Source organism: Haliotis rubra, unplaced genomic scaffold (assembly GCF_003918875.1).
Source record: "Haliotis rubra isolate DU_JTF1 unplaced genomic scaffold, ASM391887v1 Scf1222, whole genome shotgun sequence".
In the NCBI taxonomy this organism is placed as follows: Eukaryota; Metazoa; Mollusca; class Gastropoda; order Lepetellida; family Haliotidae; genus Haliotis; species Haliotis rubra.
Window position 1 is genome coordinate 129,005 of NW_025765140.1, and position 123,707 is coordinate 252,711.

The 123,707-nt window shown below is 40.1% G+C and overlaps 3 protein-coding genes across 5 annotated transcripts; 2 read left to right on the forward strand and 1 right to left on the reverse strand.

Annotated features, from left to right (window-relative positions):
• Positions 1-24,823: 24,823 nt before the first annotated feature.
• Positions 24,824-25,765, reverse strand: LOC124265968 (gibberellic acid methyltransferase 1-like). The gene has a single exon (XM_046700791.1). The coding sequence runs from the start codon at positions 25,763-25,765 to the stop codon at positions 24,824-24,826; it is 942 nt and encodes a 313-aa protein (XP_046556747.1).
• Positions 25,766-51,003: 25,238 nt separating this feature from the next.
• LOC124265969 (scavenger receptor cysteine-rich type 1 protein M130-like) lies at positions 51,004-72,034 on the forward strand. Its single transcript, XM_046700792.1, has 7 exons — positions 51,004-51,058; positions 53,829-53,976; positions 57,051-57,220; positions 69,931-70,066; positions 71,089-71,255; positions 71,929-71,998; positions 72,031-72,034. Exons 1-7 carry the CDS (start codon positions 51,004-51,006, stop codon positions 72,032-72,034), a joined length of 750 nt encoding a protein of 249 aa, XP_046556748.1.
• Positions 71,966-110,454, forward strand: LOC124265962 (deleted in malignant brain tumors 1 protein-like). Of its 3 annotated transcripts, XM_046700782.1 has the most exons (17): positions 71,966-72,073; positions 72,273-72,442; positions 72,514-72,661; positions 73,933-74,102; positions 74,985-75,227; positions 76,011-76,271; positions 102,013-102,270; positions 102,363-102,623; positions 103,398-103,646; positions 103,873-104,019; positions 104,497-104,527; positions 105,290-105,363; positions 105,633-105,677; positions 106,045-106,113; positions 106,990-107,058; positions 108,019-108,063; positions 109,293-110,454. In XM_046700782.1, the coding sequence occupies exons 1-17, from the start codon at positions 72,057-72,059 to the stop codon at positions 109,325-109,327; spliced, it is 2,292 nt and encodes a 763-aa protein (XP_046556738.1). In that variant the 5' UTR covers positions 71,966-72,056; the 3' UTR covers positions 109,328-110,454. The 3 variants fall into 3 exon arrangements, with proteins under 3 accessions (XP_046556738.1, XP_046556740.1, XP_046556739.1); XM_046700784.1 differs by lacking the exons at positions 102,013-102,270; positions 102,363-102,623; positions 103,398-103,646 and adding an exon at positions 76,841-77,089; XM_046700783.1 differs by lacking the exons at positions 71,966-72,073; positions 72,273-72,442; positions 72,514-72,661; ... (1 more) ...; positions 74,985-75,227; positions 76,011-76,271 and adding exons at positions 97,782-97,917; positions 98,493-98,660; positions 100,560-100,793; positions 101,644-101,904.
• Positions 110,455-123,707: the final 13,253 nt, after the last annotated feature.

The following is a 123,707-nucleotide window of genomic DNA, read 5'->3' on the forward strand; positions in this document are numbered from 1 at the left end:
GTACACTAGGGGCTGTGACAACACTGAAAGAGTCTGCACACAAAGTTGACGCCGAGATGTTTACACCCAGCCACAAGTGGGCTTGATCCCGACACCTCAAGCTCGCTGGATCACTAGCCTAGCACCTTAGCCAGCTCGGCCACCGCGCCCCAAGTAGCCCCTTTTACGACAAGCATGGGTGTCTGAAGACCAATCTTCACAGGTGAACTAAATATGTTTTTAACTTCTTGATTTAGTTAGCGTTTATTTTTATCTGATTTCTGTCCAGAAGCATACTGGTACGCCGATTCAGGGCAGCACGCTGGAACTGGTAAGGTCGTGGGAGAATACAGTTGTTATCTTATTCAGAACTTCAAAGTTTTTGTCACTTAAGAATCACCGTGAACATATCAAATTCAAACATAATTAGCCACATTGTGGAGTTACCTCTATGAAATAAATAATACATTCAGACACATTGCTACTTTGCTCCAAGGGCAGCGACAGCTCCTGGACTCAGTAAATCGGTTACGACAACACCTTACTTTGGTGTGGTTTGGTTGTTTAACGCCACACTCGACATCATTCCAACTGGCTGTAATGGCTATATGCAAATAGTCGAGTCTGGACCAGACAATCCAGTGGTCAATAGTATGATCATGGATCTACACTCTTGGGATGCAATGCCATGTGCCAACCAAGTCAGTGAGCCTGACCACCTGGTCCGTTAGTCGCCTCTTTCGACAAGCATGGGTTGATGAAGACCATTTCTAACGAGATCTTCACGCGTTGACAAAACCTTGAGCACCCGCACTTGTATAAAGGGTTACTTCGAAAGGAACTTGTCATGTTTATAGATGGTAAATCATCTGAATACGCTTTAGTAATACCACCTATCGCATATTGATGGCAATGAGATTGCTGTGATTGCTGCTGCAGGAAACACATTTGAAACCTTGGAAACAGAAGCATTTCTAGTCTCAATGTTTCAACTTGAATGATTATTTTAGACCATGGTACGAGAATGCGTGGTCTCCATTACATATGACACGGGGCCAAAGTACATATTCACGCCTGTCAATGTCTCAGTCAACGAAGTGCTCTTAAAACGCTGCCAGAACAATCCTAGGCTCAAATCAATAGCAATAGGCCTAAATAGGCATATCTTCAAAGGTGAAAGTGTATTCTCCTTCAAGAAACATCATCAAATATGTTCACGGCACAGCTGAACTCGCGTAACTAAGAAACCTAATGGACATGACTTAATTCTGTGTCGATTTCTGAAAACTTTGATCCAAATATGATTGTTTCTTTAACCAGACAAATAACATGGAATCACTTGCTTATTCATATTCACAAGACACGCAAAGTTTATTAAATGCGAATACATTAAAAACAATAAATGAAACATATTTAAACAGACGTTTCTTTGGAATGTACCAGAACATATAACGTACTTACCAGCGATGAACATCAGAGTGAGAAACAGAAATACGTGCACGTGGTTTCTGTTTAGAGCCATTTTCATAAAACTGAAAAGAGAAATACTTTGTGATATCACTGTTTTTCTCCCTAAACTTCTAGATATTAAAGATATGATTAGTCATCTTTAACTCAGCTGGGAATCAAACCCTGGTCATCGGTGAGACGTGCTAACGCTTTAGACACTAGGTTCATCAACTGTTCCTTAAAAAACAAGAACTACCATTACATCAGCGCTTTTGTGGATATGATAAATATTTTGGAGCACAAACGTCTGATGCAATACTTGTTATCAATTCTTGATGGCATACATAAACGTGAATCTTACTAAAAATTGAAAGCACATTAGCACATATGTAATGTAATCTGGACGTGATGCATAACACTTCTGCTAATCATGTATGCTACATGAATATTCATAAATAAAAGACGATATCACTCGCTACGTGTTGTGATCGAGACAACTTCAGGTTAAAACATCACCGGGTAATTATAAACCAAAGTAGTCCAGGAACACAACATTATAAAGGAGGCGGTTATAGTGTAAAATACTCACGGGCGCAAGAAACGTCACCTCGCTTTTGTAACAAAACAGCAAACTCGGAGCCTGGAAATTTAAGAATCATATTTGGAAAATTAATGGATTTACAACATTCCGAATGATGAAAGTGTGAACTACAGATATAAATAATCACTTAGTGTACCTCCGCCAGTCTCACCACAGCCACAACAATTCAAACCTATCCACTACATACAAACCACGAACAAATAAATCTGCAATCTAACGTGTTTATGATGTCTTTCAGTGGCATTTAGAAGTTGTACAGTGATGTCCAAGATATTTTTACCTCATGCTCGTACCCGTGATATAATCCCAGTCGTTACCCGTCCTTTATAATTGCGTTTCAAAACCAAGTTTAACGCCCTCGCTGTAACCTTTGTGTAATTAGCTGTTGTTGTGTATTGACAATTCAACTTTCAACTCTATTATTTAGCATGAATTTCATCATTATGTAACTAGCTCACTTATACAGTACTCTCCCTAGTGTACTGTGATGTCACTTGCATTGTGACGTCATAACTCAGTAATGACGTCATAGTGACGACGTCATAGTCCTAACTGCCAGTTCACCTGATGAAGGGACCTGGAATGGTCTCGAAACGTTGTGAGAGAAATTAAAAAGAAGTTTAATCCATAAAATATCTTGGACTTAACGTGTTTATGTTTTGATTGTTTACTTGATGAAGGTTTCAAGTTTCTTGTTAGGTGTTTAAAGAGTGTGAAACTACTTCAACTTCTTATATAAACTATACATTCATTTGGTAAATGAGACAATTCAAGGAGAGACTAAAACGCTATTGGAATTATAGTATTGTAATAGTTGGTTGCAGTAGACCATCCTTATCGCAATAATTGTTTCCCTCAATAGTCACCACTAAAAGCTACATACCCGTGTTGCATACTCTATAACATACACATCCATTCTACATACACATGCAAGATATCTGTGTTATACACCCACGTCACATACACATGCAACATATCCGTGTTATGCACCCACGTCACATACACATACAACATATCCGCATTAGACACCCACGTCACATACATATGCAACATATCCGTGTGGTACACCCACGTCACATACTTATGCAACATAACCGTGTATTACAAACATGTCACATACATATGCAACATAACCGTGTTATACACCCACGTCACATACACATGTAACATATCTGTGTTATACACCCACGTCATTTACACATGCAACATAACCGTGTTATACACCCACGTGACATACACATGCATAATAACCGTGTTATACACCCACGTCATATACAAATGCAACATATGCGTGTTATACACCCACGTCAAAAACACATATCAGTGTTATACACCGACGTAACATACACATGCAACATAACCGTGTTATAGACCCACGTGACATACAAATGCAACATATCCATGTTGTACACCCACGACACATAAACATGCAACATATCCATGTTATAAACCCACGTCACATAAAAATGCAACATATCCATGTTATACACCCACGTCACATAAACATGCAACAAATCCATGTTATACACCCACGTCACATACACATGCAACATATCCATGTTATACACCCACGTCACATAAACATGCAACATATCCGTGTTATACACCCACGTCACATAAAAATGCAACATATCCATGTTATACACCCACGTCACATAAACATGCAACATATCCATGTTATACACCCACGTCACATAAAAATGCAACATATCCGTGTTATACACCCACGTCACATGAACATGCAACATATTCGTGTTATACACCCACGTCACATAAAAATGCAACATATCCATGTTATACACCCACGTCACATAAACATGCAACATATCCATGTTATACACCCACGTCACATAAAAATGCAACATATCCGTGTTATACACCCACGTCACATGAACATGCAACATATTCGTGTTATACACCCACGTCACATAAAAATGCAACATATCCATGTTATACACCCACGTCACATAAAAATGCAACATAACCGTGTTATACACCCACGTCACATACACATGCAACATATCCATGTTATACACCCACGTCACATAAACATGCAACATAACCGTGTTATACACCCACGTCACATAAACATGCAACATATCCGTGTTATACACCCACGTCACATAAAAATGCAACATATCCATGTTATACACCCACGTCACATAAACATGCAACATATCCATGTTATACACCCACGTCACATAAAAATGCAACATATCCGTGTTATACACCCACGTCACATAAAAATGCAACATATCCATGTTATACACCAACGTCACATAAAAATGCAACATAACCGTGTTATACACCCACGTCACATAAACATGCAACATATCCGTGTTATACACCCACGTCACATACACATGCAACATATCCATGTTATACACCCACGTCACATAAAAATGCAACATAACCGTGTTATACACCCACGTCACATAAACATGCAACATATCCATGTTATACACCCACGTCAATAACACATATCAGTGTTATACACCGACGTCACCTACAAATGCAACATATCCTTGTTATACACCAACGTCACATACACATACCCGCGTTATACACCCACTTCACATACACATGCAACATATCCGTGTTATACACCATCGTCACAAACACATATCCGTGTTATACACCCACGCCACATACACATGCAACATATACGTGTTATACACCCACGTCACATACACATGCAACATAACCGTGTTATACACCCACGTGACATACACATGCAACATATCCGTGTTATACACCCACGTCACATACATATGCAACATATCAGTGTTATAAACCCACGTCATATACACATGCAACATATGCGTGTTATACACCTACGTCACAAACACATATCAGTGTTATACACCCATGTCACATACACATGCAACATATCCGTGTTGTACTCCATCGTCACAAACACATATCCGTGTTATACACCCACGTGACATACATATGCAACATATCAGTGTTATACACCCACGTCACATACATATGCAACATATACGTGTTTTACACCAACCTCACATACATATGCAACATATCTGTCTTATATAGCCACGTCACATACACAGACTAGGGCCCGTGAAAATCAGGGTTAGATTTTTCTGTCGTAAGGCATGCTTCTCTACTGACGAGAGAGACGATTTACGGGTTGTCTAATGGCTGAGTTCGTGCGTACGTGCCATCGTATACTAATTGCGTACAACCATTTCACGATGTTGATCGCTGGATTGTCTGGTCTAGACTCGTTTATTTACAGACCGCCGCCTCATTGCTGAGGGTGGCGTTGGAAACTAGCAAACAAACAATGCACATACTTCATACACTCTCCTGATCTTTCAATCTACTTCCTGGTACCTCATGCTCGTACCCGTGATATAATCCCAGTCGTTACCCGTCCTTTATAATTGCGTTTCAAAACCAAGTTTAACGCCCTCGCTGTATTTGTCTTTTGCATTTTGGTGCTACATACCATGTCCGTAATCCATATGTATGCTACAAGCTATAACACTCACCTCCGCCAGTCTCACCACAGCCGCGACAGTCCAAACCTATTCACCCAACCACATACAAACCATGAACAAATAACTCTGCAATGTTACGTGGAACTGATTATTGTAAGTGTTCAATATAGTATGTCAACTTGTAAAGAGTCAAAATGTTTTAGAGCAGTTTTGTCGGTTCACGTTTAACATGTCAGCTATTCTCGGGGCCTCTCGTTCTCGAGCAACTGATTGTAGTCAGTGTTAAATGCTCATGGCTAACGTTATACGGATCAAGAGCGAGCTTTCACGGCGCTGTCGTCGGTTCACGTTTAACATGTCTGCTGTTCCCGGGGACACTCGCTGTTAAGGCGTCTGTACTGTTGTAAAATCAAAATCATGGTGCAATTGTGTATGAGTTAAGCTTGATAGGCACAGTGTTTCATCAATATCGTGAATGAAACAACTTTACATTCATAACACATAATGGTGAACTAAGAAACATATCGACAAAGGACAGTTAAACAGCCATATCATAGACGTAGATTTATATCTGATATGTAACCTACAAACTATATCTCTACTCAAAGCATGACAATGCAAAAGATCGTTCTCAAGATCAACAAGAACAGGCCCCAATTCTCGAAACAAACTTAAGTGGAGTTTTGAATCAAGTTAGAGTTTTCACTCGGCATTTGCAAGAATGAAATAAAATCGATATTAAACTCAAACATAGTTAGACAATTTGAATTTGGAGAATAGAATAATCAAGTTGTTTGGAAATTTTTATTTTAAAACTGCAGCTGACTTATAATTTAAACTGTTTCAAATTGTCAAACTCAGTTTGGGTGAGTTAGTGAGTTAATATTTAACGTCACATAGGCAATATTTCCGCCATATCCAGACAAAAACAATTTAATTTATATCAATATCAAATTAAATCAATTTAAAACGTAAAAACCTGTCATCGACGGAGAGTAAAAATACTAGAGTATCACAGATAATTTTACAAGTACGTTATTGTAAAATTAAATAACTTTGGACACTACAAAATGAAAACGGGCTAAAGATCACCAAGAACTGAAAACTCAGTCTGAAATTTGAGTAAAATTTTAAGTTTGTTTCGAGAAATCGGGGCCAGGACACAAAGTCTTCGTGGACGACATCGCCAGACCACATCGTGCCGTTGGTGATTTCTTTCAAGAGGCGGTACCAAATCTACTTTGGCCCACCATGAGTCAGACCTCAAGCATATAAAACATCATGCAATATTTAAACATTTAAAAAAAAGTAAATTTATCTCTCTGTAAAATCTCTTGAATGCCTTTCGATAAGAAAATAGTCTCCCTGCGCATATCTTGACGGTATTTCTTGGAAACTCCTGCCACTCGGGCTTGGTTACCACGAAGAACGCGCATACCTCCCAGTTGAAATGATGAAGTCCTTTGTTGAAATGAAAAGCACCACAGAATATGGGATATGTCGGAGTCTCAAATGAACATATATCCATGAAACGTTTTCTCTATGAAGCTGAGCAAGTGATTTATTGACCGCTGAGACCAATGTGGATGTTTCAGCTTGTCGTACATTATGCTGCAAGTCAGTTAAATCTTAAAATCCCTCGCAGACGTGTATGTAGAGCTTTGACTTAAACATCTTTGTATAGACATTCTCTCTGTATTCTTCTGCCGTGAAAATACGTAGAATATCTTTCTTAAATTAATAGTCTTCCCAAAAGCATCATCGTTACTATTTCTCTGCTTGTTTTACAGCTGTTGATGTTAACTATACAATCGGTCTTCTTCGCGGAATGTCTCAGCTTTTTTTCATGAACGGACAGTAAAAATACTAAAGTATCACAGATAAAAAATTAATACAAGTACGCTATTGTAAAATTAATTCACATGGGTGAATAAGTACACCCATGTGGGGCATATTTCTTATCTTTAATACACACGTGTCTGAGCAAACCAATACTTTGTTTTAAATACTGGATGTCGATCCTCAGTTCATCTGAGTTTAATGTATTTTCACCTGAGACCCACGGTACTGGCTATTGAAGCAAGACTGCAATGTTAGTCACGCATTGGGCATTTTAATAAAAAACACAGTTTTTACATCTTTAATATGTAGTTTATTATACCTGATCTGATTATGGGTTAAACTTTGATTATGTGTATTCTGTTTAACACCGCAATATCCAAGCCACTCAGGACCAAACCAGTGGCTGATAGTATGAGCAGCCATCGGGATACGATGCTGCTCATTCTAGGTCTCCTTCATTGCTATCGTTGATATGCAAAAGTATGCATAAAAAAATTGCCCTTGATAATAGCATGTTTATTATTGTTAATCACAAGGAGATTATTGATTTTATTACATACCCGTTGGTGAGAAACCCAGGGGAGAAAACTGTTATCAAACATATGTGTGAGATCGATTTCTAATCCCGTGATTGGTTACTCCATTGTGATGACCTAGGGACTACTTTCCTGATTGAAATTCATTGATAACTTTCTCATGCTTCAATCGAATGCAGATATGTTTGTGGTGAGATCGATTTACCAACTGACTTCTTAGATGAACTGATGAAGAATGAAATTTTACCGATGAACCTGGTGATTGTAACGATGCGGGTCGATCCCTAAACCCTCAACAGCTATATGACCTTTGCAAATTGGCAAATTCGTTCAAGACAATCAGAACCGAAACACACAACGTAAAAAGATGTGCCACATGAGGCGTTTGCATGGGTTCATGATTGCAAAAGTTGATACACGTCCTATCGAGTCCATTCAATTAAACTTTGTGACATTTTGTGGACATTTTTTATTAGCCTATGAAAGGAAGATGGTAGCGATTCTGAACCATCTACAGTTCGCGGGATGTTGTCCAGTTTTGACAGGTACCTTAAGTCAAAGCACTACTTTTCATTACTTATCGATGATCGTGAATTTGAAAAGTTAAAAACTGTCATCAAAACAAAACAAAACGTTCTAAAGAGTGAAGGAATGGGTAACCTACATCGCCCGGCTGAATCGCTCACTGACGATGGCATTAACAAACTCTATGAAACAAAAAATTTGGTCCTCACGACCCCAAATACTTTTTGAACACCATGTGGTGGAATAACACCTCTCATATTTGGATGCGTAGTGTCAAACCACACACTGACATTAAATGGGGGCATGCTGCACGTAAACCTGACTCAGACGGTAGAGAATTTCTTGAATTCACAGAGAGGCAGTCGAAAACATACCAAAGGGATAATCCTTTTGGTATCCGTAACATGCACCCCAAAGCATTGGCGACTGATAATGTATGAGCATTGTCCAGTATCCATGTACAAGCAGTACTCGAGCCTCTTTACTGCAGGATACTCCAGTCCACATACTTCTTTCTATATTGCCACTAACATCAAGGAACCATCCAGCTAATTCCCTGGTTCAAAAGGCAACCAGCAAACTGAGTTCTATTCAACCTTAGCTTTTACGGAAGCGTAAGTCCCCCATGTGCGAAGAAATCAAAACTAACCTCCGATGACGACTGTATTCAAATTGAATGAACGTCAGCTAGCCCATGTTCGGAACGATAATAATGACGTCTCGCTGTGAAGTTAGTTTCACTTGAGAGAGAACCATTAACAGTTGCAAAGTCATGTTTTTGGAGTGTTTAATAAATTTCTTTGAATTATCTTGTCTGCATCATCGCTGTTGCCTTAAAAATGCACAAAATGACCAATACGCTTTTGTTGTACGGGTTACGCAATGTATGTGTAGTAAGTAGTCTGCCGAGTGACGTCACTCATTCATGACGTTTTTGTTATGTATCAATGCGCCACTACAACCAGAGAAAGGGCAAAATATACATCGATTTGATCCAAAAGTGGTGAGATTTTAGGTGTGTAAGAAACAGATGACTGTACTCGTGTCTGTGGGATACCATTTATCTTACAACTCGTACTTTCAAAACGTTTTGCAACAACTCGTTGTAAGATAAATGGTATCTGACAGACACCCTTGTAGTAATCTCTCTGTATGTATCGCTGTAGACAGCCGGATTGTCATTGTTGTAGATGTGATTACACGTCCTTAGTGGGGCTGTGGGGTAGTCTAGTGGTTAAAGCGTTCGCTCGTCACGCCGAGGACCCGGGTTCGATTCGCCACATGGGTACAATGATTGACGCCCATTCTGGTATCCCCGCCATGATATAGCTCGAATACTGCTAACTGCAGCGTAAAAACTAAACTCACTCATCACTTCCTTAGTACAGTACAAATGATAATACCTTTCCAGGTTGAGTATTATCCAGGTTGAGAACCCACACTCCCAGAGTGAGACACCTAATCGCAAGCACACAGCCATCTAACCCTCTCGGTTTCCACCAAAATGCCATCGTCATTTGAAATCTGCCCACTGACAAAGTGTATCTATGTATTGAGAATATCATTGATGGTAGTCTGGGTGTTATTTTTTTATAAACTGATGACAAGTTGATCACTACTAGATGAATCTCTATGTTACTCCTTACAACAGGCTCGCCTAAACCGTGCTTGCCTGTAAATCGTGATGAGCTCATCACTCATTATCTCAGATCTAAGCATGGTCACTCAGGGATAGTAGTCTCATAGCGTAAGCAATGCCTACAACATCATTTGGAAAAAAAAGCATCATTTGGAGGTTGATCATTGAAATTAAGTTTATGTCTGAGAGAATGACGACCGTCGAACTGGATTAAGTTGATCAGTATCAGTAGGAGGTGAGCTGTGTGAGTGAGTGAGTGAGTGAGTGAGTTCACGGGTCGGATGTGAGATGAGGTGATCACCGTGTACCTGTTTGTAATAATCTGGACTTCTGCGATATTGCTGGAATATTGTGACGCATCACTCGCTCACTCACTCACTCACTCACAAAAGTATTAATCTAGATATATTTGTTGAGAGTTTTTCTAAATCACATGGACCCGAGTGTCACGCTATGATATTAAGGCAGGCATAACTTTGAAATTATTTATTTATGTAGTGTAGCATATGAAACAACCACATTGCCGGGGTCATTCCATGTTCCTTCTCTCTGCTGTTGATATCAACGCGACTATCAGTCACGATCTGTTGCACTCGGCAAAGGTCGCCGTCCCTGCTGGCTTCATGGAGTAGATTGTCTCCAGGCTTGTGATCTTTGCGTTTTGGGGAACTCAAATGATGGAGCTTCTCCTCATCTGTAAACGTTATGTTATGTCTGACTGTAACATAATTGCAGCTTCGAGGTACTCACTGTTTTTTTAGCGTGTGTAAGCTTTAAAGACATATTGTTTGGGTGTTTTTGTCAGTTTGTTTTCCTACAATTCCCTGTACTATAACCATAATTTCTCATCCTCGACTTTCAGTAAAACACGTTCTTAAAATGCCTGATTCGATTTTGAACATTGATATCCAAGGTGCGTTTCTCTTAAGGTTTCATGATAGACTAAAATTCGACAGGCATATTTCTTTGGAGACTCAGAACGTACCCCTAGTTTACTCTGTTTGAAGTATATCAAACATTATGGAGGAATCCGCATGACACATGGTTTCATGACATAACGGGATTGGTTATTAATCGGGAGTATTCGTTTTAATGAAAAGTAGTAATGATATTATTATCTCTAAGGTAATTGTAAACATGTTTGAAAACACAGCGTTCAAAAACATTTGCTAAGCAGCTCGTTAGAGCTACCAGTCTATAATTGGAATATGCGTGTTTATCACCTTTCTTGAAAAGGGGAGGAACCAATGCATGTTTCCAAACTGAACGAAATACTGATTTCTGTAATGATAAATTTGTAAGGGGCATGTTTAAACTGATAGCCGTAGCTTCAATAAATTTGTTACTAATTCCATCTGAGCCCGATGCTTTGGATGTATTAGCATAGTTTAGGGGTTTAGGAGATAGCATAATTTCGTTTACTTTGACATTTATTCGTCGCGGTAATGGAGGTAAAGCTTGTGAAGGTTTCTCTACTGTAGATTGGTATACAGAGTGTTTCTTCGCTGACTCTTGAAATATTTACAACACCTGTTGGACTAATATATTTATGTGCAGCTAGCCTTGCCGTACCTGTTATACTTTAATGTAGATTTACAACAGTTGTGAGGCTAATATATTTTCTTCCAGGAAGCGACAGTTGAAACTCAGGCAATCAACATAGATTTAGCTTTTCTATTTTACATGAAATGAATATTTTAAAGACACAGAGGAACACTTTTCATTGAACACTCTGGTAAACGCTGTCTAGAAAACAAATATTAATAGCAAAGAAACCGATGTAGGTAATGATGTATTGAGTGTATGTTAATTATGCATAGCCAAGAACAGACAGATCGTGGTGACAAATTACATTTACACAAAGGTCTCTATACTGGCAGTATGCGATCCCGAATGTGTCATCAACTAGCTAAAACAGATGTTGGCAATGGCAAGGCCCACAGCCTTTTCCAAGTAAACTTCAAAATGCCTTTCTTTTGAGTTTTAAGAAACCTAGCGGATTTGAAGGGCGGATTGAAACCATACCTGAGCTACTATCAGGACATTTTGATACCACCCATCCCACCAACCACTGTCCAGTTATGGTAAACCTGCTCATTATAGTTGTATTCCTTCTGATGTGTCAACAAGAAGTTTGCACTGATCTCAGGTTTGTTTACTTCAAGAGGGTAATGGTTGAAGAAAGGGTGGACATTTCATGGAGAGTAGACAATGTGTCCAGTAAGCTGAAGTGCACAACACTGTCTTGCTGAAAGCAAATGCGCTACTTTTGGCTTTGTTGAGGCAAAGGGTTCCTGTCAAGCATTTAGCCCTGACGTACAGAAGGCGATGGGAAAACATGGCGTCCCTGCATACTATTCGAAAAGACGTAAGTATTTGTTGTTGATCTAATCATTTAAGTCATTTAGAATGACCAGGCACACACCACACAAGAACCCTGTATTAGAATCGATTGTGGGTCTTGGACATTTTTATTTGGTCTCGAAGATTATATCAGGTAAGTACACATTCGCATGGGATTTACTCAATGCAGCTTAAGCAACGTGTTATCGTCTCACGCCATTCTCTTGCTTGTGCACATTTCAATACTGTGTTCAATTAACCAAGATATTCGTCTGAAGGTATCAGGGGTACCAAAGCTAAAGCACAAACAACAACAAGACGTACAACTTGGTTCTAAAGTTGCAAGAATGCTTTTCATTAGAGAGGTCCGCATATTGTCAGTGTTCCTCGTGAATCACATTTCGACGTTCAGTTCAAAGCTGCTGATTTCCGATTGCATTGAAATATGCTGCATTTTTGTTGCAGGATCTGCTAACATGCATCGAGTTTGTGACAGTGACACGGACTGCTACGGCAGCAGTTCCCTGTGCTATAAGGGGAGGTGCATGTGCGATCCAGAGTTCACCTACAACACATTGATTCAAGCTTGCGTGAGAAGTACGTCATGTGTGCTAGCATGCGATGCATTCAGGCTAAATAACCTTTACTCAAGGAACGATTGTCTGTCATTGTATGTCTGTCACAGATTTAGCGCACAAGTTCCCGAAGGCTTGTGAGGCTCCAATTGTGTCAATCTTAGAACACGGCAAGAGCAAGTGTATGATGTTGTCTATGACAAGTGCTTGTGTTTATCTGATTGGGTTCACGTGGCAGTGAAGCAGCATTAAATGGAGACATAAAATGTACCTTAAACTTTTCAACACTCTGGTTGGGTTGCTTATTGAAATGAGGAATGAATAAACACTGATTCATGGAATCTGTTGCCCGGGCTCAAAAGTTAATGCACTGTGTAGATCCGTAGTAAGGACTTACTAAATTGTACACTGGAAATCATCTTGTATCTTGTAAAATCATCAGCTCCTCAGACTTGTGCTCTCTCAAGTTTACAATGAATTATTTAATTTAGGAAGGGGTAAACGAAAAATGTCACTGTTATTTACTGACCGGGAGGGCACAATTGACATTTATTCATTATATGTTACAGAACCTGGTGGGATGTATCAGCCTTGTGTAAATAAAGACCAATGCCAAATCAATGGTTCTGTATGCTTGAAAGGAAAGTGCATGTGTACCCCAGGTCTCAGCTACCACAAGGCGGAGCAAGCATGCGTCAGGAGTGAGTAGTTGATGATAAAGAAATCAGCGATGTTTTACCATCAATAAGGGTGGTTTAAGATAAGTTTGATTGCGACTAGGGGCTTAACTCTGAGAGTGTGGGTCGAATCCCGGATGGAACTCAACCCCAAATGTACTAGAATCTGTACTGTTCTGAGGAAGTGTAATCCCAAGTAAAACATATGTTACATTTGACCACTTTCTAAATGACATTGCGTAACAAATCATGCCAGCTATACTACATCACGCTGATTGACATTTTTAGGTTACCGAATCAACGAAAAAATCGGGTTGGCGTTCAGAAAGCTAGATATTTTCCTCTACTTCTATTTAGCAGCTGTCATATTCGCGTGTTACATAGGATTAAAACACAAAATCTACAAAATTCAATAATATATGCAGCAAACAATGAGCAAGCTACAATGAATCACGATGCAGATTTCTAGTACGATGCAATTGAGTCACAAATCTAAAGTTTTGAGTCACAAATATAAAATATCAACTTACCACGAGCCGTGGTAATTACAGTGAGATAGATATTCTAAATGAAGCTTGTTTACAACTTAGAGCAGTCAGGCACGAAGTGTCACTGTCAGGGTCAGACGATGGCGATGGTGACGAAGGACGACGGTAGGCAACTCCAGTGATATCAAATGTCCCGTGTAATTCCGTATGTTAGTCCATGTGTCAGTCCTTGTGTGATTCCACAACAACCAGCCTTTATATACACAGAGTCTTGAACATTCTTTATCCACTGAGAACATTCGCGAAACAAGTGGAACATACGACCAGGAGTCAAACCATAATAAAACCAAGGGAGGCAACTCTGGAGCGCTATCATAAAGGCGTACCTCTAAAAATAATATTGCCATTTAACATATAACCCGAAATGCGACCCATAATCAACACTCAAAACTTTAAACATTGTGACCCATAATAACTATCACCTAACCAGTGTTATTACGAATTACAAAAAAACACTCTCGTAACACTTGTTCGAAGGAATATCTCTTCCTGAATTAAATAATATATATGAGAAGATTATGCTTGTTCAACAAATGCGTACATATGGCATTGAGAACAATGTCCATACGTGTCAATGCTGACGTTCGCCCTTCTCTATATGTGACCATGATTGTCCTGACAGCCAGGTGCTCTCTTCAACATGGGTATGTTCATACTTTGACGCCACGATCATTGGAAGTGCAGCCATTAACTATACTTAACAAACACCAGGAATGATGACATTTTCCTGGAAGCATTGTCAGAATGAGAGGTGTGAGTTGCGTCAGAATGTCATGCCTGATGTTGATATTTAATAGGGGCTTTGAGGTAGCCTCATGGTTCAAGCATTGGTTCACCACGCTGAAGACCCGGGTTCGATTCCCCACATGGGCACAATGTGTGAAGCCGATTCGTGATATTGCAAGAATGTTGCAAAAACCGCGTGAAACTATACTTAATAATGCTTGTGTACATTGGAGATGACAGACCTGAAGGATATACTTCACTTGCCAGCCCAGAGAGTTTTGAGGCTTGCATAGTTTGTATTTGTAGATGTCTGCAACATACAATAACTCACATGTTTGTGTTTCAGAGTGCAGCACATATGGGAAGACAATGTCGTTTTATAAAGGGTTGGGCATAGCTGATCACAACACAAGAAAACTGAGCGGTTTATCAAAAGAAACGTGTATCTATACATGTACAATGGCCCTGCATTTTGTGTGTTTGAGTGTAGAAATAAATCCCACCTACTGCCTTCTCTCTCGCTTTGGGTATCTTGACGTAAGTGAAAGTGACAGACAAACTGGAGAAGATGGCTGGCTGTTTGGAAACCGAGATTGTGCATACGACTGAATATTTCTATCGTTTTCTACTTGCCCTTACGTAAATGTTCGTTGCTGAAATCTTTGATGTGAAGACTAAGCAAAGTCGTCTACAGACAATGTATTTGTGCAATGGGGCATTCTTAAATAAACATGCGTTGACTCTTTTGTTTTCTGGTATGTCTGAACATGACGATTCCCTTTCTTTCAGATGGGCCAATCTATGAAGACTGTCTCACAAACTAAAACCATTGATTCATTGGAACTTAAACATGCCCTATCTATGTGCCTACTAACGAAAAACTGTATATATGATATTTTGAAGACTATTTTTAAAACTTGTAAAGTTCCGGTTTGGATTCGGTGGATTCAGTTGAGAAGCATTCAGTAAATTTAAAAGACGGTAGGAGTACATGTTCAGGTAGCAGAGTAACACAGTTTATTCAAATATAACGTATTTCAGGGCAAAAGGAATATCAAACGTACAATATTTATTCCGAGTTTCAAAAATGATCTATGTACAATGAATCTTCACTCACAAATATGAACATGTTGATGTTGGGTTTTAATTATGTGGTGAATATGTTCGGCCCTTGTTAAGTAGTTGGGTGTAAGAAATTGTCCAAGCCTTCAAGTCAGTTCAATTACTGTGAACATGAGGACATTGTAACCGAAACATACCTTTGTGAGAAATATGCAATGCTACCCTTATGTAAACGTTGACAGACACCCTTAGTATTAACTACTGGATGAAGAGATTAATACGGCGACCACACCCATGGAGTTTTATGAACCAGGATCTGTTTAACAGCATTTTCATTTGATGCCGATTATCAGTTACAATCACACAACCTGTATGTCTCCTTATAGGTGCGTGTATAAAATAATACTTTTATATAACAGTTTGGAGTAAACTATACAAATGTATCTGCAAGGAAAGCCTTTGATATTCTTGTTATGGTCTGTGTTAGAATGTAGTTTATTTTCTGTTGAGGTGATAACGGGCCACATATAATCCCGTTTGTTAGTGCTTGTGTTACTTTGGTGTAAATGCTTCAACGAAGGGGCAATGTGAAAACAGTCAGAGAAAATTATTCGAGGAAGATCATTAAATTTTGTTGAAACTGTGCAAATTTCAACAGCTTTGGTTTGATGCATGTGGTTCCTCAAACAATATTATGGATCATATTTTACTGAAGGACATTAATGTGGGGTTTAATGGGGAATGAACGGACAAAACTCAGTGTTTATTTTACACGATTCATAGCAAAACTGTGATGAGTAATTATTTAGTTTAATCGACAATTTCTATTTTACCTTTTCGTAAGCTAGAAACTTAAACACGTGTGAAAACGACAATCTATTGTGTTTTCAAAGTTAACAGCTTTTGTTTAATGCATTTGTTTGCTAAAAATATTGTGATTAATATTTCACTGAAGGACGTTAATGCTGTTTTGCGAAGTATTAACACGTGTGAAAATGTCAATCTGCTGTGTTTTCAAAGGTGAACGGGTCAGGTTTATCTCCCTTAGATTATGATTAACACAGGCTACCTGATCCTATGTGTTGTCACAACGGAAAAAAATGTCAAGTGACCTATTATGGTGAGAAGGTATGGCCTCCGATAAAACGTCTGATTCCATGGAAGTACCCTTTGAGACATGGCCAAACCAAACACTTGTGAACCCAGTCGAAGGTTTCCTGAACATGGAAGTCACGGTATGGAAGCGATGACAATGACGAAGATGAGGGTCCTTTAACCAGTCGGTAGCATCATCCAACCTTGTCGATATTCGAGGCAACCGTGGTAAGAATGTCCCACAGATATTTATGACAATTACTATATTTCAATGAGCGAAAACGTAACATTCTTCGATATTTTTGTCAAGCCTGGTAACTTGCATATTTCGTCAGCCAACAACTACACACTGTGCATCACAATACGACACTATAGCAGATGACAGTGACATTATAGTCGAGTCCAAGCTTGTTAAAATACCTCTTCTCCCCCACCCACACATCAGGTGTACTTGTCTTAAGTGTATTAATAAACAAGCCCTTCGATAATTTTCGAGAAAAGATGTTACCAGAGTTTAACGTTCGTTCATAAAAGTATATGAAATATCTAAATAAAGATCTTTTAAAAACACTTGAAATAATTTGTTAAAAAAGAAAGAAATTGTTTCCATAATCGATTGGAAAGATGTCTTCTTTTCATTGGATGTTTACGCACATATTTTCATATGAAACAGATAAGGCTATCTCACCAGTCCCTTCCACTTCCACCACACAAGAAATACTCATGAGTACCTATTAAAAAGCTGAGGATCCTCCGTTTTGTATCCCTTGTGATGAAAGAATCACGGTCAAGCATGTCCTGCTTGACTGTGTTGAATATTCCATCACAAGGAATATCTATTTCAAATCACAAACTATGAAGGATCTTTTTAGTAATATAAGTTCTCATTTAATTATTGCATTTTAAAAATAATTAGACTTGTTAACTGATTTGTAAATAGATACATATTTTATTATTGGTAGTTTAGATTAGTAACTTAGATTGTTAGTGGCTGTACCCTCAAAGGGGGTTGAAGTAGCGTAAAATTATTGTCCTCCTGAGAAGGTGCGTAAGTCCCGAAACATTGAAGGAAATTTAAATTCACCAGCTGTTTTAAATGTAGTATTCTTGTCAGCGGCTGACTTCAATCGCCAGGATGAAGGGATGATATAATCCAACTAGGGTCCATGCAGGTAGCAAAAGTACTGTAAGTCCCCATGGTCCCTAGTTTGGTTATCAACTTTAAGTAGCGATTTATAATTTTTATATTGTACTGTCCAAATAGTGCTTTTTATTTTCAACATTAGTTTTTAGTTGTAATTGTGATATTCTAGTTGTTTTACTGTCCTTCGATGACAGGTGTTTATAATATACATACATTCCATTTCAATGTCAAATCTGTTCTCGTCATGCTATGGCTGAAATATTGCCGATGTGACGTTAAATATTAACTCACTCACTCACTTTTACTTCCAGCTCTGGTGATTAAATCAGTGGAAGATATTTGACTCTTGAATCGTTGATGATCCATATCCGATCAGCCGTACACCTGATATTTGAGGTAAACGTCTTGACCAGATGACCTCATGGTGATTTTGCGCCTAAAGAAACAGATCAGTAAAACAGGGGGTTCGTCAGAATGCCCACGTGTTTGGCTACGTTTTCAGTCCAAAACACATGATGTAGTCATTTCAAAGACAGATGTAATAGATTGTTTATACCATTGTATAAACATTTATTAGTCACAGATGACTTATAAGCAGTGCATGTATTGAATGTTTTGCTTTGTTAAGATATAAATGGTAACTCTTATATATTTAAGGATCTATCCACACCACAGACATACAGACGGATCAAGGTTTGGTTTTGGCTGTATTTCCAAGTGACGGGAGTTGTAAATGCATTCAGGTGATTTACAGATGACGCATGTATACTCGTTTTTTCCACCGTCAATAAACTCGTTTCACTGACATCTGGTTTTGTGGTATCTGAGAACAGCCTGTTTCTGTTAGTAAGCTGTGGTTAAACAGTGTTGATGATGCTCGATTAGAGAGTTGTGGGCATCTGAAAAAGCTGGGGGAAAGCTACTGACGCAAATAGAAAAAGCTGTGATTAAATTGCCAAGTAGCAATCTTTGCAGCTTTTGCATATGCAGACGATTGCCAAAGTGAAGTCTGAGGCACTGTGGCCTAATGCATGAATTGTAGCTGTACATGAAAATGAACATATTTTATGCGTTTGATAAAATATCACCATAACGTCACCAAGAAAATATGCAAAGCAAAATGCACTTGCAAGGAAGCGGAATAGCATGCGGTATCGATAACCATAAAAGCACAAGCGTTGTGTTTAATTTTGTCATTCGTTATTGCCTGGAAAAGAAGAAATGACCATGCCACGAAACATCGTCATAGGCCGCCTTGAGTCGTAGTCTGCAGCTGCACATTTCAACGTTCAGCAGGGCACCATATCTCGCCCTTGGGATCGTTTCCTGCAGATTAATTCCGTCCAAGATCGCCCGAGAAGCGGCCGTCCAAAAGTTACCACCCAAGCCCAGGACCGCTACATCCGGGCTGCTCACTTGCGCCATCGCCTTGTCACAGCCGTGGAGACAGCACAAAGCATCCCTGGTGTGAGACGAATTTCCAGAAAAACTGTCATGAATCGATTTAGTGAAGTGTGGAATTGACCAGGAAAGCCAGTTGTCGCCCCTGTTTTGAGAGACATTCATCGGCGCAATCGCTTGCGGTAGTGTCGTAGTGTCAGGAACTGGGACCTTCGAAACTGGAGGCGAGTCTGGTTCAGTAATGAATCACGATTTCTTCCTCACCGGCGAGATGAAAGACAGCGTGTTCACCGTCGGAGAAATGAACGTTTTGCCCCTAATTGCATTCGACAGATTCTGTGGAGACAGTATCATAGTGAAGTGCGATATCCAGCACACAAAGATCTGATTTAGTGGTGGTTCAGGGAATACTTGACACAATGAAACCTTGCACGTCACGGTCCGCTATGACAACACCAAATCTCAACCCGATAGAACACCTATGGATGTCCGAAAGAGAGAGCAAGTGTATCAGTCTATGAGGAAGCTAACGTAAAATCACAAAACACAACCGGAATGTGCAACTCTTTCAGTTCTCTGGTCGTATTTAGGAGGTGTAAGCGTTATGATCTGGGCTAAGATAACATGTGACGTGAGTCATTGTGATTGAGGGGAAATTTAATGCTCTGGGTTACCGACACAAAATTTTGAACGCTTTACCGTTTTTGTGGCAGAAGGGTCCTGGATTGACGTTTCAAAACGATAACGCCAGACCACAGGTAAGATCGCCTAATTAATAAAATGGAGAGACGTTTACGACGCAAAATCCTCTCATCGATGCTGCGGGAACTAAACAAAATCCTCTCATCGATGTTTTGTGGCATCACTGAAGCGAAGGTGCCCGGATGTAGGTTCATTTCATGACATCCCGAAGGACAACCCGGGAACTGCAATCCAAATCATATATTGCAGCATTTCTATCGAGGGCATAGTGGAAAGGGGTAAGTTGATCAGTTTTACTGTCTTGGCCCAAACAGTTTCTGTTTTGAACATTCAATATTTTTATGTAAAATGCTATCAAGTTAGTGAGTGAGTGAATTTAGCCAGGACAATTCAGTCCTAGTTAAACTCTGAACGGTTTCACAGTTTTGTCACAAACGGAGCACAAAAATGATGGTATATCTGAATTTCTCTCAAATAGCATACTGTTGAACAGCCGACACATCGGTGTTTTGTTTTTCAAATTGCACAATGGATTAAAACGTTACAAATAATATAAAAATACGTATGTGTAGATATTTGAATGAACTTTCAATATTGCATTGTCAAAGTCTATGTTCTAAGAGAGTTCGATGGTCCTGAAAAATGACCTTCAATTGTTCCACGGGCAGGGTGCGGTGGTTTTCACCACTCGTTGTCTCACGGGATCTTTCCCGCCATGGGTGAGGCACCGGTGATAACTATCATTGATTCAGACTTGCAGTAGACACATGTAAATGTGTCATCGCAGACATCATTCCCTCAAGCATACTCAGGGGCGTGAGCGAGTGAGTGAGTGAGTTAAAATTTCAAGTCTCTTTGGCAATATTTCAGCCATATCGTGACTAAATCAAGTTATAGATTAATATTAATTAAGGTAAATTATAAAAAAAACTGTCAACGAAGGACACAGATAGAAATTTAAAACTAATGACTAAATCTAAAACATTGTAACTATACACGACAATACAATATAAAAACCGGCCGGCTATAGATCGCTAACAAACTAAAGGTAGATCACCATACTAAGGACCATGGGGACTTACAGTACATTTGCTTCCTGCATGGGCCCCAGCTGGATTTACATCATCCCTTCAGCTGTTAGCAATTTATAATAGTCTAGCCATACATTAAAAATACACATATTCTACGATTAAAAATGTGGCGATTTTTAATTTACTTTGATTGTTTTTGGACGTACGTACCCTCTCAGGAGGGCATACACAGGGACGTATCCCAGGCACTTCTTGCATGTTCAAGCTTTAGTCTTAGTGCTGTCCATGTTGACGATATGTCCCACTGTACCCACAGAATCGTTTAATGTATATTCTAACCATCTGTGACCATATTCTAACAAAATAGACTCATTTATTCATCAGAGTGAGGAGAGACGGCCCAGCAGTAGAACATTGCCGGTATTGAATTACAGCAACCGAAGTATTCTACTACTCCACAGACAACTGTGTCACTGTAACAGTAACTCAAATCTTTAGTTTTAAACTCGAGTTTATTTTAGCGAGGTCAGGACGTTATCAGACAACGGCCAGTCCAACAACAAACAGGGGCATTACACATATACCCGGAGATAAATTTGAAAGACGCCTAAATACAGTTACTCAACCAACCTACATAGACAGGGTTGTACATTTTGGAGACATAAAGGATGTTGAGATTATCCATTGATAACGTTCTTAGCAATGAGAGTATGGGTCGGGTGAGTTAACACTTTATTAATTGAATTTCAAGGTTAGCGAGCTATGAGAACAGTAATCATACAAATTATGATTCCAGTTTTAAAAGGCTCTGTGTGGGTTTGAAAACACAGGTGCTGCGATATTTGTCCCATGTGTATAGTTCCATCATCACACCTGACAAGGCAGGAAGAGACAATGCATCTCCCCCCTCCTCCTGGCTTTACATCTGTGACCCGTGAAGATCCGGACTAGAATTGGTCTTCAGCAGCCCATGCTTGTCGTGAGAGGCGTCAACGGGATGGGGTTGTCACGCTCTTTTGTTTGGTTGCGTGCCATCGTATCCCAATTATGTTGATTGATGCTCATAATGTTGATCACTGAATTGTCTGGCCCACACTCATTTATTTACAGTCCGCCGCTATATGGCTGGAATATTGCGGAGTACATCGTTAAACAACGACAGCAACTACAAAAATAATCAAATTGGTCAGATGCATAATGCAAAATTACCTACAATTACCTGCATAAAACATTCCAAAATGAGGTTAAATACTATTCTTCTGTGACCCGTGAAGATCCAGGTTAGAATTGGTCTTCATCAACCCATGCTTGGCGTCAGGTCAGGTTCATTTACTTGGTTGAGACATGTCATAACACATTGATTAATGATCATAATGTTGATCACTGGATTGTCTTGTATGGACTCGATTATTTACAGGCCGCCGCCATATACCTGGTATATTGCTGAGTGCGGCGGTAAACATCGACAAGAAGAAAAGTACTCCAGTTAATCAGATGTCAAAGCTATTGATACATGTATAGCTGTGTGTTAAAGTTCAAATACAATGAATACAAGACTTGTTCTTTACCTTACACAGCAGAATCTCTGCACCTCTAAAGAAAAGTGTTGGTTAAAAATTAATAATTAGATACTCCCGTCAATCGAACACTTCACTGTCTGATTTGCTTAGGAGCTGCCGTCACATGGCACCATTACTCCTGTGTTGCGTCCGCTGTAAATGCTTACTTTTTAAGCCAACTGTGGGAATGGTGGGTGCTACCGATAAAGCAGGACATGCTTATCCTTTCAGTGAAAAAACAATGTCAACACTGATATTCAGGGGTCTAGTTCATATATACTGAACCGCATAAAAAACGCAAGTTTTTCAAAATGAATAAATATTCGACAGAACATTGTTAAATATTATAGTGTAACTACACATTGGTTACCTTTGTTGTGAAAAAACAGTTTGTTAATGTTCAGGTTCTGTTTGGTGATTTCTCTTGGATATTGTACATCGCCAAAACGCAGCAATTGAATTGGACGTGGGATGTGGTTGCAGAAGGTTTTCATGAAAATCATGATGCGCATTATGTCACGGACACATAGGGGTATAAAAATGCCCTCAAATCAGTTTGAAATCACTCCCGACAAACGCCCACCAAGAATGCCAAGGTTAACGACGCAACAGAGGGAACAAGCCATCGGCCGTCTTGAAGCTGGACAGAGTGTTGCAGATGTTGCCGATGCGTTCCATGTGCACATAACGACCATCTACCGTCTTCAGGAACGTTTTGCTGCTACACAGACCACTGCTGACCGCCAACGTCCTGGACGTCCAAGAGTCACAACACCACGGCAAGATCGACACATTCAACGTTCGCACATCGGGGATCGATTCTTATCTGCCAAAGAGACTGCCCGACAGACTATTGGACGTCACAACCGAGCAATAAGCGGAGATACAGTTCGGCGCAGACTCAGAGCTGTCCACCTCCGTTGTCGTCGTCCAGCTCGACGTCCTATCCTCACACCGAGACATCGTCAGAATCGTCTGTAGTGGGCTACGTTGCATCGAAACTGGCGTCATCAACAGTGGAGACTGATATTGTCCTCTGATGAAAGTCGGTTTTGCATTTCTCATGCTGACGGCCGAGTTCGAATATGGCGAAGGCGAGGTGAACGCTTTGCTGACGAATGTGTAATGGAAGATGATGCATGGGGAGGTCCGAGTGTTATGGTATGGGCAGCGATTGGCCTGAATCAGAGATTAGGGCCAGTATTCTTCCAGAATATTGGGCCAGGTGGGGGAAATGGAGTCACCGCCCAACGTTATATCGACCAGATCCTCCGAACCCAGGTTGTGCCATTTTTCGTCCGACATCAGCAACACATTTCCCAGCAAGATAATGCCAGGCCCCACACTGCTAGAGTCACTCAGGCATTTTTCCAGCAGCATAACATCCGACTACTGCCATGGCATGCTGTCAGTCCCGATTTAAACCCGATCGAACATTTTTGGGGCGAGCTGCAGAGACGACTGAATGAAGTCCGACCACGTCCGACAACTGCAGCAGAACTCCAGGCAGCCATCATACGGACATGTGCGGCAATCCCTAGGGCCTTTGTCAACCGTCTGATTCACTCCATGTTCAGGCGGTGCACAACTGTAGTGAATGCACGAGGTGGACATACGCGCTACTGACTTGTTGGGTCAATTTCGATTTTGTCTTCAATGCAAAGTAAACCAACAATGTTTCCATGCATTGACTGACATGTCCCAATCATCATGCAATAAGTGTTGATTGTTATTATGTACCTGTTTTCATGTATTATCTGTCAAAAGTAAAGTTTTTCAAAATCTGGATTTTGACTTGCGTTTCTTTTGCGGTTCAGTATAGTTCCCTTAGTCTATTGTCACACCAAATTAGTTGATGTTTCATTGCTATCAGAAAGGTATGTCTGCCCGTTAAGATTTCCTCCACGTCATTTCTTCTGGTCTGACTATTCCTTTCTGATCACGAGATATATAAACTTCACATCGTCCTTGAATATTTCGGGGTTCATCCTTGAAATACGTTTCTTCACGTCGTCGTACAGCCCATCAACTATCTGCTCCTTCTCCTCCAGTGATCGGGAGTCTGAGAGACCATTCATGAAGGTGCTGTTGCTCCAGTTCCTGTGAGCGGAAACGTACATCCTGGCAAACTCCTCCCTATCATCAATTCCTTCTTTGTCCTTCTTCTCTCTCCAGTCGTTGTAAAATACATCAGGGTTCACTACAGCTTCAGCTGACAAGAGGGTTAATCCTGACCTTGAAACTGGTGACGTTTTGTTATCGAATGGTTTTCTCATCTCCTTCATGGTGCGGTAACAAGCGGATATGTTTGTATTGACGAACTCTTCTTTGGAGATTTTACCAGATTCACTGTATTCCTTCCATACCTCATTCAGTAGTCCCACAAGGGAATACATAGTGTATTTATTTTCTCCAGTGTTTCTGTCCTCAAACACAGCGCAGATACCTACGACAAGTAAGCCTCCCCGTTTCAGTTCTCTACTTCTTCTCAGTAAAAAGGTCTCCCAGTCCAACTCGGCTTGCTTGTGTAGTGCAACCGTCTCCTCAGTACTACTCTTGGCATCTTTGTAAATCGCGTTCTTGAAGGTGGTTGAGGTCCTTGACAACCAATGGACAGACGTCATTGACATCATGAAATGCATTGAGTTTGAAGGTATACACTGCTTGTAGAAGTTTGTCCCTGAAGCAAGAACATAGACATTGTCCATTTTCAGGAGGTAGGACGGTGGATCAGGGATGATTCCCGACATACGTTTAAAGAGGGAATTGAAATCATTCATTTCCAAGTCTTCATGAATAACCTGGAACTGGGTGTTGGGGCCATGATGATCTTTCAGAGTTGCCAGCAACTCACCGAAAATGGCCATGGCAGTAGAACCATCAGCTGCACCATATTCGGCAATGTTGAAGACCGAGTCCTTGTCAGTAAAGGGAATGGTTTTGGCCAATCTGAGAATCGTTTCTCACACTGGTTCGACATGTAGAACAGTTTGTTTTCCGAGTGTTGATCCATAATTTCCGTCACCTGTTTTCCCATATGGGCGATATGCTTTAGGAATATCTTCATAGTATCTCACTGGTACAGCTGTAAATCCCTTGTGAATGCGTAGATGTCTTCTGATTTCTGAATAGAGTATCCTGATGGACATTGTTGATGCAGTTTTTGTTTCTAATTATAGTAACTTGCATGCAATCCTGTTGTGGAATGGTGACCTGAAGACAAGACAAATAATATATTCGCTCACTGGTTTTACTACCACCACCTGTCTAGCTCCACGTATCCACACATGTATACCATTCTGACTCCGAGCCGACCAGTCCTTGTTGTACCCATTAATGCCGAGCGCCAGGCAGGGACCATCAAGTACCATATTTTAACTTCTTTTGGTATGACGGGGATCGAACCGGCGACCTTCCGCTCTCCGGGCGGACGCTCTAACCACTACACCATGGAGGCGGTCGATGAAAATATTATGATTAATAACAACAAGACTGACTGATTGACTGAATTTGATTTGCGCCGCTTTTAGCAATATTCCAGCAACATCACGGCGTGGGACACTAGAAAGGGCTTCACACATTGTACCCGTGTGGGGATTCGAACCCGGGTCTTCGGTGTGACAAGCGAACGCTTTAACCACTAGGCTACCCCACCGCCCCAATTACAACAAGAACAATTATATGAAATAATACGATGTCTTTATAAAATTGCGTTTAGGGGCACTGGTTGATGAAAACATTCATTTTGAATATTAAACTGATTAACAGCATCACAGTCAGAATTGTATTTCTATGATTGCCAGACAGTTTGAACAACACAGGTAGTTGCAACACACGGCTAAGATTTGGTCAACTGTTTACACTTTCTGTCGACTCCAGCAAATATGTATTGTAATCTGAAAACACCTGAACAAGGAGCACTCTAAGTAACTTCACCACAGTGCTAACTCCTTTCGCAAGGGACACAACTCATGTTTCTGCTGTGTGCACACAAGTAACATGTACATGTACCATGCGCCTTGGCGAGTGTTGGGCAACTGCCAATCTCAGCAGGTTCGTGTGAAGTCACCTTGTGTTCCCGAGTCAAGTTCTAAACGAGTGTAACCGCCTCCGTGGTGTAGTGGTTAGAGCGTCCACCCGGAGCGGGAAGGTCGCGGGTTCGCTCCCCGACCGCGTCATACCAAAAGACGTTAAAATATGGTACTTGTTGGTCCCTGCCTGGCGTTCGGCATTAATGGGTACAACAAGGAGTGGTCGGCTCGGAGTCAGTATTATGTGTCTGAGTGGGGTATTCATGCTTCACTGCTTCGTGGTATCTCCGTGGGCTAGCACTATAAAACCAGCTTAAGTCTGGGCTAGTACTATAAAACCAGCTTAAGTCTGGGCTAGTACAAGCAGCCGCACATACACATACACTCGCATGCACGTCGTCATATGAGCGAAATATTCTCAAGCACGACGTTAAACCCAATTTCACCCTCACCTCACCTCTAAACGAGTGTCAGAAAGATTTCAACTGTAATCCAGTACCTGTAATCATATGTCCGTGTGTAAACACATGCGGAGCTCTTTGTTTGTTAGAAGGCAGATATACAGCTGTACATATGGCCTTTCTTTGTCGTAGTGGTTATTCTCAAAAGTGAAATTCCTGAATTGATGAACTATGCGTTCATCTAAACAACATTGTATGGATAGACCGTGCGTGTGTTCATAAACGTAGCTCCCCAGTTAGACCAAATATTGTGGAAACATCTGTTTTTGATGTTCAATAACTGAACTCACTGTCGGCAATGTAACTATGAGTGAGTGAGTGAGCGAGTTAAGATTTTAAGTCACATCGGCAATATTCCAGCCATATTGTGACTATTGAAGTTATAATGTCATAATAATCATTATAAAAAACATGTCGGCGAAGGACAGTAAAGATAACTAGAATATCACAGATATAATTGTAAAACTGGTATGAACATCTAAAGTATCTTACATATGAAAGACAATAGAATACCAAAAAGTTGCTATAGATCGCCAACAACTTAAGGTAGATCAACATACTAGGGACCATCGGGACATACAATACCTTTGCAACCTGCATGGACCCTAGCTGGGTTTACACCATCCCTTCAGCCATAGGCGTTTATAGTCCGAATTAGCCATACTTTTTAAAATAACTTATATTCAACGATTAAAAACGTGGTATTGGTATGAAAAATCCAGTGTAACTATGCGAAAAGAAAGAAAGTCACGGAATGTTTCAGGTATGTTTTCATATACAACAGCAAATAAAGCTCGAACCTTCACATACCGTTCCCATGCAAATTTACACAAGCTGCAATTGTTGTTGTTTTAGAAACATAATCAATAATATACATTAAAAGTGTACTTACATTCACCAGACGATATTTCCGTGCATGTAGCAGTTCGTCACCAGCTCAAGTCTACTCAAGTTACGCCATACGCAGCAGGTGCTTTTAGTAATGGAGATCTGCGCAGTTTCAGTCACGTGACATACATGACAATATGCCCATGTCGAATGTACACTCATGCATTAAACGTGTCAAACTGTCTGTCGATTTCCCGAAAAGAAACTCCATCTTGTGCGTCTAATTTCTCCTTTAATCAGTGTATGGACAGCTGCGTGTACAGCGAAGTCTGTGACCTATTGGTGAGAACACTGACATCCGTTAATATGTGTTTTCCCGAATCGAAATTGATGGAAAAAGGGAAATTCACAAGCAAATGACAAAGTTTCGTTATGTGTCCCAAAAAGAGTCGGGTTTACATACCAAGGTCACTGATAAGCTAAGCCGCAAACAGTGTGCCAAATGTCACCCACTGTGTTAACATGTCTCGAGATATATTGGTTGGTTGTTTGGTTTGTTGGTTGGTTGGTTGACGCAACGCTCAGCAATGTTCCAGCTGTATGGCGGCAGTCTGTAAATAATCGAGTCTAGGCCAGACAATCCAGTGATCAACATCGTGAGCATCGATCTACGCAGTTGGGATACGATGGCATGCGTCAACCAAGTCAGAAAGCCTGACCACCCGATCCTAATAGTCGACACTTGTCGATCCCTTTTGCCACAAGCATGAGTTACTGAAGACCAATTCTTACCCGGATCTCCACGGTATTGTGTAAGCTGGGGATGGCTTTGAAGGTGTTTGCTTAGGATGGGGTATTCCCGGGACATGGCACCATGTGTCGTGTAAAAACGAAGTCAAGAAAAAAAGTGTTCACTTCGTGCGAATGGGTTACTGAGCTAATTAACGCCAGAAAAAAAGACAAAGTTTGTGATTACAAGACTTCGGGCAATACTAAATTGTGAAATTATACGGAAGCGAAACAAGTAATTTTAATAAATAAGGCAAACACAATGGCGCTGGTGTCCCCACGGTTCAATCTGTTCCTGCTGGCCTTGCATCTTTCTTGCAGGTCGGCGTATTTTATTATTATTTTATTATCGACAAACCTCAATTTCATTAGGAACAGCTGGGTGGTTGTGTGCACTTTGCGGCTTGATGAGGATGTCGTTGATGTTAGATACAGTTGATTTACAATCCTTGATGGTACATTGCCAAGAACACCAGTCAGTTCGTCTTCTCTTCAGGATTCTGTAAGTGTGCCCATTCACGCAGATGTATCTTCCACCTCGAGATGTTGGAAGAAATTTGTAATCTAACTGTACTTTTGCCATAGCGGAAGTGATGCATGATTTACCTCATCTTGCCAGAATTATATAGTACAATTTGTGGACACTGATTAAACGTTTCAGTGAATTTACTCACCTATCGGAGTAAACATATTTTATGAAATCAATCAACACTGAAAACAATAATCATATGCATACCCGAGTTCATGAAACCGTAACAAGTCACATTTTAACACTTCCCGACCAGTTAATCCCTTACAAAAACAACACACGACATGTAAGGTACACCGTTTGTCCACGTCCTGCAAATGCAAAATTTCAGGTTGTCCACGTCCTGAGAATGAATCATTAGGGTGGCTACGTGAAGGTGTAAGTTTGTGATGACTTTATGAAGCTTGGGATGGCTTTGTGAAGGCATACGCTTGGGATAGCTTTGTGAAGGTGTAAGCTAGGACTTTCTATGTTAAGGTGTGAGTTTATAATGTCTGTCTGAAGTTTAATGCTTCTGATGTACATGTATATGTAAAGGTGGAAGCTTGAACTGGAGGTCAAAGACAGTTGCCACCCGGATAATTACCATCGGACAATTGCCACCCAAAACATAAAAAAGGAATGTTTCTTCAACAAACTTTATTGAATTTGACATGGTAATTCATAACAAAAATAACTACATATTCTTTCATATAACATGACACATTTTAAAGATCAGACACTGTTACAATAGATTTGTATTCAATAGAGCAATAGCAACTAAATGCCCAATTACATTACATGTACACATGTATAAAACACATTTCTTAAAGTGAGCTCATTACATCCGGATGTTGTCGTCCACACTGTACAGATAATCCACACACATTCTATTTGGGTAGTCAGTCGCAATTGCTTGTAGTCTTTGTTGGCAGTCTCTGTATTGCTTCCGGGGTCGAGCAACAGTCATCCCTGACAGCATCTGTATGATCGCCTGGTCATTGAAGGCGTGTTCTCCCCTCAAGACGTCCAGGAACCTCAAGATGGATGGGTGACAGCCTGACATGTTGCTTAAAGGAGAATACGAGGGAATTGCAATAATTTGCTGGGTGAAAGATAAAGTCATCAGAAACATATTCCCAAATCTTCAATTGAAAATTATGTGCAATTATGTTTTAATCGCGAAAACAGTTTCTGTAAATCTCAGCTTCGGCCATTATGCATATTTCGCTGGAACCCACGTGACCTTTCCGCTCGTGACGTCAAATGTGCCTGGAGTCCACCATATTGCCAAAGACCAAGCGCTACAGTAGTACAAATCGTGTTGTTTCTGTGGTTCTTTTACATGGTACGATGGTGTATTGCGTTGCCCGGGAATACACGGCATCATCGAACATGGGCAAGAACCACCATTTCTTCCGTTTTCCAAGTGAAATGACAGATTTCGGCAGGAGAAATGCGCCGATCATTCCGAGTCGGACGCATATGAAAGAGACATGCACGCATGGGGTATGGAAATCCCCAAGCTAGGCTGAAGAAGGAAAACGTATCCACGATATTCATTTATACTCCATCATTCCCTGTAACAACTTACTGTCAGTGGTATTTTTAACATACATTAAATCAAGTCCGGTTGCCAGTCGAATTGCCCCCGCTACAAAATGACCCAGCAAATTTGGTCAAATTGCCCCAGTGGGGTAGTCAAAGTGCCAAAATTTATTTAAAATGAATAAACATAGGCCATAAATGCATAGTTTTGTCAACTTTGATATTATGTTCTTCATATATAAGTATATACATACTAGTAGTTATGAGTTTACTAATGAAACATTTATCAGAAATATTACTTCCTAATAACTTGTATATGAAGGACATAATATCATAATAAGTTGATAAAAAACTATGCATTTACAGCATATATTCAATCATTATAAATAAATATGAACAAATAAGAATGAATGACAAAATTTGTTGGGGTATTTTGTAGCTGGGGCAGTTCGACTGGTACACATGAGATATATATTATCAAAATCAGTAAGTGATTTCACATGAGCTTGAAAATGTTTCGCTATAACGTTCTTTTCGGTTTGGAGCCCTAAATGATGCAGTCAACTCGAAACATTGCCGAATACAACGGAAAAACATGAAGTACCTGTTGCTTTCACATTTTTCCATTTTTTCCAATTACGCACGTCGGCATCAGACTTGCTATTTGCCGCGAAAGTTGTTCTGTATTCTCATTGGCTGACAAGATGTCATTCTAAAGCTATGGATGAGCACCATAACTATTTCCATAACCAAACAATGGGGAAACATACGTTGCCCTGACTAGTATTTTATAATTCACAAGTTTTCGGGGAATAACTTATCTGCGTCGCGAATATTATCTCTGCTCGACCAGGCTGGGATCTTGTATCGAGACTTGATACGTTATTAATGAGAACTAGGACCCTAACTTTTTTCAACAAAATAATTCCAGTGTAATTTTTGAAGCAGATAATTTTTATTTTCCCTCGTCTGAAGCATAATTATTTATTTTTAAAATCCCAGACACACTACAGTCACCCATTTGACACAAAATGAACTGTAATCACATTTTTTTAAAAATAATTCTTAGTGACTGGTCATATATTCATAGGGGTGAGTTTGCTGGCTGGACTGTATGACATTTTGCTGACAAATAGTAATCTTGTTAAATGATATGGTCTTTTTTTAAATTTAGTTTGACCTCAAGCGGTGTCTCCGTTTCGCTTGATTATTCTTCTTCATCTTCAGTGGAAGATTGTTTTGCAAGATGTAAAATCGGATCGTATTGATACGGTCTAACATCCATTTCAGAAATGACATCAGGAACATCTTTTCATGCTTCAGGACACTGTTAAGTTGTGAGGTAAAATCAAAGAGAAAGCCATCAGCAACAGGCACTTATGACGTCATGTCACGTGATACGACCTCTGCTCATTAACTGTCAGGTGTTTCCGTAATAGGCGGAAAAACGAGTACGTTTTTGTGTTTTTATTGCTATTTTACAAACTATTGTTCAATTTTAATCACGGAATGTGACTTTTAGAATATCCTTTACAATATATCAAAAGTTTTGTTTTCGTTCGTATTCTCCTTTAAATGATAATCTGTCTTCTCTTCTCAAAATTGTTTTTACTATCGAATATAAAAAACAGGTTTTTCACTGAATGTTAGTGCTTTAATTACAGATCAATTCGATATATATAAATATAGGTAAAATATTTCTATGAAATATGTATGTATGTATGTATGTATGTATGTATGTATGTATGTATGTATGTAGTGTAGTGTAGTGTAGTGTAGTGTAGTGTAGTGTAGTGTAGTGTAGTGTAGTGTTGTGGTGTGGTGTGGTGTGGTGTGGTGTGGTGTGGTCTGGTGTGGTCTGGTCTGGTCTGGTCTGGTCTGGTCTGGTCTGGTCTGGTCTGGTCTGGTATGGTATGGTATGGTATGGTATGGTATGGTACATATGTATGTATGTATGTATGTATAGAAGACTGTTCTTCCAAACACATAACATATGTCATAACATGCACAGGCTGTTATGAACAGTTCGTGTCCACAAACAACAAATAAAGTGTCCTGAAACCCGATGTATCCCTTTGAGTGAACATCTAGATGTCTGTGGGAAAGAAAACGATATTAAATTTACATTTCCTTTTTATCAAGTTCAAAATTCGGACAAAGTCAAACGAATTTTAAAAGAACACTACTTCATAGATAAGTTCAAACCAATGCTAAAGCATTGCAAGCTGTGGCCTTGTCGCTCAAGAATGTTGTCCCTATTGTGACGTCACAATATATGTAATGACGTCATACTGTAACTGCTACAACCTCCCTGAAGAGTAAGGAACGAAACATGTTGGAGAAAAAGGCATTCTGTTTTTATAGTTTTTTATTTTGTTGCACTTTTCAATATTTTATACAAACAAATAACAGTGATATTCCAGTATACATGATGAAAAATCAAATAGTTTTAGCAGAATAAATCATGGCATGACGACCAGAACGTGTAGAAAGCATTGATATTACAACTAATTATTGACGAACACTTTGTTAACATATAATATTCAAACAGTTTATGTTGAAAAACTTGAAAAGATGGCATAATGTTGTTAAACTTATTTCGAAAAATTAGTTCCTTGAAGAGAATTAAGATGATATTTATTGGATCATTGTTTTTATTTGGGTAACCAAGCATTACATGTTTCTTTTCAATTTTGAGTTTTATTTGTGCTTTAGCATGTAGCCAGTTCTCAAGTTTTTTCCATATATGGTTTACCTTGCTGCAAGACCAGAATAAGTGGATAGTTGTTTCTATATCTTCGGAGCAAAAACTACAATTACTAGTGTCTTTATATCCTATCTTTTCTAAAAAAATGTTTGTTGGCAAGATATGGTGTAAAAGTCTGTATTGGAACCATTGTAATCTAGTATCTTTCGTACATCTAAAGGGAATAGTATTGTAAAGTGGCCAATCATTAGATATAATGTCGTCGTATAAAATGTTAAGTTCCCATTTCGATGCATGTTGGTTTTTTAAACCTAGACCTGAAATTAGAGTTTTGTACAAGTATTGCGTCCCTTTTACATTCTTACAGAGATGTTGCATATATCGGGGTAGAACAGGGTTTGGTTTGCGTTGTATTGTTTTTAAATCTGTATTGATCCTTTGAAGATATTGTTTAACGGAGCAAATAAGACCATGATATTTCAGAAAATTTGTTTTTATGTCAAATTGTTTTAGAAACGTTTCAAATTGAAAGAAATTACCATTATTATCAATCAAGTCATTAATCCAGCGAACCCCGTGTTCATACCATTCTTTGTAGTAAACCGTTTTACATTCTACCATAATATTTTTATTATACCATATACTTTCAGTAAGGATTTCATTATCACTATCTTTTTCAGAGTTTAATTCAAGTTGAGATGTAAAGTCCCACCACGCTGAAACGACATCTTTGTAGTAATTATTTCTTATAAAAGGAAGTATTTTATCTCTCAAATGTTGACAACTATACTCAAATATATTACCATAACCTATCTTTGGGAGATTCAAAATAAAAAGATTACACCATTTAGCAGAGTGTGAAAGAAAGCGTCTTAGCATGGACAATTTTTGCGATTGTATAATACCTTTTATGTTGGGCATATTAAATCCTCCATCTTTTTTATCACTAATTATCTGTTTTCTTTTTATCTTATCAGGTTTACTGTTCCAAATAAATCTGTAACATTTTCGTTGAAATGCGTTTATAACATCATCTCTTGGATTAGGAATAGAGCCAAAGAGGTGATTTAGTTTTGGAATGATTAGTGATTTTAGAACTACATTTCTACCGAGCGGAGTAAGGTTACGGGCGGACCAGATATACATTAGTGTTTCACATGCTCTAAGTTTTTCTTTGTAATTCTCTTCGACTATATCGTCAGTATCTAGCGTAAATGTTATACCAAGTAGGTTAAAGGACGTTTGGTCCCAGTTTAGATTCTTTTGAGGACAAAGTTTCATTCTCGAGCGCTTTTTTTGATCCTATCCATATAAGCCTTGTTTTTTCGATATTAATTTTTAGTCCTGAGAATCTTGCAAAGATATCCAATACATTTAAAACTGCAAAAAGGCAATGTTCAGAACCATCTAAGGTACAGGTTGTGTCATCAGCAAACTGATGAAGTAAATATTCTATATTACCAATATTTATACCTTTTATATTTTTATTATTTCTTATCAATATGGCAAGTATTTCCGCACATAGAATAAATATATATGGCGAGAGAGGGTCGCCTTGGCGACATCCTCTAGATATATTAAACATAGCGGAACCATATCCATTGACTAAAACATTTGATTCGATTCCTCCATACAAAGTTTTAAACCATTTTCTAATAGAAGTTCCAAAATTGAAAAATGACAACGTTTTATCTATAAATGCCCAATCCACAGTGTCAAATGCTTTTTCGAAATCTATAAGTAAAAGTAGACCAGGTATTTGATGCGTTTCTGTATATTCCATAAGGTCATATATCATTCTAGTAATTTCCCCAATATACCTACCAGACATAAAACCTTTCTGGTCTTCATTGATCAGTATATTAAGAACTGTTTTTATCCGTCTGGAAATTGTGAGAGACGCAACTTTATAGAAAATTGATAACAAAGAAATTGGTCGCCAATTCTTTAAATATATTTTTGATTTATTGCTTTTTGGAATGCATGTGATGAGTCCCCTTTTAAGAGATATAGAAAGTTCTCCCTTTTTATAAGATAAGTTCAACGATTTGATTAAATATTTGCCTAAATCAATCCAAAAGAATTTCAAGAACTCTGCGGTAAAACCATCTGGTCCTGGACTTTTATCATTTTTCAAACATTTTAAAGCCGAAAGTACTTCTTCATACTCCAATTCACCTTCTAGTGCTGATGATGTAGTTGCACTTAATTTGGGGATATCAAAGTGTCTGAGTAGATTGTCGAGATTAACATCGCTAATATCCTGTTTTCTATATAATTTGGAGTAGAAGTTTTTTACTTCATCTTCTATTTCATGTCGGCTGGATAAAACATCTCCTTTATCATTTTCTAAACGAGTAATTGACTTATTGAGGAAGTTTCGTGATTCCAATCCAAGAAAATATTTAGAAGGTTTTTCCCCCTGTTCAGACCATATCGCTTTAGATCTTATCATAATACCAGACGTTTTTATCGTATTTATTTCTTCCAACCTATGACTTAAAGTATCAAGTTCTTTCATTAATTCAGTTTTAATTTCATGATCGCTTGTTTGGTCCATTTTACCTGTAATTTCTTCTAACTGTTTCGTCACACTATTTTCCTCTTTCTGTCTTTCTCTTTTCTTATATGATGAGTATTTAATTGTTTCTCCTCGTATCAATAGCAATAATGTTTCAAAGAACAACTGATCGTCAATAGTAAATTCATTTTCATTCGTATCTGTGTTTTCATATTGTGAACACGTTTCTGAGATTATACGTTTAACCATTGTGACATATTTTTGATCTCTAAAAAGGGAGTTATTAAATTTCCAAAATCCTTTTCCACGGTCTATTTCATTTTAGAGTAAAAGGTAATTGATATAGGAGAGTGATCCGATTTAAAACTAGCCTCTATTGACGTATCTGTTATGGAGGGAATCATGTTGTGAGAAACCAAGAAATAGTCAAGCCTAGCCTGTTTCAGTGGAGTTGGTTGCCGCCATGTATATATATTTTTTTCATGAGGAAATCTTTCTCTCCATGGATCTACAAGATCAATTTCGTCTTTTAATTTTAGTATTCTCTCTCTCGACTTTGGATTATTATTATGTTTGTAGTTATATGTATCAATGGAATAATCTTGAACTACATTCCAGTCTCCACATACAATTACATGATCACTTTTCAGTGAATGTATCATTGTGTCAAGTTTATCGAAGAAGTTTGGACTGTCAACGTTTGGACCATATATATTGATTATAGTTAGTTTGTATTTATCTATTGTAATCTCTATGGCAACAATGTTGCCTTCATTATCTTTCTTCACATTATCAATTTTATAGTCTAGTCGTTTTGAAAATAAAATAGCTACGCCTCTAGAATTACCTTTATGAGAACTAAAATAACAATTCTGACACCCCCAATCTTCTGTGACCTGTTTTTCCATGTCTTCAGTAAAATGTACATCCTGCAAACAATAGATTGAAGAACGTTTCTTTTTTAAAAATCTGAACATTTCCTTACGTTTAACTTTGTCATTTAAGCCTCTACAGTTTAACGATGTAACTTTTATCGTATCCATAATAGTATGTTAAAATGGAACATAAAGTTGGCGATGCAGCAAAGTTTTACACTTTCCATAGAAACAATGTTATCTGACAGAACAAATTTCATTTTGTTACTGGTAACGTCATGTTTGAAATGTAATGAAGAGTAGAAAGATATGCAACAAGAAAATTTCAATAAAATAAAATGCCATATTCCTTTGGCGGAGTGGAAGTGTACTTGTGTCGGAGTACCCACGGATGACAACTTTAACGTCAATTGTATACTTAAAATGTGCTTAAATATGATACTTACATTTATATTGCATGAAGTTAATCCATATTAATCCATATACGAAAAAGCAACACAAAAAACAGTCACAAACAGTCATCCCAACTGAACAGAAGACCGACCACGTGTTCATACCAGGCCGGTGAAATCTGCACGAAGTCCACGTGTAGCAGATACCTGTAGTCCAACTGTTTATATTTGTAAGAAATTGAAACGTTTGAAACTCAAAATCAAGAAATGTAACAATTACTTAGGTCAAACAAAAAATAAAATATCTTATCAACGCAAAACGCTCTATTTGGCGCGTAAATATTTTGGCGGGAAATCGTATATGATTATATATTAGAGTGTAAGTGGTTTATATCGTCAATAGAAGTTGTAGGAAAGAACATTTCTGTCAACTTTGTTTACATCATGACTTGGGAGTTCATATTAGATGACTGTCACTGTGCGATTTTCAAAGTTTAATCATATTTCTTCCAAGTTGACGTAGGTTTTGTTGGATCTCTCGTTTGCAAGATGACCTCTGTGCCTAACACCCTTACTCTGGTCCAGAGGTTTTGTGATTCCCGAATAGTAGTCGCTTGGCGTCCAAGGATTGCTCGTTGCTTCTTCATGAGAGCTGGTAGGTCGGTCTGAATACTAGAATTAGTACCTTTCAACAGCTTTCTGGCTCCATATACGGCTTCTCTGTCGGACATATGAATGAAGGTAGCAATCATCGACGGTGGGGCAGAAGGCTTATTCTGGCGTTGATATTCAGATTTTGGTAACCTATGCACGATCTTAAAATACATAGTGTCGGCTCGGTCCTCACTGAACTTAAGCGATTTAGTGATGAACTTTCTCAAAGTTTTCTCAGTGTCTTCCTGGGGTTCTTCCGGAATTCCATAAAACAATAGATTACTTTTCCAGTCATGTATATCTTTTAGAGTCACTTGTTTCTGAAGAATCGACTTTTCTTTCTTGAGTTCAGCTATCTCGTTACGGAGAGAGTTCAAATCATCGTCATGTTGTGAGACCGCGTGCTCCACCCCACTAACTGTTTGTTTAATGTCAGAAATTTCACTTTTAAGGGAATCTATGGAAGCTTGAAGTTCTGTTTTGGAATTAGAAATTAGCGCAGCCAACCTTGTTTCTGAGTTTTGGACAATTTCTTCCATGTTCGCTGTAGCACGTGTTGCTCTCGCTGTGTCAGACATCCCCACGTGGCGTGTGTATTTCAGTTGTTTTATCGCACGGTTTTGAAATTGAAAAGAAGTTTACCTTCAATACTTTGCCTTCCAACTGTAAGGTTTAGTTCATATACAATTGCCTGTTTTTCAGCAGTGTTTAGGCATAGTCATCCTTGGGTAGCGAGAGCGCCTCAAACACGCGACCGCCTAGGTTTCATGCGCAACCAGAACTATACAAAATATGCAGCAAAACATTAGTAAACATTTACATACCTGGTAAATGGTATATTTAATTCCGTTTAGAATGGGACATTTGCAAGATATATCTAACGGTCTGGCGGAACACCACATTTGTGCCACTCATTTGTGCTTCCCCGCAAGGTTGTCACTGTTATGTTCATCTACTTTGAAAAACGCTTGGACACAGTCCAGTCCCAAACGATGAAAACAAAGTTCCAAGGAATCACAAGTTAGTCGCATGTACACTAAGCAGCAGCACTGTCACTCTTTTGTCGCATGCCGGGGTGGAGGCATTACGTGAAATCATGATCGGCTGGTCATAAAAATCAACAGTTACAGGTCGTAGGTTGATCAGGAAAGGATCTATTCTTCGATTCTGCAGGGTTCAGATTCGACAGTCTGTCAAGTTTGGTCCACTGTCACTTCAAATTTCAACCTTTCGCAAAATGTAAACTCTGGCTCGTCCGCCATTTCAAACTGTTGCGTAACTGTCTACTTCGAAGAAAATAAGTAGGTCAGACGATTCCATTATTGTGTGGCCAGGGGGGTACAGTTTCGAGGCACACAAAACAATAGGCTGGTTTTAGTCGTGTGGAGTTGGGATGGAAAAAACCCCCAAGATCTCGGGTATTACATAATTGCATTGAATAAACAGTAGTTTGATTTCTTTGGACAGAATATTGTAATGTTGTAATGTTAAAAAAATACGAACGGCTCCTACCGCTCCCTTCACAGACGAGTTCAATTCGCCTCTCGTCCCATGCCGGACTTGTAGCCCCGTCACTACCAGTACTTTGTGCACCGCTAGACACTAGTAACCTGTACCACCGTCACTGCCACTACACTCTACCCTCCATACGTCAGTAAAGTGTTTCTCCGTCACTAACACTGCACGTTACCCCCGTACACCTATAACCTGTACCCTGTCACTCCCAGTACACTGTAACCCTCCATACACGAGTAACCTCTACCTCGTCACTCACAGGGCACTGTGCCCCATACACCAGTAACCTGTACCCCCGTCACTACCAGTGCACACTACACCCCATACACCAGTAACCTGTACCCCCGTCACTACCAGTGCACTGTACCCTCCATACACCAGTAACCTGTACCCCGTCACTACCAGTGCACTCTACCCTCCATACACCAGTAACCTGTACATCCGTCACTACCAGTGCACTGTCCCTCCATACACGAACGAGTAAACTGTACCCTGTCACTATCAGTACACTGTCCCTCCATACACCAGTAACCTGTACCCTCGTCACTACCAGTGCACTCCTACCCTCCATACACCAGTAACCTGTACCCCTGTCACTACCACTACTCTACCCTCCATACGTCAGTAAAGTGTTTCTCCGTCACTAACACTGCACGTTACCCCCACATACACCTATAACCTGTACCCCGTCACTCCCAGTACACTGTAACCCTCCATACACGAGTAACCTCTACCTCGTCACCTACAGGGCACTGTACCCCCATACACCAGTAACCTGTACCCCCCGTCACTACCAGTGCACACTACCCTCCATACACCAGTAACCTGTACCCCTGTCACTACCAGTGCACTGTACCCTCCATACACCAGTAACCTGTACCCCCGTCACTACCAGTGCACTCTACCCTCCATACACCAGTAACCTGTACATCCGTCACTACCAGTGCACTGTCCCCTCCATACACCAGTAAACTGTACCCTGTCACTATCAGTACACTCTCCCCTCCATACACCAGTAACCTGTACCCTCGTCACTACCAGTGCACTCTACCCTCAATACACCAGTAACCTGTACCCCTGTCACTATCAGTACACTGTCCCCTCCATACAACAGTAACCTGTACCCCCGTCACTACCACTACACTCTACCCCTTCATACATCAGTAAAGTGTTTCTCCGTCACTAACACTGCACGCTACCCCTCCATACACCTTTAACCTGTACCCCGTCACTACCAGTACACTGTAACCCTCCATACACCAGTAACCTGTACCTCCGTCACTACCAGTGCACACTACCCTCCATACACCAGTAACCTGTACCCCCGTCACTACCAGTGCACTGTACCCTCCATACACCAGTAACCTGTACTCCCTGTCACTACCAGTACACTGTACCCTCCATACACCAGTAACCTGTACCCCCGTCACTACCAGTGCACTGTACCCTCCATACACCAGTAACCTGTACTCCCGTCACTACCAGTGCACTCTACCCTCCATACACCAGTAACCTGTACCACCGTCACTGCCAGCACTTTGTACACCTACATACACCAGTAACCTGTACCCCGTTACTACCAGTACACTCTACTCCTCCATACACCAGTAATCTGTAGCCCCTTCACTACCAGAACACTGTGCTTTTCCATACACCAGTAACCTGTACGCTCGTCACTACCAGTACACGCTACCCCTCTATACACCAGTAACCTGTACCCCGTCACTACCAGTGCACTGTCCCCTCCATACACCAGTAACCTGTACCCTGTTACTACCAGTACACTGTCCCCTCCATACACAAGTAACCTCTATCCCATCAATACCAGTGCCCTGTACCCTCTACACACCAGTAACCTGTACCCTGTCAATACCAGTACACTGTCCCCTCCATACACCAGTAACACCATTAACCTGTACCCCTGTCACTACCAGTACACTGTCCCCTCTATACACCAGTAACCTGTACCCCTGTCACTATCAGTACACTGTCCCCTCCATACACCAGTACCCTGTACCCTCGTCACTACCAGTGCACTCTACCCTACATACACCAGTAACCTGTACCCCTGTCACTATCAGTACACTGTCCCCTCCATACACCAGTAACCTGTACCCCCGTCACTACCAGTACACTCTACCCCTCCATACATCAGTAAAGTGTTACTCTGTCACTAACACTGCACGTTACAACTCCATACACCAGTAACCTGTACCCCGTCACTACCACTACACTCTACCCCTCCATACATCAGTAAAGTGTTTCTCCGTCACTAACACTGCACGTTACCCCTCCATACACCTTTAACCTGTACCCCGTCACTACCAGTACACTGTAACCCTCCATACACCAGTAACCTGTACCTGTCACTACCAGTGCACTGTACCCTCCATACACCAGTAACCTGTACCCCTGTCACTACCAGTACACTGTACCTCTCCATACACCAGTAACCTGTACCCCTGTCACTACCAGTACACTGTACCCTCCATACACCAGTAACCTGTGTATCCCATCACTACCAGTGCACTGTCCCTCTATACACCAGTAACCTGTACCTGTCACTACCAGTACACTGTCCCCTCCATACACCAGTAACCTGTACCCCTGTCACTACCAGTACACTGTCCCCTCCATACACCAGTAACCTGTACCCCTGTCACTACCAGTACACTGTCTACACTCCATACACCAGTAACCTGTACCCCTGTCACTAGTACAGTGCACACTACACCTCCATCACTACCAGTAACCTGTACCCCTGTCAGTACCAGTACACTGTGCCCCTCCATACACCAGTAACCTGTACCCTGTCACTACCAGTACACTGTCCCCTCCATACACCAGTAACCTGTACCCTGTCACTACCAGTACACTGTCCCCTCCATACACCAGTAACCTGTACCCCTGTCACTACCAGTACACTGTCCCCTCCATACACCAGTAACCTGTACCCCTGTCACTACCAGTACACTGTTACCCTCCATACACCAGTAACCTGTACCCCTGTCACTACCAGTGCACACTACACCTCCATACACCAGTAACCTGTACCCCTGTCACTACCAGTACACTGTACCCTCCATACACCAGTAACCTGTATCCCGTCACTACCAGTGCACTGTCCCCTCCATACACCAGTAACCTGTACCCTGTCACTACCAGTACACTGTCCCTCCATACACCAGTAACCTGTACCTGTCCCTGTCACTACCAGTACACTGTACCCTCTCCATACACCAGTAACCTGTACCCTGTCACTACCAGTACACTCTACCCTCCATACACCAGTAACCTGTACCCCCTGTCACTACCAGTACACTGTACCTACCCCTCCATACACCAGTAACCTGTACCCTGTCACTACCAGTACACTCTACCCTCCATACACCAGTAACCTGTACCCTGTCACTACCATGTACACTGTACCCTCCATACACCAGTAACCTGTACCCCTGTCACTACCAGTACACTCTACCCCTCCATACACCAGTAACCTGTACCCCTGTCACTACATAGTACACTCCTCTACCCCTCCATACACCAGTAACCTGTACCCCTGTCACTACCAGTACACTGTCCCCTCCATACACCAGTAACCTGTATCCCTGTCACTACCAGTACACTGTTCCCCTCCATACACCAGTAACCTGTACCCCTGTCACTACCAGTACACTGTGCCCCTCCATACACCAGTAACCTGTACCCCTGTCACTACCAGTACACTGTTCCCCTCCATACACCAGTAACCTGTACCCCTGTCACTACCAGTACACTCTCACCCTCCATACACCAGTAACCTGTACCCCTGTCACTACCAGTACACTGTGCCCCTCCATACACCAGTAACCTGTACCCCTGTCACTACCAGTACACTGTCCCTCCATACACCAGTAACCTGTACCCCTGTCACTACCAGTACACTGTCCCCTCCATACACCAGTAACCTGTACCCCTGTCACTACCAGTACACTGTCCCTCTCCATACACCAGTAACCTGTACCCCCTGTCACTACCAGTACACTGTACCCTCCATACATCAGTAACCTGTACCCCTGTCACTACCAGTACACTCTGCCCCTCCATACACCAGTAACCTGTACCCCTGTCACTACCAGTACACTGTACCCCTCCATACACCAGTAACCTGTACCCCTGTCACTACATGTACACTGTACTCTCCCTCCATACACCAGTAACCTGTATCCCCGTCACTACTATGTACACTGTACCCCTCCATACACCAGTAACCTGTATCCCCTGTCACTACCAGTACACTGTCCCCTCCATACACCAGTAACCTGTACCCCTGTCACTACCAGTACACTGTGCCCCTCCATACACCAGTAACCTGTATCCCCGTCACTACCAGTACACTGTCCCCTCCATACACCAGTAACCTGTACCCCTGTCACTACCAGTACACTGCCTCTACCCTCCATACACCAGTAACCTGTACCCCGTCACTACCAGTACACTGTACCCCTCCATACACCAGTAACATGTATCCCCTGTCACTACCAGTACACTGTTCCCCATACACCAGTAACCTGTACCCCTGTCACTACCAGTACACTGTCCCCTCCATACACCAGTAACCTGTACCCCGTCACTACCAGTACACTCTACCCCTCCATACACCAGTAACCTGTACCCCGTCACTACCAGTACACTCTACCCTCCATACACCAGTAACCTGTACCCCGTCACTACCAGTACACTGTCCCCTCCATACACCAGTAACCTGTACCCCTGTCACTACCAGTACACTGTTCCTCCATACACCAGTAACCTGTACCCCCGTCACTACCAGTACACTGTACCCCTCCATACACCAATAACCTGTACCCCCGTCACTACCAGTACACTCTACCCCTCCATACACCAGTAACCTATATCCCCGTCACTACCAGAACACTGTGCCCCTCCGTAACACCAGTAACTTACTGTTGTCATACATACGTCACCAACCTCACCTCACCAACATGTGATAATCAATATTAGATTGTGTACTTCTTTTGTCACGTACAGCTTACCAACCTCAGTACATCATAACATGACATGGTATAATAACACTTTACCAATACTATTTTACACATGTCGTCTTACTATCGCCCTAGTTGTCTGCAGGCCACGGTGGCTTCCTCTACACCAAAGCCGTCGTCACACACCGTGCCCCACATGCCGTTATAGTAAACCTCAAGTCTCCCAATACCATTGTCCAGTGGGGACACCAGTCGGATTATCTGACCAACGCTGAAAAGTAAAGATGGTTTGTGATTATGAAACAACATTGAGAGAACCACTCCTTTACAGCTACCTATGACAGAATAATATTTATAAATAAATTCAGGCTGAGTAAAAATATAACAAAACATTTGTTTGTACAAAATGTAACCTACCACAGCAAGAAACACTTGCCAGAAGAAGTATACACTGTCACCCACTTCGTCGTTTTAAATGCAACGTAACGTGTTTCTCGCTATAGTCGATGGATCAATATCGTACAATGTGCACCCACACATGTGAGATAGGCTAGCTACGTTATCATCTAGTGGTGTTTTGGTGTGTGCATGTAGACTTTCCGTGCTGTGACTGACACCAAATCAACCCAGGTAATAAGGACATGCCGAGTAATGGCTTGTAATTTTGTGAATTCATTGGAGTATTTACCTTGATAGAATGAGGCAAAATGTTTGAAGTTGGAGCCTTTTGTGATCAATGCATGGAGAGGGAGTATGACAACATGCCATATGGTACACGTGACACAGCCACTAGCTGAAACACGGGAAGAAACAAAAGCAACATCTTTAAATTTTGAACAAACACATTGACATAATATCATCAGTAGGTGAAAAGGGTTTCTTTCTTATGGTCGGCCACAATGACAGCGCATCGTAACATATTTACATCCAGTGAAAATGACCGATACGAACGTCACAGGAATTATTTTTATAACAAATATTTGTCATCAATGTTGAATAGTCCAATCATTGAAACTCGATTAAGTGGCAGTCATGGATAAAGTATATTGTAAAATTAGGATTTGTTTATAGTTGTATACATACTAGCGGAACGGGACCATTCACTCTCATCAAGCCTTTACACACAATTCGGCTCCATGCCCCACTAAAAATCATGGCCGATGAGCGAGGAAATCCCAGTTGCGTAGAGCGATGCTCATACTGCTTGGTCCAGACTCGATTATTTACAGACCTCCGAAGATATAGCTGTAATAGTGCTGAGTGCGGCGTAAAACTAAACTCACTCACTCACGTTATTGTCTCCTCTACGTCGAGCAAAAAGGAGGGAAACAATAAGTACCATTTTTAACTTCTTTTGATATCAGAACTGACTGACTGACTGACCGAGTTTTGGTTTTACGCCGCTTTTAGCAATATTCCAGCAACATCACGGCGGGGACACCAGAAATGGGCTTCACACATTGTGCCCATGTGGGGATTCGAACCCGGGTCTTCGGCGTGACGAGCCAACGCTTTAACCACTAGGCTACCCCACCGCCCCCATATCAGAACTGAATGTGCTCCATCTTTCTGAGAGTCTGAGAGTTTCCAAGTGAAATTGAGTCGTTTCACAAATTTTACAGAACACGTCAGAAAAACAGAAGAGGCAACCACCTCGACACAAGCGACAACTACTTCGACGCAAAAATCGACCACCACAGGTAATGGTTACATTATTAGTTTTGTTCCTCATCAATGTCAACAATACAAACAACCCCATGTGCGTAACGTCCAGAATGGCAATACAACTCTTGTTGCGTACCATCGAACCCGGGGCTTCGGCGTGAGTGAGTGAGTTAATATTTAAGATCACATCGGCAATATCTCAACCATATCGTGACGAGAACAATTTATAAATAAAGATGGATTCATTTTGAAGATTAAAACCTGTCAACGATGGACAGTTTGCGCACAATACACAAAAGCTACGACGTGATTAACGGGATTCAAACATAGCAATTGTCTTAATGACGATTGCTGTCGAAATATATCGAAATAGGTAAAGTGAACTGGGTTTCAGGTTCTGTCTTTACTGTTTGCCTGTGGGTATTCACACCTATGGTTATACCAAAATCTTGGAGATGAAACATTGTTCTTGTATGTGTTCAATCAAAGATTAGTCGATATTTGTGCCCAAAATTGTCAAGGCAATGTACAAGCTTCACATCTTTTGAGTAATTATAGTCTTGTAAAATTACGATGTTATCCCGAAGCGTATATTACATACCTGTTTCATGATGAGACGTTACTGATGATATGTTGTATGTAACTATTGTAACAGCGGACAAGTTCATGGTGAATTTCATATTTTACTACAATGTCCGAATATAATGATTTGAGAATAGAATATTTAAGATTTTTCGATGACAAATATGGATGCACCTCCTAAATAATAAATTTGTTGAATTCATAAAATTAAAGCATTAAAGCAATAGCCAAATTTAGTGTTTAAATATATTTTTCCCCATTTTTCATCACGTGACAACACAAAATGCTGTAACAACAATTGTAATATGGGCCAGTCTGTCGAAACTATAAAACATTTAAATATATAGGGGGCGTTACCGATAGGGCAGCACATGCTTTCCCTTTTCACCAACGTGTAAATAGAGGGTGTTACCGATAGGGCAGCACATACTTTCCCTTTTCACCAACGTGTAAATAGAGGGTGTTACCGATAGGGCAGCACATACTTTCCCTTTTCACCAACGTGTAAATAGAGGGTGTTACCGATAGGGCAGCACATGCTTTCCCTTTACACCAACGTGTAAATAGAGAGTGTTACCGATAGGGCAGCACATACTTTCCCTTTTCACCAACGTGTAAATAGAGGGTGTTACCGATAGGGCAGCACATACTTTCCCTTTTCACCAACGTGTAAATAGAGGGTGTTACCGATAGGGCAGCACATACTTTCCCTTTTCACCAACGTGTAAATATAGGGCGTTACCGATAGGGCAGCACATGCTTTCCCTTTTCACCAACGTGTGAATATAGGGCGTTACCGACAGGGCAGCACATACTTTCCCTTTTCACCAACGTGTAAATAGAGGGTGTTACCGATAGGGCAGCACATACTTTTCCTTTTCACCAACGCGTGAATATAGGGCGTTACCGACATGGCAGCACATGCTTTCCCTTTTCACCAACGTGTAAATAGAGGGTGTTACCGACAGGGCAGCACATGCTTTCCCTTTTCGCCAACACCCGGTGTCATCACTGATTTCAAGTGTTTTATTCGCATAGCTTTTACTGCATTTTAGATAAATATAATGGTGATAATAAGTCCTAGAAGCTGGGACAATCTGCGCGACTCAATCTGAAACAGTATCTGAAGTTAACTAATGAGATTCAGCCAGTATTTAACTTTTGGTATATTTGATCGCTTTCGATATCAAAGATGTTGTGTGTTCCTACAAATGCCGCCATACAGCTGGGATATTGCTGAGTGTGGCGTCAAACTAAAACTCCTACAACTGATGGTCTTGCTTCCCCATCGTTCCGCTTTCTGGAAGTATTAGTGGTATTCAACCGATACTATACCTTGGTTAAACACCTAAACGCCCTGAACAAGTTAATTCAGGTTTCGTTACGCCATTAGCGTAGGGTTATGAGGGCTGCCCGTTGTCCCGCGCATTCACTCGGTCGCATGTGAAGTTTACGGACGTGATGTGCGCCTTACGTGAAAGAGAGTTACCTCCCCTAAGTCTTTATTGCAGATATACCACAGCTCCTAATCGCAGACCTAAACACATCATAATTTTGGGGCAAGGACTGCCCTCAGTTTTGTGTTTGGATCGAAACACATTTGTTGCAAAGAAACTTTTACGCAATAATACGAAAAGTATGAGTATGGTTTTACGTCGCTTTTAGAATTATCTCGGCAATATCACGGCAGCGGAGACCAGAAACGGACTTTACTCAGTCAGCATATAATATTTATATTCATCATCTGGATCAACAGCCTAAAACCAAACCCCGCACGAAACGAACTCGGCAATGCATATAAAATGTCCTTCGTAATGGCTGAGTGAGTGAGTGAGTGAGTGGGTAAGTGAGTGAATGAGTAAGTGAGTGAGTGAGTGAGTTCAGTTTCAAGCCAAATTCAGCAATAATCCAGCAATATCGCGGCAACGGCCACCAGAAACGAACATGGTACCCCGGGTCTTCAGCGTGACGAGAGAACGCTTTAACCACTTGACTACCCCACCGCCCCTTAACGTTATCTGTCCTCAATCGGACAACACCAAAGTCATCAGGAAAAATGCTTCAGGTAAACATAAATGTTAAAAATAAAATCGATAAAGCAAAGTGTTTGATATGCATTGCAGTAAAAGTACTTTGATAACGACTGGTAAACTGAAGGTAATTATAACACAGGCAACATCCTGAACGAACTAGCAAGCATGTATCCCGGTATCAGGGGGTTTTCGACGATGTAAGACAAAAACGTAATTTTTATCTGTAATATCATTTGAAGTTTTAATTTTACTAACCTTGGGTGATACAGGATATATTCATCTATTTCACACAAAAATATCAAGTGTTTCCTACAAAAATGAGGTTGATGATATCGTATCTGCGAAACTGTTGCCGTTCGCCACATCCGTGGATTTTGTATGGGTTTTCGACGATGAGCCATACTTTTCGCTCCGCACTACGAGGGAGTGTTGTGATAACGTGGCTTTCTATTTAAATATTGTCACCAGCAGACGAATGATCTTACTGAATTTTTGCTTGTTATTTTTTGTTAAAAAGGCAATTTATCTTGCATCTGAAGTGCTATTAACGATCTCGAGTAAATAATATTGATGCTTGTTTGCTTTTTACACAACTTAACTTCCGGTTTTCAATTGTCAATACAACTTCTCATGACAGTGACTGGGCATCCGTCCTGCCAATGAAATTGCTTGTGCTCACCGATCGCGCACGTACTCCCCCGATATAGCGCCAGCAACGCGATAATCGAAAACACCAGAACGTCGAATTCAGCTCGTGTTGGGATATATACTATTAGATATTTGAATTCCCTATAAACGATGCCCATTGTATGCCCAAATGATTTGAACCAAAACCCAAACAAAACAAAAAACCCAAACAGTAAAATAAATTACAAAACAACCCAAAATAAAAATGCTAAGTAATAATATGATAACGGGTCTTTTCGCATTTTGAAAATATCCAAGTTCTATGAGCAAACGCTTTGCAATGAGCAAGAATGAAACATATAAAATAATGAACTGACGAATGTTGAGAAGATTATTCATGTCTTCAATTATTCAGTTTTATACGTGTTGTTTAACGTCGGACTCAACAACATTATTGGCGGCCTGTAACTGATAATTTTGGACCAGACAATCTCGTGATCAACAGCATAAGCATCGATCTATGCAGTTGGTCTACGATGACCTGTGTCAACCAAGCCAGCGAGTCTGACCACCCGACAATGGTATAGTCTGTTTGCAGTGAAAACGTACCGGTGAATTGCACTTTAAGTGAAATTAAGTTTGCGAATCTTCATAATTCTACCTTGCCAATTGAACATTTAAATCTTAGATTTTTATTCAACTTATGAAAAAAGTTGTTTTACAAACGATCATAGTTTCAAATCGCTTATGTTAGTTTGTATTACAAGGGGGTAAGCGCAGTAGTTGGAACAGTGAAATAAATGCACATGTGGTACGTGATGAGCGTTAACTCAGACCTACCCGCCTTGTTCTCGGTGTTTTGTGTGCATACCCCCTTGTAATACAAACCAATAATACCGATTTGAAACTATGATCGTTTGTTAAACAACTTTCATCCTAAGTTGAATAAAATTCTGAGATTTAAATTGTCAAATGGCAAGGTAAAATTATGAGGATTCTCAATCTTGAATTAATTTTATTTGATTTACTTTTTTTGTTTAAAGTGAAATTCATCGGTACGTTTTCACCGCATACAGACTACAGTCGAGTCTTTCTTCAAGCATGTGTTGGTGAAGACTTATTCTAACCCGGATCGTCGCGTATCTCACATTATCCGGGTGTGTGACAGTTTCGTGGATAAATCATCTTGTCAAGATTACTGTTCGACAAGGCAGCGGCAGTATATCACAGATAAACCTCCTTGTACCCTGTGTGGCTCAACCAGGAAGTTCTATACTTAAATAGACAAATACTGTGAAGTCACTGCTTACTGAGCTGTGATCAGGGGATATTAAGGTGAAGAACAAATCGGGATATTATGATCCACCTGTACAACCTGGCGACCATGGGCAAGAGGTTTGAGATTCATTTGATGTTTCTATCTGCGCTGACTGTCAGTGGTAGGTGCTTATTTCATTCACTTATCATGATGTTAAGTCGATGTAGAGCCCCATAGACCCATTTGTTGAATTGAGCCGTATTAACTATACTGAAATACTTTAAAAACGCAACACTCACAATTCCATTACATCTGAAAATACTAAAGAAAGTACAATTGGAATACAGTGGTATATGGAACTACGACTGGAATCGATGTCAGTCCGGGTTTGAAGCCATGTCATGATACCAGACGTGGGTAAGTTTTGCCAACGCAGAAATGCAAAGCTGCTGACATGGATGACTGAAGAAGGTGCAGCAGTTGGATGCATTTAAGACACAGTGTTTTAGCACTGTTCACACACAGGCATCGGTATCCACATATTCCAAACCACATAGACTACCAGCCAGCCAGACATTATTTACGGCTGAATTGATGGGCATCAAACCCACGCTACACAACCCGCTAGTCAAACACCACAATAAGATGCTACGATTGGCAAATTTACTCACCTATTCAAAAGAAAAATAGCAAAATTCAACCTTAAATAATAAATCAAACTTTAAACCCAAACTATGCCAGATCTGAAACTAGTGCATGAATGCAGACGTTGAAGTGTTTGGAAACGAACACGCCGATCAGCCATGCAAAGCAGCTCTAAATATTACCGGAAACATGCCTAAACATACCCAATAGTAGAGTCTATCCAAACAAAACATTCGCCACCAGCAGCAAACTAGTAACTTAATTGCAATCCCCAATACACCTCCGCCCCAACCCCCAACAAAAGCCATTAAACAATTAATGTTGTGCCTACCACAAGTACCAAACAAATCACAGTAAGGGCGTTAAAGATCACATGTACTCTAGAGGGGTAAAAATACAAAAATCACTAATTGGCATCGCTATAAATGAAACATCGTCATGGGATGGTTTAGACCCATATCCGCCATTTTGTGTTATGACGTAACATAGGTGTGACCTTTGTGTGACCTAGTCGATTGTTGAGCCCCACCCTCCCCTTCCAGCCCAGGTGTGTGTGTGTGACCTTCAGGTTCAGCTTAGTGGTCTGTGATTATTATTCAATTATTTTATGAGTTTGCCGACTCGAGTGTTCACACAGCAAACGTTAGACTAATATATCAAAATATCAGAGCGCAGTTGGTCCAGACTTGATGTTTTACAGACCATATAGCTGGGTTATTACTGAGTGCGAGATAAAACTAAACTCACTCACTCACTTAATGCATTGTTGGAGGACTGACATTTGACAAGTGTTCGTTGTACAAATCTTTGTTTTACAACTGATAAATAATCCTCCCTATGTCACTGAATACATTTAACCTACAATACAATTCTTAACACCAGGAGGTCCTAACCTCTTCATACCCTTTGGAAGTCATTGTACGTTTAATTTATAAAATTGTGTAAAAATCACCTTTACTTTAGTATTGATAAAAAAGCTCCATCCTTCATACATCCTTGTGTGACCCGTTATTCTATCAAAGTAAGTACTCCAATTAATTCACTCGAGCGGAAGTCACTTCCTAGCATTATGACGTCATAACCCGTCATATGTATTTCCATGAATACACGGTTTTGCCGGTTAAGTATGTTACTTTTCGTTTTGTTATGAAGTGAAAGGGGTAACTCCAGTGACGTGAAAAGGGTTAACTCCAGTGACTTGAAAAGTGGTAACTCCAGTGACGTTTAACTCCAGTGACGTGAAAGGGTAACTCCAGTGACGCAAGGGGTAACTCCAGTGACGTGAAAAAGGGTTAATGACGTGAGGGTTAACTCCAGTTTTAACGTCGTGAGACTTGGCGCAACGACTCAGTGTGAAAAAGAATGTTTGAGGATTATTTATATACATCAACACAGCTGTCACAGCTTTACTAAGCATGTCCTGCATTGTTCTTGTGTTAGTCACAGCACGTTATCAACCCGGTCTACATGCACGCACGCACGCACGCACGCGCACACACACACACACACACACGCGCACGCACACACACACACACACAAAAACCAAACAAACTTAAAAAAAAAAACTTAACAAAACCAACATTAGAACAAAACCAAACAAAAACCAAAATCTTTCGCATTCAGTTTGAATATTTCACGTAATTTATTCACACATGCGGTTCTGTCATTGATAGCTGTACATTCGTGTTTTCTCGTTGTTTTTCTTTAAACATTGACAAATGTTTCACTTTTCAGCTTGGATATGTCACGTCATATATTTACTAAAGAAGTGTTTCTGTGACATATGTTATCTTTGGGATTACACTTTCTTAGGCGGCTGACTTTGTGTGCTGACGATTAGGTTCCTGACTTTGAGGGTGTGAGTTCGAACTCAAAAAGGTACTAGAATGTGTACTTTATTAAAAAGTGTAATCCCAAATATAACATATGTTACATTTGACAACTTTCTAAATGGCATTGTGTAATCATAGCTTTTGGCCATGGGAGCCGTGCCAATTAACACGCATCAGAGAGGTACACAAATTCTGCAGTCTAGACTACCAGTTATCCGACTTCCATATTTTGTGGAAGTCGCGGTAGCTGAGCGGGTAAGGCGTCTGACTTTGTGTGCTTGCGATTAGGTCCCTGACTCTGAGGGTGTGAGCTCGAATCCCGGATGGGGCTCAACTCAAAAAGAGCTAGAATTTGTACTTTACTAAGAAAGTGTAATCCCAAATATAACATATGTAACATTTGACCACTTTCTAAATGGCATTGTGTAATCTGTCAGTGTTGTTAAATATTGACAGATTAGGTTTACTTTTCAGTGTTTGGTCAGACTATCCGACTCGTGTCCCCACTTGACAACGGTGTTGGGAGACTTGAGGTGTACTATAACGGCACATGGGGTACTGTGTGTGACGATGGCTTTGGTGCCAATGAAGCTAAAGTGGCCTGCAGACAACTAGGACGATCGTAAGACGCCATGTGTAAAATAGTTTTCGTAAAATAATATATATTATACCATGATGACAACAGTCAGTTACTGTGTCATAATGGTCCTTGTGTGACGTAATGAGGTGGGTGACGTATGTATGACAACAGTCAGTTACTGTGTCATAATGGTCCTTGTGTGACGTAATGAGGTGGGTGACGTATGTATGACAACAGTCAGTTACTGTGTCATAATGGTCCTTGTGTGACGTAATGAGGTGGGTGACGTATGTATGACAACAGTCAGTTACTGTGTCATAATGGTCCTTGTGTGACATAATGTGGTGGGTGACGTATGTATGACAACAGTAAATATACTGTGTCATAATGGTCCTTGTGTGTCCGTAATGATTTTTGGGTGACGTATGTGATGACAACAGTCAGTTACTGTTGTCATAATGGTGATATAATTTGACGTAATGACGTGGGTGACGTATGTATGACAACAGTCAGTTAATTTGTGTCATAATGGTCGTTATTCACAGGACGTTAATGGCCGAGGTGGGTGACGTATGTATGACAACAGTCAGTTACTGCGTCATAATCAGTAGCCTCCACCTCTTGACGTAATGTCGTGCAGGTGACGTATGTATGATCACGTGATCAGTTGCTGCATCATAATGGTCGCTTATTGCTTGACGTTAATGAGGTGGGTGACGTATGTATGACAACAGTCAGGTTACTGCGTCATAATGGAATCGTTGTTGTTGACGTAATGGGTAACAACAGCAGTGTGACGTATGTTATCCTATGACAACAGTCAGTTTACTGGAGGAAGCGTCACAGGTCGCAAACTCAACATCAATGTGTGACGGGCATTAATCCCTCTATCACCAAGGTGTCTTCCTCTCGGTGCCAAACGTATGTATGACAACAACGTGCTGTGCGTTACGTTCCGACGCTGTCTGTGACTCGACCATCAGCTTTGTTCAACTGGAAGCGGCTCGTCACTGACGTACCCGGGGTGGGTGACGTATGTATGACAACGACGTCGATGTTACGTTAACGTCATAATGGTAGGCTCTGATACCGAATCGGCGGAGTCGACGATAATACTGAGGTGGGTAAGGCGTTGTTGTATGACGTCAACAGGAATCAGTTACTGTGTCATAAATGGTCCTTAGGGGGTGGTTGACTCCCTGTCCCTAGGCCTGTCTGCAGTCCGACCTGTTGGTGACGTCATGTATGGTGATGGTGCTGCAACCCATGTTACGTGACTGTCATGCAACATCCCAATAGCTCGGTGCCGTGAGTCGAGGCATGACTTAATGTCCAACGTATTGAAGTGATGTATGTATGAGCATATATTTTTTATACTGTACTTTCATACTGTGTTTCCACAGAAGCATAATGGTCCTTTTCATTGAAATGATGAGGTGGGTGATGCGTTCCGGGAGATGTTCCTAAATACATTTCCGTCACGAAAAACAGTCAATTTTAATATATCTCATCAGTTTATTTAAAGGATATTAAAATATTGATGTTAAACAACTATTTGCAGAGAGACAAACATTACCTGTAGATAACGAAGGTATTATTGTGGAGTTCGTAAATCAATTCAGCAATAACATGAAATGCTCGTGGTAACAAGAACACAAAAAGCCTACGTAGGAAAATGAAATTAAATAGATGCACTAAGATATGCGCGTTATCACCTCCAACTTAAATGGGGCGGTGGAGTAGCCTAGTGGTTAAAGCGTTGGCTCGTCACGCAGAAAACCCGGGTTCGATTCTTCACATGGGTAAAATATGTGGTGTCCATTTCTGGTGTTCCTTGCTGGATAATCCTGGAATATTTCTAAAAGTGGCGTTAAACCATACTCACGCCCACGTAAACACGCAATGTTGTGACAGTCGTGACATGATGTACTGAGGTCAGCGTGACATGCATGGCTGTAGTAAGATACAATGTTACAATACCACCTGAGATAGGTGTGTGACAATAGTAAGATATCATAGCATAGAAGTAAGTGTATAATGGAGATAAGTGAGGTATGTAACGATAACAGTGATACCCTTTGTTGTAGTGGCTCTCGTTTCTTACCCTGAGGTATGGATGACAAGAAGATAGGTTATAGTATGCTCAGGGGCAAAAGTTAATGTGACATGGTAATCTCATGATTTTTTTTATTTGAATCAGAGAATGAGTGTACTAACATGGTCGAAGAAACGCAACATAACAGGTGTTCGAATTGCACAAATTATGTCAAAGAAGCATAAATGATATGTCCAGTAACCATTAATTCCGCTCAGTGCAGTCTTAAGAAGTGCAGAAGTCAGAAACAATAACATCAATTCAACGTCCATAATACTGTTTGGTACTGATGTCTACGTTGGCCGCAACATTCATTCCCGTAGGGACAGCCCAACTGTAACGACCCACGTCAAGATCGATGGATTCGAACAAGTTCCAGCCAGCAACCTTCACATCCCCTATCATACCTGGCACCAGAGGTGTATCTGTGAAAAGCGTACGACGACGTCTACGCGTCCACGACATCCGCCGCCAAGTCCAACAGCGATTTGACGCCCGGATGTCGACGTCTTCAGTGAACACCTGCGATTGGGAACACGTGTGTGGAGAAGAATTCTCGCCAGATTTGATTGATCACCCGATAAACGTCTGAAATGATTCCACATTTTTCACGTCAATTTTCCAAACATCGCTGCAAGAATTCGTTTAAATCCTTCCACGCATATGGAATGATCTCTCCCAGGACTTTCATCAACGTTTTTTGTGGCCTCATTGTGTCTTATGTACTATCCTGGGACTTTTGATCGTTAACATACCATGAAACTTTTGTCTTTGCATGCAATAACATTTCATTACGGGATGTAAAAGATTCAAACTGATTCTATTTGTTGTCTGTGTGTCACAATACATCTTGCTTCTGAGTATAGTAATTATGTCACACACTGAGGTAGGTGAGGTCTGTGTGACAATAGTTGGACACAATTTTAAGGTAGTACTGACCCATAATTGTAGCCCATAGTTTGATGACAATTTGGGGGCAAAAAAGACAATATTTTTAATGTAATTTGTGCGTTTATTAAAGCGGAGTTACACCAAGGGCGATTCAAACTTTCGGATTTGGAGGAGGGCAGATTTGGTTGGATGACGTGAGTTGCTCCGGTACAGAATCGTCTTTGGCCAGCTGTTCACACAATTCATGGGGCGTCCACAATTGTCAACACAGGGAAGATGTTGGCATCATATGTGATCCAAGTGAGTTGTTATTATCTTGACAAGTATTTACTCGAATATCAGCAGGATTTTTAATCATTTAGCTATAGTTCACGGTCACTGTTTACATTGTATACATGGTCAAGAACAACATCGCAAAAATAAAAACGAAACAAAAATAAAATCAAAACAGAAAACAAAAGGTTTTTGTCCGTAAAACATAAAATGTTTGCAAAAACATCTCATTTCTGAGCAAGGGTGGGTGGTTGCTTGATGCATACCAAAATCAGAAGTGCCATCGATCATGTAGAGCACTTAGAATCATTTGTCAAAAATGTCATAATTAGCAAACAACATGCAGTGTTTGTCTGTTTTGTTGTACGGATGCATACGTTACTAAGGGGGGAAATACGGTATTATAAGAATTCACATTACTTTGGACAGCGAGGCCGTTGGCCTCAGTTTATATTGAAGGTTTTAAGTGACAACCATTTTCTTGTCCGCGTGGGTTCCACCTTGGCTGATCATTACAATCTGAATCAAGGCAGAATTTTATTTAAGATTTTCAATGATTCTATTGATCGCTCGGTTTTTGAGGATGTTTTAACATTTGTTGTCGCAAAAACATAAATGTTATTGCACGGGACCGGAAAGTGTGTTTGAATGAAATTCGTGAATGGAAAAGTATGCTTTTTGAAGGAAATTTAAAACTCACAAAGACCCAGAGGAAATTTTAGATGGCACAGTTTCAGGTTACTTTTTTATCTTCATTTGACAATTCCCTCACACAAATATTATGTAAAAATATGACTCACTCGATGTATCAAGTATGTATCCCTTGTGATTAAAGAAGCACGGAAAGTTACTTGTTTAGACACAACATACTATCCATGTATACCTCCACTGTCTCGGTTGCACGTCCTGATCAGCTTGACTTAGGATTTGTTCGTTTGTTGTTTAAAACACACTCAGCAATATTCCAACTATATGACGGTGATCAGACTTCCGGTGGCGCTGCTACACCACATGGTCTGCTATATTTTCTCTCCCACCCAAACCATCAAATTACCGCCCAAAATGACCTCTACACGAATGTCTTCGAGGAGTAAAGGGACCGAGCCTAGTAAGACAACTCACGAAACAGAGACTGGCGACGTAATCTCAAGACAGCCAAACTTACGAGAAAAACGACTCCTACCCGTCTTCACGTGCGAAATCTGGATCAAGCATGGCGGCCGCCATCACAGACCCGGCCGGTCTCGAGGACATGAAACTGTTCATAGCTCAAATGTTCAAGGAACATACGGCAGAGATAAACGATAACATTAAAAGTGAAATTGTCGCACTACAGGGGAAAATGGGGGAGCTGCTTACAACTACTGAGTTTAATTCAGCAGAAACTAAAGACAACCGTGACGACATCAATGCGCTCAAATCCGAGTTTGCCGAGTATCGCTCAGCGATGGATAAGAAACTACTTGAACAGGAGATATACTAAGCAGACTGCTTCAGGATGGAAGATACGGTTGATCGTCCAATCTTCACATCAAACTTCTGCTCAGCAAAAAGACTTCTTGTTGTGTTGTCTGGGGTTTGTCTTTCTTCAAAAGGAGATTTCTTTCTTGATCAATGGCGTAACTTCTACAAGGGGTCGCTTAGCAGGTGGTGTACTCGTGACAAACATCTTGTGATGAAAACTCATGTCAGTTGTAAACATTTTATACAGCTCGCTCAACTGTTATTTCTTGATTAAATCGTCTCAATTAGTTATCCTGTGTTCCTAATTAACAAGTGTGATGTTCACCACTCACGTGTGATTGTTTGTATACAGTCGGATCATCGATTGTCGGATTAACAAATGTTTTTACAATGTATTTACAATAATCAGTTGCTAGATTGGTGTGTCGGAGACGGAATGCGAGAATGTCGGATTAACGAGAGTAATTATCACTGTTTTAAATGGTTCCCTAATTTTTTGTCGGATTAACGTGATTGTCGGATTAATGAGTGTCGGATTAACGAGAGCTGACTGTATACGTGTAAGTCTAACCTGCTTATGTACGGACTCCCTGACGAACGAGATGCAGAACCAGCGAGTCTGGAACTCTTAAAGTCCATTCACATTCTTAACGCGGAAGACAGGGACTTTGTAGCAATTCACCGTCTGCCCCGGATCACTACTAACCTGAGAACAATATCACATGACTCATCACGTGACTCTCACGTGACATACCACTTCTTGTGTTTATCCCGGAAGTGAGTGGGTTTGTTTACATAACTAGCGGCACGAGGGATCTGCGAAACGTAAATGTGTAAGTATGATGACATGTTGACTTATCACTACCAAGCAATCCTGTATTCAGCTTTTTGTTTTTATAAGCATTCCATTGTGTGATTAGTGCCACATTGACGTTTATCAAATGTATCAGGTGCACGTTATTTAGACCTGTCTCACGTCTGTATCTGGCTTGTGTTTGTATGTTTATGTACAGGCTATAGCCTTTTTTATCACATTGGTCTGCGTCTCATCCCATTACCAGACATAAAGCATAATCATGATAATGCCGTGTGATGTCGATCGTACAACAGGTCAGTTTTGTAGGTCATATTTTGAATCAAAATTTTTTGACAGCGTACGAATAATGCCACATTTATATACTTTAGCAATGTATGTAAGTTAAGCTACCTTTTAGGTGCTCGTGATAAGACTGGTGACATTCTGCTTTCGGGTTGTGTACGCTGCTTGATTATGTACGGGCCATGCTGCCTATATGCCTTTTTCAATTACATTCATGCGTAAATCATCCCATCCCATTATAAGCTATATTACCCTGTTTTGTTGATCCTACAACAAGGTCTGCTGTGTAGGTCATACTTCCCATGTACGCCTGTTTATGTACGGGCTTCGATGACCTGAACACGTTTTTATCATACTGATATGTGAATTGTCCCATTGCCAGATATAAACCTTATTAACATGCTGTGTTGATCTCACACCTAGGTTTGTTGCGCAAGTCATATTTTCAATTAGCTCTCTTGAGAGCGTACGAACTGGGCCATATTGTTATACTTTACCGACATAAGTAATTTATGCCACCTTTTAGGTGCACGTGACAAGATTTATCACCCTTTGTATTTGGGTTGTGTACGCCTGTTTATCAACAGGCTCTGGTGACTACTGACCTTTTCAGTTAAACTGAGCGGTGACTCATCCCAATACCAGATATAAGTTCTAATAACCCTTTTAGGTATGTTGTGTAGGTCATATCTTCATACAATTCATTATCATAATTAGTGTATGTATACCTGTTTATGTACAGGTTATTGTGACTATAAGCTGATTTGTAATTCACTCCAATACCACACATACACCATATTATTGTGTAGGGTTGATCTGCCAACTAGGTCTATTGTGTAGGTCATATTTTCATCCAGTACTATACATCCTCAGATGGTTTGGTACACCACTCCGGCAGCATTTTTTTGCTTTTATACACTTGTTTACTTTCTTGTTTGGTTCTAATATTGCAAAACCCAGCATCTCAGGTTATCTCATCTCAACTTCCATCTAACTATGTTCCAATTACGTGATTTTAATGAGTAGTAATATCAAAATAGCCTCTGTTAGCTTTAGGGGCCTAGCCGAAAAACAGAAACGGAAAGAAATTATGAACATCTGGTGGAAAAGAAATTGCTCATAAATCTGTCTTCAGGATATTCACATTTCCCATGAGTTAGAATCTATTATGAGAAATGAGTGGGGCCTTCAAAGTATTATTGCACCTTTTAAGTCCAATGCAAGGGGTATTGCTATTTCATTTAATAACAATATTGAAATTCAGATCCATAAATTTAAGGAAGATGATCAAGGTAACTTTATAATTGCTGACACTACTATTGATGGTATAAAATTGACTTTAGCCAATATTTATTGACCCTACAGTGATAACCCCACTTTTTACAAATCTTTATTCGATAACATTGATGACTTTGACAACCAATTTTTGGTAATATGTGGCGACTGGAACCTGGTACAAAATCCATTAGTAGACCTTGAGAACTATAAATCCACCAATAATCCTAAAGCCCATAAAGAAGTACTTGACAACGTTGAGAAGCATGACTTAGTGGATATTTGGAGAGAACGTAATCCCTTTTCCAAGAAATGTACTTGGTGGAAGAAAAATCCTAGACAACAATCAAGACTTGATTTTTTCCTAGTTTTTTCTAGAGGTATTGCAAATCCTCTGACATTCTCCCAGGATACAAATCTGATCTTTCAGCTATCACACTAACTCTTTTCAACTCTTTATGTAAGTCTAGAGGAAAAGCTACTGGAAATTCAATACATCACCGTTGAGAATTAATGAATATACTGATATAGTTTGAAAAAGTCTTCATGAAACTAAACAAGAATATGCTTAGAGCAAACTTAATTTAGAGGATTTGAAACGCATTGATGATAAAGATTTAGAGTTAAGCCTTAGTGATACACTTTTCTTAGAGACTTTTCTTATGAAAGTTAGATCGAAAACCATATCTTATGGTACTTACCATAAAAAGAAGTCAAATAAAGATACCTTAGAGTTTGAAACCATAATTAGGGAAAAGGAGGATGAAATATGAAGTAATTTTCAGGCAATTGATGAACAGCTTTTTACCTCTCTGTCAGCTAAAAAACTCAAATTGGAAAGTATGAAATAAACCTAGGTCAAAGGAAAAGATTTTAGGACTAGGACCCAATGGTATGTTGAAGGGGAAAAGCCTACCAAGTATTTATGCCACCTTGAGAGTCGACACTACACCACTAAAATGATCGATGCGCCTATGGGAGACAATGGAGATGAAATCTTAGATGGTAGTGAAATACTCACTGAGCAGAAAACGTATTATGAAAATTTATAAATATCATCCGGTGACATAAATATTGAAAATAAAAAGTTTCTGAACTCTGTTACCGTTCCTAAACTTGATAAGCTGCTCAATGAAGAACATGGAAAATCAATTTGATCTTAAAGAAATAACCTGTGCAGTTAAATCTATGAAAAACAATAAAAGTCCAGGCCAAGTTGGATTTCCTATAGATTTTTTCAATTTCTTTTGGAAAGAACTAAACATATGGGTATTCAGATATATTAACGCTGTTTCTAAAACTAATTTGGTACCCATTACAATGAACAGAGGTGTTATTACATGTATCCCCAAATCTAATAAATATAGGAAATACCTTAAAAACTGGAGACCTATTTCTCTCTTGAACTCGGTGTATAAAATAATCAGTACTTGTTTAACTATCAGAATAAAGAAAACTCTTCCTCATCTTATCCACACGAACCAACAGGTTTCATACCAGGTAGATGTATCAGTGATAACATTAGGTTGCTATATGATATTATGTTTGAACTCAAGTTGATTAATAAACGTGGAATGTTACTCCTCATAGAATTTGAAAAAGGCCTTTGATAGTGTCTCTAAAGACTTTATTATGCTGGTTTTGGAAAAAAATTGGTTTTAGATCAAACTTTAGAAAATGGATCTCAATCTTATCCAAAAATGCTAGCTCTTACATTGTACAAAATGGACATATGTCTTCATCTTTATAAATGAACGAGGCTGTAGACAAGGTGACCCAATATCACCCTATTTAATTTTATTTGTAGCAGAAATTCTAGGTAATATTATCCGACAAAATAAAGACATCACAGGTATATTACTGAATGGCCAAAGAGTATATCCTAGGCCAATATGCCGATGATACTCAACTTTTTCTTTGATGGCTCCGAGGCTAGTCTGAATGCAGCTCTGGAAACAATGAATATGTTTTATCAAATGTCTGGACTCAAAATGAACATTGAAAAGACTAAAGCTATCTGGATTGGCTCTATGGCAGGTAACAGGTTAAAGGTATGTGAAAGCCTTGACCTTGCTTGGCACTCTGGCAACTTTGGAATCCTTGGCATTACACTAAATCCAAGTTTGCAAGACCTCTGGGTATTAATACAAAAAGCGAATGGGAACAATAAATAAAATCTTGGCTTCATGGAAGCATAGATCTTTAACTCTAATTAGAAAGTAACTGTGATTAAGACTTTAGCCCTCTCTACCTTAGTGCATATTTTCTCTTCTCTTTCGAATCCCCCTCAAACATTTATTAATGACCTAAACAGAACTTTTTTCAAGTTTTTTGGAATGGGAAACCAGATAAGATAAAGAGAACATGTATGGTTAGGAAATATGAAGAAGGCGGTCTCATCAAGATTGATATTAATGCATTTATTCAAGCCTTGAGGTTATCACATTTAAGAAGATGTATTCAAAGTCCTAATTTCAAGAACCCAAGTAACTTTCGTATAGATGAAATATTCACACTAGGTGCCAATGTTGATACTCATATTCACTGTAAGAACGCTTATTGGCAGAGTGTTTTGAAGGCTTGGGCAAACAATGTAAGAATAGAAAAAGAAATTTCTCCTAATATTAACGATATTTTGTCCCAACCCTTATGGCTCAATCATCATTCTAAATATTAAACATTTTTGATTAAACAATGGTATAGTAAAGGAATGTATTTTGTAAAAGACATAGGTAGCAATAGTGGTTTAGTGCCTTTTGCTGAACTGAAGAATGTTTTTGATATTAGCGGCACGTTTTTAGATTATCATAAATTACTATGCTGCATTCCTCCTAGTTGGAAAAATTGTATCAATGACCAAACAAGTATCAATAATTCAAATGTGGTGATTAGTAATAAGCTAACAGACAAGACTTGATTTTTTCCTAGTTTTTCTAGAGATATTGCAAATCCTCTGACATTCTCCCAGGATACAAATCTGATCTTTCAGCTATCACACTAACTCTTTTCAACTCTTTATTTAAGACTAGAGGAAAAAGCTACTGGAAATTCAATACATCACCGCTGATAATTAATGAATATACTGATATAGTTAGAAAAAGTCTTCATGAAACTAAACAAGAATATGCTTAGAGCAAACTTAATTTATAGGATTTGAAACGCATTGATGACAAAGATTTAGAGTTAAGCCTTAGTGATCTCACTTAGTGAGACTTTTCCTATGAAAGTTAGATCGAAAACCATATCTTATGGTACTTACCATAAAAAGAAGTCAAATAAAGATACCTTAGAGTTTGAAACCATAATTAGGGAAAAGGAGGATGAAATATGAAGTAATTTTCAGGCAATTGATGAACAGCTTTTTACCTCTCTGTCACCCAATAAACTCAAATTGGAAAGTATGAAATAAACCTAGGTCAAAGAAAAAGATTTTTAGGACTAGGACCCAATGGTATGTTGAAGGGAAAAGCCTACCAAGTATTTTTGCCACTTTGAGAATCGACACTACACTACTAAATTGATCAATGCGCTTATGGGAGACAATGGAGATGAAATCATAGATGGTAGTGAAATACTCACTGAGCAGAAAACGTATTATGAAAATTTATATAAAATCATCCGGTGACATAAATATTGAAAATAAAAGTTTTTGAACTCTATTACCGTTCCTAAACTTGATAAGCTGCTCAATGAAGAACTGGAAAATCAATTTGATCTTAAAGAAATAACCTGTGCAGTTAAATCTATGAAAAACAATAAAAGTCCAGGCCAAGTTGGATTTCCTATAGATTTTTTCAATTTCTTTTGGAAAGAACTAAACATATGGGTATTCAGATATATTAACGCTGTTTATGAAACTAATTTGCTACCCATCACAATGAACAGAGGTGTTATTACATGTATCCCCAAATCTAATAAAAATAGGAAATACCTTAAAAACTGGAGACCTATTTCTCTCTTGAACTCGGTGTATAAAATAATCAGTACATGTTTAACTAACAGAATAAAGAAAACTCTTCCTCATCTTATCCACACCGAACCAAACAGGTTTCATGCCAGGTAGATGTATCAGTGATAACATTAGGTTGCTATATGATATTATGTTTGAACTCAAGTTGATTAATAAACGTGGAATGTTACTCCTCATAGAATTTGAAAAAGGCCTTTGATAGTGTCTCTAAAGACTTTATTATGCTGGTTTTGGAAAAAAATTGGTTTTAGATCAAACTTTAGAAAATGGATCTCAATCTTATCCAAAAATGCTAGCTCTTACATTGTACAAAATGGACATATGTCTTCATCTTTTATAAATGAACGAGGCTGTAGACAAGGTGACCCAATATCACCCTATTTAATTTTATTTGTAGCAGAAATTCTAGGTTATATTATCCGACAAAATAAAGACATCACAGGTATATTACTGAATGGCCAAGAGTATATCCTAGGCCAATATGCCGATGATACTCAACTTTTTCTTGATGGCTCCGAGGCTAGTCTGAATGCAGCTATGGAAACAATGAATATGTTTTATCAAATGTCTGGACTCAAAATGAACATTGAAAAGACTAAAGCTATCTGGATTGGCTCTATGGCAGGTAACAGGTTAAAGTTATGTGAAAGCCTTGACCTTGCTTGGCACTCTGGCAACTTTGGAATCCTTGGCATTACACTAAATCCAAGTTTGCAAGACCTCTTGGTAATAAATACAAAAAAGCGAATGGGAACAATAAATAAAATCTTGGCTTCATGGAAGCATAGATCTTTAACTCTAATTAGAAAAGTAACTGTGATTAAGACTTTAGCCCTCTCTACCTTAGTGCATATTTTCTCTTCTCTTTCGAATCCCCCTCAAACATTTATTAATGACCTAAACAGAACTTTTTTCAAGTTTTTTGGAATGGGAAACCAGATAAGATAAAGAGAACATGTATGGTTAGGAAATATGAAGAAGGCGGTCTCATCAAGATTGATATTAATGCATTTATTCAAGCCTTGAGGTTATCACATTTAAGAAGATGTATTCAAAGTCCTAATTTCAAGAACCCAAGTAACTTTCGTATAGATGAAATATTCACACTAGGTGCCAATGTTGATACTCATATTCACTGTAAGAACGCTTATTGGCAGAGTGTTTTGAAGGCTTGGGCAAACAATGTAAGAATAGAAAAAGAAATTTCTCCTAATATTAACGATATTTTGTCCCAACCCTTATGGCTCAATCATCATTCTAAATATTAAACATTTTTGATTAAACAATGGTATAGTAAAGGAATGTATTTTGTAAAAGACATAGGTAGCAATAGTGGTTTAGTGCCTTTTGCTGAACTGAAGAATGTTTTTGATATTAGCGGCACGTTTTTAGATTATCATAAATTACTATGCTGCATTCCTCCTAGTTGGAAAAATTGTATCAATGACCAAACAAGTATCAATAATTCAAATGTGGTGATTAGTAATAAGCTAACAGACATTCTCAAACCTGGTAAGGGTTCTAAATTTTTCTACGATAACATTATTGCTTGTGACGAGTTTCCACCTGTGTGTAACAAATGGGTTGAGAGGTTCAATGTGTTTTTTCCCCCCTTGAAAGATATATTTCTTCATTATAGGTATTGCACCAAGGATGTGAAACTACTAGAATTCCAATTTATATTCTTACATCGCATAATCTACACCTAAAATGAACTAAAACAGATGAAACTAGTGAACGAGGATATTTGCTCCTTCTGTAAAACTAAGCTTATCACGTGGTTTCTAGAATGCGAGCATGTCAAAGAATTCTGGTTGACTGCGGAATTATACTTGAACACTTTTCTCAATGAAGAAATAGAAGTGGACACTTGTGCTATTGTTTTTGGTTTCCCAGCCAAATTTAAGTTAATTAACCACTTTCTCTTGTTATGTAAAAGACATGTATTCTTAAGTATTCTTAAAAAAACAACCCTTTCATTTGAAACAGTACTGTAAATTTTCAAACAGATATACTTTATTGAAAAATTCATTGCTCGCAAGAATAATAAAGGGGCTGCGTTTAAATTAAAAAGGCTTTCTCTGTCAGACATCTATGAAGAAATCACCTGACTTTATGTCTTTCAAAAACATTTTACCTCGGTTTGATCATTCTTATGATACGCTTTGTGTCTATATGCTTTGTGTCTATATGCTTTGTGTCTATATGCTTTGTGTCTATACGCTTTTGTGTCTGTATGGTTTGTGTCTATATGCTTTGTGTCTATATGCTTTGTGTCTATATGCTTTGTGTCTATATGCTTTGTGTCTATATGCTTTGTGTCTATATGCTTTGTGTCTATATGCTTTGTGTCTGTATGCTTTGTGTCTATATGCTTTGTGTCTATATGCTTTGTGTCCTATGCAGCTTTGTGTCTGTATGCTTTGCTTTGTGTCTATATGCTTTGTGTCTATATGCTTTTGTGTCTATACGCTTTGTGTCTGTATGCTTTGTGTCTATATGCTTTGTGTCTATACGCTTTGTGTCTGTATGCTTTGTGTCTGTATGCTTTGTGTCTATATGCTTTGTGTCTATATGCTTTGTGTCTATACGCTTTGTGTCTGTATGCTTTATGTCTATATGCTTTGTGTCTATACTGGCTTTGTGTCTGTATGCTTTGTGTCTATATGCTTTGTGTCTATACGCTTTGTGTCTATACGCTTTGTGTCTATATGCTTTGTGTCTGTATGCTTTGTGTCTATATGCTTTGTGTCTATATGCTTTGTGTCTATATGCTTTGTGTCTGTACGCTTTGTGTCTATATGCTTTGTGTCTATATGCTTTGTGTCTATACGCTTTGTGTCTATATGCTTTGTGTCTGTATGCTTTGTGTCTATATGCTTTGTGTCTATACGCTTTGTGTCTATACGCTTTGTGTCTATATGCTTTGTGTCTATACGCTTTGTGTCTATATGCTTTGTGTCTAAATGCTTTGTGTCTATATGCTTTGGCTGTATAGTTCTTATCCATTTAATTTTATATTTTTTTTAAAATCACACTTCCATACAATGATGTCTGTGACATTCGCTTTGAACGTATTTGCCATAACCCTGTAACATTATTCATTCACTTTGACAGTGATTTGTTATCCAATCACAACTTAACCCTGTTTGTAAGGCCTACTTGTGTTAACACCCATTTGTATGTGAACATTGTCATTGATTGTTTGAACTCAGAACTGTTACTCATTTGCTACTCATTTGTATCCATTGTCAATGATTTCACCCCTGCTTGTAACCTGATTTGTTGGAATAAATTTAAAAAAACACAAAAAATCCTATATGACGGTGGTCTGTACATAATCGAGTCTGGACCAGCCAAGCCAGTGATCAACAGCGGGAGTATCGATCTACCGACCTTCACGAGCCTCAGCACCAAGCCCGTTAGTCGCCTCTTACGACAAGCATGTGTTGCTGAAGACCAATTCTACCCCGAATCTTGTGTCCAGAAGATCGGTATTTGTTCTTGCATTGAGACGTTTGCATGCACGACAACGTTTGCGTGGGAATAACACCCCACAGGCATCGTCGCTGAGAAACTGGTCTGGGAGTCTGAGAGTCTGTTCCAGTGCAGAGATGGAAGATGACGTGTCTGCCGACGTCATAATGAACGTTTTCGTTAAAACGGCAATCGACAGGTCGACAGACAGAGGTATCCTACATGCGCAAATCCCATGGACATTAGCAAGGTGATCCACCTTTAGTGACTGGAAATCTATAGTGTAGAGCGCCTGCCCCCCGAAATCCAAAGACGCAAAGATGGCGGACAGCCCATCAGACAGATGATTGGTACCAGAATGATACAGCTAATTACATATAAGCAATGATCATGACATAGACAAACCGGAACCCTATGAACTGAAGACATATTTTGCAATACCTAATGATAATTAACAAACAAAAGACTTAATCAGAAAGAAGGATTGCATTCAATCCACATGACTCCAAAATATTGAACAAACCTGAAGATATCATGTATTCTTGAGGTTTAAACATGGATAAAATTAGCCTAACTGTAAAGTGCTACAACTCAATCTGTACCAAACACGTGGTCTCACGACCATGTAGTGCTCCGTCATTATGTAACACCCACTCGCATCTCTCTTGGTATGATGTAAATTTCACTAACCATCACTGGACTGTCAACTGAATTTAATAATACAACTATTTTATATTAATACTGAACTGAACAAAACAGCTGTTTTGCATATATACATATATGTCTAAACATATTTATAAAGTTTAATTAAGAACATTATGAACAGATGCTACAATTGTGATCAATTTAAAAAAACAACCATGAAACCATTTGGTCAAACGTAGCGGGAAAACATATATTTTATACAATATTGGAGATTACATAAATCGAGCCAATTCACATTCCGAAAGCAGGAAATAGCATCTGAGAGCATATAATTTTACAAAATTCCCGGACCCTTCTAGATCCTTGGCCACATCTCGGCCTCGAACGTGTATAATGCCCTCCCACTAAGAATGGTTAACTGTGGTTGTTTCAACATGATAGCACACAGCTGATGTGGCTGTCAACTGCCATTGTACTTCAAGCGTCAGTATCTTGTAATAGTCTTCCAGGTATCCAGATCTTAGTCTTACTCAAGTGACCATCACATTACAAGATGAATATAGGGGAGAATTCTGCACAGAATCGGTCGACCCATGCAGCCTGTGCTAAGAAAGGGTATTGCAGCGATTACAGGATCTGGTGGTCACCTCAAGTACTTATTTAAAGATGCGGCAAGAAAGTAGTTAATGTTTCTCGTTATGTTGCTTTACTAGGTGAGATAATTTGTCTAGAAGTTAGCCTATGTGGTTCCTTTCTACACGAATCTGAACAGAAAATTTAATGTTTTTCGTCGTACTGCTTCACTAGGTGACATAACCATGAAGCTGACAAGCTACAAAAGTGGACTCCTGCAGGTACTCCACTCCGGTAGCTGGGGAACAGTGTGTGATGATGGCTTTGGGCAGGTAGAGGCTTCCGTGGTTTGCAGAGCTCTCGGATACCAGTGAGTGTTAGTTAAATGTCTATTTTACCCAAATCAGTTAATTAAGAGATTACCCTTAACTTAATCCATCAACCAAGGATTATTAACTTAGGATAAGTTAAAAAACACAGACAATATCAGTTTATTTTCTGGGTTTCTCAAACAGATGAAAATAGCATGTATTGTACATCGGTGCTGTGCAGATTTGTCATATTATATATTGAATTGTCTACCTTGAGTGTAATTATCACAGGGATGCTCTGTGTCCATATATTTATTATCTCAAACAGATTAAGACATAGCATGTATAAAGATGGGTAAGATCTGCAAGATCGGCACATTTGTAATATTATATCTTGAATTCTCTGTACCTTATAGTTATTTATTACAGGGATCTTAAGTAATGCAAATTACACATCAATGCACTTGTATTAAAATGATAATAGTACGGTTTTGAGTCGCGGTGTAAAATGAGACATCACTGAGAGGGTGTTTGGTCCTGACACAGTTTGTGGCAAGTGTGGTGCTTGTTTGTACCCGTCAGGTTGAGATTGTAATATGACCGTAGATCAAGCCCCTTAAAACCAGGGTGGTGGGGTAGCCTAGTGGTTAAAGCGGTGGTGTGTCACGCCGAAGGTCCGGGTTCGATTCCCTATGTGGGAACGATGTGTGAAATCCATTTCTGGCGTCCCTGCTGTGATATTGCTGGAATATTGCTCAAAGCGTCGTTTTTTAAATTAAGTAATTATCTTAATAATTATCTTTTAATAATATTTTAATAATTAAATAATATTTTCATATTAAGTGATTTTAAAATTAAGAAAACTCGAGTGCACATTGATAGAATAGATGAATATATATTTTCAGTGCCAGATTTATCTTCATGGGTTTCACGAAAGTTATAGTAGTATATTATATATATATATATATATATGTATATATATATATATATAGGATCTGCACCACCCATGACTCCTCTAATATTTAATTTAGATGAAAAAGTATTAGATTTGCAAATGTATCTTTTCTTCCTATCTTTACAGAGGGGGTAAGGACCTCGATAAAACCAGTTCCATTAAAATGTGGCTGGATGATGTGGACTGCACGCTGCAGAACACACATCTAAAGGACTGCAAGCACAGGCCCTGGGGGGTGAATAACTGTTTCGACTCTGAAGCTGTTGGTGTCGAGTGTTTTTCATTTCCTGAAGGTATGCTATGGATGGCTGATTGAAGTATCGATCAGTGGATGTTTGCTCACACTCCTTTGTAGGCCGACGTATTGCTGGTGGGAACCTGAGGTACTAGACAAATATTTGCAAATGAAGTTTTTGGCAGGTAACATCGGTTGGATACTACCGTAATTGCGAACACTTTCTTCCATTACCTGTCCAGTTAGTGATTCATAAACAACGTGCGCCTATGATATTGTAGGAATCCTACAATGGTTACTTGTCATTATAGACAAGCTTTTATTTAAAACCGGTCTTCGCATTCACCGGAGAAGTAAAAAATCTCAAAATCAGAATATAGTAAATATGCATTAGTAAGGCCAACTTGATGGCCGTAGTGTTTCGGGAACTTCAATACAAGAATATTTAAGAGTGGTGAAACACAAAAGTTAATATCGTGTTTACAGTTTGCCCAATTCAGAATGCCAATTTCTGTGAACATGGATGTATATGCAATGATGAACATAAATTCATATGGTCATGTAAAACAGCTGGGGAAAGGGCCCTTTGAACGTTGCCGTCGATATTATGAGTATGTGTTCATTAACGAATCAACGGCGTTGGGATTGACACGTATACAGTTTCTGGAGTCAAACCAACAAGTGATACCTACACATTTGTCCAAATAATGTCATCATCATGTCTTCCTCAGAGGCTACAGCGGCAAGACTTGTCTCCACCACCAACATGCCAGGTGTTCTGGAGCTGTACTATAGCGGACAGTGGGGAAGAGTCCTCTACTCTGGGTTTGGAGTTGAAGAGGCAACAGTTGCCTGCAGAATGTTGGGACACAACACGTAAGACATATAACTCGATTGAATTACTTCTACTTGTCTGAAAACTACACATTATTATAACTTAATATAGCAAAATATTTTTGTGCCCAGTAAGTACTCTGTTGAAATAATAAGACACATGTTTTACACCCATTTGACCACTTTTCCAATGATCCCTGCACATGTTTTGAATCATTGTGATACACTATTTGATATTTAGCATTGCAGCCAAAGCCAGCGCATCTTCAAACACTGGCAGCGAATCACGAAGTGTTATCGTTGAAAAGTTCCATTGTCTTGGCACTGAACTCTCCCTGAACGATTGTCTTCATTACCCTTGGGGTAGTGTTACCTCGTCATCACCAGTAGTCCGAATACAGTGTCCTGATGGTAAGCATAATTGTCTGTCAATACTGCAATATTATGTGTTTTTGTACCTGTTCTTGCATTGTTTGTTCCAGCTAATCTTCAAATACGCTTGAACTCGACAACTCGTGGACGGGGACGGGTAGAAGTACTACACAACAATGTCTGGGGAACAGTCTGTAGAGGGTCGTCGTTTTCCTCACAGGAGGCACAAGTTGTGTGTAAAATGGCAAATCTTCCCTGGTAACTACATCTTCACACGACTAAACCTTCGTTCAGAGCAAGATTCATACCAGTATTCTTACTTACTTCAAAACTCCCAGTACAACCTGACTATGAAACTACAACCTTTACCAAACATTCACATTATTTCAATTATTTGTTCCCCAAACTTGAAATCTTATGTTTCTTTCTTGTTGCTTCGATGTTTCTACCATTGTCGATATTTCAATTATTTTCTCATTGTTTTCTCTTATTACTCGGCAACACTTCTCTTGCTGGACAACAGTATAAGAATCAATAACGACACGTCACTCGAACAGTACATTGAAGCTGTCATCCATAAAATTGCATCTATTATGTTGAACAGGTGATTTCTACTAGAAATTATATGTCAGTGTTGCATTGTCATGTGCCATTTTACAGCACGAGTGAGAGCCTCGCGGGAAACACCCATTACAGTGATACTTGCTATTTCCAATCACCCGAGGTTGTAGATGGTCATATTTGAAATATCCGGGAACGTCTTACAAATAAGCATACATGTGCATTATGTGGTCAGTTACGAAAGGGTGACAATGGCATGTGCAGATTTATAAACTACAGAAGTTTAGTATATTGGTGTATCCCAGATTCTATGGCAAGACAATAAACAAATTTTCGGATAAAAGCTACAACATGATTTCCATAATCTTAACGAATCGGCAACCCATTCCATGGTATATTTTCTATGGGTTATAGTCCATTCTTGCTGGGTCATAGAAGGTACTTCTGAATAACGACCAAATAGTGATGATACCAGGTGAATAGGTAAATGTAAACGTCTACACCAGTAGCACCCATCACAAAAAAAGAGTAAAAGGCAGGTCAATGGTTGACACTGAAATCGTAATTGTATGGAGAGCAAAACAAAAAATTCCATTGGACATTTGACCTCTAATTTCAAAAAGTATTATGAATGTTTTGGCGAGAGCTTAAAACTTGTAGCCCTGAACAAGCAACGTTTAACCAAGTGTCATGTGTGTGACACAGTCATCAGAAATCTAAGATTTTATTTGTTTAGGACCAGGGTGCAGTCTGTGTTTATGTCTGCTGTACTTTGTTTTGTGCCACCATTTACCTAGTGTAAGTGCAATCAAGTTCCTTAAATCGGTCCCATCAATAACTGGAAACTACAGTCGGTTCTTTACTCGGCATTAGATAATCATCTTGCAGAGCATGCGGTTCTGTGAAAATGAAAATGACGAACATTTATCAATTTGGTTTGTTATGATCTTTAGGAATCTTTGTTTTAGGACAACAGCCTATGTGACAACGTCTTATGGTGCAGGTGAAGGACTTATTTGGCTGAGTAACGTCGACTGTTCGGGGACAGAGACCTCCCTAGACGAGTGTTCCCACTCTGGTTGGGGAACAGCACCAGGCTGTTCCCACAGTAGTGATGTCGGAGTGGTATGTCGTGGAGGTAGGTTGAGCACACTAGTGATCTTTGACGATATTACATGGTGGTGGGTTTGTCACAGTAGTGATCTTTGATGGTATTATGTGGGGAGGTTGAGCACAGTACTTATCGTTGACGCTTTGTCGAGGAGGAAGGTTTGGCACAAAAGTTATCTTTGACGGTATGACGTGATGGTGGGTTCGGCACAATAGTGATCTTTGACGGTATGACGTGGTGGTGGGCTCGAATAATAGCACAATAGTGTGATCTTTGACGGTATGACGTGGTGGTGGGCTCGGCACAATAGTGATCTTTGACGGTATGACGTGGTGGTGGGCTCGGCACAATAGTGATCTTTGACGGTATGACGTGGTGGTGGGCTCGGCACAATAGTGATCTTTGACGGTATGACGTGGTGGTGGGCTCGGCACAATAGTGATCTTTGACGGTATGACGTGGTGGTGGGCTCGGCACAATAGTGATCTCTTTGACGGTATGATGTGGTGGATAGTGATCTTTGACGGTATGACGTGATGGTGGGCTCGGCACAATAGTGATCTTTGACGGTATGACGTGGTGGTGGGCTCGGCACAATAGTGATCTTTGACGGTATGACGTGGTGGTGGGTTCGGCACAATAGTGATCTTTGACGGTATAACGTGGGCTTGGCAATGCTGTGATATTGGGGAACAGGTTTTGGAGATAGGTTTGACACAGTAGTGATCTGCAGTGCTACGTCGTAGAGGAAAGGTTTAGACAGTAATGATAGAATGGGTTATTCATGGGACAGTGGTATGTATTTGGAATATTTACTTTCAGCTACACGTGGAGCTGAAATGTAGAGCCTATATTTGCATTCCTGTTTCGGTTTAATTTAAATATTGGCTCATGTTTCATTTCTTTCAGATACTAAGAGTATCCACCTGGAGCCACCAGGTAGTGTCCTCAACGTCTTTCTCGGGCAGCCAATCAGTGTCAAGTGTGTGGTCGATTACTCCAACTCTCCCGTCACGTCGTTCAACTGGACACACAGCGGACGTTCCTACAGTGGACAAACATTCAGTAAAACAATAACATCCAAGTCTGACTCGGGCACACTGACATGCAGTGTCCAGAATGCGAGGGCGTTCACTCGAATCAACGTGTGGTGTGAGTGTTTCACGGCATATTGTCATTAAAGTCATGACATATTACAATCACAAGAGAAATTACAGTGTATTAATAAGACGTTAAAAGGGTAAAACTAGCAGAGATTCCTTTGTGACATGCAGGCTTTAAGGCCGCTCTGAACATCTTGTGATCTTGATTTGGAAAGCAAACTCGATGCTTGATGGGGAATTTAGATCGAGAGATTTAGTTCCACGAGCCTTGGTATGCTGCTGACGAGTGAATGATCGTAGTCATGGTAACTATGGAACCCAGTTCACGACAATAGGTGTCTGGGAGGTCTTGCAGGTTTACATCGTTGAGGACCACTTGACCACCTGTGCCACCAATACAGTCAGGAGGACCACTTGACCACCTGTGCCACCAATACAGTCAGGAAATGCAGTTTGCTCCATTTCACTCCACTATTTCCGATTGTTTATCTACACTTATATAATTTATTAAACATTTAGTAGAACACTATAGCAGACATTCGCAAATGTACACCCAGGTCACTCTATAAGTATGTTTGGGAATTATGGTAAACCATTCATAAAGAAATGGTGCTACAGTTTGATTCATTGAGGCAACAAAATTCGGATGTTTAATATTAACAGCAAGGATTATCTTCGCAAACGTTCACACGGTCACAAGAGCCGAAAGTTCTTGTTGGTTCAATATTACTATTCCATGTTCCTTTCACAAATTAGGTTCATATGATACTGTTGAACTGATAGCGTGCATTATCAAATAATGCCAAGAAATAATATATATGTTTGTCTCCAGACCCGCCAGAGCTACATCTGGAGCCGGGAAATGACACCATTGATGTTGGTGTCGGTGACGACCTCCGTGTGCAGTGTGTAGCGGATGACGCCAACCCTAGTGTCCACACATTCAGATGGTCCCACAATGGAGAAACAAGTACCGAGGAAACTATCCTCATTCAGAACGTGACCAAAGCTGACAGTGGACGATTGTCCTGCACAGTGGACAATGGACACATGATGACGCCTGGACGGGCAGATGCAACTATAAATGTAAAATGTAAGAGCAACTTTTCACTTCATAGTATCGTTTACTTGATTCATATCGGGGAATTTCATTGAGGATTCAATGACGTTAATTCAGTGTTATCATTCAGATTAATTGTAAACGTATTATAAATATGGTAATAATCGATAGTCAGGTCATTATTAATATCAATAGTTCATATAATTATGCTCAAATATTAGATTGACTTACCTGGTACCAGTGTATGTAAACTCGCAATGTTTACTGAAGGCTTGGAATATATTAAAATGCTGTTTCATCAGGTCAGTGGATGTTTTTGGTCGCTAAAAGACTTGGAATACATTAAAATACGTTACTGTGTCTTTGGGTCAGTGATAATCTACCCTCTCTTAATCCAAGGAAGTTGAAGTTGAATTAAAATTTATTTGACAGAAACCAGAAATTTCTCTTTGGTATTTAGCTTTTCTTCTTTGTATTGACCTGATGGTGTGTTTTCATTGGGTACAATGGGTTCAAGATAATTTGTGTAGTTTGCATGTGCGGTGTCGTGTTTTTATTAGAATTTTGTACAACATGAACTGGAATCTTGTGTCTGACATAAGATCCACCGGAGATCCACCTGTCAACAAGGCCAGATGTCATCAGTGTCATGGTTGGGGATGCTGTTGAAGTTGAATGTGTCGTTGACGATGCAAACCCTGCCGTCACCTCCTACATGTGGCGTCACAACGGCGATATCAGTTACGGACAGACATTTCTGAAACACGTGTCATCTTCTGATTCGGGGAACCTATCGTGCTCTGCCACTAATGAACAAGGGACATCTTCTGTTCAAACAAGCATCGAAGTCTGTGAGTAAATGCTTTTTCCTTGGCATATTATCAAATGTATCAGACAAAACCCACCATACATCTTCACATGGAGTAACTTTTCATTGGCAACTTTTCATTGTGATATGTTCTGTCGCAGTGCAATCTTCCTCTTTGATCGGGAATGACGACATTACAAGCACAAATAAAGTGACTGTCATAGCAACAGGATCTGTGGGCATAGTTATCACCCTCATCCTCATCATCAACATTATCTACCAGAGGAGGAGAATGCAGACTGCAAAACGTAAGTGTATTTGTGGTAAAACTTGAGTAACATAAAACATGCGCATAGATACAAAAGATGTTCGCTAGTTAACATTTACTTCAACAATACTGTGCATAAGGACATATCTCAGTAATATTAAGCTTTGTTGAATAGAATGGTGTTGTCCCGAACACGACACTGACAAATGCTTATCTATTTCTAGCTGATAATAAACCAGAAGCGAACTCACAGAGGTAGGTGTTCTGCATGTGTGTATATATACTAGCCACATAAAGAAACTGTGTATTGTCAACATATTATCCCAGTTGATAAATACAATAACAATGTCAAAGGTACATATAAACTTTAATGGAGGGATCATGAGACCATAACAAGTCGGGAGAATTTCAATTGAAAAGTCAATCACAATGACGTCACGAGTCAACAAGCGGGACAGGGGTCAAACGACCATGTCACAAGCTCAATAACGGGTATATCCACCACCGGCATTGAGAACAGCAGTGCATCGACGACGCATAGAGCCTATCAAACGTGCAAGGAAGGCTTGTGGGATGTCACGCCAGATTCTCTCAAGTTCTGTTGCAAGGTCAAGGACGTTATCTGGCGGATGAGGAAGACGGCGTAGACGTCGATCCATCTCGTCCCAAACATGCTCTATCGGGGAGAGATCAGGTGACTTTGCAGGCCAAGGCAGTTAGTCAACGTTGTGGTGTTGCAAGAAAGCCATAGCAACCCTTGCCGTATGAGGGCGGGCATTGTCCTGTTGGAATGTTAACCCAGGGCCATGACGTTGCAGAAAAGGAATTGCCACAGGTCGAAGAATCTGATCCCTGTAGCCCACACCAGTTCAGTTGCCCTGAACAATCACCAAAGGAGTTCTTTGGCGTGCTGTTATTCCACCCCAAATCATCACGGAACCAGGCCTGTGCATAACGTTCTCCCATGCGTCCATAGGCACGTTGACGTCCATCACTATGGGAAATGTTAAACCTGGACACATCTGTAAAAACAACATTTCTCCACCAAAACAAGGGTCTGCGGACATGATTTCAGCACCACATTCGGCGAGCTTGTCGATGACGTTGTGTCAGGATAGGCCGTATGGCGGGCCATCCTGGTCTGATCCCGTGATGACGTAAACGTTGTCGAACTGTGTTGGGTTGGATACGGCGAAGTCCTGGGATGGTTCGGGCAGTCATTACTGCAGTCTGAAACCTGTGGCGAAGATGGGTCAGCCTTATCCATCTGTCCTGTCTTGGCGTTGTAACACGTGGACGTCCAGAACGTGGCCGATCGATGACGTCAGTTGTGTTCTGGTAGCGTCTCACCAGTGCAGAAATGGTGTTCCGGTGGCAGTGGAAATGTGCAGCCACTTGTCGTTGAGACATTCCCCCACGGACCATCCCAATGGCCTCATGACGTTGTGCAGACGTGAGCCTTGGCATGCTATGCGTTTCAATAGCCGTTTAGTTTGTTGAACGATCGCAAGGGCAGGGGTTGAGCTTTCCAAAGTGACAGTATTGTGTGGCATTCATTTGCTCTGTTTCCCATTCCCGGAAAGCACGTTCAACAACGTATTGCACGTCTCAAGGACGAACCCACTGACGTCCCGGAACCTGGCACGTGCATGCATGTTGGATACATGTCACTAATCTCCGAGTTTGAATCCTTATGTGTCTACACAGGTTTGATAAATTTATATTTTAAATGTTTGTATGCATAGTTTCTTTATGTGCCTAGTATATGTGAGTGAGTGAGTTGTTTAATCAATTCCGTATGTATTTATAGTTATTATCCCGCAATTTCTCACAGTATTATCACCGCTGGTCTGTTCTCTCTACCACCGAGAGCCCATTTCAGGTGTCCCCGCCGTGATATTGCTGGAATAGCGTTCGCTCGACACGCCGAAAGCGGCATTAAAACTATGCTTTCCAAAAATGAAGACGTTTTGAGCCCATTTCAGGTCTCCTCACCGTGATATTGCTGGAATATTGCTGCATAAAACTATTAACTTTCTCACCACAACATTTAACTTTAAATTTCTAATTGTCTTCATTTTTGGAAAGCATATTTGTTAAGTACTGTATTCTTCCAATTACATATTCGGTTCCTTTTACGCAAAGTATCACAAACTGGGACCGATTGTGCTACACGTGAAGATCCGGGTTAGAATTGATCTTCAGTAATCCATGCTTGTCGCAAGAGGCGACTAACGGGATCAAGTAGTCAGGCTCGCTGGCTTGGTTGACACATGTCATCGGTTCCCAATTGCGCAGATCGATGTTCATGCTGTTGATCACTGAATTGTATGGTCCAGACTCGATTATTTACAGACCGCCGCCATATAGATGGAATATTGCTGAGTGCGGCGTAAACCTAAACTCACTCACTCACTCACTGGAACATACACATTATATGTCTTCAATATATTGTTAAATATTCTAAAACCAGAACCATTACATTTTACCAACATGTCCTACGTCACTCCTCTATAAGAAGACTTTGGCACTTATGTCAACATACCCATAGTTTCCTAGAATTCTTGACAATCTGCCATCATCTATCTAAAATATACAGTTGGTGAAAAGACAAAAACGGTTAGCGAGTGTTTTGGTTATTAATTGACAAAACGAAGTGGGGCAAAATAACTGTTCTTTGTAATCTGCAAAAGTAAATAACGACTTACATGTGCTAAGTTTAGCTTTGTATTTGATTTTTAAATAAAATGCATAACTTTTAAAACAATGTATAATTTCTTAGGACAGATTAAATTTACGTGTGTACATAAATTATTCATAATTGTGGGAATAAATAACTGGGCGAGTTTAAGCTTGTTTGTATTTATTGTTTTTAAATAAAATGCAAGCTGGTTAAAGAAGTAAGAAAACAACATTTTAAAACAATGTATAATTTCTTAGGACAGATTAAATTACATAACGTGTGTACCAATAAAACAAATTATTCGATAATGTTGTAGCTCTTTGTTTACAGCTTTAACAATAATATAACGCACTGACAAAATTGCGGAAAACTTGTAAAAAGAAACAACAAGAACCATATCTTTGAAAATAGATGTTTCTTATTTTCTAGTGTGAGATGAGGCAAAACAAGACTATATAGTTCATTTGAGCACATGTTGTAAAATATTCAGTTTTGATTTGGCATGTAAACTAGACCTGGCCAGGCGTCCAGTGCAGATGGTGCGAGACGAAGGCAGAATTACGAGAACATGGAGCGGCCAAGTGCAGGTATAGTATCAATATTATATACAGCATATACTGAGAGATACGAACGGCCAAGTGCAGGTATAGCACCGATACCATACAAAGCATATACTCAGTGACGTGTACGGCCAAGTGGAGGTATGGCACCAACATTATATATAGCATATACTGAGTGACATGAACGGCCGAGTGGAGGTATAGCGCCAATATCTTATTTTGCGAATAACGTATACCCCGTAAGCATGCATATCTACGTATATGTGTGTATATTTGCATCCGTTATTATACGTTGTTATACATTTCAAGTCAAGGGTTTACTCTCCCCGTTGTTCGAGCAAAAGTCCATCATGTCTGGAATAGGAGCAAAGGTAAATTTACATAAGTGCTCAAGAAATTCAGAGGTTGAGAATAAGTGCATTTTGTGTTGTATTTTGCCTTTGGCAAGTAAGTATGTATTATGTTCCAGGTGCTGAAAATACGTACTGCGAACTTGAAATGACCCCAAGGAGAGGTAATTAACATAGCTTTGTAAATATGCAGCTATTTTACGTCCTATCTGGAATCATACAGCCATAAAGCCATAGACACAATTGATTGCAAGAAACATGAAAACAGTACATCAAAATAATACTTAACATTACTGAGTATGTTAAACAAGGGATGCAGACCCCGAACAGCTGACGCTGCACCAACCTGTCTTGGAACTTGCAGTGCATGTGATAACACGAGCCTACATCCGAGCCTATAAAATACGGACACGTATCATACCACCTGTCACCTTCTTGGCAGAGACACTATCAATCCCCGTGGACAAAATATGTCACAACAAAGTAAAAACTGTGATTTGAATTTTTAAACGCTTTATAACAACGTCTTATGAAAGATAAACATATCGACGATTGAAATACACAGTTAAGCATTTCGGCATCTTGTGTTCAAACTTAGTAGGATATTGATCAGTGCGTGCATTCATAGACCACATACACGTTCTTCAGTACAGAAATGAAAGAGTACATTGTCATAAATAATCATCAAACTATACCTAATATAAAGATTATGTGAAGTCATTGTAGTTTTCTTACAGACTCCTTGTATAGCTAACGAGACATTGTATATAAAACACGATCTGTTTCTTGTAATAATGGGTCTTATTAATATTCTGCAGATTTTAATTTACCCATTCTTTCAAGTCGTCGATGTATATTTACAGATTGGTAAGAAATAGGAACGACTTCTCTATTTGGTGACAAATGATTACTGAATTCCCTGACGTATAAGGTGATGCACTTCCGTCCACAGTTGTGTCCCCTATGTGTGACAGGATCTGCATTCAAAGTGCAAATCAGAGGTTCCCTGTAGTTCTGACTTTGTGAGGCTCATACCTGTCCTTGTCGGTCTCACAAAGTACGCATGGCCTTTTACGCAAAATCAAAATACAAGACATATCGTATAAGAAATTCTGAATTAACACATCCTTCCAGATGCCGATCCTGCTCGTGCCTTTGACAACCATGGATATGGACCTGAAGAACGCATACGGCAAGAAACAGGTAATTTCTCGCCGCTTTGAGACACAGCCACATACTAAAAGTTCCTCGAGGTTTTTTGTCCATAAGGCTTTCGGGGTCATAGTGTATCGAAGGTGCTACTCCAAACGTTAGATCTGTTGTCCAAACCTTTGAATATGATCCCAATTATCCGTTGAAATGTTGTATGGTACCATGGTATTCGTGCTGAACTGCGGCATGGTATCTCAGTAAGCCTGGGCTAGTACAAGCAGCCACACATACACACGCATGCACGTCGTCATATGAGCGAAATATTCTTAAGTGAGACGTTAAACTCCATTAACCCTCACCCACGTGATTTACAGAAGTGACCTCAGCCATGTTAATGTGAGACTTTCTTCACAAAATTCGTTTTTTTGCTGAAACACCTTGATCCATTGTTCACATAGTCCTATCTATTAGTGACACTTCTACATTACCAGAAGACAGCTCAATTTTCACAGCCGAAGCAAACCAACATTAACAGCCTTAAAATATATTAATACACTACCTAATTATTCACACTATATGATCTTTTCAGATTCCCTAAACCATTCCATATTCTGATTATAAAGCTGTGATAAGATCTTAAGTTCCGTGACACAGAAGAAGTGTGACGCCCGAGTTCGTATCAATCAATAACATCAAATACAGTCCACTATCGGTTACACCTACTTGGGCTTGGGCATACAAGATATACTCACGAATACCTATTAAAAGGTGATGATCATCCGTTTCGTATCCCTGACCCTAAACCCGACCCCGACTCTGATCCTGATCCTGACCCTAACCCTGACCCTGACCCTGACCCTGACCCTGACCCTGATCCTAACCCAACCCTAACCCTAACCCTGACCGTAACCCTGACCCTGACCCTGACCTTAACCCTAACCCTAACCCTAACCCTGACCCCGACCCTAACCCTAACCTAACCCCTGAAAAAACACACTCCCGAATACCTATTACAAGGTGAGGATCATCTGTTGTGTGTCCCTAACCCTAACCCTTACCCTAACCCTGACCCTGACCCTGACCCTAACCCTAACCCTAACCCTAACTCAACCCCTGAAAACAACGTATCCTACTTGACTGTATTGATTTTTCCATCACAAGGGATAAAAACGTTTCTGCCTTTTTTCAGTTCTCCTTTAGTGATTGCTTTTTTTTTTAAGAAATTGATTTGATTGATAAATGTTGATTACCTACAGTCGCTAGGAGCTGAAGGGATAGCATTAAACCAGCTAGGGAACCGTGAAGGAAGCAAAAAGTGTTATCAGTCCCCACGGCCCCTGGTATGGTGGCCTAACTTCCGTTACAAGCGATCTCTTGCCATTTATTTTATCTCGTATCGTTAATTGTAAGTATATTATTTTAATTTTCCTTGATCCAGTTTTAACAAATATGTGATAATCCAGTAATTTTACTGCCTTTCGTAGAGATGGATTTATATATTATGTGCATTTAATGAATTTAGAACTAGTTTTAGTGACGATATGGATGAAATGTTGCCGATGTGACTTAAAATCTTAACTCACTCACTGATAGTGCTTTTTGTTAATGTTACATAATCCTGTTTGTCAGTGGTACATCGTCCTATTTATTAGTGGTGCAAAGTGATCCCTAGTTTTAATTATCACTTGTTTTAATGCAATATTTATATAGCACCCTATTTGAACTACCACTATATCATTCTAAGGCGCTTCACAAGTTGTTTTTCCCTCGATTGTTCGATGTCAATCACAAACGGCACATTGTATTATCAATTATCAACTTCCTGGGGAGCATACAACTCTTGCAGGCAGTAGGCGCACCGGATTAATGTGGCTTTCCCATCCTTACGAGGCACCCATTCCCTGCTGGGTGGACTGGGACACATAGTCACACTACTTTGTCCAACTTTACTGCATGCTGATGTACCGGCAACTAGGTGTTTGCACGTATTCATGTGGCCACCATCTGGTCATATACCAACGGATTCGTGGGTTAAATGCACAGGGTTGTGTACTGTACACTAGGGCTTGTGACAACACTGAAAGAGTCTGCACACAAAGTAAATTCTAAGGTCTTTACACCCGGCCACGGGTGGGATCGATCCTGACACCTCAAGCTCGCTGGATCACTGGCCTGGCACCTTAGCCAGCTCGCCCGCCAAACCCCAGAGTACTGTTCTATCACTGGTATACAGTCATGAGCATGACTGTTACATATATAGTCCTGTTTATCCATTGCATTATCCTGTCGCCTGAGACAGCTCGCCCACCACGCCCCATAGTAATGTTTTATCAGTCATGAGTATCACTGGTACGTATAAAGTCCTGTTTATCCATTGTATTGTCCTGGCGCCGTAGACAGTTCGCCGAACACGCCCCATAGTAATGTTTTATCAGTCATGAGCATCACTGTTACATATATAGTCCTGTTTATCCATTGTATCAATTACAGTGTGTTGTTCTTTTATACAGAAGTAGAAAGATCATCGAACTTTCACATAATAACGTTGAGACGTTCATATATATTTTTTAATATAAGTACAACAAAATCAGTGGTGTTGTTTAGCAGTAGTCAAAGGCCCCTTAGTTATGGGGGTAGCATCATCTTTGACACGTCATCTGTAGAAAAGAAACAAAGAAAAGTAGGATCACCAAAAAGACGAAAGCGCAATGACGGTACGTTGACAATCATACCTGCTGTTAGTACTTTGAATCATCTGTACTTTCTTTTGATAGCACCAAAGTAAAACGTAGAACAATATTCAGTGTGTTATTTAAACTGTACCATCAGCCACATTATCAATTATTATCATCTGGTCTGCATGCTTCTGTTTATCACTGGTCCATTCTCCATAATCCTACATGTATCGCCAAGGAGGGACGGAACCACGCCCACCAATCCGGACGATGGTAGGCCCTCAGAATTTACGTGTTTTAGTTTGATTACTTCTACTACACATTACAGCAGTGTACGAAATTTACGCTGGTCTTGTGGTCCCTGGCTAGTAAAAAGTCATCAGGACCACTAAATCATTTGTTTGCAGTACTCCTGGTGGTCAGTGCATTTTTTTCTATCTACATTTACATATCTATTTACAAAATTTAACTTTATAAATAATTAAGATACGATATGATATGATATATTCTTAATAATGAAGATATTTACAATCTAAGATTGTCTTTTTTTACCAGGACCACTAATTATTGTCCACTCACTGGACCTGTGGTCTAGTGGGACATTTTGAAAGGTTTCTTTCCCTGATTACAGTTATAAAGGTATTGACGTTTTGGACTCCAGGAATACCCATTTGAGTACCCACTACTGTGTGTACCAGTAGCTCTTGGTACATTACTAAAATATGCAGTTATAATATTTCCATCTGTCATGCTTTGTAATTAATTTAGATCCACCAAGATCTTGCACAAAACATTATTAAGCAAAATACATCGATTTAAGTTGATCTGTAAAGAATGTATATATTTATGAGGTCGAAATTTAAGACAGGGGATTTAAGTTGTGAACGCAATGACAGACACATCTATTTCAGATTTTCAGATTGATACATTACTTCTGATAATAGGAAAACAATTCACTATCGTTACAATTTGTACTCCCTCGCAGAGCCCGTGTACCAAAACGTCATCGCCAGGAACCAGTCATTCTCGTAACCATGGAAGCCCATATCATCACGTGACGTGGACACATATCGGCATCAGCTATTACTATTTACATTCTATGTATGATGATATGAAGTGTGTTATTGTTATTGCTACCATTATCAGTCTCTTGTTAATACGCCCAGCCCTGTCACTGCACTTTGATTGTACAGAAGTGGATTCTGTCCGTTAATCTCACATGCTTTGTCGTCACATTGTTATCTTTGACCAATAATCCCACATTACATTTATATGATGTATAAACACCATAGGCGTAATCATTAGACACCTGACAATGGGACAAGACGTAGCCGTGCAAAAATAAGAATATGTTGTTTTCCCCAAAGAAATGTGTGTTGTTTCAACTAAATGTCCATAGATGACTTCGATCCGCAGCAATTCCTGATTGGTTTTATCATTGCTATACACCAGTAACATCATTTTTCAATGTTTCAACCTGTATTGTTGTATACCCTGTATTGTTGCACACCCTGTATTGTTGTATACCCTGTATTGTTGTATAGCCAGTATTGTTGTATACCCTGTATTGTTGTATACCCTGTATTGTTGTATACCCAGTATTGTTGTATAACCCAGTGTTGTGTATACCCTGTATTGTTGTATACCCTGTATTGTTGTATACCCTGTATTGTTGTATACCCTGTATTGTTGTATACCCTGTATTGTTGTATACCCAGTATTGTTGTATACCCTGTATTGTTGTATACCCTGTATTGTTGTATACCCAGTATTGTTGTATACCCAGTATTGTTGTATACCCAGTATTGTTGTATACCTAGTATTGTTGTATACCCAGTATTGTTGTACACCCAGTATTGTTGTATACCTAGTATTGTTGCATACCCAGTATTGTTGTATATCCAGTATTGTTGTACACCCAGTATTGTTGTCCATCGGTTAGTAATGGTACCGGCCCTTTTTATAGTTTGAGATGTTATATTTTTTATGATATATACCGTATCCTTGGCAACTGGTACTTTGTTTACATTGTGACAAGTGAAAATCGATACGGCTTCAGTGATCAGTTGTCAGATTCCCATCTGTAATCTCTGTTCTTTATTGAGAATGTGCAGTCCCTAGTGTTACACCTTCTGAAAAGCAGTATGTATAGTTTTACCATTTGTTGTTTGGTGTATTTGTAATGATATGTATCACATCCTTGTTCTGGTAAAGCTGGGATATCTTCAGTTTAGTAGTTCGTATTTTATACTTTATGGTTCTGAAATATGATGTCACTTGATGAAGCAATACAAATGTTTTGATTGGTAATGTGAATTACTTCAAAAGGGTCGGAAATTGTTTAAGTGATGTTCGTAAAAAGAAGCACCAGGATTCGCTACATTCGTAAACTAAAGCAAGAAATGCGCACAGAACTATTTTACTTCAAGAGAAAGAAAAAGATTTGGGTAAAGATAGACGCTGAAACAAAACATTTCTTCGTCAAAGGAATTCTATGATGCCCTTTGAAACTTAATTGTGTAGATGTAAGATGTAAGAATATAGAAATACAAGAATGGTTTGAATATGTCAAGGATTTTGTGAGTGGTTCGAAATCCCTGTTGACACACAGTGGAGAAGGCGGTTTGATAGTGATGATGATTAAGCTCCTCATATATTAGAAACTCCAGTAACCCGAGACAAAGTTTTGTCTTTAATTAAAAAAAAGGGTTGAAAAAGAATACGTCTTGGGACTTTATATTTAGTGGTGGGATATTATCAGAATTTTTTAAAAAAATTCCCAGGAACTAGTTTTACCATATCTGGCATGATTATTTGTTAAGATTTAAAAATTCTGCTTCGTTTCCACGGACTTAAAGAGGCATTACAATTTCTGGTAGGAACAAGCGGGCCCTAGAATAAGGTACTCGATTATTGATAACATGTTTGTGTTATAGAGTGAGTGAGTTAAAATCAGTAGTCACATCAGCAGTATTTCAGCCATATCACGACTATAAACTTCATACTTACTTAACAAATACCAGGAAAAAAACCCAGAATACCAGAATATCGTAGCTGCAGTTTATTGTGTTACTGAGTGTTGGGTTATGGAGAATGTGGGAACAGTATCTATATATGGTTTTCAGTATATGAGAGTTATCCAATATTGAATGAAATATTTAAAATGCCATGCAATAGTTTGCCTGGAAAATGTGACAATATCATGTTATGTGAAAGTCATGGGGAAAACATGGGTTTGCGATGGCGAATGTTTACACATGAATATGGATGTATACAATGTGTAGCTGGTAATCTAGTTATATTATTTCTTGTCATTTGACAAACTCTAGAAGAGATGTATTTACAAAAGGGCTTTCTATCCTAGACTATACTGGCAAAAGTAATTAAAATACACCTTACAGTCCTTCGTTCATCATGCCTTTTTATGTTAAACTTTAAGCATATATAGTTGCTCTGGAACAATTTCCAGCGCCTTGAGCATGCACTAGCTGCGTGGATATGTGCGCTATATAAATATCCTATAATAATAATTATATAATAATTTAACTGTAGTTTCACATACATTATTGATTGAACGGAGAAAAGTCAACGTAGACATTGAACACAATGATGAAAATGTAATGACTTGAGAAGAGCATATGTAAAACAAAAGAAAAGAAGAAGAAATTACTATGTACATCCAAATATTCATAATTGTCAGCGATTATCTGGCAGCCATGTTATCTGGACAGTGAGTTACTTTGGACAGTGAGTTACTGTTTTGTACCATGGGTCACAAATTGTGAATAAAGAATTGCAAATATATTTGCATGTTTACCACTTCATTGTTTCATGAAAAGGCGCTTTGACGCCCTTTTTGCCAATAGCATTGACAGAACAAAATATTGAAATACCTGGAAATATTGGATAACAGACACGTTTCATGTTTCAACCAGTTATTTGCACGTATTCATGTGACCACTATCTGGTCATTTACCAACAGATTTGTGGGTTCAGTGCACAGAGTTGTGTATTGTACACTTGGGGTTGTGACAACAGTGAAAGAGTCTGTACACAAACAACAAACGAAGAGTCTTCGGCTTCAGTCTTCATTATGTTTCTGTCGAAGGGCGTAGATGTTGTCTTTTGAACCCACTGTACATACACGCGGTGCACCTGTTCTTCAGAGAATCCTCTCTTGAAAAACTGAGCCTGTGTCAATTTGATATGGCACTTCGCTTGGTTGACCCTCATTTCACTGTCCATTAAAAGCCATAACAAACAGCGTTGACACTGAAATGATGTCCAACATCTATGGAATGCCTAATTTTCACAATGTGTCATGAAAAGAGAATAATCAGAAAGGGAACAGTAACAATGAAAACAGAAATTGAAAGTAATCAAGTATGCTTATGATTCTGAACCCCACAAATGGTTTTGAGTCACTGGAATATAATGACCTTTGAGGGATTACTACTTTTACTATAGTCTTGCATTGAACCAGCTGGCAGTTAGCTCCTCTGTTTCCCGGCACATACACAATTTTTGTCGCAAAAGCTCTTAACAGAGATTCCGCACTCTTGGTATGTGTGCATTGACATGGTTCTATACCAATTGTCCAACAACTGCTTTAGTAATCTGACATTTACGCGTGGTAACTTTGTACCCTATAGCTTTCGGGCATTCAAGGAGTGTGGACTTACGGTGGGGCGTTCATGATATTCTTTGACGGCTTCTGTGTATTCCAGAGGAAGGCTCACTGGGCTGCAGAGTTAAAAGAGGGTTCTCTCCTTGAATGTCCATTGTGGCTTACTTTATGGTCTGTCTGGGCGATGTTCATTTGGTTTAGAGCTATACATCCTAACTATCTATATTTCACATTTGCACATATTACTACCCGAGAGAGCCCGAAGGTAGGCCACTGCTGAGGGTATCTTTGTTTCACCTTTCCCCATGCTTATGTTCCTAACGTTCAGCCACTCTCGATGGATGTAGGATAACCTAGCGACAGACGGAGAGTTCGACAAATAGCAATACGAAATGCTCACTTGTATCACGATAAAAGAAAAAAATATGTAAACAATAATAGAAGTAAAAACGAACAAAGAAAACACAACCAGCAATAAAACCAGACAATGATAGTAATATTATTGCTAAAGGCACATTTTGCATTTAAAAATATTCTAAAATTTTCTGAAGATGCAAAAAACGTACACATTTAACAATAAGCAAGAGTACGAAATTATTATAATATATATTAAACATATCAAGATACATTTCGACAAAGTTTCTCCTGTCGCTGGTCAAAATTTACAGTTTCTTGAGGCAGACATGGCATCTTGTCCTGTGAACGTTTGTACCTGATGACGTTGTTCAAAGTGTTTCCATTACAAAGTTGAATCACAGGTTAACACGTTACACAGGCTTTATGGCCAGTAAGTTCACTTCTCCAAAGGTTACTTCCAAGGTTCTGATATTGACTTGTTCAAAGTGGTGTGCGATCCGGGTTTGAAATGGATGTCACTGGAATACAAATCTGAAGTCCTGTAACTATTAAATTCGTTTAACTATTAAATTTAGTTGACACATGCAAAGCTGTATGCAGCCACGCGACAGCGGCATGTAACTACACCAGACATTAAGGTGATTGTGACCAGATAAAGTAAAGCGACATGTATTGATTTGAGCTTGTTGAGATATATATTTTTAAAAATACAAATGAATTTTGATTTACTACCGCTGCGTACTATTGCAGACACGTTTACAATTAAAACGGAATACTTCGGACATATGTTTGTTTTGCAACACAGTGGGGGTAACACGTACTGCTTGCATCAACACACAATCAAACGTTTTTTCCACGACGTTTTATTGCTTCATTGCCGAGTCAAAGTATAGCCTCATAAGTTCAATAACATCACAACGTATGGGTGGCTTACCAGGTAAGACTCAATAGCAGTGCGGAGAGATAAATGGATTAACAGCATCACTCCGAATGATACTTCAGTGAACATATCTGACACATTCAGCGCGAGACTTACATCTTGTCTCTGAAATGAACATATTTTACAGAAAAATACTGTTCATATAACAGTAATCATAAAATTTGAAAGCCTAGAGATTTCTTCATTTTCAAACCTGAAACTTTGTCAATCTAGACTTACCACATATTCAGACGTGCATGGGCTTTCTTAGATATATTTGTTCCAGGGTCTCTATGACAGACAAATGCAGCACAAGTGGTGATGTTAACAAACACAGGACTAGATACACGGTGGATGTAATGTAGCAGGCATCACAATCTTACCCAACACTAGGCTATCATCGCTGCCACCAGAAGCATTGCCAGATATCAACATGTCAATAGTAAGAGTTAAAATGACAATGGAGACACATTCTTGCATAATGAGGCGAATGATGATCGCGATATTGCATCTGACTGTTTAACTTCTTCACAGTAAAAACTACAAGGTCAACAACCCACCCCAACACATTCAAGTCAGAAAGGTAGTGCAGCCTCACACTATTTCTATGACAAATGCAACATATATTAGAATTCTTGCTGAAGGATACGGCCTGGATGTAAATGCATTATATAGGTTACGATGGTGTTTGGCAACACACATGCTTATTGAGGTAGGATATCAGGGCGATAAGATCAATCTGACCTGAGGATATAGCCAGGTATGACCTGTCTTTATCAAATGTATACGTGGATGAAGTTGATATGGTTTCTGCTCTTTGGCCGTGCTTGTGACAAGGGAAATACTTCATCAACAATGATATCAATAATAGATAACTACTCAAAGATGCATCCCACATTCCCTTTGATCAGTCTAATCACACGGTGATAACAGATGACATTTCCTATGAGAATGACACATTTGTTTGTTTCATAGACTGCTGACTGTACGCATGCACTAAAATCACTGCTGGAAATATTTCATGTGCAAGTCATTAAAGTGCAAATTTGTGATTCGTGAATGTAACCAAGCTAAGTAACTCTATTTATGCTTGTTTGCACGAGAAAAACGCAGGTCGACAACGGGTCGGATGTCTGTATACAAAACGGTACGCAGTAATAATGTCTGTAAAATTGAGTTATTAAAGCTATATTTGAATGAGTTAGATTATGGATAAATGTTTTTGTGGCATTCTTATGGTGGGTTTGCTTACCTTGCAGTTAATCGTTCGTTACAACTTACAAGCCCGAAACAAGACAGACAAGTCTCGAAGTACTAACACGAATAGCCTTAATACTGTAATGACCAGTGGCATGAATTAGATAAAAAAGGAGACAAGATAATGAACGCATTCTCGTTATTGTCAGACAACCACAGTGAATCTCTTTGGAAATTTAGAAATCTACATTTTCCTCAGTCTGAGCATAATAAACCACCCCTACCACTGTTTTGTGAATGCCTTACAGCCACGTCTATTGAACTTGCACCCCTTGCTTAAAGTCGCAGTCGGCTCGGCACCATCTGTAAATACTATTGTCTGGACCAAAACATCCTGAGAATCAAATCAGGAACATTGCAAATTGTCAATGAAGAAACGGTCGTAAAGTTTTAGTTCCCGTTCAACAATATCCTCACTACAACCCATTCAAGTGAACTGAAAAAGAAGCTCTCATCGAAACGTTTGACTCGACTCGTGTCATTGGCAGTCCCCAGCATTGGATTGATTTACCTCGGTACATCTTTAACGCGTTTTGTAATTGAGGCAGGATTATGTATTTCTGAAGAATTTACCCATCTGGTGTTCTCATTGTTTGTTAGTTACACCCCGAGGTAAATAATATGACTAAATTAGGATACGCTATCTTGCACTGAAAGATATGTGCAAAGAAATGATACATCTGTCATTCAATTCCAAATATGCATGTCACATAAATCACACATTTACTTAGGTCTATACATATGTACAATTCTAATTGTCGTAGGAATATTATGCTGAATGCAGAGTTTGCGGAATACCTGCATAAATATCCCAAATTTTGCGTGTTAAACGTAACCAATCGGTAACATAATGACACCTGTTTCTATTTGAGCATGAGTAAACGAACCCGAGGTGTAGGCTTTGTTGCCAACAACTGCACAGCCTACGCTACATCAATGCATCATCGTAACGCCTACAGAAGTCGTAATGCTCGTAATACTCGCAGATAATGTAAAACTGGTTGGCCATATCACTACATCGGTGACACACTACATGCATATCTGCACACCCGACCATATTCCAGCCATAAAACACAATGCAATACCAGCCATGCATATTCCATACTTATCATAAATGTCCACACAAAATGCATTTACCATATGTATGAAAGTTGTTTCATAAAAGATATTGAAATAATTGCCAATCCTAGATACCCAGACATTGACCACATTTTTTGCAAAACATCCCATTTAGTTTACATGTAAAATGTATATCTACATAGTCTTAACTATGAAAAGATGTGTTTTGTTGAAACGTACCATGAATGTAAAAAGTCTCCTGTATCCCTTCACTTGCTGTCGACAGTGGTGACCGAGCTGCATGAGACAAGCATACAAAGCTAACAACAGGGTCATTCAAAACATTTGGGCCTGAGTTAAAAAAGGGACAGGTAAAGACAAACCCAATCAAAACATGGAGAACATGGCACATCTTCATTAAGTGCAAAAAAACCGGAAAACTATAAAACTCGTTGAAAGTAATAGCTGATGTTAGTGAGTGAGTTAGTTTAGTTTTACACCGCACAGCAATATTCCAGCCATATGGAGGCGGTCTGTAAATAATCGAGTCTGGACCAGACAATCCAGTGATCAACGACATGAGCATCAATGGGAACCGATGATATGTGTCAACCAAGTCAGCGAGCCTGACCATCCGATCCCGTTAGTCGCCTCTTACGGCAAGCATGGGTTACTGAAGATCAATATTCTAACCAGGACCTCCACGGGTCAATATAGCTGATGTTAAGCTAATATAGATACTGACGCTAATAACTAGCCATTCATTGCACACTATATACCAGTGCTAATTATACAACATACTTCATCCATGTCTGTCACTTAATCAAGTTTCAATGATTGGCCTATTCATCAATGATGACAAATAGCTGCTATCGACGAATTTTCGCGAATAACTTCCAATATAATTCCGGCGACGTTGTTTTCGTATCGGCCATTTTGACATCTTTCACTGGATGTAAATATATTACGAAGCGCTGTCATAGTGACCAAGAAGAAAGAAACCCGGTTCACCTAATGACGATATTGTTTCAATGGTTTTGTTCAAAATTTGACAGACTGTTGTTTCCTCCCGTGCTGCTGTGCGGCAACTGAGTCGCGCGTACTTTATGAATTTTGTCATATACCCTGTCCATGTATTGATCCCCAAAGGCTGCAACCTCAATGCACACTTGCCCTCATTCTATCAAGGTAAATACTGCAATGAATTCACACAGTTGCAAGTCATGGCTGTACTCTGCATGTCCTAATCACCTAGATTGTTCTGATGTTAGACACAGTTATGTTATCAACCAGGAAGGGCTACATGCACACACAAAGACACCACTCGATAAGAAAGTAGCTTCCTATCTCTCATGTCAGAGTGTATGCTGTACGATATTCATCCGTCGACCATACCCAGAAACACGTTACCTTGCAATCAACATGACGAAGTGGGCGGCAGCTTATATAATTCTTCTTACAAGTGTGTCTTGCAGTGGTAGGTTTCAGGCAAATGTGTCTAATCTTTTGTACTTCGCTAGAATTTAGTATACTTATTGTTCTGTCATTATGAGTGTACAGAAGTGTTTCTGTCAATGTTGTTAAATATTGACAAAGTATCTTTACTTTTCAGTGTTTGGTCAGACAATCCGACTGGTGTCCCCACTGGACAACGGTATTGGGAGACTTGAGGTTTACTATAACGGCACATGGGGCACGGTGTGTGACGACGGCTTTGGTGTAGAGGAAGCTACCGTGGCCTGCAGACAACTACGGCGATAGTAAGACACCATGTATTAAATGTATCTCTTCTATTTACGGTGTATTGTCATGTCGCTAGAATATTGATGTTAAACACCTACTTATAGAGAGACATAGGTATCTGTGAGGAGTTTGTACAGGTTGTATGCATGACTGTAGTGACACTCTAGAGATAGGTCAGGAGTGTGACATTAGAAACATATCGTTTTATAGAAATACGTGTGTGATGAATTGAGATAAGTGAGGTATGTATCAGAATAGTAATGCTCTATGTTATAGGAATGTATCCTGAGGAATGTATCACAAGAACATAGGTTATAATACGCTATTGTATACATTATTGTAACACCTTCGCCTCAATGCACTAAGTACTACCAGGGAGACTATATAACGGGGAGTGGTCACTCTTCGAAAAGCCCCTTAGCGTATGCCTCGGCTCGTCACGTGACCAGTGTAGCCAATATGGCGGAAGCGTAGATTTTAAGATTGAGCCCGGTTTATTTTCAACAGCTGATTACATTCGCTGAGTGTTGTGACAACTGAAAACCTACATGTAGAAGATAAGTTACCTATTCTGTCACTTCATTTGAAGTCAAATAATTGTTATTAGTGTCAGTATTAGTTCAGTAGATTTGTAGTAAAGTTTCAAGTCAGCATGTTGTAGCTCACTGGCTTCAATTCTCGGTACACAGCGAAGAAAGACTAAATTCTATCGCTAAAAACTTCTTTCACATATTCGTTTACTTTTTAGAAGGGAAATATACCATAAGTTGAAAGGTGTTTGCAATTAACAGTGATAGTTTTATAACTGAAAAAAATGTTAGGGTGTAATTGAGGTGTGTGAAAAATATGACATATCGCCGATCTGCCATTGAAATACTACAGGGCGTTGTTTGAGTGTTTCTAGTTATTGTTCTACAACATCTTTCACATACACCTTTAGTTTTTATGAGGGAAATATCCCATCAGGTGAAAGGTGTTTGCAAGTAATAGTGATAGTTTTATAATTTAAAAAGAATTGTTAGGGTGTATTTGAGGTGTGTGAAAAATATGACATATCGCCGATGTGTTCTGATACGCCATTGATGTTTGTGATGTTTGAGTGTTTTAGTTCTTAAACTTCTGTCTTTCTTGTTGATCTTAGTACTTGACAAAACTGGAAAGGTGTTTACAACGCTTTGTGATAGTTCTAAACTTTCTGTTTTTGAGGGGTGTGTGACTGTGTCAGTTAACATTCTGTCAATGTCCATGCCATTCCACACATGCAATAAGATATCTGAATTAATTACTTATGTAAAAAAAATGTTTCAAAGTAGATTTAAAAGAAAAGAACAGCTGATGTTAACACATGTGCTCTAGCGATAGTTTTGCGTTCTTTAACATGTTTGGGCAGGGATGGCCGTGGTGTATCATTTATTCTTTCATTCATTCACATATGTATTCTTTCTTTTGTTCTTATTCTTCCTTTCATTCATTCATTCACATATAACTCTTGCTCTGCATTCATTCATTCATTCATTCATTGTAATAATACAAACAACTGGCTGAAGTACTGTTAAACGCAGCCGAAGTTGCGCTGGGAACGAACCAAGTCACTGTTTGCGTTGGAACATGACGAGGCACACGCTAATTAGTACAAATGGTAAGGAAAGCAAGCGAGTGACCTATCCCTGTTGTAGATTATCCCTGGTATTACCGACGGTGGTAGCTTGCTTGTGAAACAAGCAAGTTGCAATAGTACCGGAGATAGTTAAGGTGTGTACTTGTGTCATATACTAAGGTAGTTGAGGTATGTATGACAATAGCAATACCCTCAGACAGGTTACAATATGCTCAGAGGCAAAAATCATTGTGACCTGGTAATCTCATACATGATTATTTAGATTACGCATCCAGGCATCCAGACACGTGTCATTATTTCCATTCAGTGAAGTCTTTAGAATTGCTGAAGTCAGAAAACATGTCGATTCAACGTCTATAAAAAACAACAATTACAGAACGAGTGCATTACACCGCCATAACAGTGGTCATGCGTATGAATACATTTCAATTATGGTTGTCATCATTAGTCAATTTGATTTGATTTTTAAAAAAAAACACTAGGGGTATGAACAAGGGACCAAATGACTTCAACCAGCGTGTAATTTACATTGTATATGTATTAAGCAGTGATATCTTCAACGGGTGAATAAAAATATGCCATATATACTAAGGTAGGTGAGATCTGTATGACAATAGTACATTGTAAGACATAACTGTAAACCTTAATTTCGTGACAATTTAGGGACAAAGAAAAACAATTTCTTGAATTTAACAATTTGTGCGTTTAGTAAAAGCGGCGTCACACCAAGGGCGATTCAGAACTTTGGATTTGGAGGAGGGAGGATTTGGTTGGATGGCGTGAGTTGCTCCGGTACAGAATCATCTCTGGCTAGCTGTTCACACAACACATGGGGCGACAACGATTGCAGTCACAGTGAAGATGTTGGCATCATATGTGATCCAAGTGAGTTGTCATCTTGACAAATATTTACGTGAATATGAGGGGCATCATTTATCATTGAACTATTGTTCTTGTGCAACTCATGGACACTGTCTATTCTCGGTCATGATTAGGAATACATGAAAATGAAATCGAAAAATAGCAATCTTCCCAAACCGATAAAGTACGTGTTTCAACACAACAACGCTTTCTGCCACTGTTGGCTCTCATCATAATTGAACTGGTAATGTCTTGTTAACACAGACATAGGTACATCTGACAAATGCGTTGCAAAAATAACGGAGGAGAGAGTCCTGCAAGGGAATACGTAGATTTATTCGTCTGTTCCAGGGAGGTTTATAGAAGTGACACCAGGTACTTATAGGATCACACACCATGCAGACATACGTGTCGTGTGACAGGGCAGTCAGTATTGTCTTTATGTCTACAGAACGTGTGACTATCACCAGGCTTCGTTTCATCCTGTTACAAATCAAATTAAATGAAATATACACACTAAACCGTTTCAAAGTTAGTCTATGGCTTTCCAGTTTTGAACAATATATAAGAGAATATTTAATGTTTTTCGCTATGCTGCTTCAACAGGTGACATAACCATGAAGCTGACAAGCTACAAAAGTGGACTCCTGCAGGTACTCCACTCCGGTAGCTGGGGAACAGTGTGTGATGATGACTTTGGAGCAGTGGAAGCTACTGTTGTGTGCAGGGCTCTGGGGTACGAGTAAGTGGTAGTTCATGATCTTCTTTCAAGAAAACAATTAATTAATAAACAGTCTTTCATTGAAAGATATCAACCTAGGATTATTAACTTTGTAAAAGTTCAAAAGCAACAGGCAAATTATTTGAAATTTATTTCAAACTCATTATCTCAAACAGGGAACGATATAGCATGTAAAACGATCACTTAGAGTGCTGGGAAAGGTTAGAAATTTCATTTTTTAACAACTTATACAATCTATATCTGTAACACCTATACACTGGTGCAAACAAAAATGGAACAGCTTTGACTCGTGTTGTAAAATGCTGACACGCTGATGATGATTTCTGCTGCATGCTGTTCCACTGATCGGGGTTCCAATCCCGATTTTATAAGCTTGCCAGCAGCAGCCCCGTGCTCCTTGGTTTCACTAAGTGATACAATTCTGCGGTCTGCATCACACATCATGCTGTCACGCCTAGATATAACTTAACAGTTCAAAGCAGCGTCAAACCAATCCATCTAACCAACCATAATATGTCACTAAAACAAGATGGTTCAGTTTTTCGAAAAGGCCTCTATTTATGTTTCCTTTACAGGATTGGAAACGTAATTGATGAAAGCAGTTCCAATAAAATGTGGGCTAGATGACGTCCAGTGCACGCAACTGGACACAGATCTAAAGGACTGCAAGCACAGTCCATGGGGAACAAATGACTGTAGCGATCCTGAAGCTGTTGGTGTCGAGTGTTTTTCTTTTCCTATAGGTATGGTTTGGATCATTGCTCGTGACACTGATTACTGGGTTGTCTGCTAAGGGGCACATTTGTTTATTGGCCATATGATTGTATTATTACTAAACGAGGCTCACCACTCTGACTTGTGCAATCTACGGGACAGGATACAGTAACCCTTCCCCGGAACACATTGTATCATTATCATGTGTCAGTGTTGGTTATGGTATTGTTGGAAACGTACAATGGACTCTTTTGATGGGGGTTACTTATAAATAGGGATATGAGAAACCATAGATAGAGGAACTTCAGATCAGAATGCAGTACATATATGTATGGTTAGGTTGTTGGCCTTACTGGATTTTGAACTTTAAGACGACAGTAATTCACAGCATTGAGACCAAACATGTTTCATGTTGACCTTACCAGTTAACCGATTCGAAATTCCAATGTTTTAAGATCCTTCAATGTTTTGACATTGAAATCCTTATCCCTTGTGATGGAAAAAATCAACACAGACAAGCAGGACACGCTTGACCGTGATTCTTGCATCACACTGGATGCACAACGGAGGATCACGGGAATAAGATCTAATGACGGCTTTGTAATCGCAGTATAGGATAAGAAGTGGTGTCACATATTCGGTAAGTGCTGCCTCAGCAGCAAAATCGGTCATTGTGTTACCAGAAATTCCAGCATGGCTGGGTAAGCAACAGAGGACGAGGTCGTATTGGCCAGTAGAAAGATCAATATGAACTTCAATAATTTCAATTAAAACTGAATATTTACAAGATAAGTTTTAACACCATGAATGCACGAAAAAGAGTCTGAAAAGAGTAGATATTATTGATATTTGGGGTGGTTTTTTTTCATTATATTTAAGAGCCGTTAATATGGCGGTTGCTTCTGCTGTAGAAATATAGCGGTTATCTGGTATTCTAGAAGATAATGTTCTGGATCCAATGACAGTGGCACAAGCAACTTCGCCACCATCATTGGATCCCATAATTTGTATGTATAATATTTACTTTTTAATAGAGTATGTTCTTGTTTATATTGTAATTGATTAGTTTCGGATGTTTTAAACGTGGTCAGTGTTCGGTCAACTTCACTAATTACCAAGGAACAGAAGAAAGAAGACGGGGAGGAGCTATATTTTGTAGTTCAATGAAAGCAGCAGAAAGGAAAGGTTTTATTCTTATTCCTGGAGGTGGAATAAGAGATGACTTCTTCTTGTACAGATCCCCATAGAAAGGATTAAAGACACAGAGTCGTTAGAATATTATTTTTATATATAGTGTAAGGATATACGGCGTTGGATAAGGGATGGCTCATCGGCCTCGACGTCAGCAGAAGAAGTTCTAACGGACCCAAGTCTTAGACCTTGGTGGCTGACAGAATCTAACAGTTTTATATTGCTTTTGCAGGCTCCACCATTTACGATGGAACCGTAATCAAGTTTCGAACGGATGAGTGATCTATATAAGTGAAGGAGGGCAGTATGATGCCCTCTCTACTTTGAATTAGAAACGAATTTGAGTAAATCGAGTGCGTTCAGGAATTAATTTTTTAGATATTTGATAAATGGGGGTCGAAAATTAGACCCAAGAACTTGGACTCCTTGACAACGTCAGTGGGAGTGTCAATTAAAAATAGTTCTGGGTCTTGATGCGGTTTATATTTACGGTTGAAATGTATACAATTTGTTTTTGATTTAGAAAATTTAAAGCCATTTTCAAGACACTATTTATATATTTTGTTTAAGCACAACTGCAGTTGCCATTCTAGACAATGCATATTGTTACCGCGACAACTCTTGGGGAGAGGTAGGTGTGGTGGTGGTGGTCCGTTTTCGTATATAATGTTCCCTTTGCCTGCATGTTAGAAACATGTGTACAGATTACATACTGCACATGTCTTAACACCTTTCAGCTGTCCATCTGGAACCTCCAGGAAGTGTCCTCAACGTCATCCTTGGTCAGTTGATCAGTGTTGTGTGTGTGGTTGATGACTTTAACTATCCGGCAACTTCGTACCGGTGGACCCACAGCGGACGTTCTTACAGTGGCCAGGTCTTCAGTACAACAATAACGTCCAAGAATGATTCAGGAATTTTGACATGCACAATTGAGAACGTGCTCGTCTCTACTCGAATAAACGTGTGGTGTGAGTGTTCTGCGACTGCCATGAAGGTTATACGATGTAATAATCATAAAGGGGAACGGAAATGTATGTATACACTTATTGGGGAGGCAAAGATGTGTTTGTGGTAATAGGGCTTATTTTCTCTGACACGAATCCAAGTGTTTGTGAGTTTGTAAATAGGTAACCTTGAACAGCGTGTCTACTGAATGTAAGATTGAATCCCGAAGAGATGACAACCATGTAGAATATTGAATTCAAACCATGATCAAATGGGTCTGGTAGGTCTCTCAGTGTTACAGCACAAAAGACCACCTGACCAGCTGTGCCACCCATACATTCAAGAAACATCATATGCTCCATTATACTAGTTTTACGTCTGTAATTGTAGATCGTATGTTATATATTACAGACAATACCTAAGAAAAAACAGACATTTGCAAATGTACATTCATGGGACTGACTAAATACACTCTAGAAAAAAGGAAACTCACAGGCGTTTGTTTCAGCAGTTCATTTCTATATATCTAAGAAAAACAGACATTTGCAAATGTATGGGACTGGCTAAATATGTTAGCAAATTTTGTGAACCATTCAATCATTTGAAAATCTGGTAATGTGGCAATATTTTGCAAATCGAGTCAATGATATTTTGAAATTGATTCGAATTTTCCTTATTAACAATGCAGATTATCGATTCAAACGATCACACTGTCAAAGCCGAAAATGCATGTTCGTTCAGAATGATTAAATTTTGTTAAATTTTAACCGGAGTAACATGTTTATTTCGTCTTATAAATTCCGTTTGAGATGATATTACAATAGTGATAATGCACAATACCACAATATTACAAACTATTATATATGTCTCCAGACCCGCCAGAAGTACATCTGGAACCGAGCAATGACACCATCAATGTTGGTGTCGGTGAAGACCTCCGGGTGCAGTGTGTCGTGGATGATGCCAACCCTAGTGTCCATACATTCAGGTGGTCACACGACGGACGGACAAATACTGGGTCGACCTTCATCAAACGTAACGTAACCAAGTCCGACCAAGGGCAACTGACTTGTACTGCTGACAATGGACACATGATGACGCCTGGACGGGCAGTTGTAACTGTTAATGTCATATGTAAGCTGTGCTATTGTCCTTCTTCATGTCTGTCCTGTTGAGTCATTGGCATACCTTGCTAGATACGTGTTCATGCATATAATCTCTCCTTGTAACATTTGTTTTAAGATCCACCGAAAATACACCTCGAGCCAAACCGACTGGTCATCAATGTCAAACAGGGTGGCGATGTCACTGTTGTTTGTGTCGTTGACGACGCCAATCCCTCCGTCACCTCCTTCACGTGGTTACATAACAACAGCATTAGTCATGGTGAAGTGTTTACAAAGGGTGATGTATCAACGTCTGATGCCGGGAATCTATCCTGCTCTGCCACAAATGGACAGGGGACATCACTCGTAATGACAAAGATCATCGTCAATACATGTAAGTTTATAATCTTTTGCTCACGTGATCTATGATTGAAATATATTTAAGTGACAATCAGCTTATATTCTACAGTGATTTTTAATTCCCAGATATGCCTTTGGTTCATCTGGAACCAAGAAACAACACCCTTGATGTTGTTGTCGGTGAAGACCTACTTGTACAGTGTACAGTGGATGACGTTAGCCCCACTGCCTACACATTTCGATGGTCCCACAATGGACAAACATGTACTGGGTCGACCTTCCTGATTCAGAACGTTACCAAGTCTGACCGTGGACAATTGTCCTGCACTGTTGACAATAGACACACGATGGCACCTGTAAGGACAGATGCAACTATAAATGTGAAATGTAAGGGCAACTTCACATTATCATTTACTCGACGGATATCTTGGATTTCAGTTATGATTCAACGACGTTAATTCGGAATAATCATTCAAACTAATTGTACACGTATTACAAAGGTCGTTTACGTCATCAAGTCTCAATCAGTGTGTAGATAAGAATATTGTTTTGCTCAAATATTAGATTGGCTGATCAAGTGCTGGTGAATGTAAACTGAAACACCTGAAATATATTAAAAATAACTTACTGTTTCATCTGGTCAGTGATACTGTCCTAATCAAAGGAGTGAGTGAGTGAGTTAAAATAAATCGTCACATCGGCAATGTTTCAGCCATATCGTGACGAGAACAATTAATTTTATACATAGTAATGAATGGTAAATTGTAAAAACTGTAAAATAACTAGATTATCACAGATTCGAAGTTAAAACTAGTAATTAGATCTAAAACAGTTTAACTATATATCACAATACAATATAAAACAGGCTATATATTGCCAACAACTGAAGGTAGATCACCATACTAGGGACCATGGGGACTTGCAGTACATTTGCTTCCTGCATGGAGCCCTAATCAAATGAAGTTGGTTCGCTATTAAAAAATCATTTGACACAAACAACCAGTTACTTCACTTTTGGCATTTAGTTGTTCTTCTTTGTAAATCATGTGTTTGAATAGGGTTTAAATATTGCATAATAATCGGTGTATTTTGAATGTTTAACGCCGTGGTTATTTTTCAAACCCTGTAAAACATGAACTGGAATCTTGTATCTGACATAAGATCCACCGGAGATCCACCTGTCAACGAGGGAAGGTGTCATCAGTGTCACGGCCGGGAATGCTGTTGAGGTTGAATGTGTCGTTGACGATGCAAACCCTGCCGTCACCTCCTACATGTGGCGTCACAACGGCGATATCAGTTACGGACAGACATTTCTGAAACACGTGTCATCTTCTGATTCGGGGAACCTATCGTGCTCTGCCACTAATGAACAAGGGACATCAACTGTTCAAACAAGCATCGAAGTCTGTGAGTAACTCTTGCTCGTTGACAAATTCTCAGCCTAAACGTTGAGGAACTCACATTTCGGTTATAATAGTTGACATGATGTTTAGCAAAGCCGATTTCATAGTTTGAAGTATTTTCTGATTTCCAACTTCATATACATCTTCTCATATAGTAAATTCTCATAGAAGACATGTCAAACCCACATCTTTCTACTTGCATTTCTTCATTTTGATCTGTTCGGTCGCAGTGCAAGCTTCCTCTTTGATCGGGAACGATGGCACTACAAGCAAGAATAAAGTGATTGCCATAGCAACAGGATCTGTAGGCATAGGTATCATCGTTATCCTCCTCCTCATCGTTATCTACCAGAGGAGGAGAAGACATGCTGCTAAACGTAAGTGCATACAATGTACGGCCCGTACTTCCTGTACCACATTTCCGGTGACAGGCGTATATTCAAGAACCAGTTCTTATTCCAATTTGCTCGACCGCCAAATATGATTTTACTACCGGACCGGACTAAGTATATAACCATGCTTGCCTTTCACAGCAGTTGGCTAATTTGGTATCGGAAATGTGTAATTCCTGCAAGGATTATCGGCTTACTGTCAACTAGCAACCATGCGACCATTCGAAAAGGAATGAAACGTCGTTTGTACCAGAATTGCCTTGACCTTTTTACGGGCTCTATTTGTGATATGATTTGATAGCATGGGTGACATAAAATATGCACATAGGTACAAAATACGTGCACCAAACCTTTATTTCAACAATACTATGCATATATATAAGCGCATATCTCAAGTATCATTTACCTCTATTGAATAGAATAGCATTGGCCTCAACATGACAACTGCTTATCTATTTCTAGCTGAGAATATACCAGCGGAGAACCAACAGAGGTAAGTGTTCTGCATGTTTGTATATATGTATTGGGAGAGTTGTTTAATCAATATTCAGTATGTAATTTCTCACAGTAAATAATCATTTCCCTCACGCCATGATTTAATGTATTCTTTCAATGGGACTGATTCTGCTGAATGTCATGTGTCAGCTATTCAATATTCATCAAAAGCCTCTCCCCCCTCATTGATTGTTACTTGACATCATCTACTAAAATCAGAAATGTAACGTTCACCAACATTTTTACGCCCTTCACCTCTCTCCCCTCTCCTCTATAAGACAATGTGTAAACACTTGCGTCAGAATTCAAACAGTTTCCTAGCATTCATCATTCAACCTTTCTTTATCGAGCTTACCAATTGGTGGAAAGACAGAAAACTCCGTTGCGAGAACTGTCGATGGTTCGAAGGTTTTCTTTGTCAATGACCAGAAACTTGCCCCAATTGATCTATTTAACGTGCAAAGGAACACAATGGCCCAACATGTGCTAGGTTTACCTATGTAATTGATTACGGAGTAATGTACATAACATCTAACAAAATGTATAATACTTAATTTCATCGCAAAGGCAAACTTGTCAGTTCGTTGTAGCCGTTTGTTGGCTGCATGCTTTAAAAACGCACTGAACGGTAACTTGTCATAATATAGAACTATATCTTGCGTTTTGAACCATTAATGTGTGATAAACAAGAATATTTTGACATTGTTCATTTGAGCGCACAGATTTTAAATATTCCAGTTTGATTTTGCATGTATACAAGAACTGCACAGGCGTCAAAAGCAGTCGATGGAGGAAGCCAACAGCATTACGAGTCGACGGAGCGGCCAAGTGGAGGTATATATTTTATATAACATATACTGTGTGATGAGAACAACGTAAATTTGCCCCGTTTACATGCATGTCTACCCATATATGTGAGTATAATTGTCAAGTGAACGTGTTTGTGTTAATTTACATCAGGAACAATATTTCATTATGTCTGAAGGAAAATTAAAAAACAAATTGACATATGTGCACAAAGCAACACCTGAGGCTTACCCCTATGAATGATTATGTTTTGTCTTGTATTTGTGCGTTGGCAAATGAGGATGTTTATGTTTCAGGTGCTGAGAACTCCTATTGCGAAATTGAAATGACTCCAAGGAAAGGTAATTACCATATCTGTGTATTTATAGGGGTGGCGAGACAGACTTGCCCTCTTGGTAAACACCTGGTGCCATCACTGATTTTCAGTTATCAATATAATTGTCAACTGTTTTGGCATTGGTTCATGTTCTAATACCAAAAGGGTACTGAATGCCCAGACGTATGAAGTGATGCACTTTTGTTCACTTTTGTGTCTCTTTATGTGTGACAGGGTCCTGACTCGATCCAAGGGTCAAGTCAGTGCTTCCCGGTAATTTTGTTTCTGACATCACTTGTTGGGTTCACAAATTATGCATCGCCATTCTGCCAAATCGAGCTGACAAGTTATATCGTGTATGGAATTCTTTCGGAAGTAACACAATATTTCAGATGCCGAGCCTGCTCATATCTATGGCAACCTTGGATTTAAAGATGAAGAAAACACACGGCAAGAACCAGGTAACCTGTTTTCGGTTTGAAGTGCTAAGAGTGATAATGGACATTGACCCTGGACTTTCATTCGGTTTTTGATTCCTGAACATCGTAGAGCAGCAGAGAGGTTTCTTGTAAATGTGAAAAATATTTGTACAGTAAACACAAATATAGTTCACCAGAATATGGCCACTGTGCACATTCCGTGCTCAACGTGCTATTTTCTAACTGATTACTCAAGGAGGATAACGGTCAAAGTGCCCATGTAAATTTCTATTTGACATATTAAAGAATTATGGGTTTCATAAAGTTCGTAGTTCGAAACATGAAAAGCAATTAATAAAGACCCCGGTGAGGTGTAGGATACTGCCAGCAACTTGTGGGCGAGGCGTATTCAGTGATACCTTGAGTTTCCAGATTAAGACATGTGTTAAATCGATCTCAGGTGATCAGGGGCAGTTGGGTAGCTTAGTGGTTAAAGGGTTCCTTCGTCACGCCGAAGGCCTGGGTTTGATTCCTCATATGGGTATTATGTGTGAAGCCAATTCCTGATGTCCCCCGCCGTGATATTGCTGGAAAATTGCTAAAAGCGGCGTTAAACTATACTCACGCACTCACTCACGTTGGTGACCATAGTGATGATGCGAAAGCCGCTCATATCGTCATTCCATCTGGCAAACTATTTCCAATGGCAAGCTGAGCGTTCCTTGCTTCCAGCGCCTGAAATGCATGCATTAATGACACTACAACATTTGTCTAACTGTGTTTTTGCCTAAAACTTGGGATCTGCACAGCGTCCGTTAACACGATGCATCAAAGAGGATACTCCCAACCATATATATATTGTGGAAACATTTCAGTTTGATCTATTTTGATACATTCTGGATTTCTGTATGTTACCAGGAACAGCTTCTGGTCCAACCTACGGCAACATCCAGATTGGAATGAGCGAGAAAATACCCCCAAAAAGAGGTACTTAGACGCTCATTAAGAAACTACATTGCTCATTTGTGTGCACTGACTATGCATGGTTCATATCTATCCAATATTTACAATGAATCGTCAGAACGGATGGCCCGGTGGTGTAAACAAATGCAACCCCCATGTCATGGGTACTAGGTTAGCTGTGGTTCTTGGTCCATAGTAGTGTAGAGTTCAATGATGTGCATGCTAGTTGCGTATATCGATGTCCATGCTATTGATCATTAGATTGGCTGGTCCATGCTCGATTATTTAAAGAGCGCCGCCATATTACTGGAATATTGCTGAGTACAGAGTTAAAACAATCAACCAACCAACATCACTGCCACAGTGCAACCAGGAATGCGAAATGTTAATCACTGATAAGAAGTCCTGTTTATCAGTGATGGTACATAGCCAAGTTTATCAGCGGCCCATGATTCTGTTAATTAAATGTTTGTTTGCTGTGTAACACCGCTCTTGAGTCTTGATATGACAAACCAGTGATCAACATCATGAACATCGATCCCCGCATTTGGGAAGTGATGACATGTGTGAAACACACGAGCCTGACAACCGTATGTTAAGATTTAAGACCGGGTGTACACATGTACTGTTTATTAGATGTTGATGGTCCTTTTTAGTAGTGAGTGAGTGAGTTACAATTTTACGTCACATCGGCAATATTTCAGCCATATCGTGACGAGAACATACTTGACATTGAAATGGTATATATGTACATTATAAAAACTTGTCGACGAAGGACAGTAAAACAACTAGAATATCACAGTTAGAATTAAAACTAGCGTGGAAAGTTAAAACTAATAGCAATATTTGAACAATACAATATAAAAACAGGCTACAGATCGCCAACAACAGAAGGCAGATCACCATACTAGGGACCATGGCCTTTTTAGTAGTGGGATAACAGAACCGTGAACACCTCCACATCTGTTTTCTTATTTTATACAGAAGTAAAAGAAAGGAAAGGAAGAAAACCAAGAGGACATAAGGAAGGTAAGAGGATAATTATGCTTGTGGTTTTTACTTTAAAAGCAGTACTGGAAGCAAAAGTCCAGTTCATCAGTAATACTTGATCCTCCTTTTCAAAGATACTCATCCGTCTTCTTCTGTTGTACAGAAGGGATAAAAAGTAGAGTAAGACCGCCGACGGAAACGTTGACTATGATGCTAGCTGTTTGTAGTAGTATTGCTACATAACTGAAAACAAAAGTACAGTAGATTAGAAACCATATATTTGCTTTGAGAATAGTGCTAGTTATCAGAGTCCAGATATATAAGTGTAGCCCCAAAGACGGTTTAACCACATCCACGAATCAGGTCGAAACAGGTCTTCCCAAGAAACGTGTTTAACTTGGTAGCTTCTTCTGACATGATCATGACCTATTGCAGTTCTGCAGGTTTTGAAGTTTTCGACTCCATGAGTACACGTGTGAGATGTTTTTGTCCACTAATGTGTGAACCAGTAGCTGCAGCTTCCAAAATGTTTATTTATTTCAATTCCATGTTTCATGTTTGTGTATTCCTCGACGTTTCGCATCTACACGGTCTTGTACAAAATATCATTATACAAATAATTCCTATGAATGAACATGAAGAATATATTACATTTGTGGTCTGCTGGGTTTATTATACAAGACGCCAAAAGAAACGTTACCCTCCTACTTTTGTGATATTACTGAAAAACTATCAAAGTTATGTTAGCAGGTTTTAGTTTACAAGAAAGCTTAACAACACAGCTTTATGCAAATCACGAAAAAGAATTCTCAAATGCCTTCATATTTAGGCGAAATGCATCTTTTTCAGAAGAGCTAAATTGTCCTATATTCGTCCATGCCGAAATAAACCAATAATAGTGATTTTGATGTCCAAAAGAAAGGTTGAAATAAAATTCTGCTTTGAAAGATAAACCATTTTAAGTCACCTTTTTTTCAACTACTATAACATGAAACGACTGTTGTAGAGTGTGTAAAATTGTAAAATAATCATCCCTATGATTTCAGCCTTTTAAAACATTTTCTGCTGATTTACATTTTTGAAAACAAGTAAAACGTGTCTTTGATATTGGTAGGAGGGTAACGTCTTTTTGGCGTTTAGTGTATGCTGGCACCTTAGGTGATCTGTATCAAATGAGACTTTCTGACTGATCATTGTTTGTGTGAGAAGTTGAATCTCATATTAAATATTACACAATTTTTACTGGCTCTCATCTTTTCTCCTTGTAGAGCACGTTTATGAAAACACCGTCGTCAGGAACTAATCTTTCCGGTAACTACGGATACCGATGACATCACGCGACTCGGACACCTATCGGTATCATCGATTAGTGTTTGCCATATATGTACATTTGTATGTAGATTCTTAACTGTTCGTATTACCCCGAACTAATACAGCCAGTCTCATCACTGTTCAGTACAAACAAAGGTATCAAACAGTTTCACTAGCATACCTGTAACGATGTCCATTACTTTGTAATGATACATCGCCTTTATATCCTTTTAGACCAACTTTTTGTCGTTTGTAACATATGACATATTTGGGATTACATTTGTTTCAGTAAAATACAGATTATAGTACTTATGGGTTGAGTCCCATTGAGGATTCATCCCAGAACTCTGAGTGTCGGTCACCCAGACGATCGGACCCACTCAGCCATCGCGGCTTCCACAAGTTTGACAATTTGCAGTCTAGATCACGTACCCCTCCTTCTGAAAAGGGTAAAATGGCATGGTTACCGTTGCCAGTTGTTCGTGGAAGCTGCATGACCGAGTGAGTTAGACAAAGACTCTGGGTGGCTCATGCAAACATACAACAGGACGTCTCACAGTGACGTGATAGTTTGGCAGATGGTGTTACAAGTGACTAGAGTGTGCGAAATAGCCACTGGCCCGCTAGTCCGGGGCTAGTAAAAATCCAGTCGGGCCAGTAAATCTCCACAGTCACTGGGGTCACTTTGTAACTATATCACTCTCTCCGACTTCGACTTGTTAACTTATAAAACACTTTCAAATCATGCCAGATTATGGCCTTATATAAATGTTCATATTATTACCCGTGTCTTCATTCAAATTTCGGACTAGTGAATTATTTTGTGGACTTTCAGGCACAAGCAGCCCAAATGGCTAGCAAAATTTGGAAACTATTTCTCACACTGATTTGTTCAGAAAATGTCATTGGAAGTACTGAGCTCGGTACAGCACAATTCTTTTTAACGTTGTTTTTATGCATTTTCTACAACAATTTCCAATGTAATGATATACATTTCATTGTTATCATTGTTCACCGTTTATATATTTTTTTCTTTTTGTCCTTTTTAGTATGAGATAGTTTAGAAGTTGAGTTTTTAATACCTACGTTGAAACACTGTAATAAAGTTGTTCATCCATATATTCTTGTCCCTTCTAAAAATATTAATTTTATTGATAAAAGTGTAATCGTTATAAATTAACTTCAGTACATAGTTGGGGCGGTGGGGTAGCCTAGTGGTTAAAGCGTTCGCTCGTGACGCCGAAGACCCGGGTTCGAATCTCCACATGGGTACAATGTGTGAAGCTCATTTCTGGTGTCCCCCTGCTGGAATATTACTAAAAGCGGCGTAAAACCTAACTCACTCACTCACTCACTCACTCAGTACATAGTCATACCATGTTCCTATTCATTCATTTTCTACAACATTGTAACATCCTCTATTTACACGTTGGTGAAAAGGGAAAGTATGTGCTGCCCTATCGGTAACACCCTCTATTTACACGTTGGTGAAAAGGAAAGTATGTGCTGCCCTATCGGTAACATCCTCTATTTATACGTTGGTGAAAAGGGAAAGTATGTGCTGCCCTATCGGTAACACTCTCTATTTACACGTTGGTGAAAAGGGAAAGTATGTGCTGCCCTGTCGGTAACATCCTGTATTCACACGTTGGTGAAAAGGGAAAGTATGTGCTGCCCTGTAGGTAACATCCTCTATTTACACGTTGGTGAAAAGGGAAAGTATGTGCTCTATTTACACGTTGGTGAAAAGGGAAAGCATGTGCTGCCCTACAGGTAACACCCTCTATTTACACGTTGGTGAAAAGGGAAAGTATGTGCTGCCCTATCGGTAACATCCTCTATTTACACGTTGGTGAAAAGGGAAAGTATGTGCAGCCCTATCGGTAACACCCATTATTTACACGTTGGTGAAAAGGGAAAGTATGTGTTCTCTATTTACACGTTGGTGAAAAGGGAAAGCATATGCTGCCCTGTCGGTAACACCCTCTATTTACATGTTGGTGAAAAGGGAAAGTATGTACTGCCCTATCGGTAACATCCTGCATTTACACGTAGGTGAAAAGGGAAAGTATGTGCTNAGGCCCTATCGGTAACATCCTCTATTTACACGTTGGTGAAAAGGGAAAGTATGTGCAGCCCTATCGGTAACACCCATTATTTACACGTTGGTGAAAAGGGAAAGTATGTGTTCTCTATTTACACGTTGTTGAAAAGGGAAAGCATATGCTGCCCTGTCGGTAACACCCTCTATTTACATGTTGGTGAAAAGGGAAAGTATGTGCTGCCCTATCGGCAACATCCACTATTTACACGTAGGTGAAAAGGGAAAGTATGTGCTCTCTATTTACACGTTGGTGAAAAGGGAAAGAATGTGCTGCCCTATCGGTAACACCCTCTATTTACACGTTGGTGAAAAGGGAAATATGCGCTGCCCTGTCGGTAACATCCTCTATTTACACGTTGGTGAAAAGGGAAAGTATGTGCAGCCCTATCGGTAAGATCCTCTATTTCCACGTTGGTGAAAAGGAAAGTATGTGCTGCCCTATCGGTAACATCCTCTATTTACACGTTGGTGAAAAGGGAAATATGCGCTGCCCTGTAGGTAACATCCTCTATTCACACGTTGGTGAAAAGGGAAAGTATGTGCTGCCCTATCGGTAACATCCTATATTCACACGTTGGTGAAAAGGGAAAGTATGTGCTGCCCTATCGGTAACACTCTCTTTTTACACGTTGGTGAAAAGGAAAGTATGTGCTGCCCAATCGGTAACACTCGCTATTTACACGTTGGTGAAAAGGAAAAGTATGCGCTGCCCTGTAGGTAACATCCTATATTCACACGTTGGTGAAAAGGGAAAGTATGTGCTGCCCTATCGGTAACATCCTCTTTTTACACGTTGGTGAAAAGGAAAGTATGTGCTGCCCCATCGGTAACACCCGCTATTTACACGTTGGTGAAAAGGAAAGTATGTGCTTCCCTATCGGTAACACCCTCTTTTTACACGTTGGTGAAAAGGGAAATAATGTGCTGTCCTATCGGTAACACTCTCTATTTACACGTTGGTGAAAAGGGATGGCATGTGTTACTCTATCGGTAACACCCTCTATTCACACGTTGGAGTAAAGGGAAAGCATGTGCTGCCCTATCGGTAACACCCTCTATTTACAGGTTGGTGAAAAGGGAAAGTATGTGCTGCCCTACAGGTAACACCCTCTATTTACACGTTGGTGAAAAGGGAAAGTATGTGCTGCCCTATCGGTAACATCGTCTTTTTACACGTTGGTGAAAAGGGAAAGTATGTGCTGCCCTATCGGTAACACTCTCTATTTACACGTTGGTGAAAAGGGAAAGTATGTGCTCTCTATTTACACGTTGGTGAAAAGGGAAAGAATGTGCTGCCCTATCGGTAACACCCTCTATTTACCCGTTGGTGAAAAGGAAAGTATGTGCTGCCCTATCGGTAACATCCTCTATTTACACGTTGGTGAAAAGGGAAAGTATATGCTACCCTGTCGGTAACACCCTCTATTTACACGTTGGTGAAAACGGAAAGTATGTGTTACCCTATCGGTAACATCCTCTATTTACACGTTGGTGAAAAGGGAAAGCATGTGCTGCCCTGTCGGTAACACTCTCTATTTACACGTTTGTGAAAAAGTATGTGCAGCCCTATCGGTAAGATCCTCTATTTCCACGTTGGTGAAAAGGAAAGTATGTGCTGCCCTATCGGTAACATCCTCTATTTACACGTTGGTGAAAAGGGAAAGTATGCGCTGCCCTGTAGGTAACATCCTCTATTCACACGTTGGTGAAAAGGGAAAGTATGTGCTGCCCTATCGGTAACATCCTCTATTTACACGTTGGTGAAAAGGAAAAGTATGCGCTGCCCTGTAGGTAACATCCTATATTCACACGTTGGTGAAAAGGGGAAGTATGTGCTTCCTATCGGTAACACTCGCTATTTACACGTTGGTGAAAAGGAAAGTATGTGCTGTCCTATCGGTAACACTCTCTATCTACACGTGGGTGAAAAGGGAAAGCATGTGCTGCCCTATCGGTAACACTCTCTATTTACACGTTGGTGAAAAGGGAAAGCATGTGCTGTCCTATCGGTAACACCCACTTTTAACACGTTGGTGAAAAGGGAAAGTATGTCCTGCCCTATCGGTAAGATCCTCTATTTACACGTTGGTGAAAAGGGAAAGCATATGCTGCCCTGTCGGTAACACCCTCTATTTACACGTTTGTGAAAAGGAAAGTATGTGCAGCCCTATCGGTAAGATCCTCTATTTCCACGTTGGTGAAAAGGAAAGTATGTGCTGCCCTATCGGTAACATCCTCTATTTACACGTTGGTGAAAAGGGAAAGTATGCGCTGCCCTGTAGGTAACATCCTCTATTCACACGTTGGTGAAAAGGGAAAGTATGTGCTGCCCTATCGGTAACATCCTATATTCACACGTTGGTGAAAAGGGAAAGTATGTGCTGCCCTATCGGTAACACTCTCTTTTTACACGTTGGTGAAAAGGAAAGTATGTGCTGCCCCATCGGTAACACTCGCTATTTACACGTTGGTGAAAAGGAAAAGTATGCGCTGCCCTGTAGGTAACATCCTATATTCACACGTTGGTGAAAAGGGAAAGTATGTGCTGCCCTATCGGTAACATCCTCTATTTACACGTTGGTGAAAAGGAAAAGTATGCGCTGCCCTGTAGGTAACATCCTATATTCACACGTTGGTGAAAAGGGAAAGTATGTGCTGCCCTATCGGTAACACTCGCTATTTACACGTTGGTGAAAAGGAAAGTATGTGCTTCCCTATCGGTAACACCCTCTTTTTACACGTTGGTGAAAAGGGAAATAATGTGCTGTCCTATCGGTAACACTCTCTATTTACACGTGGGTGAAAAGGGAAAGCATGTGCTGCCCTATCGGTAACACTCTCTATTTACACGTTGGTGAAAAGGAAAGCATGTGCTGTCCTATCGGTAACACCCACTTTTAACACGTTGGTGAAAAGGGAAAGTATGTCCTGCCCTATCGGTAAGATCCTCTATTTACACGTTGGTGAAAAGGGAAAGCATATGCTGCGCTGCCCTGTCGGTAACACCCTCTATTTACACGTTTGTGAAAAGGGAAAGTATGTGCAGCCCTATCGGTAAGATCCTCTATTTCCACGTTGGTGAAAAGGAAAGTATGTGCTGCCCTATCGGAAACATCCTCTATTTACACGTTGGTGAAAAGGGAAAGTATGCGCTGCCCTGTAGGTAACATCCTCTATTCACACGTTGGTGAAAAGGGAAAGTATGTGCTGCCCTATCGGTAACATCCTATATTCACACGTTGGTGAAAAGGGAAAGTATGTGCTGCCCTATCGGTAACACTCTCTTTTTACACGTTGGTCAAAAGGAAAGTATGTGCTGCCCCATCGGTAACACTCGCTATTTACACGTTGGTGAAAAGGAAAAGTATGCGCTGCCCTGTAGGTAACATCCTATATTCACACGTTGGTGAAAAGGGAAAGTATGTGCTGCCCTATCGGTAACACTCTCTTTTTACACGTTGGTGAAAAGGAAAGTATGTGCTGCCCCATCGGTAACACTCGCTATTTACACGTTGGTGAAAAGGAAAGTATGTGCTTCCCTATCGGTAACACCCTCTTTTTACACGTTGGTGAAAAGGGAAATAATGTGCTGTCCTATCGGTAACACTCTCTATTTACACGTTGGTGAAAAGGGAAAGCATGTGTTACTCTATCGGTAACACCCTCTATTCACACGTTGGTGTAAAGGGAAAGCATGTGCTGCCCTATCGGTAACACCCTCTATTTACAGGTTGGTGAAAAGGGAAAGTATGTGCTGCCCTGTCGGTAACACCCTCTATTTACACGTTGGTGAAAAAGGAAAGTATGTGCTGCCCTATCGGTAACATCGTCTTTTTACACGTTGGTGAAAAGGGAAAGTATGTGCTGCCCTATCGGTAACACTCTCTATTTACACGTTGGTGAAAAGGGAAAGTATGTGCTCTCTATTTACACGTTGGTGAAAAGGGAAAGAATGTGCTGCCCTATCGGTAACACCCTCTATTTACCCGTTGGTGAAAAGGAAAGTATGTGCTGCCCTATCGGTAACATCCTCTATTTACACGTTGGTGAAAAGGGAAAGTATATGCTACCCTGTCGGTAACACCCTCTATTTACACGTTGGTGAAAACGGAAAGTATGTGTTACCCTATCGGTAACATCCTCTATTTACACGTTGGTGAAAAGGGAAAGCATGTGCTGCCCTGTCGGTAACACTCTCTATTTACACGTTTGTGAAAAAAGAAAGTATGTGCAGCCCTATCGGTAAGATCCTCTATTTCCACGTTGGTGAAAAGGAAAGTATGTGCTGCCCTATCGGTAACATCCTCTATTTACACGTTGGTGAAAAGGGAAAGTATGCGCTGCCCTGTAGGTAACATCCTCTATTTACACGTTGGTGAAAAGGGAAAGTATGTGCTGCCCTATCGGTAACATCCTCTATTTACACGTTGGTGAAAAGGAAAAGTATGCGCTGCCCTGTAGGTAACATCCTATATTCACACGTTGGTGAAAAGGGAAAGTATGTGCTGCCCTATCGGTAACACTCTCTTTTTACACGTTGGTGAAAAGGAAAGTATGTGCTGTCCTATCGGTAACACTCTCTATTTACACGTGGGTGAAAAGGGAAAGCATGTGGTGCCCTATCGGTAACACTCTCTATTTACACGTTGGTGAAAAGGGAAAGCATGTGCTGTCCTATCGGTAACACCCACTTTTAACACGTTGGTGAAAAGGGAAACTATGTCCTGCCCTATCGGTAAGATCCTCTATTTACACGTTGGTGAAAAGGGAAAGCATATGCTGCCCTGTCGGTAACACCCTCTATTTACACGTTGGTGAAAAGGGAAAGTATGTGCTGCCCTGTCGGTAGCATGCTCTATTTACACGTTGGTGAAAAGGGAAAGTATGTGCTGCCCTGTCGGTAACATCCTCTATTTACACGAAGGTGAAAAGGGAAAGTATGTGCTCTCTATTTATACGTTGGTGAAAAGGGAAAGTATGTGCTGCCCTGTCGGTAACACCCTCTATTTACACGATGGTGAAAAGGAAAAGTGCTGCCCTGTCGGTAGCATGCTCTATTTACACGTTGGTGAAAAGGGAAAGTATGTGCTCTCTATTTACACGTTGGTGAAAAGGGAAAGCATGTCCTGCCCTATCGGTAACACCCTCTATTTACACGTTGTTGAAAAGAGAAAGTATGTGCTGCCCTATCGGTAACACTCTCTATTTGCACGTTGGTGAAAAGGAAAGTATGTGCTGCCTTATCGGTAACAATCTCTATTTCCACGTTGGTGAAAAGGAAAGTATGTGCTTCCCTATCGGTAACACTCTCTATTTACACGTTGGTGAAAAGGGAAAGCATGTCCTGCCCTATCGGTAACACCCTCTTTTTACACGTTGGTGAAAAGGGAAATAATGTGCTGTCCTATCGGTAACACTCTCTATTCACACGTTTTTGAAAAGTGAACGCATGTGCTGCTCTATCGGAAACACCCTCTATTCACACGTCGGTGAAAAGGGAAAGCATGTGCTGCCCTATCGGTAACACCCTCTATTTACAGGTTGGTGAAAAGGGAAAGTATGTGCTGCCCTATCGGTAACATCCTCTATTTACACGTTGGTGAAAAGGGAAAGGATATGCTGCCCTGTCGGTAACACCCTCTATTTGCACGGTGGTGAAAAGGGAAAGTATGTGCTGCCCTATCGGTAACATCCTCTATTTACACGTTGGTGAAAAGGGAAAGAATGTGCAGCCCTGTCGGTAACACCCTCTATTTACACGTTGGTGAAAAGGGAAAGTATGCGCTGCCCTGTAGGTAACATCCTATATTTACACGTTGGTGAAAAAGGAAAGTATGTGCTGCCCTGTCGGTAACATCCTCTATTTACACGAAGGTGAAAAGGGAAAGTATGTGCTCTCTATTTATACGTTGGTGAAAAGGGAAAGTATGTGCTGCCCTGTCGGTAACACCCTCTATTTACACGATGGTGAAAAGGGAAAGTAAGTGCTGCCCTGTCGGTAGCATGCTCTATTTACACGTTGGTGAAAAGGGAAAGTATGTGCTCTCTATTTACACGTTGGTGAAAAGGGAAAGCATGTCCTGCCCTATCGGTAACACCCTCTATTTACACGTTGTTGAAAAGAGAAAGTATGTGCTGCCCTATCGGTAACACTCTCTATTTACACGTTGGTGAAAAGGAAAGTATGTGCTGCCCTATCGGTAACAATCTCTATTTCCACGTTGGTGAAAAGGAAAGTATGTGCTTCCCTATCGGTAACACTCTCTATTTACACGTTGGTGAAAAGGGAAAGCATGTCCTGCCCTATCGGTAACACCCTCTTTTTACACGTTGGTGAAAAGGGAAATAATGTGCTGTCCTATCGGTAACACTCTCTATTCACACGTTGTTGAAAAGTGAAGGCATGTGCTGCTCTATCGGTAACACCCTCTATTCACACGTCGGTGAAAAGGGAAAGCATGTGCTGCCCTATCGGTAACACCCTCTATTTACAGGTTGGTGAAAAGGGAAAGTATGTGATGACCAATCGGTAACACCCTCTATTTACACGTTTGTGAAAAGAGAAAGTATGTGCTGCCCTATCGGTAACATCCTCTATTTACACGTTGGTGAAAAGGGAAAGGATATGCTGCCCTGTCGGTAACACCCTCTATTTGCACGGTGGTGAAAAGGGAAAGTATGTGCTGCCCTATCGGTAACATCCTCTATTTACACGTTGGTGAAAAGGGAAAGAATGTGCAGCCCTGTCGGTAACACCCTCTATTTACACGTTGGTGAAAAGGGAAAGTATGCGCTGCCCTGTAGGTAACATCCTATATTTACACGTTGGTGAAAAAGGAAAGTATGTGCTGCCCTATCGGTAACATCCTCTATTTACACGTTGGTGAAAAGGGAAAGTATGTGTTGCCCTATCGGTAACACTCTCTATTTACACGTTGGTGAAAAGGAAAGTATGTGCTGCCCTATCGGTAACACTCTCTATTTACACGTTGGTGAAAAGGGAAAGTATGTGCTGCCCTATCGGTAACATCCTCTATTTACACGTTGGTGAAAAGGGAAAGAATGTGCTCCCCTGTCGGTAACACTCTCTATTTACACGTTGGTGAAAAGGGAAAGTATGCGCTGCCCTATCGGTAACATCCTATATTCACACGTTGGTGAAAAGGGAAAGTATGTGCTGCCCTATCGGTAACACTCTCTTTTTACACGTTGGTGAAAAGGAAAGTTTGTGCTGCCCCATCGGTAACACTCGCTATTTACACGTTGGTGAAAAGGAAAAGTATGCGCTGCCCTGTAGGTAACATCCTATATTCACACGTTGGTGAAAAGGGAAAGTGTGTGCTGCCCTATCGGTAACACTCTCTTTTTACACGTTGGTGAAAAGGAAAGTATGTGCTGTCCTATCGGTAACACTCTCTATTTACACGTTGGTGAAAAGGGAAAGCATGTGGTGCCCTATCGGTAACACTCTCTATTTATACGTTGGTGAAAAGGGAAAGCATGTGCTGTCCTATCGGTAACACCCACTTTTAACACGTTGGTGAAAAGGGAAACTATGTCCTGCCCTATCGGTAAGATCCTCTATTTACACGTTGGTAAAAAGGGAAAGCATATGCTGCCCTGTCGGTAACACCCTCTATTTACACGTTGGTGAAAAGGGAAAGTATGTGCTGCCCTGTCGGTAGCATGCTCTATTTACACGTTGGTGAAAAGGAAAGTATGTGCTTCCCTATCGGTAACACTCTCTATTTACACGTTGGTGAAAAGGGAAAGCATGTCCTGCCCTATCGGTAACACCCTCTTTTTACACGTTGGTGAAAAGGGAAATAATGTGCTGTCCTATCGGTAACACTCTCTATTCACGTTTTGAAAAGTGAAGGCATGTGCTGCTCTATCGGTAACACCCTCTATTCACACGTCGGTGAAAAGGGAAAGCATGTGCTGCCCTATCGGTAACACCCTCTATTTACAGGTTGGTGAAAAGGGAAAGTATGTGATGACCAATCGGTAACACCCTCTATTTACACGTTTGTGAAAAGAGAAAGTATGTGCTGCCCTATCGGTAACATCCTCTATTTACACGTTGGTGAAAAGGGAAAGGATATGCTGCCCTATCGGTAACACCCTCTATTCACACGGTGGTGAAAAGGGAAAGTATGTGCTGCCCTATCGGTAACATCCTCTATTTACACGTTGGTGGAAAGGGAAAGAATGTGCAGCCCTATCGGTAACACCCTCTATTTACACGTTGGTGAAAAGGGAAAGTATGCGCTGCCCTGTCGGTAACATCCTCTATTTACACGAAGGTGAAAAGGGAAAGTATGTGCTCTCTATTTATACGTTGGTGAAAAGGGAAAGTATGTGCTGCCCTGTCGGTAACACCCTCTATTTACACGATGGTGAAAAGGGAAAGTAAGTGCTGCCCTGTCGGTAGCATGCTCTATTTCCACGTTGGTGAAAAGGAAAGTATGTGCTTCCCTATCGGTAACACTCTCTATTTACACGTTGGTGAAAAGGGAAAGCATGTCCTGCCCTGTCGGTAACATCCTCTATTTACACGAAGGTGAAAAGGGAAAGTATGTGCTCTCTATTTATACGTTGGTGAAAAGGGAAAGTATGTGCTGCCCTGTCGGTAACACCCTCTATTTGGCGATGGTGAAAAGGAAGGAAAGTGCTGCTGCCCTGTCGGTGGCATGCTCTATTACACGTTGGTGAAAGGAAAGTATGTGAAAAGGGAAGCTGCTCTCTATTACACGTTGGTGAAAAGGAAAGCATGTCCTGCCCTATCGGTAACACCCTCTATTTACACGTTGTTGAAAAGAGAAAGTATGTGCTGCCCTATCGGTAACACTCTCTATTTACACGTTGGTGAAAAGGAAAGTATGTGCTGCCCTATCGGTAACAATCTCTATTTCCACGTTGGTGAAAAGGAAAGTATGTGCTTCCCTATCGGTAACACTCTCTATTTACACGTTGGTGAAAAGGGAAAGCATGTCCTGCCCTATCGGTAACACCCTCTTTTACACGTTGGTGAAAAGGGAAATAATGTGCTGTCCTATCGGTAACACTCTCTATTCACACGTTGTTGAAAAGTGAAGGCATGTGCTGCTCTATCGGTAACACCCTCTATTCACACGTCGGTGAAAAGGGAAAGCATGTGCTGCCCTATCGGTAACACCCTCTATTTACAGGTTGGTGAAAAGGGAAAGTATGTGATGACCAATCGGTAACACCCTCTATTTACACGTTTGTGAAAAGAGAAAGTATGTGCTGCCCTATCGGTAACATCCTCTATTTACACGTTGGTGAAAAGGGAAAGGATATGCTGCCCTGTCGGTAACACCCTCTATTTGCACGGTGGTGAAAAGGGAAAGTATGTGCTGCCCTATCGGTAACATCCTCTATTTACACGTTGGTGAAAAGGGAAAGAATGTGCAGCCCTGTCGGTAACACCCTCTATTTACACGTTGGTGAAAAGGGAAAGTATGCGCTGCCCTGTAGGTAACATCCTATATTTACACGTTGGTGAAAAAGGAAAGTATGTGCTGCCCTATCGGTAACATCCTCTATTTACACGTTGGTGAAAAGGGAAAGAATGTGCTCCCCTGTCGGTAACACTCTCTATTTACACGTTGGTGAAAAGGGAAAGTATGCGCTGCCCTATCGGTAACATCCTATATTCACACGTTGGTGAAAAGGGAAAGTATGTGCTGCCCTATCGGTAACACTCTCTTTTTACACGTTGGTGAAAAGGAAAGTTTGTGCTGCCCCATCGGTAACACTCGCTATTTACACGTTGGTGAAAAGGAAAGTATGCGCTGCCCTGTAGGTAACATCCTATATATTCACGTTGGTGAAAGGGAAAGTGTGTGTGCTGCCCTATCGGTAACACTCTCTTTTTACACGTTGGTGAAAAGGAAAGTATGTGCTGTCCTATCGGTAACACTCTCTATTTACACGTTGGTGAAAAGGGAAAGCATGTGGTGCCCTATCGGTAACACTCTCTATTTACACGTTGGTGAAAAGGGAAAGCATGTGCTGTCCTATCGGTAACACCCACTTTTAACACGTTGGTGAAAAGGGAAACTATGTCCTGCCCTATCGGTAAGATCCTCTATTTACACGTTGGTAAAAAGGGAAAGCATATGCTGCCCTGTCGGTAACACCCTCTATTTACGTTGGTGAAAAGGGAAAGTATGTGCTGCCCTGTCGGTAGCATGCTCTATTTACACGTTGGTGAAAAGGGAAAGTATGTGCTGCCCTATCGGTAACATCCTCTATTTACACGAAGGTGAAAAGGGAAAGTATGTGCTCTCTATTTATACGTTGGTGAAAAGGGAAAGTATGTGCTGCCCTGTCGGTAACACCCTCTATTTACACGATGGTGAAAAGGGAAAGTAAGTGCTGCCCTGTCGGTAGCATGCTCTATTTCCACGTTGGTGAAAAGGAAAGTATGTGCTTCCCTATCGGTAACACTCTCTATTTACACGTTGGTGAAAAGGGAAAGCATGTCCTGCCCTATCGGTAACACCCTCTTTTTACACGTTGGTGAAAAGGGAAATAATGTGCTGTCCTATCGGTAACACTCTCTATTCACACGTTTTTGAAAAGTGAAGGCATGTGCTGCTCTATCGGTAACACCCTCTATTCACACGTCGGTGAAAAGGGAAAGCATGTGCTGCCCTATCGGTAACACCCTCTATTTACAGGTTGGTGAAAAGGGAAAGTATGTGATGCCAATCGGTAACACCCTCTATTTACACGTTTGTGAAAAGAGAAAGTATGTGCTGCCCTATCGGTAACATCCTCTATTTACACGTTGGTGAAAAGGGAAAGTATGTGCTGCCCTGTCGGTAGCATGCTCTATTTACACGTTGGTGAAAAGGGAAAGTATGTGCTGCCCTGTCGGTAACATCCTCTATTTACACGAAGGTGAAAAGGGAAAGTATGTGCTCTCTATTTATACGTTGGTGAAAAGGGAAAGTATGTGCTGCCCTGTCGGTAACACCCTCTATTTACACGATGGTGAAAAGGGAAAGTAAGTGCTGCCCTGTCGGTAGCATGCTCTATTTCCACGTTGGTGAAAAGGAAAGTATGTGCTTCCCTATCGGTAACACTCTCTATTTACACGTTGGTGAAAAGGGAAAGCATGTCCTGCCCTATCGGTAACACCCTCTATTTACACGTTGGTGAAAAGGGAAATAATGTGCTGTCCTATCGGTAACACTCTCTATTCACACGTTTTTGAAAAGTGAAGGCATGTGCTGCTCTATCGGTAACACCCTCTATTCACACGTCGGTGAAAAGGGAAAGCATGTGCTGCCCTATCGGTAACACCCTCTATTTACAGGTTGGTGAAAAGGGAAAGTATGTGATGACCAATCGGTAACACCCTCTATTTACACGTTTGTGAAAAGAGAAAGTATGTGCTGCCCTATCGGTAACATCCTCTATTTACACGTTGGTGAAAAGGGAAAGGATATGCTGCCCTGTCGGTAACACCCTCTATTTGCACGGTGGTGAAAAGGGAAAGTATGTGCTGCCCCTATCGGTAACATCCTCTATTTACACGTTGGTGAAAAGGAAAGAATGTGCAGCCCCATCGGTAACACCCTCCATTTACACGTTGGTGAAAAGGGAAAGTATGCGCTGCCCTGTAGGTAACATCCTATATTTACACGTTGGTGAAAAGGAAAGTATGTGCTGCCCTATCGGTAACATCCTCTATTTACACGTTGGTGAAAAGGGAAAGTATGTGTTGCCCTATCGGTAACACTCTCTATTTACACGTTGGTGAAAAGGAAAGTATGTGCTGCCCTATCGGTAACACTCTCTATTTACACGTTGGTGAAAAGGGAAAGTATGTGCTGCCCTATCGGTAACATCCTCTATTTACACGTTGGTGAAAAGGGAAAGAATGTGCTCCCCTGTCGGTAACACTCTCTATTTACACGTTGGTGAAAAGGGAAAGTATGCGCTGCCCTGTAGGTAACATCCTATATTCACACGTTGGTGAAAAGGGAAAGTATGTGCTGCCCTATCGGTAACACTCTCTTTTTACACGTTGGTGAAAAGGAAAGTATGTGCTGCCCCATCGGTAACACTCGCTATTTACACGTTGGTGAAAAGGAAAAGTATGCGCTGCCCTGTAGGTAACATCCTATATTCACACGTTGGTGAAAAGGGAAAGTATGTGCTGCCCTATCGGTAACACTCTCTTTTTACACGTTGGTGAAAAGGAAAGTATGTGCTGCCCCATCGGTAACAC

Excerpts from the sequence above, each read along its gene's own strand:
- LOC124265968 (XM_046700791.1), bottom strand. The coding sequence starts at position 25,765 with ATGGCCATTTTCGGTGAGTTGCTGGCAACTCTGAAAGATCATCATGGC.
- LOC124265962 (XM_046700782.1), top strand. Across the intron at positions 72,443-72,513 it reads CCGAATACAGTGTCCTGATG|CTAATCTTCAAATACGCTTG; the intron begins GTAAGCATAATT and ends TGTTTGTTCCAG. Across the intron at positions 76,272-102,012 it reads TGCAACTATAAATGTAAAAT|ATCCACCGAAAATACACCTC; the intron begins GTAAGAGCAACT and ends ATTTGTTTTAAG.
- LOC124265969 (XM_046700792.1), top strand. The coding sequence starts at position 51,004 with ATGGGCAAGAGGTTTGAGATTCATTTGATGTTTCTATCTGCGCTGACT. Across the intron at positions 53,977-57,050 it reads TGCAGACAACTAGGACGATC|CGGAGTTACACCAAGGGCGA; the intron begins GTAAGACGCCAT and ends CGTTTATTAAAG. Across the intron at positions 70,067-71,088 it reads TGCAGAGCTCTCGGATACCA|AGGGGGTAAGGACCTCGATA; the intron begins GTGAGTGTTAGT and ends CTATCTTTACAG.